This window comes from Mirounga leonina, unplaced genomic scaffold (genome assembly GCF_011800145.1).
Source record: "Mirounga leonina isolate KUSES-001 unplaced genomic scaffold, KU_Mleo_1.0 Mir_115, whole genome shotgun sequence".
NCBI classification, from domain to species: domain Eukaryota; kingdom Metazoa; phylum Chordata; class Mammalia; order Carnivora; family Phocidae; genus Mirounga; species Mirounga leonina.
In genome coordinates, this window is record NW_023270268.1 from 95,181,190 (window position 1) to 95,325,368 (window position 144,179).

Here is a 144,179-nt window from a genome sequence, read left to right on the forward strand (position 1 = left end):
TTCCTGATTCTGAAAACATGGATATTTCATATGTCAATACTTCTAAAATGAGATTCATCTTCAAGGGTGTATATACCTAATGTGATAAAGTTCCTGTTTTTATTTATTTATTTGTTAAAGAAGCAGTTATTTAGAACTATTTTATTGGCCATTTGTGTGAAATGTCCATTAAAATCTTTTGGCCAGTGTTTAATTGAATCATATATATTAAATTTATATTATATATTATATAATATTATATATATACACAAACATATATTCTAACTGTTAATTGTAAGAATTTTTGACATATTCTGGATACAATCATTTTCCAGGTTATATTTGTATGTATCCAGAGTATATCAAAGAATTCTTACAACTCAATAGTAAGAATACACATGAAATATACAAAAAAATATATAATATATAAAAAATTTTCTCTCAATCTCTAGCTTGTCTATTTATTTTCTTTATGCTATCTTTCAAAGATCAGATGTTTTGATGAGATTCATTTATCAATTTTTTTCTCTTATAATCATACTTTTTGTGTCCTATATAAAAAATCTTTGCCTATTCTAGGATTACAAAGATTTTGTCCTATATTTTTTGGCCTTTTATAGTTTTAGTTTTTACCTTAAGCCTATGATGCAGTTTGAATTAAGTTAAATTTTGTATATGATTTGATGTAAGACCTGAGGTTTATTTTATTCTATACAGATATATTGGTTTAATGCCCTTTTTTGAAACAACTATTCTTTCCCCATTGAATTACCTTGGCTTTTTATAAAAAATCAATTGAATACATACGTGTGGGTCTATTTCTGAACTCTGTTATTTTCCTTTGAGATAGGGCAACACCATACTGTCTTAATTACTGTAGCTTTATAGTGAATTTTGAAATCAGGTAGTACAAGCTAGTTCTTTTTCAAAATTACATTGCCTATTTTAGGTCCTTTGCCTTTCCAAATAAATTTTAAAATCAGTTTGCCAATCTTTCCTAAAAAAAAAGAAAAATCTTGCTGGGATTTTGATTTTTAATCATCTATGAAAGGCAAATTAAAAGCACAGTGAGATACTTCTACAAATCCAATACAATGGCTAAAATTATAAAAACTGACAACACATCCAGTGCTGGTGAGGGAGGATTTGGAACAAATGGAATCCTGCTGGCATTGCTGATTAGAATGAAAATGGTATAACCATTTCAGAAAACAGGTCATCAGCTTCTTAAGAAATGAAACGTTTACTTACTATGTGGTCCAGCAATTTCAATCTTAGTTATTTACTCAAGAGAAATGAAAACACATGTTAACACAAAGACCTGTACATAAATGTTAATAGCAATTTAATTTGTAATAGTCTCAAACCAGAAACAACTCAAATGTCCAACAACATGTGAGTGGATAAACAGTAGAATAATGTTCAGCAACAGAAAAGTCTGAACTACTGGTACATCTGGTACACTAAACTACATGGATGAATTTCAAAAAGATGCTGCTTGAAAGAAGCCAGACACCATGTGATTCAGTTTATATGAAAAGATAATTTAAATAAATAGTGATAGAAGGAGGACCAATTGGTGCTGGAGAGTTGGGGTAGGGTTGGAAATCGACTGGGAAAATGCAAAAAGGAACCTTTTGGGGAATAATGGAAATGTTCTATATCTTGTGACAAGGATTACAGATTACACAGGTGTATACATTTTTCAAAGCCTATTGAACACTACAGTTAAAATATGTGCATTTAATTACATGTATATTATACATCAGTGAAATCGCTTTTATAGTTAATACTGTTGACTTCTATTTCCTTCTTGAAACATTCTTCTTTCCCAAGAATTTTACACTTTCATGGTCTTTCTCCTGCCTTTCTGGTTGTTGCCTCTTGGTTTCCTTTATTGGTTCCTATCTATGAATGCCCTGGAGCTTGGTCCTGAGCATTTTCTCTCTTCCCTCTCCAGGTCAATTGAAATACTCTCTATACTATTTAACTTTTAGAGCTCCAGCTTAGCTCTTTCTTCCATGTTAGAGACTCATAAATCCATCTTCCTATTTGGCATCTCCAATTAAATGTATCATAGGCATCTCAAAATTAACATATGCAAACTAAACTCATTTAATCTTTCAAACCTGTTTCTCCCTCCCTCTTTGCTTTCCCAAAAAAATGGCACCAATGTATGCAGTTGCTCATGACAAGAGTTTGAGAAATATCTTTTATACCTCCCTTTTCCTCACTCTCCAGACAGTCTGTCAGCAAGCTTTGTTGAATCAACTCTTAACCATATCACATGTACTAGTCACCATTCTCCAGAGAAATAGAGCCAATAGGGCATATATATAGAGAGAAAGAGATTGATTATAAAGAATTGGCTCACATGATTGTGGAGGCTGATGAGTCCAAAATCTGCAGAGTGGGCTGGCAAGCTGGAGACTTTGAAGGGCCAATATTGTAGTTTGAGTCTGAAAGCCATCATGCTGGAGAACCAGGAATAGCCAGTTTTCCAGTTTGAGTCCAGTCTGTCTGCTGGAGAATTCTCTCTTACTTGGGGAAGGGTCAAGCCTTTTATCTGTTCAGCCCTTCAGCTGATTGGATGAGGCCCAACCACATTATTCAGAGGTATCTACTTTACTCAAAGTCTTCCAATTTATGTGTTAGTCTAATCCAAAAATACCCTCACAGAAACTCTGGAATAATGTTCGATCAATTCTCTGGACACCATGGCCCAGCCAAGTTGACATATTAAATTAAACCACCACACCATGTTTAATTTCTTCCCACCTTTACCACTGTTTCCCCCATCCCAGCCACCATCATCTCTCACTGGTATCCCATTTCCATTCTTTTTTGCCCTCTAGCCTCACTTTACAGAAAACCAGTCCCCTTCTTATAAGATACATGAAATCACATTGACTTTCTTGCTTAAAGTTCTTAAATGGCTTTTCATGCTACGTCGGGTACAATCTCCTTATCAAGGTGACGGTGACCTAACGATGTGGTCCTACTACCTGACAGTCTCAAGCTGTCCCAATTTCCCTTACTCATCACCTCTCAGCCACACTCCTCTGCATTTGTTTGCTAGAACACAGCCAGCTCTTGCCCACTTCAGGGCCCACACTTGCTATTTCCGTGGCCTCATCTTTTCCTCCTCCCTTCTTCCCACAGCTTCCTTCTTCTCAACCCTTATTTCCAATGTTTCTGCTTATTCCCCATCTCCCATCTAAGCAATAATTTTAGCCTCCTGACTAATCTTCATCTTCACAACTTCTTTGTGCCCTGCAGTATTGCCAGTTTTCTTTTTAAACCACAAATCCAGTCTCTAAAATTTCTGTAGTATAAGCATATGCATCCATTATCCTCTTTCTCAGAATATTATCTGAAAATAATAATATGCATACAATTATAACACAAATTTATTGTGAAATAGTTACCATTTTTTTTCAAAAATGTGTAATATGGTTATTAATATACTTCTTTGGTAACAATAGGATGTAGCAGTAGATTTCATTACCAAAATTTTGAAGAGGTGATTAGCATAAACATCTTTTTGAGGTATTTGCAATGACTGTAATGTGAAAAGAAAATAACTGATTTCTTTTGGTGACAAAGTCATAGGTACTGTTGGTACAACTGTGTTTTGTCAGTTACATTCATAATTGAAGGTGTTATGACTGAATGTTTTCTCCCAAAATTCTTATGCTGAGGCCCTAACCCTCAATATTATGGTGTTAGGAGGGGGAGAGCCTTGAGAAGCAAATAGATTTAGATGAGGTCATGAAGGTGGAGCTCCCATGATGGGATCAGTGCTCTCATAAGAAGAGGAAGAGATAGAAGAGCTCCCTTTCTCACTGCCATGTGAAGATAGAGAAAGAAGGTGGCCATTTATAAGAAAGGAAGAGAGCCTTCACTAAGAATCAAATAATCTGCTTGTCACCTTGATCTTGGACTTCCCAACCTCCAGATCTAAGAGCAATAAAGGTGAGTTGTTTAAACCACAAGTTTATGGAATTTTGTTATAGCAGGCCAAGCAGACTGAAACAGGAGACTATGTTTCACATGATAAAGATTTATTTTATTTTTTCATCTGAGTTTACAAAGCCATTGAATTTTATCCCAGATGGATTCTAGTGGTTGAGTCCCTATACACCATTGCTTATACAATAGAGTCCAAATTCCTTAGTTAGTTTTCTAAACTCTTTATAAGTATCTCCAACACTTTTTTACAGCCTCTTACCTGTATAAAACCATATATCTCTTTGTACTCTCATTTATAGTCATAGAGACCTCTTGCCTTTTCCAGTCATTTCAAGCTCTCTTGTACATTGAGGTCTGTAAAGGTGGTCACTCTAGGTGGGATTTCTTTCTCCTATTTCTTTGCCAATAAACTTCCACATCACTAAAAACTAAATGTCTCTAATTTCTCCCCCTCCTCCAGGAAGCCTTCCTTATTGTCTGCACAGTTTGGGTGCACCTCTACCTGGTTCTCACAGCACTATTCCTCTACAGTAGTCATTACAACCTTGCACTGCCCTTGTTTTACTTTGGCACCCTTTAATTTTATGGACCACATCTTATTTCTTGTGGTATCTCCTTTGGGCAGCACACATGTTTAACACATTTCTGTGGAATCACCTGATGATGACTTGAACCTGGAGTAGCTTCTAGACTGAGCATAGACAAATAGAAGAAGTGATTCCATGTGAGTTGCTCTGGTAATAGCTTTAAAGTAGCAGATGAGGACTTGGTTAATAATACACAACACGATGTGTTGTAAGGTCCAACTTAGGCCTCACAAAGACTATTTGGAGAAAGTCAAGCCAAAAGGGGAAAGAAAAAAAACCCTTTTATTGTATTTTTCAAAAATACAATAAAGCCCCCTTCTAGGCAGGCCTTGGATACTAGCTAATCATCCCTATTTTAAGTGCAAAATGAGCTCTTCCTCTGGCAGAGATCCGGGATAGATGCTAGTGACAACTGATTCTGTATTATAGCTGTTAAAGTGAGCCTCTTGTTTTTGCTTTATTTTTGTTTTCAAATTTTAGTTTCTTATCTCACTTTCTGCATTTTATCAAATTACCATATATGTGTATATATATACACATACATACATACATATTATGTGTGTATGTATGCATACATACATACTCACATATATGCAGTGTTTCTACTCTGGGCAAGAAAACTATACTAATTTTTATTTCATTCAACACCCACTCTATTTCAGTGTAACAGTACTATACCCAGAGCAAATATTTTAAAATATTTGTTCAACATAGTTTGCTAATAGCAAAGGATTCATATTCATTGAGATGTATAATTACTTTCATACCATATGCTGTTCTGATATAAATTAAGGTTTGATATTTGAGAGAGATACCTATGATTTCAAGACTAGATTACACTTGATATCCTGTTCTTCTAAGCATATAACATGTTTTATGACTTTCAGTCAGAGTTTGGGGCTGGGAAAAGTATCATTGGCAACCCTAAACCTCACTTCCAACCTCAGCTCTATATTATCATGTTTTTCTCCTCTGTAGACACAATGGTGTTAGCTCTCAGCATTTCAGTTTATTCATTAAATCTTGAAAATATATGATCAACATGTGGGGTGAAAAAAGAATGTGTTATATACTTGGATAACAAATCACCATGCTTATGCCACAGCTGTTGTGAAAATGTCCAGGGGCCAAGAGAAACCAGGACCAGCCAGTGGGAGCATCACCCAGGGGGTTACTTATATGTAGGAGGTTACTGGGACTGGTCAAGCATAGAAGGGTTGATATATCAGGAGTATTTTAAGTTGTACATAGCAGAAATCCAATTCAAACTCACTTAAGCACAAAAGGGTATTGACACAGATAAATGAAAAGTCCAAGATTAGTGGTTGCTTCAGGCATTGTTAGAACTAGATGACCAGTTAGGAGAAACCAGTTTTAAAAGTGAGAAGGTCAAAAAATATGCGCTAAATTCAGGGAGCAAATAAAAGACTTAAGTAAAGTTTGTGGTTGTAATTTTGAGAGAGATTTAGTTGTTCGCTGTTTACTGAGATCCTACTCAATGCCAGCAGTGTCTTAAGAGCTGAAGACAGAAATAAAACAGAGGTAGTTCCTAACTTCATGAAGCTTACATTGTAATGATGGAAAATAGGTGAATAAAACAATTGAGTAAAGGATATCGTATTTATTATTTATTTATTTATGTATGTATGTATTTATTTTAGAGAGAGAAAGCCTGATCATGAGCTGTGGGGGGTGGGGAAAGGCAGAGGTAGAGGGCAGAGAGAGAATCTTAAGCAGGCTCCACACCCAGCAACCCTGAGATCATGACCTGAGCCGAAATCAAGAGTCCCACACTTAACCAACTGAGTCATCCAGGCACCCCAAGGAAATAGTACTTTAAATGGAGACAAGACTTGTTCCCACCTGAAATACTTTCACAGGAAAGGGTGATACAAAATATTGAGCAAGCTGGTCATGAAAGGCTTTGGTGAGAAGATGCTATTTGAGGAAAGACCTGAAAGAGGTATCTAGGGGAAGAGCATTCCAAGCAGAAGGGGACAGCAAGTGCAAAGGCAATGATGAAGTAAAGGAGGGCCAAGATGCAAAATCAGGTGTGGAGCAAGCAGGGAGGGACAATGGGGATACTGTTGCTGAAATCTCTCAGCCATCCACCATTTGTGACTGAATTGCAACTTGTAAGATTGACGGGGCCTTTGTTGCTCCAAGTTCATCGCTGGGTACGATATGCGAGAGTGCTGAATTCTCAGGGAAGTACTTCTTTCTCTTAGACAGGAGCCTTAGTTGCAACTTGGAGCTCCTGTGAGAAGTTTGCAAAACCAAAGGAAGGGAAAAGGGGGTAGAGACTGACAGGAAAGAATCAAAGCTCATCCATTCATTTATTCATTCACCCATTCGTGTGTTCTTGAAGCATTTACTTGATATCCACTTGCTATTTTCAGACACTCAGGTAACCAGAGTATGAAACTGAGTATGACAAAAATCCCACCACCTAAGTGGTTTACAGTCTGGCTGGCAGGAGTTGTCTACACAGACAGGGTGGGCTACGTTGGCAGCGGGGGGGAGAAGAAGGCAGGACACAGGCCCAGGCTGGTAGGAGGTCAGAAAGTCAGCAAAGGCAGCACTGGCGAGCACTGTTGGTGACTTCCCATGGGAAGGGCAGAGGCTGCCTACCCTCCCGGGGTGGAGGTGACTCAGCGCAGCAGGGGCTGCCCCCCTCTGGCTGCCATTTGCATTCCCCCTTGCTCACTGAACCCCTCCCCCCCAGTGTCTCCAGGCTCTTCCCTGCCTCTACTTACTCAAGGTAGAGGGGAAGGGCTATGGAGGGTAGAAAAACAAGAAGAGATGGACACAAAATTTCTCCTTTTGTTTCGAACCTGCATCTTCTTTTTCCAACATGGTGGAAAAGAAATTTTTAAAAAGCAGAATTCTACCTCCCTTGCATAAAAAAATCCAAACAAGAGAGATGCCTTCTTTTTTATCCCTAAGTATAAAGTGAAATAGTCATCTTCTTATCTACAGTTTAAACACAAATTTGCACTCATGGTGAGTGAATAAAGGAACACTTTGTTCTCACAACACTTAATAACCGTTAGCTCCAGGTTCTAAGAGACCCTGGTTGATCAGCTTCTCCACCAACCCCAGTTTTGAAGTGACCAAGTCTAGTTTCACAGCTGTGCGCTTCCCAGGCCATGAGGAGTGGTAGAGCCCACCAGGCATTGCAAACTGGTGGTTTGGTTTGGCAGGCCAGTGTTCTTCTTCTTTACTTTTTTAGTTTATTTCCAGAGCGTTTAGGTAGGGCATGAATTCATTTTGCCACAGCCCCAACCAGCTTTGGACCACTCCATACTGCCTATATCCACGTGTTTCAACGTCTCTACCTTTTCTTGAAGGCAAGGAAACGTCTTAAAGTAATTCTATTAACTTCCTAGGAATATTAGACATTTAATTCTGAAGTCCTCATGGGCCCACCCACTCTCAAGCCTTACAGTCCCGTGTGTCCCTAAGAGCCCACGTAGTCATGGCTGCCAGTCAACAGAAAGTGTCTGTTGAGAAAACAATAATTCTAGCATTCCCTTTGGGAGCCTCAAGGATTAGGGTGGGGCAAGTGAGGTGCTTGCCCCAAGTGTGAACTTTAAGGTCACATCAAAAAAATCCGAAATTAAGATAAATAATATTTTAATGCAATATTTGAAAAATCAAAATGAAGGCACTGATAAATGCATTAGGGATAAACAAAAAATCAAAATTTCAAATAAAGACAAGCTTCTGTTCGTATATCCGCAATCCTGTATTTTTGCACAATGACATCAGTTCTTTTCAATTAGCCCTAGATCCCTGGCCTGACAAGGGACCCATGGCCACCCACAGGCGGGTTTATGAGGGGTGACAACGGTGTGACAACAGGTTGGGCAACCAACGTGAGGCTTTGTATTGAGTTACGGCTTTGATTGTAGAGATTTATTAGCCTTCCCACTTGTTCCAAAATATAGGATAATGTTCTAATAAGTGTATATGTATAGCATTGCACATATTCCCCCTTTACCTTGGCCGTCCATAAAGCACTGGGAAGCAGCAATAGGAACCATGAATTTTAAATCATCAGTCTGTAATTTTAGCAATCTTTATGAAAATGTCTCTTGTGGAGCAATTTACAAAATATGTGCACCATGAACCCATTTTAAATACATATCTACATATACATAGAGATATAGATAAATAGATAAGTGGAAGGTGTATAGAAAGGAAGAAGGCAGAGAAGCAGACTATATAAAGCTCTATCTCTAAATGTTGAAATGCTCAATTTTGGGTGGCAAACCATGGAGTATTTTTATCTTCCTTTTCTTATTTATATTTTTTTACCTCTCTAAAATGAAACAGTATTATTTGGGTAATTAAACAATAAAATTACTTTAAGATTCTTTTGACAAGCTCATGTGCTTTCATAGTCTGATCACATGTGATGCAATGTTAACCAGAAATGTTTTCCTTGGTGTAGAAGCATCTCACCTCAATAAAAAGGTACTTATTAAGGTACCATCTGCAACACTAAATACGCAGCAATTACCAACAATGACACATACCTGTAAAAAAACAAATCAAGTAATCAATCTGCTGGAAAATGTACACTCAAAATATGTTTGCCACTTTAATAGAATTCTCCAAGAGCATTTAGTAATATATCATTTTTAGCTATAATCTTGCCCTCGTTCCTGATGACGATGAATTTCTTCCCAGGAATACAGGACAAAATTGCAATTATATCAGAGTAAATATGTGACTGAAAGAATTGGTGGGTATGGATGCAGGCCTTACCTACATGATAGGCAGGCATGAGTTTCAACCCCCCAGGAAAAAAAGCTAGGTGGGTTTTTTTTTGGGGGGGGGGTTGTTTTGTTTCATTTTTTTGGAATAAAGAAGGCCCACATTTCTAATGCTTATTAGCTAACATTTAGCTAGAAGGGTCACCAATCATTAAATTATTTTTATAAGCAGCTTAGCAGAAGCTGTGTTTCCATGACAACAGACAATGTATGGAAAGGTTAAAAAAAAGTTAATGGGATTTGTGGTGATCTCAATAATGCTCTATGGAAATCATTCATTAATCTGATTTTCCTATTTCTCAGGCTCCCATGCCAACTGCAGAACGGGATTTTCTGGGGCTGGCTGATGTTGGAAATAATGCATTTTTGAGAGCTCCGAAGTGCCTTTTTCCTTAGGAGTTGAGATAGTTTGAGAATCCCTCCCTGAGCTGAACATGGGCAGGGACCACTATAAAAGACCCCCAGAACACTTAAGACTGAGCAAGGAAAGTGAAGATTTGGTCAGAGCAGCAGGTCCAAGTTTATCTCATAATTTGCTCATAATTAAATATATGAGGAAAAGAGATACCAGCCTGCTTTCCAAATTCCTGAAATAAGTCACAGGATGGATGATGGTGGAAAAAGATTGAAGGATGGGCAAAGTGTGAGTAGAATGATAGGAACTGTATGACAACATGACTGAACATTTTAGACCCAAATAATACAGCTCAGTGAAAAGACTACTTCATGTAGACATGGCCATAGTTTTGCTATCAGTAGAATATTGGGAATAAAATATGGTTTTATCACTATTTGAAAAATTCACCTGTTGATGGTGAGGCTTTTTTTACTTGTCCTCAACCTAGTTTTAATTTTTTAAAAAGATTTATTTAGTGCTCGCTTCAGCAGCATATATATTAAAAAGATTTATTTATTTGAGAGAGAGAGAGAACACAAGCTGGGGGAAAGGCAGAGGGAGAGGGAGAGAGAGAGAGTCTCCAGTAGACCCCCAGCTGAGCATGGAGCCCAACTCAGGGCTCAGTCTCAAGACCCTGAGATCATAACCTGAGCTGAAATCAAGAGCCAGACACTTAACTGACTGAGCCACCCAGGCATCCCTAATTTTTTAACAAAAATATAAGAGAACAAATCTATACCTTTATTTACTTTTTAGTAAGTTTAAATCCTTGAGAGGTACAGCATCACACAGATTCTGTGGCCAGTGGCTTTGCAGGAAGGTTGCTTTGGAATTTGGCGTGAACCATGCCACTGTTTCCATGAGCACAAGTTACTTCTCTCCAGAATCACTCTGGTTTTGTTTGGTTTGCCCACAGGAGTCACTGTGTTGTTCTTTGCTTTGTACACATAAGCACATCTCTTGCCTAGATTGAATTCCGTTTCATCTCAAGCATAAATACCTTCAATTTTAAGAAGAGCTGTGTGCTCCCTCTGGCTCTAGAGACCCCTCTTATAGCCAGCAAAAATGGCCTTGGACCAGGATTCCAGACATATTTATCGTTTTAGGAGTCCTGTTCCCAGGAGGCCTCCACAGGTTCCAAGATGAGGGAAAGAGAAAAGCCAGCCTAGTTTTAATTTTTATTAAGTACTCCAGATGTAGATTTTTTAGAATCAACAAATTATGTTGCTTTCTGACCAGAATTAGAATCTATTTATTTCTGTATCTTGAATGGTCTATACTAGCCAGTATCACCCTGACTTTGTGTGTGTTATGTATAAGTTTGAGTCACATTGTTTTGTGTCAGTGTGAGGACTGCAATTATCCTTGGTATATCTTTTAGGATTATCACAAGCTTCTCTGATGTGTCCTCCTCCACCTTGAAAATTCTATTTAAGGAACCAAGAGTTTATAAAGCAAAAAAACAGATTATTCACATGTAAAAAACAAAATCCCAACTTTAACACAACCAGTAAGACCACCAAACAGTGTATATTAGTATAGACTTAAAATGCTATTGTTTTCAGTGTGACCATGGATTCAGTGGAAGAAGTTTAGAATTATACTTTGAAAAAGAAGTTGAACCGTGCTAAGTCACAAGGATGTTACTTTTAAGTATAGATTTGGGAGAGAAATGAAAGCATTTATCTTACCAAAAACAAAAAACAAAAAAAACTTTAGGGTAAAAGAGAATGCCTAAACAAATATTGCCAGTATGACTCCAACCCATGGATGACCTTCTCCAGCACCTTATCTCACACCTGTTGAGACTTTAATCAGATTATGAGTCCCAGATCCTTGCTCCAAAGTCTTCTGTGGAAATCACACCAACTCAGAATGAAGTAAAAAAAAAAAAAAAAAAAAACCCTTAAATTGTTCGCATATGTTACTGATGCTTTCTGACTTTTTTCTGTGTGGCTGTTTCTCCCAGTGAAAATTTCACTCAATAACAGTGACGAGGAAAGACCCCTTGATCCACTGAGGACTCACCCCTTCCGTGACATCAGCTTTCTTCAATTTATTCAGTAGGCACTAGCTCCACACAGAGCTGAGTAGAGTTAGCAGGGTGTAGGTTGTTCCTCCTAAAATCACGTATTTCCATGCTCTTCATTACTGTGACGGCTTCGACATAATTTTCTTTTCCTTGCCAGGGAATTCTATGTGGAGATGAGTATAGGAAGCTGAAGGGAGTCCACTGGCCATGCCTATGAGGGGACTCAAGGACAAGGGAGAGTAGGACTTGTTAGGAATTTGCTCTGGGATTGATTTAGGAAATTTAGAGGGAAAAAGAACAGCAACAGACACTTCAAGATTTAGGGACATTACTGTTTCTCATGGGAACTGTTTACCTTCTGACAGAGAGTGCTCAGAAAATGGGAACTAGAAGGAAATTTGAAAAGAATGGATGTGCTAAATGTACACCTTTTCTTTATATAGTATCACCCCTGCAGGAACAATGACTATAAGTAATCGAGAATATGGCAGCTGCCTTGCGAGGGGATAAGGCCAACAGAAGTATTCACTCATTAAAGCTGAAAAAGATATAATGTATTATGTCAATACTTGGATTAAAATAAATCATCTAAACAAAAGCCAGGGGTTTTCTGAGTTATGTATGTCTCTATAAAACTTAACAAAACCTAGAATAACTTTCCACTGCATAATTCTCCAGAGTCATGAAAATACTCTAAGGTGATTTGAGTAAAAGCAAGCCTTAGTGCCTGATAGGGGTTGAATTGTGCCCCTCCTCCCCAAATGCATATGTGACTTTATTTGGAGATAGGGTCTTGACAGAGGTAATAAAGTTAAGATGAAGTCATTAGGGTGGGCTGGTGTCCTTACAAAAAGGGGACATGTGGACATAGAGATACCCACTAGTGATGTGAAGAGACACAGGAAGAAGATGGCCATGTATACATTAAGGAGAGAGGCCTGAAACAGATCCTTCCCTCCTCACCCTCAGAAGGAACCCACCCTGCCAACACCTTGATTTTGGATTTCTAGTCTCCAAAACTGTAAGAAAATAAATTTATGTTGGTTAAGCTACCCAGGCTGGGGTACTTTGTTATAGTGCCCCAGCAAACTAATACAGTCCGCAACAATCCCATCAAGGACCAAAGCGATTGGTCCTGACCAGAGTCTTAGGCTTCATCCATCTTTTCCTTATCAGGGTCATTGATGCCAGACTGGGAGGCCAGAAAGAAGACGAAATGTGAGACGCCAATATGTCAAATCAATTAATGGGAAGGTGGAACAGAAACACAGAGCCACTGGAGTTTGATTACTCTCATGATTTATTAATATTCAGATTGAAAAAGGAGCCTTAGAGCCGCAAGTTAAGCTAATTGGCACATTTGCTTTATTTATTTATTTGTTTATTTATTTATTTTCAAAACAAACTGAGTTTTTGATTTTTTTCCTTTTTGTTCATTCCATCACATTAAAAGGAGGAAAAGAAAAATGGTTTTGAATTCACTCGATATTTTGGACTCCTCAGATGAACGGAACATTGCACACACACTTGGAACAGAGAGATAGAGAGGAAAGTGGACTCCCACAGGGCCACACGCACCAGATCAAAAAACTTGGATACAGTGCAAGAATTTCCCAAAATGATTGGATCATCATTACCAAAAACTCGCCATAACAACACCAAGAAACAAAAAATGTTTAAGCCACACTGTTTGACTTGGGATCTTTCCTGCTTTTTTTTTTTTTTAAATGTTTGCCACACAGAGAGAAAGAGGGCTAGTGGGTAGGAGAGGACAGACTCACGGACGTGAGCAGGACAGGAAGGGAAACTTCAGAGTGGAGTTGAGAAAAGGGTGGGGAGAGACAGGGTTCAGGAGAGGGGAGGGTGGGGACGTGGAAAGCCATTTCTTAAAGTTCAGGCATGTTCTTGGTCCGCCTCACGTTCTTCTCCTTTACCCTCATCCTGCCGGGCACTTTCCTTAGGTTTGGTTTCATCTACAGCTTCTGAGGAAGAAAACAAGGTGGGGAGGGGGGAGAGGGGGTTAGTATTTTGTCTCATTTGTGAATATGATAACGCAATGCATTTCTCCTTTTCATACCATTTCATAAGAGATTTAAGATAAAAAGAGATTTTGCTATCCCAGTAATATATATTCCAAGTTCAGAAGATGTTACCTCCAGGAGGCTGTTCAGTGACAGGTATGTACAAGCTCAGGAACAAAGCTATGCATTGGGGGAAGGAGCCACTAAACAGAAATTACCATGGTCTTTAATCTCTCAGTCTTGCAATTAAGATATCCATACATAGGCTCTTCAAATAAGGAATCAACAACAATCTTGTATCTCTTTTCCATCAAGGTCAGGCTAATTGTGACAGATAGTTTTGGGGGATCACTGAATGGCCATTCCAACTCTCTCACCCCTTATTTGTGGTGTTAGGCTGAAAAGTAAAATATTTGAGTTTCCAGATCCCCTTGAAGCTAGGGGTGTCCATATAACACAGTGATGGCCAATTAGATAGAGAAAGAATTCCCTGGGGAGGATCCCAGAGGAGGAGGTTGCCCTTTACCTTCTGCTATTCCTGATGACTGAGACATAGATCAGTACCTGATAGTGTTAGCAGCTATCTCCTGACCATGAAGACAAAAACTATACACTAAGGATGGTGGGGCAGAAAGATGGGGAAAAAAAACTATCATTGAGTGACCTATCCCTCCTACACATCTTTTCCTCAGACTTTTTTTTTTTTTTATGAGACAAATAGCTAACCTCTAAACTAAACCATAGTAGTTCTTAGTTTCTTGCAGTCAAGGAACATTCCAACTGAATATACTTATCCATAAGGCAATGTGCTTTGCTTAGCAAGGAAGACTGAATCTTTTTAAAGGATAATTTTTCCTCAGGAAGTAGGCAAATTTTCTAACTCTTCTGCCTGATTTCCTGATAGACTCAGTCAACTGATTTCATGTTACAGTCAGTTTACTAATATGCCAGCTAGTGAAAAGAGAATTCTTTTGCCCTACAATCACCTGTGTTGGTAACCTAAACTCCCTGTGTTGGGTGTCCCTCAGATTACCCCCAGGCTCAGTAATTTGTTAGGACTCACAAGACTCAGTATATAGTCCTATTCATGGCTATTATTTACTACAGTGAAAGGATATAAAACAAAATCAGCAAAGGGAAAAGTTGTATGGGATGAAGTTTGGAGGAAATTACACACAAGCTTCCAAGAGTCCGTTCCCTATGGAGTTATACAGGATGTGCTTAATTCCTTCAGCAATGAACTGTGACATGTATGAGATGTCATCCACTAGGGAAGATCACCTGAGCTTACAAATACCGAGTTCTTACCAGAGGCTGATCATGTGGGCACCCTCTACCTAGCATGTACCAAATCCAGACTCCCAGAAGGAAAACAGATGTCCAGCATAAACCACATTGTTTGCAAAAGAGTTTAGGCATAGTAAAGACTCTTAGTTAGGGAATGGTAAGAACCCTCTCAAAATCCAAGTTGCTAGATGCCAGCCAAGGATCAACTTCACAAGCAGCCTTTCTAAGAATTGACAAATGTTGAGACTAGAGAAATCAGGGCCTTATAGGAGACCATTAAAAGAATTCATACAAATGTATGTCTCTTTCAAATCATTCAGCTATATATTTATATTCAGATAAAGCTCAATGTCCACATCCAAATAAGACCCACCACTGGAAATACATTTTTGGAGTTCTTTCTTTGGAACAAGCATCTAATAATATTCTCTTAAATCTTTCAGTAGCAGAAAATGCTTATCTCCTTGAAAATAGATTTGATTTTTAGAATGAAATGAGGCTGGTCTGGTAAATAAGGTAGCAGCTATGATGGATAATTTTAATGTTACAATGACTCGTTTTTTAAAGATTTATTTATTTGAGAGAGAGAGAATACAAGTGGGGGGAGGGGCAGAGGGAGAGGGAGACAAGCAGACTCCCCACTGAGTGGGGAGCCCAATGTGGGGCTTGATCCCAGGGTCCTGAGATCATAACCTGAGCCAAAATCAAGAGTTGGGTGCTTAACCAACTGAGTCACCCAGGCACCCCTACAATGACTCATTTTTGGCCAAAGTTTTTAAGTCTGATTTATTTTGGGGATTTGTCATTGACCATAAGTTATTTCCAAAATGTAATTATTACAGTAAGGCTACCTACCATTACTCATAAAGGTATTTTAAGGCTATAACCTTCTAAGTTGACCATTATTGGCATACCAAACATATTTTCCAGGAAAAAATTTTTGTATGAAAAGACTAACTCAGTTCTGATCATTGTAATGCTTTATGTACCAGCATTGTTCTCATGGATTATAGAACTTCAGTGTACTAATGAATCAGCTGATTTTCTGCCAGAAGAAAATTCTCAGATTTATTTCGGTGAGGTTCATTTATAGCAATTTGGAATTCTTTTAGAGAGTTTACTTTGTTCCAGCCCTGCTCAAAGCTTTGGATACCACAAGTATGCCCAAGGTGGTTTACTATCCTTACCACCCAGAGAACAATATATTTAGTGTCCTCCTCAAACCATAAAAGAAAGAGAACCTTGATTTAAAGTGGCCAGAAGCATAGAGAAGGTTCAGTTGTAGGAACAAGACAAGACTTTAAGCTTTTCTTTCTAAAATAAAAACTTGGGAGCTATGAGGTAGTTTTGAGGGAGATTAGGGAACTTGAGAGAAAAGGTAGAAGCAGGATAGGGAAGGTGAGAAGAACTGTTTGTAGAATAAGGGAACAACATTCCAAAAGGGAAAACAAAAGAACAAAGATTCAAGGAATCCTGAGAAGCAGCCATACTTTCTGTCCTCTGTTGGAGTAGAATCAGGTTAAATACTCCCAAATTCCCATACTTTATCTTGTCACCCTTTGTCTGGCCCTGGGAGAAAGGGCGAAACTTGTATACATCTGTTTATTGTGACAGGAAGTGCTGCTGTCCACTCCCTATTAAAAGAGCTTCAATATCTAATTTCCTTTAAAAGCTTCAAAGTATTTGAAATATAATTATTTATTCATTTACTTGTTCAGTAAGTTGTTATTGAATACCCGCAATGTGTCAGACATTCTTCTGGATATTGAGAAGAAGAGGTGAAAAAAACAGCAAATATTCTTGCTCTCACTTAAGCCTTTCAACAATATACCCTGAACAGACAATGAAATCCATAATCATAGAATGTTGGCAGGGAGAGGGGCCTCAAAGAACATCTAGTTACTAGATATAACTCTTCAAGGGTAACAACAATATGATTTTGCTCAACTTGGAACTCCCCCGTGTCTAGCACAGAACCTAGTGCAGAAAGGGCCCTCAGTAAACATTTATTGAATGAAAGAATGAATGGACATCCTCACTTTATAGATGAGGAATCAGAAGTCCAGGTATTTCCCTGAACCATATGGTTTTCTCATGACCTAGCCAGGACTAAAACCTAGAAGTTCTACTAATCTTGGTTTCCCCATTATATAAGGTGGGCAAACTTGACCAGAGGAGGGCAAGATCAAATCGGTTTTATCAATTCAGCATTAGAAACGAGTAGCTAGGGTCCACAGGTTTTCAGTGATCTAAAAAATTTCTGACATTAAAAACAAATCATTGGCTCCAAAATTTAAAATAAAAACCATAAAATTAAAACTGATGAAGTTCAACTAGTTGACTACAAAGGGAACATGTCAGTCAGTTAGCTGGAACTCAATTTAACTGAATACATACAATTATATATACATTATATTTTATATGAGATGAGAGGAGTTTTTTAAATTTTATTTACTTGATATTACTGAATAATAAAAAAAAAGGCGTCATCTTTGTATTAGAAGAAGGGATGACTAGCGGGTAGAAATAAAATGTGTCAAGTCAGTGGATTCAGTGAAATTTATATAGGCCTCCAGGAAATTATGGGGAGAAAAAATATGGAGGAAGGAAACAATCTAAAGTAAGAATCTTCTACAACCACAAAAGTAAAGCAAGCTAAGAACTCATAATAATATTTTTTAGGACCTACACAAAAACAGAAACAAGCCAAAATAAACCTACATGCAAATGAAGGAAACAGTAATCAGATGTGGAGCATATACCTGCTCTAGCTAGATCCACTTTGATGGGAGACTGTGTACGAGTTTGGGCAAGGTTTTAACCTTAGACAAAGGGGAAGTTATCGGAAACAGAATCCAAGAGCTATGTATAAATGCGTCCATTTTAGCCTGAATGCCAGAGAGAACTTCTGGATATTGCGAACTTGTTCCTTCTCCTTCCGATACCAACTCTAGACAAGTCATTGTAGTTAATAAATCATGTTGACCACATACTGGTATAGCTACAGTTTTTTACCTCTTCTATTCAGCAACCTCACTGCCTGGAAAGAACCACAAATTATGACTTTCCTGACCCGTTGTACAAAGTATTTAGCTGTAGCTAACATAGTTGAGCACTTACTATATGCTCACTCAAAGCAGTTCTACATGTACTTGTGTCATGTCATTGAATCCTTGCAGCTCTTTTGTTGTTCCCTTTTACAGCTGGGGAAGCTGAGGTATAGTGAGATGAAGTAACTTTCCCAAGGTTAGACTGTTTGTCAATGGCAGCAGTAAATTTCAAACTAGGACAGAGACATCTAGGCAGGTTCTATTTTAGATTGCCGCCCCCCCCCCCCCGCCCTTATCTTTGCCCAAGAAGAATGGGTGGGCTCAGAGTGGGAACTAGAGTAGGGGGTCCATTGGTACCTATTCCTGTAGCCTACAAAGTCCAAAAACTGGCCTTAATAAAAGCAGCTCAGAATGGAGGGAAGAATCTTGATTAGTCTTGAACAATATGAAATCTGGTCTTGGCACTCTCTGGCACTAATTACATAATTGTAAATGCTAGAGATGAGTTAATATGTAATCTTTAGTATTTTGTACAAAAACTTTGATCACCATGGTGAGTGTCAGAGATAGATGAATGTCTCAGGCCAGCTGGTCACTCCAATTATCATGATCCAATTAGGGTAAATAATCACCTTCCCCATCTAGAGGATCAACCTGCCTCTGAGACAGTTACTGCTTAAGAAGAGGCTGTGGAAGCTAAAGATTGAATGGGATTTTTACTATCTGGTGATACAGAACAAGCAAGTGGAAGTAAATGGGCCCAGAGCTAGCAAACAAGGAAAGCTTGGAGTTGCTCATGTGATTGTTGAAATCTAGCAAGTTAAGGGGTAGCAAATGCTTTCTCTTTTTTTGGGTTAGCTCTCAAGAGCATTTTTGCTCATATTAAACATGGAAACCTAATATTATGGTTAAGATACTATAGAAAAAGCAAGATTAAAGGAATCACAAGTTATTCACAGGAATCACAGATATTTCAGGGGACCAGTGAACTTATTCTCATTAACAGACATTACTATTCGCTACCTAGCAATGGCTTCTCCCCACAAATCAGTCTTCACCAAGGGAAAACAACCCTGTAAATTTAAATTCAGTTTTATTATAAGGCAGAATGTATCCCCCAAAACAAACAACAACAAAAAACCCAAACCAAAAACTGATGATGCATTTTAGCAGTCTGGTTTAAAGGGGTAAAAAGTTGTTTTTTAAAAAAATGAAATTGGGCATTTTTTAATAATTATTGATATTAAATATATTAAATATTTAAATTCTCAAAAATTACATGTAGTCAATTTGAACAGATGACGTCCACATCTGGTAAAGAACTGTAACCTTCTCTGGCACTGGCATTTTAGCCTTGACAAAACCATTACTTCTTTCAGACCCAAAGACCTCTTAGAAATGACCATGTTCACTAGGGGTCTCCATGAATTTTACCATGTCTGTGTTAAGAAGAAAATTAACATCACAGATAGTAAAGTCATGAATTCTTAATGTTCTAAAGTTGAAGACACTAAAAAAGGGAAGAAAAAACGCGTTCACTCATTCGTGTATTTATTCGGTGAAAGGTCCTGAGCCTCACTATGTGCCACACACCATTCTACGCATTGCACATACAGCAGGGGTGCTATCGCAATGAAAAGACCAAGTAAGAATCTCTACCTTCCTGGAATTTATATGCTGGTAATTACTGGCATATTTATATGTCATGTGTATTGTTTGTTGGAGAAGGAGTGCTAAAGGAAAAAGTCACAACTGGACAAGAAGAACTCAGGCCAAAGGGGCATAATTTCTCCTGGATTTGCAAATTTGAGTATCTTTAATAAGCCATGTAAGTTTCAACGTATGGAAAACCCTGGCACTTTTCACATTCTGGACCCACAACCACCATTCCTAGGAAAGATCAAGACCACATTTAAACAGCAAGAAAGATGGAAGTCATTTCCGTATGCACTTGAAACAGTGTGGTGGTGGCCTTAAAAGAGTAAGGGGACTCAGGCAGATGACTGCACGGTGGTCCTTGAAAGATGCATGCCAAACTGGCTTTTTGATCTTTATCGAAATCAAATCTGGAAGCAGCTCTTGACTTTACGCATCCCGTTCATTTCCTCGAAAGGGTGAGAATAGCACATCTGTGCATTCTGTCGGTGAGCAAACAGCAGGAGCATATGAAGCAGCGACTGCTCGCGTGCTCAGTCGGGCGGCCCGGCTGCAGGCTGCAGTGCTGCTGGAGGGATGGCCGTGTTCCCAGCTGCCATCGCCCACCCTCAGCTCTAATGGCCCTGTTTACTGGCTCCGCTCCAGGCCCCTCCACAGCCCTACATTACTGAAATTAGGTTGAGTGGATTTCCGAGTAAAACATTATCTCTTGGGACCTGCCCAGCTCTCCCCAGCCTTGTCAACATTGATTAAATAGAAGCTGCTATCATCCTGGGGCCATGCCCACAATTACTCTACCAATCACACGGGGCTGCGGTGTTTGCTTTCCCTTTTTATTTTCACTTTTCTTGAATATTAAACATTATCACCTCGAAGGCTCAAAGGAAAGTAGTTAAAAAAGCATTCTGTAGCTAACTCACATACATCCCTTTGTCGCTCACATGGTCTTCCTCTTGAGCTATGGACCAGATGTCGATTTGGAGCCTGGATCATGGCTTTGGATGGTCACCGGGATCCACATTTTGAACACCCTTTTCAAACTATGTTTTACAGTTTAAATTCCTTTCAAAGCACTGAGCCAGTATACACCATTTTGATGTCAGCAGAAAGGTGCAAATTTTACCTCTGCCCCCACCTCTTGCTTTCTGAGCCTTTGAAAGAGAGGATAATTTTACTACTTATACTATTCACTTGAGGATTTCAAAGAGTAACAAAAATTTAACCAAGGAGAAAACTCAAAGGCAACATGGTGGCGGGGTCCCAGTGATATCTGACACATACATACACATGTTTACTTCTCTCAAAAGTTTAGGCCTAGGACCAAGCTGATTTGTATTCCAACTTTGACCTTGCCACCAATTAGTCATATGATCTCAAAGAAATTACTTTTCCTTTCTTTGCCTCAGTTTCCTAATCTATACAAAATATGAATAATATTGACCACCCCACCTTATTGCAGATTGTATAAAAGCTCAAAGAAAGCATTTAAGAGGACTTTATAAAATTTAAAGTGTAGAATGCAGTTATGTTGAGACTTTAATCCAAGCTGTGAGATTCTGGTGAAAAACACCCATCAAGTTTAACATTCTCATCCCAGGAGGGGGAAAAAAAATTCCCAAAGGGATAAAAAACTTCTTTCCCAGATAAATGATTAAAAGCACTTCTCCCCTAGAATGTTCCTGTAGTCTCTGACTCTGATCAGAAAATAAGTATGCAGGTGATTTATTAATTAAATAGCTATTCAGTTACAGAGGTTGGGAAAGAATCTAAGATCTCTAACATTTGGAGCAAAAGTTGGTGTTTTTTTGGTCCTGCTTCCTTGCTTCCTTGCTTCCTTCCTTCCTTCTTCCCTTTCTTCCCTCCCTCCCTCCTTCCTTCCTTCTTCTCTTTCTCCCATCATCCCTTCCTTCCTTCTTTCCTGAAAGAAAAATGACCCAGATATTTTTGTTTTGAAAAAAATCAAAGCAAAAGTCAAAGAACATACAAGTTGACTGGCCTTGAAAACTTCTTAAACATTCTCTATATAAAATGTCTGCCAAACCATTAAAATTAGTGTTCTATTTTCTTCCCCCATTAGAAACGTGCAGAAAGATTTTTAAAAAATTGAAATTTACATGGCTCACATAGTTGCCCCAAGTCATTTCTGGGACAAGATGGAATAAATATATAAAATTAAACTGTTAACAGTATTTCTTACCGTTCTCACAATGAACAAGTCAACTTTTAAAGGTTAAAAATGAAAACAAAAATTGGGGGGATTTTCACTCTAGCATAACAGTCAAGTAACTTCACCCCTTCATCCTTCCCCTTAGCTAAACTATGTGCTACGCCGGCAGTTGAATCTGGAGATCTAGTGAGACACTGCTCTCTGTCAGACCGTTAGTCTGAGGGGTCAGTACAAACAATGACAGCTCCTGTGACACAGAAATTTGGAGAAGGGCCATGTTAGGGATGCAAAAGTGATGTTGTGATATTGAGTGTTGCTAATAGTGATGATCAGAAACAGTTTAGCCTAAAAATTGAGTTTGTTTTCCTCTTTTCTGTGGAATTGTGTATTTTTTAAATACTTCAAAATTCCATCTGACAGGAGTTCAACTCTCCATTGCCCCTTTTCACTTCACAGTATCCCAGGTGAGGAGAATCCTAGCTGGGAGAAAGGCTTAGTTGCATGTCTCTGGCCTTTACAAACTCAATTGTCTTAGAGGCCAGGCAGATAACATTAATGTGAAAAATCTGGCCACTGGTAAAACCAGTGGTAGGGTCAAAAGGCATTCAAAAATTTTAAAACACTCTCACTGGAAAAATAAAAGGAGGCAGGGTGTCTGGAGTAAGATTTTTTAATTGTACCAAGAAGATACATTTGTGGACTCTGATTTCAAAATGAAAGAGGTTCCTTTTAATCAGAATAAAAGTCATATTTGTCTTCAAGAACCAACTTTAAATCGGGAATCCTGAAGAATAATGCCTCTTCCATTTTGTTAATTTTAAATTACAGATCTTCGACTTACAATGGGGTTATGTTCCCAAAACCCCATTGTAATTTGAAAGTATCATAAGTCAGGGGTGCCTGGGTGGCTCAGTCGGTTAGGCAGCCAGCTTTTGATTTTGGCTCAGGTCATGATCTTGGGGTCCTGGGATCAAGCCCTGCACTGGGCTCCACACTCAATGGGGAGCCTGAGGATTCTCTCCCTCTCTCTCTGCCCCTCCTCCTGCTCACTCATGTATGTGCTCTCTCTTTCTCTCTCTCTAAAATAAATAAATCTTAAAGAAAGTATCATAAGTCAAAAATGCATTTAATACCCCTAACCTACTGAACATCATTAATTAGCCTTGCCTATCTAAAACAGGCTCAGAACATTTACACTAGCCTACAGTTGGGCAACATCATTTCACACAAAGCCTGCTCTATAATAAAGTGTTGGATATCTCATGGAATTTATTGAATGCTGTACTGAAAGTGAAAAACAGAATGGCTGTGTGGGTGCAGAATGGTGGTAAGTGTATCTGTTATTAACCCTTGTGATAGCCTGGCTGACTGGGAGCTTCAGATCGCTGCCACCGCCCAGCATCACGAGAGAGGATCATACCACATACTGCTAGCCTGAGGAAAGATCAAACTGCAAAGTATGGTTTCTACTGAATGTGTATCACTTTCACTCCATTATAAAGTCAAAAATCGTAAGCCAAATCATCGTAAGTCGGAGACCATCTGTATTCATATTTCAAGATTTTTTTAGTGAATGAAATAAAAATAGGCAATGCCTATTTCAGGTTTTATAAATGGCCTACCAAAGCAAAAAGAGGTAGCAAAAAGTTAATTCACAATATTATCTCTCCCTTTGCTTGCCATTCAAGTTTTCGATACATCTCTGTATCCCTACTGAGGCCTTCCAGATGTCCTATGCTCCTTGTCACAGATGCTATCGGTGTCCTCTCAGATGCCTCTGCCATCTCCCAGCTGCTGGAGGTGTTGGCTGCCAATGGCCCACTCTTGCCCCTTGAGTGGGGGTATGAATTGTGAATCACCACAACCTGATGTGTCTGAAAGGTGATGCCCCTTTTGCCCCCCGTGACTCTAGTGCCCTTGTTTTGAGGCAAAACAGTCTGGCTGTGGTACAGTTTGTACCTTAGAGCTCTCTGTGGGATCAGGTTGAAACTTCACTTTTCCTGAACCCACATCTTTGACTGTCTTCTTCCCCTGGTCTGTCCTCTTTTTCACTCCCTTCCAGATTTCCACCGATAAAGTATTCACACAAGAATCCCATCTCAGGTGCAGATTTTAGAGACTGGGACCAAAGTTATTCCTTTAACTAAAAATTAAGGACTGGAGTTGGGAGGCAGGCCAGTCAATTATCTTAGTCAATGCGCATAGCGAGTCTTCAAGGTTTGAATCATTTGAGTTGGCTGCTTAATTTTCCCTCATGACACAGCTCAAATGTTGTTTCCGCACTCCAAAACTATCCTAGGTGTAATTAGTCAGTTCCTTCTCTTTATTTATATGGAAATTATACTCTTGCATTATACATCAGTTTGTGGTATCCTTTGAGTCTTCTTGACCGTGAACTAACTTTTCAAAGGAAAAGGATACATTTGCTAGAATTTAAACTTCACAAAGGCAGAGATTTTTTTTTTAAGTTGGTCTACCTTTTATTAAAACCATGTTCTGACAATTATAAACAAAGTAAATAATAAAGCACTTCCCTTCATCAGGGAAGACCACTCCCACCAACCCACACCACTCTTGGTATGACACTGCTTTTAGGTTTTAGCATCCAGGCTAACTTCTCAAGAAAGTCATCCATGATCCTTTAGACCAGTTCCTCTGTTATGATCCTCAGGCAGAGATTTTTTTTAATTTATTTTATTCATTAATAAATCCCAAATGCCTAGAAAAGTACCAGGCACATATATATGTTTTAGTGAATCAATTCATTTACATTAACCCCAACTCTTAGTATCATGCTTATCACAAGATAGGCATTTAATATTTATAGGGGAAAGAAAATATGGAAAAAGGGAAAATCCCAGGAATGCTTTGTGACATGTAAATAAAACCTGTATTGCCTCAAGCAGAAAAACTGTGGACCTGTAATGTTTGAATAGCAGGGGTCTGTCTGAATTTCAAAACATTGGATTATAAAAAGGAACCTCAACCATTATCCTGGCTCATAGCCATGAAAAGCATTATCCCATTCTCCTCCTTTCCTCCTTTTTTTTTTTTTTTTTGGTTAACTTTATGTCTATCTTCTAATTTTATAACAAATTACTCAGATAAAAAAAAACCCAAATGTAAAAAATAGATATGTACTAAAAGCATAACTATTTTTAGATGATGGCGTAGAGTAGTGAATAAGAAAGCTGGTTCTTCAGTCAGACTATTTGCATTTAAATTCTATCTCTGACAACATGACTTTGAGTGAGTTACTTAACCTCTCATTGCCTCATTTTCCTTATCTGTAAGGAAAACCTGTAATTGGTGCTAGTATTGTTACCCACCTTATGGTAACACTCTAAGATACCTTGCTTACCTATGTGCCTAAGAAATGAGAGTTATCATCTCCCTATCTCCACTAATTCATGCTTATCCAATCTTAGTGCACAGGCCCAATTTTTTTTTTTCAAATAGCCCAAGAAAGGGAAGAACAGCCTGTGGCTTACAAAGTTTTTTGCTTGTAGAGTGGAAAAAAAATCATTCTTTGAGAAAAGGTTTTGAAGTCAAGGGCCAAAGTCCAGAAATGATTATAACAGCAAAGATGACAACTGACCAAACTTGAAGGGCATGAGTCTATGATGTATGATGAAAGAATCAGGGCTGCTAAACAGTAATGTTTCAAAAGGCAGGAACTTCTCTGCTATTGCTTCTGCTTAAGAACAGAACAATCTCCTCTATTTCATACCCAAAGAATAGCAGCTAATTGATTTCAAAAGGAAATAACCTTATCTTTGGCTTTGGCTCCATTTGATTCCATAAATTTTGTAGCAAAAGTTTACCACACTGAATGAACAAGAACTAAGTCACCCCCATCCCCAGATATGCAGTAAATCTTGCATCCAGTAGGCAACTTACAGAGGTTATGGCAATTCTCCAGGCACAAGACATCATATCCAATTTTAAGAAAAATTTCCTTATTTGATAATAATCACCGAATCTAAGACTTGAAAGAGACCTAAGACTTCTTGTCCTTTAACCTTAAGGAAAACTATTAGATACAGTGAGATTCTTCAACTTCATTATGAGAAAGATCTTTTCATTTCCAAGAAGACTTACAGTCATCTGGGGACAGGGCCTATGTTGGGGGATAAGTCCTTGGGGGCTGTGGAGAGACTGCTCTGATGGGTTTTTCTTCCCACCTATGCACAACACCCTCTCATTTCTGGACCTTCTAAAGCAAGGAATTATAGCAGACTTTGAAGGACAGAGTAAAGATAGAGTAGGAAGGACTGTTCTCTTTTAAAAATTCTAGGCAAGGAAATACCATACTTTTTGCAATCTTGTTAAAATATGGTTAATTTAGCATTCCCCCCACCAAGGCTTATCTATAATTTTTCCTGCTGCATTCTGGAGAAAGTTAGTAATTTTCAAAAAAATCAGACCCTCAGGTATTTGATATTAATTATTTAGGTCCCTACTTAAGAGATGGGAAAAATTAAACAGGATTATCATTTGTTGGTCATTTTTCACTGAGTCTACTTCTCAGCTTTTCTTTCTCACAGTTTTTCTTTTTCACTCAAACAGGCTGCTTAGACATTGTACCAGCCTTTTCAAGTTTGTTTTTCCTTAGGTATTTCTATTATAGTCACCATAGATCTCATCTAGAGATCAGTTATGCAAGTGTGGTCATTTGTGTTTGTCAGACCTTAAGAAATTTCATGAACAATCTTCTGGGCTATACTGATTTTCTTTTTCTTTTTCTTTTTAAAGATTTTATTTATTTAAGAGAGAAAGAGAATGAGAGAGAGCGAGAGAGAGCACATGAGAGTGGGGATGGTCAGAGGGAGAGGCAGACTCCCAGCTCAGCAGGGAGCCGATGCAGGACTTGATCCTGGGACTCTGGGATCATGACCTGAACCAAAGGCAGTCGCTCAACCAACTGAGCCACCACTATACTGGTTTTCATTTAAAAATTCAACTCGTCAGGGGTGCTTGGCTAGCTCTGTCAGAACAGCATGCAACTCTTGATCCGGGATTGTGAGTTCGAGCCTCATGTTGGGTGTAGAGGTTACTTAAATAAATAAAACTTAAAAAAAAATAAAAATAAAAGTTCAAATAATCATTTGTAATGTTTTAACAGACTGAGTTAATATGCCTATTACAGAGATTATATTTTCAACATTTGTATTTAAAACAAAAACAGATCCTAGGTTGTCAAATCCCAAGATCTGATATTTGATTAAATGATTTGATTATCTGACCTGATAGTTAAAATACAGAAACCAAAGTTAGACATAATTGTAACTGTGTCAGAGTCACTTCAACAATGACTATAGCTGCCTAAGAATTTTTCCTACTTGTGAGTATCTATTGCTTAGGTAACATTTAGATTTTTAAATAAAAGCACTACGCTTATGAGTCCTATTCAGCTTGTGCCTTGCTGTGACTCACTAGGATGTGTTTGGGTGGTACTTGAGATTAACCAGACCGTTATTTAACTTTGTTGCTGAATTTTCCCTTATGGCTGTATCTATATAGTACAAAAGAAAACTAAAGATGTGGCAGTTACTAATTTTATCAATGCAAGTGGATAAACCACATAATTCAGGACAAAAAAACAAAAACTATATATATTGTCATAGAGTTGGCTTGTAACTGTTCATAAAATTACAGAATAGTGGCAGTTGAAGGAGGTCTTGGAAATTATCTGATCTCAGCCCCTCATTCCCTCTGACAAAAACTGACGATGGAGAGTCTCTGTGACTTGCCCAAAATCACACAGCTAATTAGAATTCAGATCCTGCCATAATACCATTATACCTCTCACGGCCTTTGGGGATGAGTGGATTCCACTGCTTGATTTTAACTTGCATCTCTCCCCAGTGGCCCTAAATGCACTCCACCCCCTCCCAACTCTGTTCTTGCCCCTTTCCCCCTTTCTCTCTCACCTCCCTTCTCCACTCCCTCCCTCCATTCCTTTTCTCCTTTGTGAAATGAAAGGTAAATTCAATATAATTTTGCTTTAAGGGTCACCAGAAGTACTTTTAGATACTCTGGATGTTTTCAGAACCAGGACTAAGGATCATCGTTGTATCAAACTTTAATATATTGTGTACAGATTGTGAGGGGTGAAGCAGATATTCTATGCAGAGAGGAAAAACATGGGGACCTCTAAAATTAGTAACTTGGGCTGAAAAGTTATCACCAACTACGGTAGGTTTCATAAACTAAGTGACTAAAGAGTTACCAGATAATAAAAGTCCAGAATTGCTAAAATTACTACAAATGCTGTCATATCTAGGAACCTGTAAAAGACCATTACTATGTCCTGAAGAAGAGGAAATGAAAATGCACGTCATCCCACCTACCACCCCCTTCACTTCCCAATGGAAGCAGAGTGTTAAAAAAAACCAACTGAGAAGGTTTAACTCAATTTTGAAATTAATTTTAAAAATATTATTGTAACAAGAAAGCCCTATAAAAGGTGCTTGTGTTATATGCTTGCATGTGGGTAAATAAATGCAATCCCCATCTCTTACTGGGACAATTTGTTTTGCACTCATTGTGTGTTTTGGCTTCCTGGGGCTTGTCAAATTATGGCACCGCCTTTGAGTGAAAAACTGCTTTAAAAATCAATAGCATTCACTGGAATACAACCAGAACTCTATCGAAAAAGTAATATTTGTATTTGTACTGATTTTTCTCTCTTTAGTCAAAGAGCTGAAAGTTCTTTACTTAATGGCAAAGAATGTAATAGCTTTGGCTATTTGAGGACACTGGGAAAATAAGCAGTTAAAGAATAAAGATTCACAGTGAGCCTGTGGTTTACCTGGAATAGATATACAATCATATATGTTCTGCCCATCATATAATACTCCCATCTGAAAGCTCATCCCACTGAAGGCTTTCTCTCTTTTCTCCACCCAGTGTTTTTCTCTAAGAAAGCCATTTTCCAAGGCACACCTTATGTCTATAATTTACCTTCTCCTCTCTTCCTTCTTTCAAAACCCTATTTATATGAAAGTAATCAGACTATGTACATACAGAAACTATAGAGTAGAAAGGGGCTTTGGAGACCCTCCAGCAATGCCTCACCTTAAATACAGGAATCCCCTAGAACACTCTTAGCGGATGGACAGCCTCTGCTTCAACAGGCCATTCCAACTTTAACAGTAACTTATTCCTGATATCCAGCTAAAATCTACCTCCCTTAAGCCTTCATAGAGCTCTTTATTATAGAATAACATGGAACAAGATATATCCTAAATATATATATATTTTTGTACAAGACAGTCCAAAAACGCAAAGATAACTACCTCCTTGTTCAAGAAGTTTACAAACCTGTTCTTTTCCTCTTTGATCAAACTGCATGAAAAGCCAAGTTGCAGTTATGCTATCATTTCTTCACATCATCTTTTATTTCTCTATAAGCTGACTTTAACTTTACCATTTTTCTGACAGTACTCTCCTCAAATTCACCAAATATATATATATATTCCAAGTCATAAGGTCTTTTGTCATTTACTGTTGTCCTAGATCTTTTTTTGATAACTACTTCTTTTGACAGTTGTTGACCTTTAATTGAGCTCCATGCTCCAGAATACAGTGACAGTTAAGGAAGTCTCCCCACCCTTTTGTGCTCCAGAAAATGGCTTATTGCAAAACACTCTTCTCCCCATGATATGCTGTACACACTTTCTCATGATTCCCAGAAGACTTGTGGGTGACTCCCTTACCTGTAACAAGACCAAACATGGGGGCACCTGGATGGCTCAGTTGTTGGGCGTCTGCCTTTGGCTTGGGTCATGAAAAAAAACAAGACCAAACATGGTTCTTCCCCCATCTTTGCCTATACCTGCTGACAAAGCCAGACACAGACCCTCCAAATGCCCCTTCTTTGTCTCATGAGTAGCTGAGATTAGAACTGTTTGTCCCTTTGAAACAAGCTAGATACAGAGATAAACAAATCCTGTTCAGCTAACGGACTATATACTTCTGCTGACTGCACAACCCCAGTTGTAAATCGCCCCACCTGTAACTTGACTAGACTGCACCTCCCCGTAAGTCTAAGGGAAAGCTACCGCCTACCAAGCTACTATGATCTTGGGAGTTGGAGTCTCTATTGCAATAGCTTAAATAAAATAATCTCTTTAGTTGTGGATGCATTTTTGTTTCTTAAAATATTCCTTTTTTTCTTAACTTTAGTGAAGACTGTGTTCTAGATTTATTTCTGCTGTTTCCTAGGTCTTCTCTTGCCATTATGGGTCTAGTTTTTAATTCCCTGTCCCCTAACATGACTGCAATTCAAGAATCCTACCTTTTTTTGTAGACTCTGCAACAGAAAACATTCTAATGACTTCAACCCTGACCTCATAACCAAATAACTGCCCAATTTATATCATCACCATCATATTCTTAATCCTTATACATCACTGAAAACATATTACTTTCTTTATCACAAAATTTTAATGACTCCTGGCCTCATATACATTAAGTTCCAATTTCTACTGCCAAATATTTCTCTATATCCTTGGATCTACTCCTGGTTCCAATCCTATATCTCAATCTATACTGGACATCACACAATCACTATTACTACAGATATAACCAGTTTGGCCTTGTCATTCCTTAAAATCTTCTCTTTATATGCACCTATTTATATCTGTTGATTCTTCTTTCTCAGCAACTTATCTCTCTACTTGAGGCCATGAAATGGAAAGAAAAAAATAAGAACTGTATTGACACTTTTGTTGGAAAAATGTGCCAAACTCAAAGGGAATAGAGACTAGCCATATTACTACTGCTTGTGTATAGTGCTCTTTAATTTTACCTATTCTAGAAAGGGGGCAGTGGAGACATTAAAGTCTGAACCAGTGCAGTCATCTTTCAATGTGTCTTTCTGTTTCCAAGGTGGCCCTCTTGAAAGTGTCTTCCCTACCATTGATAGTGGTAGCTAAAATAGTTATTTAAAGCCAGCAAATGATAATGTGAAAGAGAGAAGAGATGGTTCCTGCCTCACCAAATTCTCTGTCATCATAGTTTGAAACAGGAGAAATGCCTTTCCTCCTGTTTTAAATGAGAATGTACTAAATCAAAAATTTTTTGGTCATAGTCTCACTATAATTTTGCTTAGACATGTTTGATGTTTGCACTCTGTCTGACCCATTTCTTTGCCATCACTGCTGATTCGGATTACAAAATTTCTGAAGAGTAGTAGAGAGGCTTTTAAAAAAATTTTTTATTTAAATTCAATTTAGTTAACCTATAGTGTATTATTAGTTTCAGGGGTAGAATTTAGTGATTCATCAGTTGCTTATAACACCCAGTGCTCATTACAACAAGTGCCCTCCTTAATGTCCACCTCCCCCCCACTGACTTGCCCTCCAGCAACCCCCAGTTTGTTTCCTATAGTTAAGAGTCTCTTATGATTTGTCTCCCTCTGTTTTTATCTTATTTTATTTTTCCTTCCTTTCCCCTAAGTTCATCTGTTTTGTTTCTTAAATTCCACATATGAGTGAAATCATATGGTATTTGTCTCTCTCTGAATGACTTATTTCACTTAGCATAATACCCTCTAATTCCATCCATGTCATTGCAAATGGCAAGATTTCCTTCTTTTTGATGGCTGAGTAACATCCTATTTTATTTTATTTTATTATTATTATTATTTTTTAAGATTTTATTTATCTGACAGAGAGAGACACAGCGAGAGAGGGAACACAAGCAGGGGGAGTGGGAGAGGGAGAAGCAGGCTTCCCGCGGAGCAGGGAGCCTGATGTGGGGCTCAATCCCAGCACCCTGGGATCATGACCTGAGCCGAAGGCAGACACTTAACTGACTGAGCCACCCAGGTGCCCCAACATCCTATTTTATATATATACCACATCTTTATCCATTCATTTGTCGATGGATACCTGGGCTCTTTCTATATTTTGGCTATTATGCACATTGCTGCTATAAACATTGGGCAACACGTGCCGCTTTGAATCACTATTTTTGTATCTTTTGGATAAATACCTATAGTGCAATTGCTGGGTCATAGGGTAGCTCTATTTTTAACTTTTTGAGGAAACTCCACACTGTTTTCCAGAACGGCTGCACCAGTTTGCATTCCCACCAACAGTGTAAGAGGGTTCCCCTTTCTCTGGATCCTCACCAACATCTGTTGTTTCCTGAGCTGTTAATTTTAGCCATTCTGACAGGTGTGAGGTGGTACTCATCATGGTTTTGATTTGTATTTCCCTGAACTGAGTGATGTTGAGCATTTTTTCATGTGAGTAGAGAGGCTTTTAAACTCATCCAAGGGCCTGGGTCATCCTGTCTCATGTTGAGACCAAAAGCAAGAAAATACTAGGGATAGGAAAGATAAATTAGGAGTTAATTTTGTTTTCTGAGTTAGATTTTTATGAGATCTTAGAAGGAGAATTGGTAAACTCGGAGATGTAGTAATAAATTTGGGGATAAAGATAACATTGGAAATTGAAGATGTGAGAGAAAATGAGAAAAAGATTTTTGACTGAAGTAATTTGACTATAAATTATAATATAAAAAGAAATTCTACGGATTATCAGCACCTTCCAGCCAAGGACTACCAAGAACACCTGTAGTTGAATAAAGTTGGATTTATTGACATGTTGCTCCCAGGGAGAACATAGAGAGTGGGAAACCATAAGGCATCGTAGTGAGATAGGGTTAGAAAGGACTTATCTGGGCTTGTGCTAGGGGATTTGGAGTTAGATTCAAGGAAGCAGAGCTTTGGTCTGAATTGGATGCTACCATGAAACAGGGGTCATTTTATGATTGAGCATCTCAACAAACATTATCTAGAAGGAAGGAAGAATGAGGTGAGTATCAGCACTCACATTAGCCAGCTAGGGAAATATTTGGCTATTTTATGGTTTAGACAATGCCCATAATTAGTCTGTGTTCAGACATGATTATGGTGGTCTTGAGCCATCACACAAAGTCTGATATTGGCATTCTATAAAATTGGTTATGTCAACAGGAGAATACCAAGGCCTATCTGTGAGTGCCAGGCCAGCTCCTAGTTATCAGGAGGTGCTTTTCTCTTTCTCAGAAGAAATAGGGGAGATTAAACTTGACTCTTCCAGATCTGATGTGTTGCTGTTAAAGCCCTTCCTTGCATGTGCCTGTATCCCACTCCAAAGTTTTCCATCTGGTAATACTTAGGGATGTATGATTCCCCTGAGCATCGGAGAAAGAGATATTACATTGATTGTCCAGAGACGGTGAAAGGTTCTACCTCAATCCAGTGCCATCAGCTGAAGCCTATCCTGAAATGCTTTTACTGGCTCTTAAAGATGCTTATGGCTCCCAATGGACAAGTGGCACTGTTTTCTAATTTAAAATATTTTAATTAAATAAAATCCTTTGTGAAGAAGAAAGAGAAGCCAGATTGGGGTCTGTCACCTCAGTTTTTTCGCACTTCACTGATATGACAAGACAGCAAGTTTGGCTTTTCTACCCTCTCTCTCTTCCCTCTTTCTTTAATGGCCTATCAAAAGGAACTCCCATCCTGTGTTGGCATTAATGTCTACTGTAAATAAAGAGGAAATGGGAGGAAAGAGGAGGAGGGAAGAGAGGGGTGTGTATGATAGAAGCTAGATTTGCAGCTCAATTGCAAGGCATCTCTGGGTGTCTAGACACCAGCTGCCTGGTAACCATGGAAACCCACTAACTTTGGCTGATGGGCTGAGGAGTAACAACTCTCAGGAGATCTGGTGGGAACATGGTGGTGGGGGTGGAGGAAGGAAAGTGGGAGTAATGGCAGAGAGTGTTAGAGTAGTGGCAGAGAAAGCGAGAGCAAACAAAACTCTCTTTGTGAACAGGGGCATTAACCTTGTTACTGGTTTTCTTGTGCACATTACACACATGGTGACAAGGTACAAATCTGCCATACCCAGCAGGTGTCAGGACACAGGTTGCTAAAGATGAAAAGCTGAGCTGGAAGGATTATATTCCCATCAACCTCCTGTCAGTGCCAAAGTACTTCCGCAGTAAACTAAAGCTTCCCACAGTAAACAGACACGATCATCAATTGTCTGTGGAAGTCTTGGGAGTAGGAAATTCCAATCCCCAAGACTGGCTGCCACTTTTACAAGCCCTCAGCAATGAAGATTAATCACAGCCCTTTATACCTGAAGTGTCCTCCCTGCCTGCTGCCCCCATTTTCCCTTGTTATATGCAAGGTTTGGCTGCTGATGGTGGTGGGAATGGAGGGAATGAGTAAGAAATGAAGAGTTACCAATCTTGAACAAAATCATCAATCATACTAATATATTTTGTTCTTTATTCATAAACAGATTCTTATCATCAGAGGTTTCCAATCCATAGACTTTAATGCTTTCCAGTTGTGTGCTATAATCCTGGTTCCTTCCACTACCCATTCCTTCTGGATTGGGATTTTTCAGGCAGCACCACCCCCACCCTCTCATCACCTAATTTTGTCCCCAGCCCCACCCCCCACCCACATGTCTCCATTCCACCTCACCACAGACAAACATACCCCTAGGGACCTCCAGGCTCTTTGCTCCTGCAAAACAGTCCTTTCTCACCAAAGTTCGTCACAGCTATACAGACTCGAGTTTCTTGTTTCCAGTGTTTTGCCTTTACTCAGGCAACCTTGCCCACCTAATAGACTCTAACAGAAGATCTGCGGGTTTTATTAGAGGTATCTGGGTCACAGAACTGCTTTCCAATTGTGCAAAGTTTATAGATGGTGTGAGAGTTAATCCTTGCCAGTCTGACTAATCAAAACCAACAGAGATGCCTGATTATATACATAAACACATATAGTCTGCAGATCTGTATACAGTGGTTTCCTCCTGAAATGCTCCTGAGCGGAAAAAAAAAAATGCCCCCATCATTATCATATTGAGCTATAATCAATATTAGGCAAATTCAACATACTTGAAAAAGGGTTACTAAGAGGTAAATGCTGACTTAACTGTAATTTATGATAAATAGAACATTTCAATCCACCAGGGACTCTTTATTAGACATAAAAGCTTCCATGACTTTGATTGGATGATTTCACATGAGAGAAAGGCAGCTCACTCCTAAGCAAAGGTGTGTTTTTGTCAGCTATTTCCAGTCAGGGTAGAATTCCCAGTGGTTCTGATTGCTAAAATGATTCTCTGCTTTTAGAGACATGTCTTTGTATGGGGAGATGAAACCGATTTCAGCCCTTGTACTTTTGCTCCATGTAGAGAATGACTGTGAAGCAGTGAGACTAGGACACGGCCACGCTGGTTCCCTGGTGCCACCAACACAGCCCAGATATAGTCACTGTCCAGCTGCCAACATCTCTGGTCAATAGGAGGAACAGCATCACATGTGAGAACTATATGAGCCACCAAGGAACTTGCAGGGCCAAAGGAAGATGGGGGAACATCTGTCCAGGTGGCAGAGGAAAAGTTTCTTTAGTGGCAATAAGGAGTGAACCAACTGAATGTCAGAGTGATTTGGGGTCACTCTGCCACCTAACCATTGACCATTGGGATGACTCAGCTACTCTGTTTGACTAAGTAGGTATCTTCTTCCTCACCTGTTGAATCACGCACGCCTATTGAGCACTCACTACCTGTTCTAGTTGCTGGGGATAGAGCAGTGCACAAAACAATAATGAAACAAACAATCTCCTCTCCTCTGGAGCTTATATTATACTATAAATAGACAAGTGGAATGTATAGCATGTCAGGTGGTGCGACAGAGAGATAATAATGGGGGGAAGGAGAATAGAGAATGCTGGGATGAGGGTGGGGTGACAATATCAAACAAGGAAAGTCTCTCTGAGGAGGTGACATGTGAAGAGAAGCTGAGGAGAGTTGGGGATTGGATGATATGAGCCCCTAGAGGAGGGAGATTTCCAGGCAGAGGGCCCAGGAAGTGCACACCCTAGCTGTGAGCGCACTTGGTTGCTGGAGATGTAGCAAGGGCATTAGTAGTGCTAGGATAGAGCAAGAAAGGGAGAGTAAAAGAAGATGCGATCCAAGCAGGGACCTAGGCGGATGTTAATTGTGGAGGGCTTTGAGGCCATTGTAAAACTGTGGCTTTTGTTGAAGCCAGATGGGTGTCAGAGAAATGGAGATGGGCTTAGGTTCTAGATGTATTTTGAAGGTGGAGCCACCAAGATTTGCTGACAGATTTCACATCATTAAAAAGAAAAAAAAAAATTCAGGGATAATTCCAAGATACATGGCCTGAGCCTCAGGAAGAGACGGGCCTGCTATTTCCTGAGATGGGAAAGACTAGAGAAGGTGCAGGGTTAGGGAGAAAAGGCAGGAGTTTGGTTTTCAAAATATTTAGTTTTGGGTATTTATTAGATATACAAATTGAGATGTAGAGTAAGCAGTTGTCTGGAGTGGGAACAGAGATCTGGGCTGCAGATGGAACATTGGGACTTATCAGATTGTAGACAATAATTACAGCCATGAACCGAGAGAGATCACCAAAGGACTAGACGTGAATGGAGAAGAGGAGGTCCAAGACTAAGCTGTGGGTTACCCCAACATTTAGAAGCCAGGGGATGAAGAAAGAAGGGCAAAGGAAACTGGAAGGGAAGAGACAACATGTGAGAAAAATCAGGAAGAGGCAATATGCTGGAAGAGGAGTAATGAAAGCATTTCAAAGAGTAGAAAGTGGTCAACTATCAAATGCTGTAGGTAGGCCAAAGAAGATGAGGTCTTAGAATTGACCACTGGATTTTAGCAAAGTAGAGGTCATTTGTGACTTCAGCAAAAGTTGTTTCAGTACAGGATGGGAGGGTAGGTGTGACTGTTGTGCATTCAAGAGAGATTAAGAAAAAAATTGTAGACAGTGAGTATAGACAACTCTGGTTAAGAACACAGACTCAAGGGCTAGACAGCGTGAGTTTGAATCTGAAAACAACCACTTCCAAACAAGTTGGGTTTTTTTTTGTTGTTTTGTTTTGTTTTGTTTTGAGAGGGGGCATGGGCAGAAGGAGAGGAAGAGAGAATCCCAAGCAGTCTCCATGCTCAGCAGCACAGAGCCCGATGCAGGGCTTGATTTCATAACCCTAAGATAATGACCTGAGCTGAATGTCCCACGCTTAACCAACTGAGCCACACATGTGCCCCTCCCAACAAGTTATATAACCTTTCAGTACCTTGATTTCTCTATCTATACAACGGGGATACAGTACCTACCTCATAAAGGGGTTGTTGTATCGGACATAAAATGCACAGATGATATGCTAAGTATTAACTAAAACAGTCCTTATCATCGATTTTCTCAATCCTCAATAAGACAGGGTCCTTGTGAATGAGTTCTATTACCCGTTCTGGAGCCTAAAATCATAAAAATTGTTGTTTGAGCAGCTATGATGAAAATTCTGCTAACCTTGATCTACTCTAGTGCTTTATAACAGATTTGGATCGAACTACCTCAAGGGAATGTCATATTTCATTTTCCACATAGTGTAACATTCTGGTTTAGTAAAAACAGTTTAATAAAATACACAGTGATCCAGAATATTTAATGAGTTTGAGTTTTTCCAAGCACTAATATTCTTTACTCTGAAAAATCCCAAAAGATTTTTTCTGATCACATTAAGCTTCAGTGGTGGTTCACATAAAGTACTTCAAAATAAAGAACACTCAAAAGTGTTATGGCATTGATATGTCTGTGCTACAAAACAGTTCATCTGGCATTCTGTCAAACAGACATCTTTATCAACTAACACTTCTGCATTACAATAAAAATTGACATTTGTATAATGATCCTGAAGCATTTTATGACTATGATTACTATACTTCTAATGTTGTATATATTTTATGATGTCCTAAACCTTTCCCAAATGGAAATCCAATTATAACTGAGATGGTAATTCTTAATCAAAACATTTGATTTATCAGAATGTTCCATTCCCCAATCACACTGGAGAACATATAATTTACTGTAAATGCGTTGTTCCTTTTCTATCTTGAGGACACCCGAGTTAAATAAAATGGGAAGAATAAAAGTAATTATATAGAGGGAGCAGAAATGAGATCCCGGTGTACTGACACTCGCTAGCCACGTGGCCTAAGATAAGTTGTTTAAGTTCTCTTACTTCCCTATAAGGGACAATGATGCCGCTCATCAAGGATCATAGCAGAGAGCCTGGTACAAGGCAAGTAAATGTTCTCTGTATTGTTACCGACAGCACTTCTATTGTTGCTGCTGCACTTGTTCTAGGGTGAGGACCTAATAAGCGAGCACCAGACCAAAGACTGAGCGATTCAGAGCTATCAAATATGCATTAGATGCAAATATGCATTGGCTTCACATGTTAATTAAGGCTTGAGTTAATATTAGAAATATAGAGTCGCCATTGTCTTTGTGAGGGAGCCTCAATTAATTATAGGAGCTCAATAAACATACAGGGTATGTGATATCTTCATATGGATTTACTCCAGATGAATGGCTTTTAGGGTGGGGCTGGAAAAAACCGTCTCCACTCAGATTTCTGGGCTGCCTGCAATAGCGGCCACAGCCACTCAAGGCATGGCGGGGGGCGGCTCACACAGCCTCCTGAATGACTGCACTCCCCTAAGTGACAGGGGGACAAATGGCTGCTGTCTCGCCACACATCTCCCCTTCCCATCTCCTCCACCCTCCCGCCAGCCCACCAGGCACGTGCCAGCAATGAGCTGCCTGCCTCGCTGGGATCCTCAGCTCCATTAATAAGCCCTGCAAGGCTGATAATTGGGGATTTGTGGAGCCTGCAGTCTTTCAATAAGCCAGGTTGTTATGGAAACCAGAGGCAGACCTCCATGTCCATGCTATTGGTCTTAAAAAAAATAAAATAAAAGTGGAGTGTTGGAAGTGATCATTTCATCCACTCCCCCCATCGTTTTATTTCAGAAGTTCGCTTCCAATGTGCACACAGGAGAATTCACAACTCCTCTCTTCTGCTTTCCTTCTCATCACTCCCCCACCCCTTTCTTAATTACAACTGAATGTGTTTTCACCCCTAGCAAAAAATCAGCTGAGCAGGGTACTACAAGAACACCAGAGTAGACACTCTAAATTTAATTTAACACCTTGGTATTAATTCTGGTTATTTGAGGCAAGAAATCAGTGATGAAGATCAATGTGCTTTACCCACCATTAAAATTGAAAAAAAAAAAAAAAAAACAATAATTGAACAGGATAAAAAAACATGGCCTCAGTTTCTCACTGGCCTCTCAAGAGGTATTGTTCTGTAGCAAGATGGCCACCACCCACAATGAGTCATGGTATTGTGTTCAGTGAAAGGAGAGTCCAACTCTCAAACTGTCAAGTAAAAGGGGCCAGTTTTCTTGGACTACTTTTAAAAATTAGCTGACAACCTCTTTACAATAAAAATCTGATTACTGCTTTTGGTTAATGAATTCAGGCATGATGCCAGAGCATACCTGACTGGGATGGTTGTGAAGAGCACTGAATGGATCCAGCCTGGAGGCTGCTGTGGCTCAGAATCTGGGACTCAGCCCCCACACTGCAGAGACCAAGACACCATTGTTTCCTGCTGAACTTCCCATCTCTGCCCAGCAGAGGGCACCAGCGTAATTCCATTCCCAGACGTGGCGCTTGGGTGGAATGCTAAATCAGGAATTACTCTCTGGGAAGAAATGACTCCAGGCAAGTGACAGAGCAGATGCAATCAGTAGGGTTGGTACAACCTATTGTGACTGGGTCCTACTGTAATGCCATCCTGAAATTAATTTTTATTTTTCAGTCCTTCGGAAATGATCAGTCTAAGTACTGTTCATTTAAACTGCTTTAAGGAATAAACTGAAACTATTATTAGTCTTTGAAGTGAATTAGTAAAGTGTAGATTGTTATTTGTATAGATCTTGCAGAAACATCAGAGTCCTTCTTGGAGAAAAATAATATAATAAGGCACCCTCTATTTATCTGCACTGTCAAGTCCTTTGAACACTTTAAGGCTTTTTAATAAGCAAGTCCAGCATATTCACCTTCCCCGCATAGACACAAACTACTAGGGCCAGTATTCCTACCAATACCCCATAGTGATGTTCATTTCTTTTCTTTGGACACTACCCACCATCCTGACTACTGAATTCCTTCTCTGCAATTACAGGCTGCAGCTTGCAAGCAGACATATTGTTCTTTACTGGTCCTGGGTTTCTTTTTTCTTTAAAGACCCCTACTTTTTTCTCTCAACCAGATTGCAACTTTCTTGACAGCAGATATTCACATTTATACATCTATACCCCCCATCGTGCCTAATGCAGTATGGAAATTATGCATATTAAAAATAAAAATCAATTGAATGATAGGAAAATTCAGTCATTGGAACATCTGGGTTTCCTGCCTCTATTCTGATAAGCATTGTGTGACCATGGGCAGACCATGCAACCTGAATCCCCGAGCATGTTTCATCTTTCATTAAAACATACATCTCCTGAAGATTGTTTGAGTACAATGGATCTTAATCTTTTTGTGTCATGGTCCCAGCTGAGTATCTGATGAAAGACAAGGACACAAGAATGTCATCCATATACACACATAATATAACATGTTGCAAATGATTTCGGGGGATTAAAGGACCCTCTCGAAGCCCACCCATTCCACAGATCTAGGCGATAGTTAAGTTTCCTTTTAGGTCTAAGAATGTAAGACTGAAATCCAAGATGTTACAGTTTATAAGCTGGTATCTACCTAGAAAGAGTGTATTAGCAATTTCCCTTAAGGGACCCCAACAGTTTCTGTTGAATCCCTAGATCACAGTTTCCGAGGGACCAATTACATGGAGCCTAAATTAATCCTAACATCACTACCTGTGGCCTTGGCTGACTTACAGGCTCAATCATCACTGATAATGTAAGGACTCAGTAATCTTGCTGAACTACAAGGTAGGCCAAATAGAATAGTCTCGACTCCCAAAAGAGACTGCAAATCATTATGTGTCTCTCTTGCTGGCCATAAAACATGTCCTATTTGCCCATTAATTTCCTTTATAAAATCAGAGGTGTAATGCCACAGGAAAAAAAGAGTTTCCTGATAGCTTTAGCAGAAAAGAACCAGGAGCAATGGTGACTTTCCATTAGACACTTACAATGTGTTCAATAAAATACCATGGTAGGCACTTTACATGTGATCTATGTAATGCTAACAACCACCAAGTTCAGCAATGAGGATATTACATTATTTCAGAGATGATAAAACTGATGTTGAGCTAGTGCCATAAAGCTGGTTAGAGACCAGGCCTTTCATCCAAACACAAATAGGTCCAATTCTAACACCTGTGATCTTCTCCTTGCACTGCAAGTCTCTAAGGAAGAAAGTTGGCTAAATCCAGGGCTGTTGCAACTCTCTGCCTACTGTTGCAGTATCCATTAAGCAATACATTTTTCTTCTGTAGTACTTATATACTCTTTGAGATACTTTACTTTGGATTGCAAAAAAAAAAAGTTTCTCTTTATTTACTGGATGAAAGAATCTCTTTCAATATTTTACCTATGGACAGATGACAGATAATCCTTGCTTCTACCACCTCCAATTCGAAGATCTACCCAGGGGATCTCCATATGGGGAGAGGGGAGCATTGAGAACTATTTATTTCAGGTTATCAGAAGACAGGGAAGGCAAAATGATGTTCCCTGCGGACCTATACTGTACCAGGTTCTCTAAATATGTTATATTACTGAATCCCCACAACAACTGTTTGAGCATTATGTTATTACCTCCATCTTAGGAATGAAGAGATTGGGGGTTAAAAGAATCATGAAAGCCACACAGTAAGAAACCTGGAGCTGAAACCAGGACCCAGTACTGTCTGCCTATGGGGCGTTTTACATAAAAAAATATTTCTCAAACATGCCTTGGCATCCATAATGGGTTTGTATGAAAAGAGCCACCCAGTGAAACTTGTGGGGTAATGAAGCTCAACTCCTTTTTCCTTCTGCTGCCTGGAAGCAAGCAGAGACAGTGTTTCTTGGTGGCAGAGGCTGGGGACTCACGCTGTAGAGGGCTCTAACAACAGTGAGCCCAGCCTGGGGGCTGGGGCAGGGTGTGTCTCCTTGGGGAGCAGCCCCATCTGCCACTTAGCTCTGCTCAGAGACAGAAAATCCATTTGCTAGGGAGGTCTTCAGGCCTGCTATTTGTGAGGTCAAGAAGAGAGAGTGCTAGAGATGGAAGATACTTTCAAAACCATATCCTTTTATCAGAGAGGAAGGTAAATATGTCCTGCCCACTTCAGAGAGCATGTTCTATCTAAAGCTGCAGGGACACAGTCTCCTGGTGCCTAGCTCCATGCCTTTCCTCTGCTCTTCTCTGTCCCTCCCAGTCCTGCCCCCCATGCTTCATGCTTTCCTCTCTTCCTTTTTTCTACCTTTTCTTTCTCTCTTTCCTTTCTGATTCTTTCTGGTCCCCCTGATACTTTCATTTCTGGTCCTCATCTACTTTTCTACTACTTTTTTCCTCTCCTATTTTCTAGCCTCTCTTATTCTTCTTCCCTTTTACTTCCTCTGTCCTCTTTGTTCACTGAAGGGTCCCCACCCACAACCTACCTGGTTTTTCTAGGAGCCCCAGCTTCTTTTCATACTTCAACCAATTTTCCTTCTGAGCCAAACATCCAGATGCAAAGTGTCTGGGTGCCTGGTTGATACTCAGAAAGTCATCGAAAGGAGGTTCCTGATTTATAAAGTCTAAACAAGTTGGGCTGTAAGCAATAAAATTGGATTCTTGCCTTAAAAACTCTTAACTTTTATTGTGGGTCTTCAAATTTGACAACTGAAATAATTCTGTCCTTTTCTCAAGCTGCTTATGAAGAGAAATCTCTCCATAGGTGAAATTCATGTTATTAGTCCATCAGTGATGTCCATCAAGGGCTATCTATGCGCCAAGCTCCATCCTGAGGACTGGGGCTACAGGTTTGAAAAATGCAAGTCCCTGCCTTTGAGGAATGGGAAGTCTAGCAAGAGATAGAGAAATGAGTAATTTTATTTTATTTTAAAGATTTTATTTATTTTTGTGAGAGAGAGAGAGAGAGAGAGAGAGCGCGCATGAGTGGGGGGGAGGGGCAGAGGAGAAGCAGATTCCCTGCTGAGCAAGGAGCCTGATGTGGGGCTTGATCCCAGAACCCTGGGATCATGACCTGAGCCAAAGGCAGATGCTTCGCTGACTGAGTCACCCAGGCACCTGAAATAAGTCATTTTAGATAGATAAATATAGTCCTTTTAGGCACTGAAAGTAATATGGAGAAAACAAATTGGGTAATGTGGTAAGAATTGATGGGGTTGACCAGGGTAATGTTCTGGTCAAATGGTCAGGGAAGTCTTCTCTGAGCAAGTGACTGCAAATGGAGACCTCAGCACTAAGAACCAGCTAGGGAAGATCAAAGGAGAAAGCAAGTGCAAGAGTGTGTTCTAGAGACATTAAAAATGTAGTGTGGCTAAAGAAGAGTGAAGGACAGAGTAGAAAGACATTAGATCAGAGAGGTAAGCAGAAGTCAGAGCACACAGGGCCTTATAGGCCATGGTAATCCTTTAGATTTCATTCTAAAGGTAAGTACTGGAAGGCTTTATATAGGGCATTTATATGGATAGGTATACATTTGCAGCTTTGTATGAGTGGTCTTCAGAATAATCTGTTAGACTGGGATACCTGGGTGGCTCAGTCGGTTAAGCATCGGGCTCTTGGTTTCAGCTCAGGTCATGATCTTATGGGTCGTGGGATCGAGCCTCACGTTTGCTCCACACTCAGTGCTGAGTGAGATTCTCTCCCTCTCCCTCTGCCCCTCCCCCGTCTCTAAAATAAATAAGTAAATCTTAAAAAAAAAAACAAAGGATAATCTATTAGAAATTGTAAGAAGAAATCAAAGACCCTCAAACCCTAAGCCTAAGTTTATCATGGCATGATTGGATCTACTCCTTTTACCCAGCTGGGTTGTTTCACACTGTGATTTTAATCATTCAAGTGACATTTAGGATGTTAATCTCTGGAGTAAAATAAGAACTGGCCCCATTGCCCATGGGTGTTTCCCTTTTAGGCATCCTTTTAGACAGAGGTATCCACCATGGCTGAGGAGTGGAAGAAAGAAAGTGGCAGATTTTTTTGGAATTATTGAGACAGATTTTGGGCTTAGCTTTCTAGAAATCTTTTTTCTTTTTCTTTCTTTTTTTCTTTTGGTAGATATTTCGAAACTACATAGATGGAATTCTTTAAATGGTATCACATCACAGAGGATGTTTTGTTTATATAATTATGTTGAAAATTGGAGTAGAACTAAAAAGTATTATTGCATTATTAATTGGTTTCTTTTTCTCAAAGACCCAGAAACTACAGATGCAGTAATTTTATTTAGCGTTGGTTAGTAATCCTGGGTTAGTTCCCTAACCTCCATTTGTTTACAATTTGCAATATGAGCAAATTTTTATAGATTTCAACAATTTGAACAACTCCTATTTGAATCTGAACAACTAGAATTTGAACAATTCCTATAATATATCTGGGAAGTTCATCTGTTAGTAAAATAAACAATTCAGGCTACATACAGAGTGGATGCCTGAATGAAAAGATGAGTTCTGAATTATGCTCAGTTGAGTCTGAATCATGCCAACATTCAAGGACTTTTGAAATTGGCCTTAAGTTTAGAACAGTAATTTTCAGTTATTATTAGTTAGAATGTCAAAATTTTACCAAGAGCCAGAAATAGTTAGTGGAGGAAAAAGGGATTATGGGATAGTGGAGGACCCGGATCTTTGCCAACCTGGCTCTCCAAGACAACCCAGTTTCCAGAAACCACTTCTGAGGTGCTACCCCATGGAATTTCAGGGCTCCAAGGAACACGGTTCAAAATTCACTGATTTCAGATTTTAAAACAAGGTTTTAGAAAATAAATTTTCCTTGGATTTGTGATTTATAAAATAAATTTTGCATCACTTCAATACTGTTTAGAATCAAAATAAAATAGAACACTGTTTAATGTACCCAACACCATGCTGAGAGGTTCCTCAGACCAGTTCTACCTGTGTCTAAACAACTGGACTATAATAAGGGGGGAGGGTGTTATGTTGACCTTCTAAATAATACACATAATCTACTACTAAATCAACATGGCTCCAGGTAACCATACTCGTGGTGAAGATCAGCTGCAGTGAGTGAGATCGACAGGTTTGGACCTGACATTGACCATTTTGCTGGCCATGTGTCGAAAGCCAGTAAGAGAGGGATTTCTTAATGTATTTCTCATTTAGAAGGGAAGGATAGAAGCGGAGTAAAAGGAGCCCTGGGCCTCATCTCCCCCTGCCATTCCCAACCAGATCAGCTCGGTTTGGGGGTTTCATGTACATACATTTGAAACTCATTTGAACAAGTGGTACCCTCGTTAAAAATTTTTTAAAACTTCTGTCCTCAATAATGACTCACTAATCTGATCCTACGTTCTGTGGCCTCACGGTGTCACAATGCTCGGCCTAGGATTAAAAGCATCGTGCTCCCTAAAAATTAATATGAGGAAAGGAAAGAGGCAACCGTTCCTCTACAATAAAGGTAAGAAAAGCCAGCATGGTCGTGATTCAATCTGAACCCTGAATTCACCTCTGAAAAGATAAAAAGCCTTTCAACTAATTAAAAAGATGCAGCTGAGATCACACTTTTGAGGGCAATAAATGTATCAATTCCTCCTGTAGCAACTATTTTCCTAGTTGTAGAGCAGGTACGATTCTGAACTTCACCCTTTTCCCTAACCTTTGATGAGTGTACAGTGCATAACAGAAATCACTGCAAGGGTTAAAACTAGTTCTCAAGGCATACGTTATGCATATATATGTAAGTTTGTGAGTGTTATAGATAGATATTTATCACTGTTTGGGAGCTGATAACTACTGTCCAGTATTTTAGTCACCAAAAGTTAAGTTTATTAACTTCTAGAATATATTCATTTGGGATATGATGGAGCTGGCTCACATCGGCTACTGAAAGTAAGTTGTTAGCATCACTTCCCTTCTGTGTGTTCAGTGACAACCCATTGGTGGCCTGAAATCAGCTATGATGGGAGGATTTATGCCACAGAAATTGGCAAATACTACAAACCAGGGTTTTTTTCAATTTGGGGTTTTGTTTGGTTTGGTTTGGGTTTTGTCTTGTTTTGGAGAGCCAGCTTACTAGTACATCACTATAGATATCTGATAAAGCCATCAATCACGAATGATTTATGTTTTGGGTTTGTTTGCTTGTTTGTTTGTTACACTGTAACCATATCCACGTGTAATCATCAGGAAACTCAGGGCAAATGGCCAGACAATGACTACAATGAAGATAGGGAGAGAGTGGGAAAGAGAAACATTATTCTATAATACCTGAAAATGTGATAAATGCTCCTTCTAACTCATCTTTCAAACTAATCCTCCGGTGGAGACTTCTGATGCGATGCAGCCGGAGTTCCCCCATTAATTGGAACATGAAAACCTATTCATTTATTGTGTGATACTCTTGCAAAAGCCTGCTTTATCAGGATGTTAGGAAAGTAGAGAAGGGTTTCGGCTTATAGACGTTCAAGAGCAATAAGTAATTTGACAATTGCACCCACCTTGTATCCAGACCACACTCAATGGAGCACAAAAACAGTGTTACATCTTACAGGTCTACCTTTCCGCTGGGGTGAGAAACATGGATAAAAAGCGAATCAGAGACTGACAAGGTTTTGCTTCATTTTCACCCTCTGCTTTTCCTTTTTTAAAAGCTGGCAAGAAAGAGGAAACTGACCGGTGGGCAAATGCTGCAAACGCATGGCTAAACTCTGGGTTTGCTCAGCCCTTTCCACTGGACTAGAGACATTTCACAGAGTCTGTCTTTCTTTTTATTGAATCCATGAGAGTGGCTTCAGGTTAGAGTTTATATGCGGGAAGAAATTTATTCAACCTTCCACTCCAGCGTTCCTTAACGGTCTGTGCCTAAATGGCTCGCAAGCTGTACACAAATTATGTTTACACCACTGTGGGAAAGGAGACTAGGCAACAGGAGTGGGAAAGCCTGTTTTCTGGTCTCTGTCTTGACACTGTGGGCTTGGGAACATATTAATTCATCCTATAGTGGGGCACAGCAGGTTCAGGAGACTCTTAACATCCTGTGAAGATTACTTAAACATGTCAGAGCAGGAAAAGGAGCCAAGGAACCTGGCAGATCATTCCTTCCCCGGGTGTACCTGTCACACACTGGCACGAACCTCACACAGGTCACTCATGGGGCTGGAATGAAATTAATCACCTGCTTTCAGAAGGGAGCAGCTTTGGTTTCCTCTAGTTTTCAATATGTTTCTGAACATGATGCAAAATGCTCACTTTGGTCTCCGAATGGCTTGAAATCTAGCTACCTCAGGGATGACGTATGCCTCTGAGTAACAGCAAAATTTCCAGCAAGCTCTGTATTCAGCCTCCAAAATAGCAGAAAGTTGATGGCAGCACAGCTTTCTGGTTAAGCACTTAGCATCTGCATAGAGGTTGGCATGTGTCATAGATGGGCACTGTGGAGCTATTTTAGTTATTTATTTATTTATTTTAAAGATTTATTTATTTGACAGAGAGAGACATAGTGAGAGAGGGAACACAAGCAGGGGGAGTGGGAGAGGGAGAAGCAGGCTTCCCGCTGAGCAGGGAGCCCGACGCGGGACTCGATCCCAGGACCCTGGGATCATGACCTGAACCGAAGGCAGACGCTTAACCGACTGAGCGACCCAGGCACCCTGTGGAGCTATTTTAGAAACAGTGGTGATCCTGAGATCCTCTGTCTGATATTTTTGTTCCACGAAAGGGTAAACTCACTTCCAGAGAATGCAAGGAATTTGCCTGCCCCAAGCATTCAGGTTAGAATCCAAACTCCTAAGTCAGTTTAGGACTTTCTCTATTATAATACGATTGTTCGCTCATTCTTAATTCATTCATCAAATACTTACTGGCTGCCTTCTATTTCCCAGTCATTGTTACAGGTGCCAGGGACTCAACAATAAACAGAACATGTCATGGAGCTATTTTTTCCCCTATGGATTAATCTTCAATAGCTGCTGCTGAATTATGACTTGAATTAAGTTATTTGTATTTTTGTGTTAGTTCAAATGAAAGGTAGTTTCTCGAGGTTTTTTGTTTTTTTTTTTAACAAAAGATACCCCTTTTTTAGTAGATACATCTTGTCCTTCAAGACTCAGCAGAGGTAACCTCTACACCAAGAAGTCTGCCTGGACTCTTTCCCCCTATTTAGCCTACACAGAAGTCTCATTTTCACACCCGATGGATTTCATCATAGACAGCCTCAGTCCTGACTCCCAGCCCCCCTCCCATCTCACCGTACACTCACAGACACATTCCAGTGACACATCCAGCAGAGGAAGCAGGGGCACCCTCCACACAGATCCTCTGAGAGGACACACAGGTGTTCCCAGAGGCATCCGCCCCCTCCCCCTACTCCTGGCTTCTTGACGGCCTTAAGAGTGGAAAAACATGTAGTTCATTGTTCTTCCAGATTTTCTCTGATAGCCTGAACTCACATGGGCAGGCCCTTCCCACATGTCAGATGTGTGTGTGTGTGTGTGTGTGTGTGTACATATGTGCTGGTGAGTGGGCAGAAGAGTATGCTACAGGCGTAGATACATGCCCATACACAGAAATGCTTAAACATATCTCAATTATATTTTTCACCTTTTCATACCCCAAAGAGAAGATTCTTGCAAGGCTACAAAAATGTTCATCTCTATCTGAGAAATACACACATTCACCATGCACCAGCAAGAAGGGACTATTTTAGGGGAATGGTTTCTGGTTTGTATTACAAAATCCAAAAGTTTCTACCAACTACTACTGGAAAAAAGTAAAAACAAAACGCTAGGCTCGGAACTTACTTGACTATATCTATGCCTCCAGGAAAGAACATTAATACTAAACATGATTTATAAGAAAAAGCACCTAGCCTTCTTAGGGTACTTTTTTTCCCTTGAAGATACCTTAAGAATGGTATTCTATTCCAAACAGAATACTATGAGATGATCAAACTGAAATATTTTGTCTTCTACATTCCCCTAATTTGTGATTTGAAGGTTGAAAATATGCGTGAGAATTGCTAAGTCCTCACAACCAACCTGTGCCTCACCTGAACCGTCTCTTCTTGGAATGTTCGGTAGCCTAAGTCCAACCACTTAGACCTGTCAGCTAATTTCACTCACGGCCTAAGATCCAATTTCTATGACGGTAGAATGAATAGAAGAATTGGAGGGACACAGGATTGGGCCTATCCACATAACCTTATGTTTTAGTGACACTCCATTGACAAAATTTTTAAAATGCTTATCAACCACAATTGTCTGTCAGATGCAGCCATTTCTCTACACAGGAATCCAAGGCTCCATGTACTCTTGGAGTTGCTTTAATTATTTTAACAAATAAGACGGGTAAAAAATAAAAAGTGAATTAAGTCCAAGATGAAAGTGAAACTACTGAAAGCAAATTATAGCTATAGTTTTCCATCTCAGAGACAGGGTGGGGAGAGACATAAGCAAGAGTCTAACCATACCAGAAAACATCATTGTCAACTCCTCATTTTCAATCTCAAGTATAAGGTGGGTTAGAAAATTTCATTGAGTTGTTTTTGTTTTGTTTTGTTTTGTTTTTTGTTTTGTTTTGCAGTCTCCTGGGCCTCCAGTGTAACCATAAACTTTCTTAAAGCTGACTCTTCCTGGATTCTTTGCCCCTCTATTTAGACTTGTTTATTATCTGCCCTGTCCCCTAAACCCACTTTTTAATAGTTTAGAAAATAAGGGACTGCAGGAAAGCAAGGAAGGTTGAATAAGAGGCCATGCAGCCACACTTGAAAGATTTCTCTTCAGTCTATCATTGCATATTGCCTTTTGGAACTAGAAGGCAGAGCAGACCTAGTCGAATACACTTACTTTGCAGGTGTTGGAACCAAGCTCAGAGGGTAAAAGGGCTGGCCTGGAATCACAGCAGGACCTGAACAAGAACCCAAATCTCTTGACTTTAGACGTAGGTTTAGTCTATTTATGCTGAAAACACAGAGCACTTGAACCAAATAGTGCCTATAAGATAGTGGATCCATTAAAAATATGGATTCTATTCATCATCTTCATGAAAACAATTTATGGGCAATTCTTTTAAATAAGCCCAGAAATAAATTATTTGCTTAGAGAGCCAAGCTTTCTAAAAGAGATTGCTGTGAGATCAATAATTGGCAAAAGCTGTTTTGAAGAAGGCAGAGGTTCAAATTTTCTTGATTATAGGAATTGGTCTGAGGTTCAGCACCTGATTCAGTCATTTCCTTATGACACAAAATTCACACATGACTAAGAGAGTTGGCAAATCTTACATATCCGCTCAAAACCCTCCCTCCTCTTTATGCGTGCTGTAAACCATATCATCTTGGGAGATCTTCAAGGGCTCAGGTTCTGTAGCTCGAAGCAGCAACATTGATTTCCTTCTTCCCCTCCTTCTATGTCTGGTTATAGAAAGCTTTCCATTCTTTATTTAATGAAGCTATGATTGTGAGAAGAAAATAAGAGTAATGACCACTCAGTGCTTTCTAGTCCATTAAATTGAGTGCTCTGCTCTCTCTCCATGTTTAGCCAAATGGACTGTATAACCCTTGCTGCTCTTAGTTCTGTCTCCTCCTCCTCCTCCTTTTAATCCTTCTGGGATGCTGTGTGCATGTGTATGTGTGTAGAGAAAACGAGAACATATATTTGATGAATATACATTAGCATCTGGAAGTATTCTGTATTTTAAGAAAAACTCTTTCATTTTCAGTTCCAAATATAATTCTACACTTTAAAATTAGTAGAGTTACTTACGTGCCTTTCTGATTATTAGCTTCTTTATGAGGGAACAGCAATTATTTAATATGAGCTATGAAAGAATCGATGAAAGGCTTCAAAATATGAGTTTCTTGGTTCTAAAACATCTCTTCTGATCTTTTGTCAGCTTCCATTTTTTAAACTGAAGAGAGAGTGATTGCTCTCCAACCTGCCCTCTCTATTAATTAATCTTTATATTATTTTAGTTACAAATATAAATGTATCGGGGTCCTTTAGAAATGTACTTGCCAAAAGGGAGGAAAAAGATATAAACAAGAATTTTAAAAGATGCTAATTCTGATAAGCCAAATTCAGGGTAGACATCACCTAGAACACATGAAATTACCTTCATCTGACTGAGATCTGAAAGTTTCACTTTCTAATGTTCAGCTCTCCCAGCATATTCGATGGAATCAGTAGTACTTCTGTTAAGGACAACCAATTTCAACTGATCGTTATAACTCTCTTAGACTTAATAAGACAGTGCTTAAGGATTTTCAAACTAGGAACCCAAAACTCAGAACTAGCTTAATATTCCCAATAATTTTGGGGTGATGGAGCTATGAGGGAATTATGGCCAAGAGTAAGGATAATTACTAATTACTCATCTGTCAAAGTGATCACTTATGATTCCTGGAAGAGCCGAGAGGGATGTTCTTAGATTAAGACACAATGTTGGGGTTCTTAGATCTCCCCCTTGTCTTTGTTTCTTTTGGAATAGTACTCATAGTGGTGTCAGGGTTCAACGTAAGGCTCAGCACCTGGTTCAGTTACTTGCTAGCTGTTAACAATGACTAGGTGCTGCAATCTCTCTGAACCTCAGACTCCTCGTCTGTCAAAGTACTTATACCACAGAGTGCTTTTGATGACTAAATGGGGTAATCCCCATATAGCAGTCAGCAAAGGGTCAGACACTTGTCAAATGCTCCTTAAGTGCTAGCCATTATAAAAACTATGCATTTTAAACCTTGAAAAAACTTTAAAAGCCAACTCTCCTAGCCCCTCCTCTTAAAACTGGAACCTAGAGAGAAGCAATGACTTGCCTAAAATCTCACAGCTGGTTAGCAGAAATACTGAGATAGAACCCTAGTCTCCTTATTCTAGTCCAGTGTTCTTTTCTTTGCATTATCTTACTGGGCACACAGGACACAGAACAGCCCAGAAAATCCTGGTTGGTATTGTATGACAATAATCAGAAAATGTCACAACTGCTAAGAAAAAGAGAAAATGCAGGAATTGAGATAAAACAGCACCTTAAAAGAGATGTAAAGAACTGCAAGGCTAAAATTAAGGTGAGAATTTAGAGTCCTATCAGTTTGACCCCTGGTTCATCACTGACTGTGTCTGTGGGCAGAATATGCATTTACTTTGCCCCTATTCTCAGAACGTAAAAGCAGAAAGTAAAATATTTTCAAGTGCCACTGGATTGTTGTCAAGAAAAGCCAATAAAAATGATTACTCTAGCAATATAAAAACGCTCCATAAAAACTTAATAATCAACAGTTTTAAGCAGCATGCCACTGAGTATCTGATGGGGTGCCCATGTTTTATAGACAACATTTATGGACTTGTACAACCCAAATTTTCACTCTTTATGAGCTGTGTATAAATTTGGGAAGTGGTTGAAACCACATTTCAAATCAAGACTGCTTATGAGGCACCCTGCCAAATAAGTGTAAATATCCTTGGGAAATCTCACAACTAACCCAGAGTTTGGTGGAAGAGGATCTGTCCTCTGGAGAGCTAAAAATGTTATGGATGGTTACCCTGGGACTTAGGAAAACTTTGTTTAGAGGAACAGAAAGAATTGCCCCAAATCCAGAAACATGGGCTGGACACTTAATTATGATTCCAGAAACTATTAATTTTGCATCCATTCTTTTGGCTAACAATTTGGCAATAGAGACACACATTATATAAAAACTTTTTTTTAGCATGCTTCAAATTGCATGAAGCACTGTCTCATTCATATTTTGTCCCATGGTGCCTTGGCATACAGAAGTAGTCCATACCTTCTTGCAGAGTTTAATTTAGTTGAGATTATTACTATGATTGTTTTCAACACCACTCCCTGAATTTCACCCCACACCCACTACTGGATCGGGACTCCTTAAGATCAGTGGCCATATCTTACTCATCTTTGTGATCTTAATGCCTAGCACAGTAGAAAGTTAATATAAATGGAACACACACACACAAAAAAAAGGAAGAAGGAAGGCAGAGAGGGAAGGAGGAAGGAAGCAGAAGAAGGAAAAGGAAAAGAGGTATGACAATGACAAACTCCCGTTTCAGCACATGAAAAGATGCTCAACATCACTCATCATCAGGGAAATACAAATCGAAACCATGATATACAACCTTACACCTGTTAGAATGGCTAAAATTAACACAGGAAACAACAGATGTTAGTGAGCATGCAGAGAAAGGGGAACCCTCTTACACTGTTGGTGGGAATGCAAGCTGGTGCAGCCACTCTGGAAAACAGTATGGAGGTTCCTCAAAAAGTTAAAAATAGAACTACCCTATGATCCAGCAATTGCACTACTAGGTTTTTACCCAAAGGATACAAAAATACAGATTCAAAGGAGTACATGCACCCCGAGGTTTATAGCAGCATTATCAACAATAGCCAAACTATGGAAAGAGCCCAGATGTCCACTGACGGACAAATGGATAAAGAAGAGGTGGTTATGTATATGCAATGGAATATTACTCACCCATCAAGAGGAATGAAATCTTGCCATTTGCAATGACATGGATGGAATTAGAGGGTATTATGCTAAGTGAAATAAGTCAGTCAGAGAAAGACAAATACCATATGATTTCATTCATATGTGGAATTTAAGAAATAAAACAGATGAACATATGGGGAAGGGAAAAAAGGTGGTGGGGGGGGAATAAACCATAAGAGACTCTTAACAATAGAGAATAAACTGAGGGTTGATGGAGGGAGGTAGGTGGGGGATGGGCTAAATGGGTGATGGGTATTAAGGAGGGCACTTGTTGTGATGAGCACTGGGTGTTGTATGTAAGTAATGAATCACTAAATTCTACTCCTGAAACCAATATTACACTGTATGTTAACTAACTAGAATTTAAATAAAAATGTGAAGGAAAAAAAACTCTCTTGTTTTGAAAATCATTACTGGTGACTCCAGTTAGAAAGAAGTAATGAGACCATGAAATTAAAATGCAGCCAAGTTCAACATAAAGAAAGCCTAGGGTAATACAGAGTTATACCCGCCACTAGCATCAGTCAAGTACCCCGTGGAACCACCTCTTCGACCTCTCTGATTTCTAGCCACCTGGATGTATTACTTTGGTAGTACTACCTCACTGAATATGGCCACAGCAGAAATTTTGGAGTCCTCTGTTGGGGAAAGTCAATATAATATCATGGAGAAGAGACACAGCAGAATTCCTTCACTGGAAAACCCAATGAGGAGAGTGACACTGTTTAGCAAGAGACACAAAGGACACTATCACTGAAGTTGGCTTGAACGTTCTCTCCTCATGGCCAACGGGGAGCAGTGTCCTAGATATGCCTAAATACTCCTCCTCCTATAAGGAATCATCATCAGAAATGCACTGAAATCTTTTGGTCATAGGCATATTAAGAGATAGGCAGGGAGAGTGGCAGAGCAGAGAGTGAGGGAGATATACTTGGAGGATTTTAAAAAACAAAAGGAAAGAAAAAGAACTAACCAACTCCAGAGGTTAATGTAAATGGCATCTATGTGTAATAAACCCACAAATGGTAAAGGAAGTAAGATGACATATTTATAATTTATAAAGCATTGCCATTTGTATTAAAGCAGTGATCAGATTTGGTCCAAATTTTTTTTTACCCTCCCGCTGACAGAAATTATTGTCCTGAATTCTCTCTAGTGACTTGTTCTGCCCCAAACCCTGCTCCACGTTCTCTGCTTATCTCTCTGTACCCATCCAGGCAGCCATAGAATCCTACAGCAACGCAGGGTAGCCATCCATTTCCAGACAGTGGAGCTCAATTGGAAATACTGTTATTTTAACTTGGATTAGAATGAAATCCAATGGGATATAGAAGAAAATGTGGTGCAGGGCTCCTGGGAATTTGGGTCTGCTATGCTGTGATAGATCTCCCTGCCACCTCTAGTTTCTGTGATTCCTGAGACTCACCACATCTGGATAATTTGTGCTTGTCACATACAGCAGGCAAGGCTAATAGACACATCAGTCCAGAAAGAAGCTACCGGCAGCATTTCAGAATCTAACCAAGAAGACATTACCCACCCCAGACTCAGAAACAATGTAAAATAAATTGTCCTTTGTGATTACCTTCAAGTGGAACTTCACCTACACTTTCAATTACCTTTCGATGTACATATTAAAAATTAGACTAATTGAGACATTTTTCAGTTGGAATCTGTAAAACTTAGGACAGAGCACAATCTCTATTTGCCTACAAAAACCAAACACATGTTTAATCAAATAAGTGAATGGAGTAAGCAAGGTTGCAGAGGAATAAGAATGAGTGAACAAATCATTATAAATTAAATCTAGTCAATTTCATTCATTCATTCATCACTTGACATTTATTGAGCATGTACTACATAAAGTACTTTATTAATTCATTTGGAATTGCCATACTTTGCAAAATAACAAAACTGAATTTCCTTAAAAATATATTTTAGGCTTCTCATTGATTCAAGCTTTCCTTCTTTCTATTAATCCAAATCATGAGCACGTACCTAAAATCAAAATGTCCTTGTTTATTCTCACAACTTGAGAAATTTCAATTAAAAAATATGACTTCAGCCATTCAAATATTTTGTTTTTAAAATCATGATCAATTTCTAAATTTATGAGGATATGATTTCCAGCCATCATATCTGAGATTATAACCTTAAGCCTAAAGAGAAGCAGTTAACTCTTTTAATTATAGAGAACAAACTGATGGTTACCAGAGGGGAGGTGGGTGGAGGGATGGGTGAAAAAGGTGATGGGGATTAAGGAGCACATTTGTTGTGATGAGCACCAGGTGATGTATGGATCTATTGAATCCCTATATTGTATACCTGAAACTAATATAACACTGTATGTTAACTAACTGGAATTAAAATAAAAACTTAAAAAAAAAACAAAACAAAACAACAACAAAAAAGTAGTTAACAAGGTTGGTTTTGCTGAGAAAATTAAAACCAACTCCCCGTTATTTATCACATGCCTTACCTTTTCTAGGGAAATATTCCCATCTTCTTAACCACAAGGTCCAGCCCCTGGGGCAGGTATGTAGTTAGAATAAAGATTTAGAATGAGTCACTGGGAGAAAGAGGTGTGTGATTTGTCTGGAGCTAGAGAATGTTAATAACAATAACAATTAATATAGTCTGGCTTCTTACAGTATTTTGGGGGTAAGATGAAAGAAGTAGGCTTGAAAATACCTAAAATAATCATCTGCCAATTGTAATATCTAATTTAGTATCTAACATGAATATCAAGGCAAATGTCCAATGATTACTTTCTCAATATAATGGTCAGATGCCAAACATTTTCCATGTAGTAGGTCCTTTCTCAAGGGCACAATGTGGTCCAGTCCAAGTGTGGGTCCTTGGACACATCATGGGTTAAATTCACCAAGTTTGAAAGGAGTAAACCCAAACTTTTAAACAGGCACAGAAGCAACTTTAAAGTCTTTGAGGCTGAAAGGTATTCATGGGTCATATTAGGCTAGAGAAAAGTCTTGGAGACTGTCGGCCTCCTTCACCACTATGGATGGTTAGGGTGAGGGATGGGTCTAGTCTCCAGAGGTGACATTCTGATAGATTGATCTTGCTCTGGGAATGCTCTATTCCAATTCTGCACAGGCTATTTGGGCCCTAATAGTGAAAATACTCCAGCTTTCAAGTTAAGCTCCAAACTGAAGAGAACCCAGTTCCTTTTTGTAATCATAGTCAACCCTCAATTATTTGTGCATATGGTAGAAAGTAGTATCTTCAATAGTAAAATGATAATTTATGTTTGACTTCACAGCATGTTCTGTATTTGGGGTTTTTCTTTTGTTTTTGGCAACATCAACAGACTTATTTTCCTAATTGGTTTGACCCTGATTCAATGGTACAATTAACATTCTCTGAGCATACACACACATACGCACACTACTCACCAATTGGTGGTGGGGAGAATGCCCAGAAACATACTGAGGGATAGGCAAAGGTGGTCTGAGATTATGTTTTTGCTGCCAGCAATTCACAAACAGATCATCTAGATCAATAGGGAGTTGGCTGTACTTACAACCACGCACTTCCTAGAGCCAAATAATCATATTAGCTAATTCCCTTCTATAAAATATATGCAGCCTCCGAGATTACTTAGTAAACTAAGTGTAACCAGCACACTTAATTTTTTTTTTTTTAAACCGGGATTACCTAGTTTTGCTATCCCTGCAAATTCAATTAACGAGACGATTGCCAGACCTCTCCAGTACTGACTGCTACACAGACCTGCGCGAGTTCTCTCTCAGGCTTGGAGATACTGGGGAATGTAAGCGGCCAGAGTCAGCCCTCTGCCCCGCCACTTGGGGGAACTAAGCGCAGCTCCCGGATTTCCTTGAAAAGCCGTCTAGACTTTTCCCGTCTCCCGCGTCGGCCCCGGTGGCCCACCCACCCGCGGCCGGGACCCTCGCGGCGGCTCACCTATCTTCTCCTCGGCTTGGCTGCTCTCCCCAGCATCCGTGGGAGGCTGGGCTGTTGCCTGGGCAGCAGCATCCTCTGCAGCAGGGGCGGTGGCGGCGGCGGCAGCAGCGGTGACGGCAGCAGGCACATCGGCTTGTTGAGGGTCCTCCTTGGCTGGGGCGTCTTCGGCCTTGGAGGACGGCGAGTTGTCAGTGGAAGCTTGGGTAGCACTTTCCGTCTCAGCAGAGCCAGCCTTCTCCTCCGAGGGGGCAGGAGCCTGGGGGGCTGCCTGCTCGGTGGCGGCATCAGGGGCGCCCTCCCCCTTCTTCTCCTCGGAAGGAGCTTCGCCTGCCTGGCCGGTTTCCTCAGGCTTGGGGCCCGAGGCCGGGGCCGCGCCAGTGGGAGTGGGACCTTCTCCCTCCTTCTTCTCCACGCCATCGGCAGCACGGGCTTCATCCTTCTCATTCGCTTCCGCCTCAGCAGCTTGGGCGTCACCCTTCTTCTCCCCTTTGAGCTTTTTCCTTGTTATGTGTCCACGGAAGCTAGCCTGAATTTTGGTCGCGGCCTTATGAGCTTTATCTTCTGGTTTGATGCCATCTTGCTCGATCTTTTGGTCCTCATCATTTTTTTCAACCTTTGTGGAGGAAAGGGGGGTTAAAAAAAAGAAACAAAAACAGAAGAGGTGAAGTGATGTTCTTTTCCTTCAGATCACAGCATTCAACAAATATTCGTTAAATGATTTCTTTTGTGTCAGGCTCCAGATTTGAAGTTGAGAAATCAACAATACCCTGGATTCAAATCAAGCCTTTCCTCTCTCCTTGACGGGGAATTAAGTGGCGCACACATTATCTTATGGCAAAACTAATGTCCTTTTGGACTTCCAGAATCACTGGCATTATTTTATACGTGTTTCTTTCCCCAGCTCAATGTCTCTCCATTACTAAACTTAAACCAGACTTTTTTTTGGATGTACCTTGATAATTCAAATTACATTCATCCTAGGTTTTGAATCAAAGAGCTCCAAAAGATACTGTTTTTCAGAGTTCCTGAAAGAGAACTCTGAAATATGTGACGGCTTAGAAATTATTATGGAAAAGTCTATTCGTTTCCCCAGGGTTTCAAATCTGGTCAGGAAACCAATAGATGGAGGCCAAGAGTATGATAAATAAAGGTTTAGACGACAGATCCATCAGGGTTTGGTGCAAAACGCAAATGACTTTCAGGGCTTGGAGGGATTTGTTTGGGTTGTGAAAACTCAGAATGCTGGTCACAAAATGATGCCTACTTTCACCTGTAGGCGGTCTAACATCAGTAATCAACATAGAAACCTTCAAAATTTGAATGCAGAAAATGGCCATTATTGGGCGCCTGGGTGGCTCAGTTGGTTAAGCGACTGCCTTCGGCTCAGGTCATGATCCTGGAGTCCCTGGATCGAGTCCCGCATCAGGCTCCCTGCTCGGCAGGGGGTCTGCTTCTCCCTCTGACCCTCCCCCCTCTCATGTGCTCTCTCTCATTCTCTCTCTCAAATAAATAAATAAAATCTTTAAAAAAAAAGAAAATGGCCATTATTTTGAGTTAAAAAAACAAAAGAATGGAAAACACTGCTTCCACTTTTGAAAGAGTAGTATATATTTACTAAATCACAATTTCTTACTCCCAAAGCAATTTAAACCTAAAATTAGTTTTATATTATCATTAATGGAGTCATCTTGGTACTGAAGGCAGGAGACTAGAACACAATTTTTTTTTTTTTTTTTTTACCATTTGGCTGTAACATTTATGGAATAACATGCTGCAAATAACTTTTTTTAATAAGGAAATTAAATCAGAAGATAGGCAGAAAAGGTATAGTCATGGAAAGAAATGTATAAGGAAGTACACAAAATTCTATATAGCTCCACTGCTCACCGCTCACCATGGTGCCCTAATGTGGTTACTTATAGTCTCCATTCACTTCTTCCTTTAACTTTGGAACATCTAACTTTTGTTCACTTTTGGGAGCACTGTTCTAGGCAATGGGGAAATACAGTAGTGAACAATACAGCAAATTTCCTTCAAAAGACTAATAATAGAAGAGTGCTTATCATGTACCAAGTGCTGTGTTTGGCCCCAATCTTGACTTTGGCCTGATCTTGGCCTTTACTCCAGTTTAGGAGGTAAGCCACAGCAGGCCTAACACAAGGGTGTATTTTCTATCTGTCATACCAGCTCTGCCCCAGTGACCCAGATCCTGTGAATCATGATGTGGGTCTGTTTGACATTCTTTGGACAGGCAGATAGGCCTGTTGCTATGTAGATTCATCAACATGCTAGTGGGTATACATATATTTTGGAAAATTAGCCACATTTGAGAGTAAAAGCAGGATTGACAATTTTCCGGTAAAATTTAAGACAAGTTTTTCTTTTTCCTCAGTTAAATGTGCATGTATTCATACAAAGAATGAAGGAGTGGATGAAAAGCATTTTGGAGAGGCCCATTCCTCTTCCTCCTCCCAGTGCCATGCTGCGACACTGTTCAGTTCTCTGATGTACCACCACCTTCCTCCATCCTGCTGCTTTTGATAACTCCTACTGGGATGCACACAGCGCAATCTGGGGCATGGGAGCAGCTGTCCCTGCCAGGAACTCTCCGCTCAGAGATGGAAGCATAACCCTGTTAAATTAACAGTTGTGAATGGAGCACAGAGCCAAGATGTTGTTAATTTATTTTACTCTATCTTGAGTTTTCTGAATGAGGCACAGTCATATATGATAGGACATCTGCACTTGGGCATTGATGCCAAGTGGCTCTTTAATACAAATACTGTTCCTTGTGAAAGTAGACAAACCAATTATTTCAGAGTGGGCAGGTGTGCAGAAAAAAAAGCTACAATTTTACACTCCCTTTTTCTCTTTAAGAACACAAAGCAAAGTGGATGAAACTTTTAAAAAGCTGGAAACATAAAAAGAAGGAAGCTGAGACTCTGCCTGCTATAACGAAAGAAACTTTACATGGACACAGCAAGAGCTCCTCTTGATTCTTCCCCCCAACCCACTCATCTCCCTTTCTCTCCTACCCTCTCTCTCTTTCTCCTTCTCTCTCTCTCTCTCTTTTACTTCTTCAGATTATCTGCCACTTTAACTTTCCAAACGATCAGGGCTTGAGATTTGTACATAGCATCTACGCTAAAATATCTATTTAGAAGGGCTCAGACTAGGCTTGGGTGCCAAGATTGTGGGACCAGCCTCATCTGAACAATCCAAGAGTATAAGGAACACAAGAGAAGAAGGGGTAGGTAGGAAGGGAGAGAATCAGGGAAGACCAAAGTTAGGGGAGAGGTGAAGGCAATCTTGTAAGAGCTAGGCACCAAAATAGGCAGATAGAACCAAAGAGGTGCTGAAAGTATGCCATGGGCTTGCAGCTCATTCTGGAGAAACTGCTGGATCACTTAACATCATTAGAAATTTAGAGAAACTGGATTTTAGAGATTGGTTGAAAAAAAGAACTCATAAATGTTTCAGATAGTCAGAGGGTAAGAGACTGAGACAGAGATGGAAGGTAGGGGAAGAGAGAAGAGGAGAAGAGAAGAAAGGGAAGGGAGGAAGGGAGGAGAGGGAGGAGAGGGAAGAAACCAGCCTAAGATAAGGCCAGATTTAAGTGATTGAATAAAAACATCCAAAGACAAAAATATGCTAAATAAAAACTAGGTCTTAAGCTAGACAGTGCTAGATTGTGAGTGTGCATGTCTTTCTTTTGTACCTGTAATTGATTCTATTAATATGACTTAAACTACAGGTTATTTTCTGATAAAATTCCTTTCACAGTATTAGAGATAACTGGACTAAGAGTGTATGTTCTTGAGAGAGGACCAAGAAAGAGGACATTTCCCAAGAGTGGCTGCAGGGTAACCCTAACGTGTCAGGCCACAGAGACTTTTTCCAATTGGAAATAGAAGAATAACCCAAGACAAAGGTCATTTGAGCCCAGAGAAACCAGAGGTCACTCAGCAAATTCAGCACAACTCTTTCAGTTTCTAAAAATGGCCCCGAGAAGTTAAGTGACTTGCCTAAATTTATAGTGTGTGTGGGTGAGTCAGCAGCCCAGCTTGTATTTGAACTAAGGTCCTCTTCCTTCCCACCCAAACCCAAGCCTGATTTTATTGCATTAGTAACCTGGAATAGCTTAGGCTTTCTTGTGACAGATAATCCATAAAGCATCATGCCAACACCACCATTCATTTATTCATCTAAAAATACTGAGTACCTATGCTAGGCACCGTGGACACACTAGTGAACAGATGGTACTGTATTTATCCACATAAGATTCTTTTTTAAATATGCTTTTTTGGGGGGATAACCTCATGCTGCCTTAACAATCAGAAATTTCCCAGGAATTCACATTAGACACCTGATCTTATGCTCATTTTGTAAAGTAGGGCCAATAGTCTACACAGTGAGTTATAGGGAGGAGGTCTGGAAAAAAAGAGGATCCTGGTATTCAATAGCTAAAGAATCAGTTCATAAGTCTCATCAAGATAGATTTACTTTTGGGGCGCCTGCCTGGCTCCATTGGAAGAGCATGAGTTTGAATCCCACACTGGGTGCAGAGATTACTTAAAAATAAAAATAAAAAAATAAACATTTACTTTTTCAACTTAGTCCTGTAACAAATAAGCTTTATGCTGAGCTCTGATGTTTTCTGAGGGAACTTCAAAATTCTTTCATTTTTCACATGGGACTGTTGCTATCTGTGAATTAACTGAGGAGGACTTTCCAGTGCAGTGCATTATATGTAGGAACAGTCTCATTATAAGTTGCAATAGCTTTTTCAGGAATCTTCACTTCTATAGCTTTTTGTCTTTATTGACAATTTTTTGGGAGCTCTGTAATTTACAAAGTCTCAAAGGAATTCAAAGTATGTAAAATCTTTACCTTTCATCCAATGCTAAAATCTGGGATGAATATTGGTCTGAAGATGGATACCATCATACTAACTTGTTGGAACCCAGTCAAATTTCTCAGTCCATTAGGTGAAGGGGCAATAATTTTCAATAGTGTTTAAGAATCACAGGTAAGAAAGCCAAATATAAGATGTAGTTATTTAATATCCAACACTGTTGCTCTGGTTAATAGTTTCCTTTCCCTTTGGGGAAGGTGGAGGGCACAACTTAGGATTCATTCTAAGATGACCAAACATTTGCATTTATTAAGTTGCAAAAGAACTTTAGGCAAAAATCTATGAATGCCTGACTTTTATAACTAAAATAACATCATCTGTTCAACTGGAACATCTCAATTCATTCAATGTTTTCCAATTATCATAGGACTGCCTCAACCTTCCAAGCACAGAAAAACTTGGCCCTGTATCTATTTCTGCCAGCCATAAATACTACTATTAAAATACTTCAAATTCTCTCTTAAATAAGATTGAATTGTAAATGCTTTTAAAAAGTCATTTGTGTATACCAATTCTTCCTAAGAATATCTTTAGTAAATCAAAGTATTTTCCATCTGAGCAAAAAATATTTCTAAGAAGCAAAATTGAAGGACCAGAGATATCTTAAGCAACATTTTCTTTATCATACTATAGTTTTCATGCCTATCATCTTATGCAATCCATAAAGGAACCAGAATAAAGTATTGATGATATATATAAAATTTGGCAGACATCTACTATGGCTCACTTTAGTTTTATTAATAATTTATTGAGATAAAATTCACATAGAAAATTTCACTCTATTTTTAAGCTTAGTTTATTTTAAATATAGTTGGCATATACTTTAGAAAAAATGCCCAAGCATTAAATTTCATGCTGAAGTTTCTGTATTTCTTCAAACCTAGTCAAAGATCAGGAATCCAGTGAAATGCCCTTTATGGAGGAGAAAAAGGAAGATGGACCAACCTCTCCCAGTTGTGAGGATAAAATGTCTTCAGGTTTCTTGGCAGGTGTAAGGAAGTGTCCGTTAAAAAGATGAATCAACACAGCTGGGATACACAAGGTTCCCTCAACACTCAGTCTGGTTTGAAGATCTAACTCAGGATGTGAGGCAGTGGGTGGGAGGAGCAGATGCAGGTGAGAGCAAGGAAATTGTGGGGGTTTTTGCCAACAACTGTCATCACATTTTTAAACTCCGATTTTCAGGGGCACCTGAATGGCTCAGTAGGCTAAACATCGCACTCTTGGTTTCAGCTCAGGTCATGATCTCCCAGTAGGGTGAGGGAGCTCCATATTAGGCTCCTCACTCTGTGGGGAGTCTGCTTCCCGTCTCCCTCTGCCTCTCCCACACTGAAATAAATAAATCTTAAAAAAACAAAAACAAACAAAAAAAAAACAACTCTGATTTTCAGTCCAGGGCAAAGTCCTTTTTTTTTTTTTTTTTTTAAGTTTCTGGTCAGGTGGGAGCACAGCAAATATATAATGACTGAGAGCATGTAAAACATCAAGAGTGATTTTGCAAATCCCGGCAGGGTGGTGGTGAGGGAACTCTCTTTTTCCCATCAAGTAAAGGGTGCCACATATTGCTGCAGCTCCAGAGTTATAATAAATGAGTAAGAAATGCTCCTTGTTTGGCTAAATTAGAGGACTAAATATCCCATTTTGGAAACTGGAATAATAATGTTAACTTTTCAGATAACAGCTAGTGATCAAGACATGGGTCTTTACTCACTTTCATATATTATTTATTGGAAATGCACAGCCCACCTGCCATAGAATATGAGGTGGCATATGCAACACAGTATAAGGTGCTACTGGAGGAGAACTCAGTTTCCTTTCAAAAGGGCTCTTTTATTTTGTATTATGTATTTGTAACTCTTTCTGTCCTACAAAGACAGAGAGAAGAGGTAAAGGGCATACGATAATTGGTAGCTTCTAACAGACAAAAGTCAGCACATGAAAGACCTTGCCCATTTTGCTCACAGCTGGATTTCCAGTTTCTAGAATGGTGTCTGGCACTTGGTAGGTGTTTGATTAATATTTATTGAATGATTCCAAAATGTGACCCTGTCAGTATCATTTCAGAAAGATGATGACAGACAAGGAAGTCTGGGGTTCCATTTTGTCAACTTTCCTTAAAATCCTGATTTCGCAGGGATGGAATTCAAGAGCATCTGACTAAAACAGGTATGTGTCCCCCAGTACCTGAATAACTGACCTCATATGGTGAGGTTGAACACAAAAACCAATTACAGAAATGAATGAGTAGAAATCAGAGAAGAAGAGAGATCGCAAACCTATAGAATGGCATTGATAATAAAAGGCACTTGAAAATGGCAATAAATCTAAGATAAAGACAAATGATTTATATTTATCTTATCTATGAATTGGCTAGAGTCATATCAATCAAATTATTTTTCAAATATATATCTCTGATGCTTCATTTGTAAAACAGGTGAAAATATGCATTGGGGATTGTTGGAGACTCCTCCCCTTTCCCTCTATTTATACTTAATCTGTATAATAAGCTCCAGGGCCTATGATAGTGAGCTGGGGATAACTAATAATACCTTAGTTATTCAAAGAAGAAAGCTCTCCCTCCAGAAACTGGAGCTGCGGAGAGCCCCAAGTTGAGATGAGGCACATACTTAATGCTGGTCCATCTATCAGGACATATGGTGGACAGAATTTGACAAAACTCTTTCAGAAAACCTTTGAGTATGGCAAACATGGTGTCCAAGCAAATACTCGCTAAGAGTCAGGTCTGGGAGTAGGACGAGCCCCTCTGACAAGTGTCCATTGGAGTTCATGACCTCTATAAGTATTCACTACCTCTACAAGTGTTCACTGCCTTGACAAGTGGCGCGCTGAAAGGAGAAAAAGGCAGGCAAGGTGAGGGAGACACTAAATCCTGCTCTTGGAGAGGTTTCTATGCCTACAGAGGCCACTGAGCGGGAACAAAAGGGAGGCACTCCCTGTCAAGTGCTGAAAAGGCTGGGCTCACACAGGAGAGTGTGAGAGAGACTGGGGGGCTCCTTCTGCTAACGCTTGGACAAAGAGGGAGAACCGCGGGCAGCCAGTACATCTGGGAAAAGACAGAAAAGCAGCCAACCAGGGCGCCTGGGTGGCTCAGATGGTTAGGCGTCTGCCTTCAGCTCAGGTCACGATCCCAGGGTCCTGGGATCGAGTCCCACATCGGGCTCCCTGCTCCGCGGGAAGCCTGCTTCTCCCTCTGCCTCTCTCTCTCTCTCTCTCTGTCTCTCATGAATAAATAAATAAAATCTTTAAAAAAAAAAAAAAGAAAAGCAGCCAACCAACAGACCGCCCCTCGTACCACCATCACGGGTGAATTGCTCCCAGGTGTGAGTTCCCAAGAGCAAACCACGCCCCAAGCTGCCGGAGAAGGTGCTCAGAGCCAAGCAGTGGGAAGAGAAACCCCAGGCCCCAGGGAACCTGATAGAAAACTATCCTCCTTCCAGACAAGATGCTCCAAAAGTCTCTTGTTAGACACTCAGGAATACAGGACACAATGAGCTTTTAAATAAATTATTATATTCTTCCTCTTATAATGAACAGTGATTACTGATTTGTTATTTCCTAATTAAGCCTCTTTCATCAATTATATTCCAAGTCAGTCGTACTTGAAGTATTTTGTTCAATGAATGCATGAATGAGAGAGACCTCCCTCAACCACTCTAATGCACACCCTTCCTCTTGGTCTACTTAACTTGCTTTTCCTTCTTTGTGCTTATAATTACCTGACATATTTTTATTTCATTACTAACTGACTCTTTCCTTGGACTATAAATTTTTGGAGAGCAGGACCTTGTCCGTTTTCTACAACCCTCAAAATCTCGGTAGCTAAAATAGTGCCAGCTCGTGGTTGATGCCCCAAAAACGTTTATTTGTAGTTGTCGTCAAGTGACTCTGTGCCACACTGTGCTAGTGACCAGAGCACAGCTGGTGTCCACGAGCAGCAGCCCTCTGACTGGCCAGGTGTCCCGTCTCCACTCTGGGACACCAATGCCTGGGGTCTCTCTCTCCTCTTACACGTATCGAGAGTAAACAGCATATTCAGGTAGTATTTCAACCCAGTCCTCAGCATAACCATGTGAGGAGCACATCGCAGTGCCTATTTTATAGTTAGGATAACTGAGAAAACAGAAAGGGGCCTGTGTTATCCAGCCTCGGAGTGACAGGACCCTCCCTCAATCTTACTCCTCATCCAGTGCGTTTTAAAGAATGAGGAAGCCAGGATTCCCTGGTATTTAAGAGCACGGGCTGTAGAGTCCAAGGTGTGTCAGATTGGATCTCGACTCTGTCACTTGATCCCCAGCTCGAGCTTGGCTGGTCAGCTTCAGTGTCCTTACCTGTATGACGGAGGGGAGAACAAGTTTCTCACACTGGATTGCTGTGAGGATCACATGAGTGAGTATGACAGATAAAGTTCTTAGCACAGTCCCTGTCACATTCAATAACGGCTAGCTGCTACTTTTTCTCATCTTGATCATTATCCTCATCACTAACCTCTCACAGTAATTTCTTTCTTTTTTTAAGATTTTATTTACTTATCCAAGAGAGAGTGAGAGAGAGAGAGAGAGAGAGAGAGAGAGAGATCAGGAGCAGGGGGAGGGGGTGGAAGGAGAAGCAGACTCCCCGCTGAGGAGGGAGCCCGATGCGGGACTCAAGGCCAGGACCCCAGGATCATGACCCAAGCCAAAGGCAGATGCTTAACTGACTGAGCCACCCAGGTGCACTTATAGTAATTTCTACATTACCATTAAACTAAGTTAAGACATATCAATAAGATAAGTACTGTAGAGGCCCAGGCCAGGCCACCCCAAAATATACCACACTGGCATATTAATTATTTTGAATTGAAACTACTCGAGAAACAACCGGTTCAAGGACACTCAAGCCCTCCTCTGTCCCCATAAAAGCGGGAAACAAATCTCCCATATGAGAAATACCTTCCCTGTACTAAGAAGTAAAATGATATCCTTATCACCAGAGATAGGGACTTTAAAATTGACAAAGCTGTAGAAACAAACCTTATTATTTTTTTTTTCCTAACCTATTACCTCAGCCTAAATTCTGCTTAGGATTCCTTTTTAAAGTTCCCAAACACCTGTTTCCTTTATCCTGTCAATTACTCACACATTTATCATCTCTTTGTCTAAAATGTATGAAAACTGCCCGCTGTGGTCATTTCTTTGGATCTCAGGTTCATTATTGGGCCTTCATGCACATGTAATTTTCTCCTGTCTCATGTTAATTTAATTCTTAGTTAAGCTGTAAAGACCTCGAAAGGTACAGGAAAAATTTTTCCCTCCCTACCATACCGATGAGGTTTGGCCCTAAGACCTTATTCATCTCCATGATTACTGGTATCCCTACCCAGGGAGGGGAGAGTCCATTTCCTTAACTCTATAGTGCTCCAGAGCTATCCATCCTCAAAGAAATGAGCAGAAATCTGTCTCAAATGTGCCACAATACCCATTCTTTCTATCCTGGGGAAGGGGGAGGATCTGTTCACAGTGTCAAGCATAAACCATAATCCCTCTCCTCTGCCACCGAACACACACCAATCCTCCCTAACTATATCCATCCCTAAACCTCCACATGGTCCAGCATCCAGTGATGAAAATTCACCCAAACTGCATATCTATTCATTTTCAAAATATATACCCTTCACTTGACCACCACCTGCTTGGAAAAAAAATCTCATTCAGCTACTATTTCATATATCTATCCCAGGGATCAAGCTCTAGACCTTACACATCAGTGAAACAATTGCCAGTGTAGGTTCTGAGAGCTAATCTGTTTACTCATGTCTGGTCATACTCATACCTGGTAAAAGCTGTGGATGCAGCTGCCCGACATTTTGTGGGGGCTTAGCTTAGGAACATCTGGTCCTGAGGAGAGAGGGGCTTCATGATTTGGGATTTCTAACTCTATCCACCACACCCCCACTGGATAGTTAGTAGAACTCTTTGAATGTCATTTTACCTAATGTCTAGTGATGGTTCATAACTTGTCATCAGAGTGCATGTGATTATAAAACCTAGCTGACGGCAGATGGACAAGAACCAGGACTCCATTTGCTAAGGAAAAAAAAGAGAGAGAGAGAGAGAGAATAGCTTGAATTTTTGTATTACCGGTTATGAAGTACTTTCAACTTCATAAAACTGTCCCTCTAGGCTGAGCAAGTGTGCTATGCCTTCTACAAAATGAAGAAATTGAAACAGAATGGAAAGCCCCACAAATGGCAGAATGGGTCTTAACCCTAGGCCTCCAATCTCCTACATTTTAAGGAACTTAACAGAGAATTCAATCTAAGAATTCAACACTAAACACTCAGAAGTTATCACTGAAGAAGTAGCAACCCTCACATCAGCATGTAGACTACTCGAAGCACTTTTTACTTAACAGAATTGGTCTTATTTCAGATCCCGGGACAGAGGTGGCTCCAGAATCTCTATGTAGGAGGGGTTAGGGGCAGAGACCCGTTTGGAAAGAGGAGTTAGGTGATTCTGCCTGAAATTGCACTCGTATGGCAAGATTCTTACCATAGGCTTATTTATATGAGGTGGCTGGTGGGATGATTTTACAGGGCGACTGCTATCGATCAGCAATAGTTTGCACATGCCTTAATGTACTAGATCAGTCACCAGGTAAGTGATTGCCCATTTACAGTAGTACTTTAGAAATCTTTCAAAAAGTGCAGGTGTGGGGATGTCTGGGTGGCTCAGTCAGTTAAGCGTCTGCCTTGGGCTCAGGTCATGATCCCAGGGTCTTGGGATCGAGTCCTACATCGGGGGGGGGGGGTCCCTGCTCAGCAGGGAGTCTGCTTCTCCCTCTCTCTCTGCTGCTTCCTCTGCTTGTGCTCTTGCTCACTCTCTCTGACAAATAAATAAATAAAATCTTTTTTTTTTTTAAGTGCAAGTATGTATCCTCTCTGATTCTAGAAGATGTGTTGTGGTATTCTTCCATGTGTGGAAAAAACAATGGAGTGTTTTTGTTGGGGTGAGGCAGGGATGTCAGGTAAAGGGCATAGAGTTTGAGAACAAATAGACTTCCAATTAACGGGGCTTCTATTCCCAAGCTACTAGACAGTAGATCATAACTGAGTCTAAATTTGCTCATGATATGTTTGTTGTTCTTCCTTTCTTATCCCTCCCTTTGTTTTTGGCATCTAGCTCTCTCTTGATCATCAGTCACCGACACTCACTGATCACATGTTCCCTGGCATGGTTTTGGGGTCAAATGATTTGAGTTCAAATCCTGGCTTGGCCACTACTCAAATGTATGACCCAGAGTAAACTACCCAATTTCTTTAGAATGCAGGGTCTTCACGAACCTTCAGATTGGGATACTAATACCTACTGTGCAAGATTTTCTTTAGATGAAAGAAAGTAGTATTTGTAAAGTGCCCAATACTTAAGAACTCCATAAATAATTGTTTCAAAGAAGATATTATGAGTGAAGTGAAAATTACTACTTTCTGGAGACTAGGGACTGAGTGCATTATTTGATAAATATTTTATGATTTTCTTTCCTTGATGGCTCATGAAGGAATTTTTTTCAGGACTATGCACATTTCATAAAAATAATAAATGCCCCTCTCCAAAAACAACAACAACAACAACAAAACCTTTTAAAGGTAAAGACTATAAAATACCATCCGATCCTTGGAGGAAGTAATACTAATAATAAATTGAAAAAAATATATAGTACTATGTGCCCAGTACTCTTCATCCAAGTATTTTATTACATATTTTATATACACACAAAAATATATTTATGAAATATATTATATATATTGACTAGCTTAATTCTAACAAGGCTATAGAGGGGGTACTATTAACTTACAGATAAAGGAACTGAGGCACAGGACATTAAGTAACTGCTCAAAGCACACAACTGATAAGTGGCAGAGCTAGGATTTGAACTCAAAAGACTTGTATAGGTTGCATGTGAGATAAAATCATCCCAAGAAGACAGGGCTGATCTACTCTCTGCCAGGTTTTCCCTGCAGGCTCCCAGGCAAGATGAAGTGTGGAGAGGAGGATGGGGTAATTCAGAGCAGGACTTTCTTATGGCCAGTGCCTACTAGGGTTGGGCTAGTTCCAAGTGTCTAAAGGACCAGGCTTCGGAGCTGTCACCACAATTTCATCTTCCCCTTTCAAAAATCTCTTTACCAAAGAAAAGTACAAATATATTCTCAAAGCAGGGGCTGTGGTATCAGGACCTCATCACCCAGGTTGATGCCATGACTCATTTTCCTTGTGAAGATGTTGACAGGGAAGATTCACACTTGAGATGTTGAGAACAGCCCAAAGACCAGGTTCCCTATTAATTCTGAAAGCAGGAGAGAAAAAATATCAGAGATCAGGGGAAAGTGGCAGGGAGAGGACTCCAGGTCAGGAATTAGGGCTATTTAATTACATGAGAAAGGCAGATGAATGAACCAGAGTCACCCATACGCATTCTTATCGGAAGGAAGGGGTTGAGCCGGTGGTAAAGAGCAGGTTCTGTGACTTATTCCCAAATCTGAGGATTTAATTCAGCCAGAGTTTCTGAATGAGACACTGCCTTTTCTTTGAACCAACTACTCTAGTTCTTTTTCTCACAACTGTAGTGAAGCAAACAAGGAAATCCATCTAGAACATTCCATGGATGTCATACTAGTCGCTCTGATTATATTCTCAAAAACTGTCATACTATTTATGCCACATAGTTCATTGGAGGAATTTAGTGACAGGGTTCACCATGGCACAAAGAACCAGCATACCTCCCACTTTGTGGTTCTGTAGGGAGAAACACTATTTGGTGCCACCAAAGAGAGAAAGTTTTTGAAACTAAACAGGCAAATTCTACAACTTCTGAATGAATCTGTATGAGCTGCACAGGGATCCATCATAATCTGATCATTGAGCCAGAATTGGGTAAAAATAAGGAAATATCAAGTCTGATTCTGAGGTCTTGAGGTGAATGAAAATCACTTTCCTTTCTTTTTGAGGCATAGACAACTATGAGATGTGCCATGACCCTCTCCTAAGTGGTATCGCTTGACCCAAAGAGCCATAGGGAGCACCAAGTCGGCCCGGCACTGTGAAACTGCAAAAAATGACGGGCTTTATGGATGTGTCACAACACAGAGAGGTCTTGAAAACTGTCCTGAGCTTCAGAGTCCCAGAAGGGAGGGTGATGCCCCCACGTTTCCCTGAGTTCCGATTTACTCATCACAAGTCAGTGATTCCCCATATGCCTGTGTCTGCTCAGGACTAGACCCAAGACTACGAAGATTCCAGGGTTGGGACGCCTGGGTGGCTCAGTCAGCTAAACATCTGCCTTCAGCTCAGGTCATGGTCCAAGGGTCCTGGGATTGAGCCCCGCATCAGGCTCCCTGCTCAGTGGGGAGCCTGCTTCTCCCTCTCCCTGCCACTCCCCCAGCTTGTGGGCTCTCTTTCTCTCTCTCTGACAAAGAAATAAAATCTAAAAAAATAAAAGATTCCAGGGCAATCTGATAAGCATTTTCTGTTGTGGTTGGGGCAACTCAAGTTGGGGCAACTGGACAGCTCCAAGCTAGAATAATTCCCTACTTTCTACCTAGGCTGAACTCACAGTTTAAAGTCACATATAAAAGTGCAGTGAGTCTGGAACCTCTGGCTGCTCAGTCAGTTGAACGTGTGACTCTTGATCTCAAGGTTGTAAATTCAAGCCCCAGGTTGGGTGTAAAGATTATTTAAAAATAAAATCTTACAAAAAAAAGAAAGAAAAGCTCATGAGCTTAAAAAAGGAAAACTGCCTGGTACCTCTGCAGCCTGTGTGTGTACAGTCTGGCTGCGCCATGGTGTACGAGCAAGCCAGGAATAAACAACAGAAGGCTTAAATCACTGTGGAGAGCTAAGGGAATAATGGGGGTGGCTGGCGGCAGTAGCCGAGGGGGTGTGCAGGGAGAACTCAGACAAAGATTCTCCTTCTGCCAAAAGGCTGAAATTCCACCTTGGAGCATGATTCCCTTATTCCCTTATTATTATTATTATTATTCCCTGAAAGCTAAAACTATAGACACTCACTTCATTGGTCTGCCTTCCACCCTCTGCTACACATTTTATCAGATTAAGCAAAAGCAGAATTATGGTTTTATAATTTGTCCACTTCCGCCACCCCAAACCACCCTCTGCCCCTCCCCAAACACTTAAAATATTTCCATTGCTTATCACACTAGAAAGAAATGCATTGTTTTAGCATTTGAGGAATTTATGGAATGGACCCAGTCTGCCCTTCCAACTTCTTGTGTGAGCACACTCTTTACTTTAGCCAAGTAATTGATGTGCTGCTCACTGAACACGCACCTCACTCCCCGAGTTCTCTGACCTCACTTATGATGTGGTCCCCCTCAAACATTTCTCTGTCCTGTGTCTGCTGAAACCCTGCCTGCCCTTCACGGCTCATCCCAATCCTTACCTCCTTGGCAGGAGAGTTTTCTTGCATCACCCTAAATGAACAGTCCAGGGGTCAGCAAATTTTTTCTGCAAAGGACCAGAAAGTAATTTTTTTTGGGGGGGGGGTTTCCTGAGCTATATGGTGTCTGTCACAACTCCTCAATTCTATCATTGTAGCGTAAAAAAACTATAGATGCTGCGTAAATGAATGAGCATGGCTGTGTTCCAATAAAACTTTATTTATGAACACTGAAATTTGCATCACTTGCAATTTTAAAGTGTCACAAAATATCATTACTCTTTTGATTTCCTGTCAACCACTTAAAAATGTAGGGGAAATAAAAACATTCTTAGCCCGTACACTGTCATTTACCAATCTCTGGGGCAGGGTATACCTTTACATTAAGCTCCCACAGCATCCTTGGTTGTATTTTCATTAATTTTTTTTGTATTGCAGTTATTGGTGTACTTAATCACCAAACTCCATCATAAGATTTTTGAGGGCAAGAATATTATCTTATTATTAGAGACTGTGATATTGTGACTTTTATTAAGAAATATATATTAGGTCTTTGTCCCCATTTTTGGCACAGAGTTCCTAAAACCCTTTGAATCACCTGGGACGATTGCAATAAAGGCAGCTTTTATTATGTTAATGAGGCGACTTTGGGAGAGCACCTAGAGATGGGGCTGGTGGCTCTGAGAACCAAGTGATTGGAGGGTTGAAACTTTCCATTCCAGCCCCCTGACCTCTGGGGAGAAGTGGGAACTGGAGGTTGAATCCATCACCAATGGCCAATGATTTAATCAATTTGGCCTAAGTAATAAAGCCTCCATGAAAATACAAAAGATCAGAGTCTCAAGAGCACCCCGGTTGCTGAATGTATGGAGGTTTGGGGAGAGCGGCATCCTGGGAGGGGGCAGGGAAGCCCTGCACCCTTCCCCAAACCTTGCCTTGTACATCTCTTCCCCCTGGCTGTTCCTGAGCTGTTCCCTTTAATAATAAACCGGGGATCTAGCGAATAAAGAGTTTTCCCAAATTCTGTGAGCCACTCAAGCAAATTAATTGAACCCAAAGGGGGGGTTCTGGGAATCTCTGACTTACAGGCCGCCGTTCAGAAGTACAGGTAACAACCTGAGCTTGCCATCGGTGTCTGGGAAGGAAGGCAAGATTTTGGGACTGAGCTCTTTACCTGGGGAACGGATGCTATCTCCAAATAAACAGTGTCAGAATTGAGTTGAATTGTAGGACGCCTAGCTGGTGTCCGGGGCACTGTTGGTATAAGAAAGCCCCACCCCCACACTGGAATTGGGTTCCGGGCCCTTCCAGAGGCTAACATTTATAGATCACTTTGTGCCAGGCACTGAGCTAAGTGTTTTCCGTGGAAAATAACAACAATAACTGTGTGAGGGAGGGACTATTATTTTTAGTGAGGAAACGATATTATTATTTTTACAGGTGAGGAAATAATAAGGAAGATTGAAAGTGAGCTCTCAGAGCAATTTAGAGAGCAAAGGCAGAGGCCCTTCCAAGGCAGGCAAGCTTCAGAGAACTGAGAACGGAGTGGCACTGAAGCTCGCCTACCTTAGAGGGGTCTCTGTCCTGTGATCCCTTCGACGCCTGCTCAACTCAAAGGGGTCACAAACACACTGAGACCTGAATCCAGGTATCACACACAGCTTGAGAAGAAATGCAGGGCAGTAGTGAGCGGTGGGAAAAATGCCCGGAGAATGGCTGAGCCCCCGGGTGAGGGCCGCGGCTGTGAGTGAGCCGCAGAACAGCTGTAGTCCCAGAAGGAGAGACGTGAGCTGCAGCTGGGAGGACACTCGTGGGAGAGAAAAAAAGACTTTTTTTTTTTACCATCAGAATTGAGTAAGTTGCTTATGTGCGAAAGCTTTTGTGGAACCAAGTTAGATGGTGCTAAGTCACCAGACAAAAGATCACACCCTCCAGCTCAAGCTACCTGTCTCCAGGGACTGTTTCCAACAGTCTCAGGTCTGAGTGAGGACAACGGAGTGAAAGGCATCTAGATTAGCTGAAGGAACACAGTGACCTGGTAACAGGGGAAAAAGGGGGGCTCCTTAAATCCCCAGGGCTGTTCTATCAGTGAGAAAGAAAAGATGAAGAGGAAATGCTGTTCACAGTTCGGCAGCTCAGCACTCAGATCAGCAGCATCCGTACCAAGAGCTGGGTGGCAATGCACTCTCCTCCCACCCCAGATCTACTAATCAGGATCTGCATTTCTACAAACCTTCTGCACATCACAATGTGGCCTACAACACCCAAACAGACCCATCCTAGGAAATCCACAGTTCCTTTTGAATATTTCTTTACACAAAAATATGATTTCAGAGGTGCTTCTCTTCTCATAAACACAGAGAAATAAGAAGCTGCAGGTAAAGTAGCAGAAGCTGTGGACTAGCCATCAGGAGAGCAGGGCTAGAAACAGGATACATCCCAAATTTGCAACCTCATGGAAGTCCCTTCACTTCCCTGGGCCTCAGTTTCTGTGTCTCTACATGAAGGGAGTTGACTAGGAGACCTAAGACTCAAACATTCTAAGTATCAGAGTTCTAGTTGTGTGCAAACGTATATATGTTCCATTTTCCTATTTCCCTAGAAAAGAAAGCCTCAGAGAAGTTGACTGTCATCCAATCCTACCACCTGGAATGGACAGGGTCTCCCCCACACAGTCACTTACCTTCTAAAATTAGTTATATACATTGAACATTCATGAGACTAAGATCATTCTCAAAATGTGCCAATCTCCAAAGGGGATCACCAAACTGAGGGAGCACAGGATTTTTCCACTGACCAGCCTCCCATGCACTAAGACTCTTGAATCTGCACAGTTCAGGATGACTTTGCTCAGGTGCTTCTATGAACTAGTAATGACCCACCTCATCAGGAAGGCAGACACCACCTTCCTTCTGGCACCTAATTTCAACCCTTTCAGAATGCAGGAGCACATCATTCCTCAGTCAGCCAAAAGCTGCCTCTTCCCCACCTTCCCCAAAGCCTTGATCTGAGAGACTGAAGCTATTCTAAAGAACACCTTACTTTACAATTCTTAAGGCCTCACTGTCAGTCTGTGTGGAAAATCCGAATGAGATTTACTGTCCTAGTTGGGGGGAAAAACCAAGACTGCTAAAAATAAAGAGGAGATGCAAATCACTCATTCTTTGCCACAGTTGGTTTTAACCTACTTAAGAAAAAGAGGTCAGAAAAAGAGAGAGAAAGCTCTAAGCCCCATCAACTTCTTACCCACATCACTTACAAGTGTGGCTGGTCTTCCTCTCCAGCTCCTCTACTCTCCAGGTCCCTTCACAGTCTCTCATTGGGGCGGGGGAGGGGGGGTGGCGGGGAGTGGCATGGGGGCATCCAGACCCTAGAGTAGCTAAGGCCACACCCTGGCTCTCCCCTCCTCTTCCTCAGAGATATGCCCTCAAGTGGACCTGAAGTCACTTACAGCCAGAGACAAAGTCTATCACAGAGTAAGTGCTCAATGTTCAATACATATTTTTGAAGTAAATTTCTAGGCCCAAGATGGAGGTGCTCCTGCCCCTGGCACCATGTCAGTAAACTGAAAGTTACTTTTCATGTCCCTGTAAATGCTCCACTTAACCAGAAACACAGTATATCCAGTCAGCCCATCCCCAAATGTCAAGCCAACCCTGGTCTCTGTATTTATTTCCTTGTTCCTCATTGTTTATCCTATAAAAGCTTCCTTTCACCCCATTTTGCAGTTCCCTGGGACCCTTGAGACCAGAGACTGCTGGCTTCATGAAGTGTTAAAGTCTGTTTGTAACACCTAAATTGACTTCCTTAACCGTTTTTTAACAATATTATTGGATGAACGAACGAATACATGCTGGTACCATATGTTTCCAGGTTAAGAGAAAATCTCACACCAAGTCTAAATTCGGCCACATCTCCAGAAGTCATCTCATTTCTTCCCTTTTGCCTCAGTCAGCTTCCTTCCCTCAATTGTCTAAGGAGCCTGCATTTCATCGCGGGAAATGGTAAGCTCAAATGAAGCAGCCTAGGAAACTTTTTTCTTTTCTTTTCTTTTCTTTCTCTCTTTTTAATAATGAAGGATCATTGTCTCTGGCTCTGACCTAGCTGGTTTTCTCACTGTTATACTCTAATGACAAGGCATTGCTGCTTAGTTTCCAAAGGTCTTTTCCTGCGGACAAACAGAAACCTTCCTCCTTTTCTGGTGCTGGAGAAACAGGCGCGCACAACCCGAGGAATGCTAATGTGCTTTTTGCAGCCTCCAGGCAAGGAAAACTGGGAGGGACAAGACTGCGACTTCCATTTGACCCAGCTTTCACTCTCTTCCTTCCCCCTCACCCCCGCCCCCCCTGCCCCGCAGAGTAACCTTGACAGGACTGAGGGCCCAGTCCCTGCAAGCAGGCTGCTGCTGGTCCTGCAAGCAAGGGGTGAAGGCCAACAGACTAATGAAGGGCGAGGGAGGGAGCCCGCGCGGCGCCCCTGGTACTCCTCCACCGTGGACAGGCCCAAGGCTTTTGTTCTCCGGGCCCCCGAAAGCAGCAGTTACCGCCCAAACAGAAGCTGGCGGAGATTCGTTAAAACAGCACTCCGCGGTGCTGCGGAAAACGAGAAGTCAAACCCGAAAGTGAGGATTACAAGAGGAGCTGTGCCGTGCGAGCAACGCCCCGCGGCCAGGCCCCGCCCACCGCTCCCGCAGCTCCGCCCAGAGTCGGGGCGGTGGCGCGGGGAGGGGCCGGCGGCGCGGGGAGGGGCCGGCGGCGCGGGGAGGGGCCGGCGGCGCGGGGAGGGGCCGGCGGCGCGGGGAGGGGCCGGGGAGCCGGCGGCGCAGCCGGGGAGAAACAAAGGGATGAGGTCACCCTAAAGAGAGGCGGGAGGGAACGCCCAAAGGGGACGGAGAGGGAGACGCGAAGCGGGGCAGTGAGACGGAAACCCGAGTCCAAGTGCAGGGGGAGGGGGCCGGGGGACAAAGGCTGAGCAACGACGCCCGACTCGGGAAAGGGAGGCCAGGCGCACAGTTGTCTGTGCCGCGAGAAACGGAGTGCGGAGAGACCCGGCAGAACCAGCTCTCCTGAGGAAAGATGAAAAAGTTTGCTTAAACCCTCTCCGCTGCTCCCCGTCATGCTGTTCCACAAACTCCCATGGTTTCTGTCAGTTCTTTGAATTGCATGATTTTTCAAAAAAAGTCTGGGGTGTTCTAAGGTTGGGTTCCTGAATCTGAAGTAGTATGTGATGTAGGTTGTTTATATAATTATGTTTATATGATTATTTTTCTGTTGAATGTCCATAGCTTTACTAAGAATGTAAGAGGTGTCCATTACCCCCCAGGAGATTAAATGTTACTAGACTGCGGCATTGTAGGAAAGAAAAGGAAAAAGGGAACAAACAAACAAAAAAACACCTAACATGCAAATGACACCAGGTTTGAGGAGTTCTGTAACACCTCTTCTTTTTGGTTAATCGGGTTAATATCAGTCACCCTAACCAGGATATTTTGATGGAGAAAAGCCAAAGGAGAGTAAGCTTTGTTTAAAGGAAGACTGAAGACTTGGTTCTGAAAGACCCAAGAAATCGGGTTGGAGTAGAAGTTCAGGAGGCGCTGTGGGCATATAAGTGAGTGGAGAGAAAGAATTCCTGGCCTATCTTTGGTTTTGTCTGGGCTGACATTGAGGCAGGTCGTCAAAGGAGCAAGCCTGTATCTCACTGCAGAAGAATATTAACTAATATTCTAGGGCCACTCTTGTGCTTGCTTAACCCCCCACCCAACTGTAAGTTCATTGAGGGCAAGGACTTTGGTTGGCCATTTCAATACCAGTTCCTAGCATAGCTGATAGGACATAGTGAGCGCTCAATAAGTATTTGTGGAGTAAATAATTGAATTGCCACAATAATACCACATAATCTCCCCTCTTCTCTATAAACTGACCAGTACCCAAGAGGCCTTGGATCAATTTTGCCATCTGGTGGTAAATATAGGTAATTGACAAAATCTCTTACCCGGTGTTCCTTTCTTCTGTCTGGGGTTGGTAAACAGGCACCCAGTAGGTTTTTCTCCTTAGACCTAAACAACTCACCTCTCCTACACTTCCACTTCAGGCCATCACATGCTCACATAAACCATTCATTTCCTCTTTACTCCTCTTTCTCTCCATTTTCTCTCTGTCCTGACCTTACCCCACCCCAATGGTATTTCTCCTGACTTTTATCCAGTCAGCATTGGAAATTTCCTTTTAACCACCCCTCTTTTCATTCCTCAAGAGAATCCTTTTATGAGGGTGCTGGGTGGCTCAGTCGGTTAAGCTTCTGGCTCAGCTGAGGTCATGATCTCAGGGTTGTGAGATTAAGCCCCACGTGTAGGCTCTGTGCTGGGCCTGGAGCTGGCTTATGATTCTCTCTTTCTCCCTCCACCCTTCCCATCTCTCCCTCTCTAAAAAAAGAAGAGAGAGAGAGAATCCCATTATGACCCAAAGTTGCCTAATAAACAAGAATTTTGCATAGTTTTCATTCCTACTACTGTTTCCCAGAAAAGGGAAGTTTGTGTATTTCCTTTTTCAAATGAAATTAGATATAAAAAACTGTTCTATTACCTTCCAAAACCCAATAACATTGTTTTCTCCTGTGCTTCCATTACAAATGTACCGAATTTGAGCTACATTTGGCTTAACCTAAATTTTATAGACAGGTCTAGAAATCTTAAGAGGATTTTATGTTATTTCTGTGGGGAAAGCATTGTACATTTCAAGTTTAACATTGTATTTTTGAAATACAACCCATTTGTAACTAGGAAATTGCTTGCTTTTCTAAGAAGCTGTTTTCTAAAAGGCTGTTCCACTAAGACACTAACACTTTTACTTTCTGGGAAATTGGGAAAGACTAATGTTTCCATTTTTTTTTTTTTAATATTTTATTTATTTATTTGAGAGAAAGAGAGCTAGAGCACGCACCCGTGCACTCGTGAGCCTGGCGGGGAGGGCAGAGGAGGAGGAGAGGGAGAAAGAATCTGAAGCAGACTCCCTGCTGAGGCGGAAGCCCAAATTCCAATACAAGGCTCTGTCCTGCAACCATGAGATCATGACCTGAGTGGAAACCAAGAGTCAGACTCAACCAACTGAGCCACCCAGGTGCCCTGATACTGTTTCCATTATTACAAAATTGAGGTTTAGGGCAAATTAAGTGATTTTGCTCCCAGGTAAACTTCAGGTTAGCAGAAAAAGTGCTCTTGCATTGGGACTAGGGGTTTCTAAACCTCAGCATGCATATTTACCACCAGGAGTGCTTGTGTAAGTCAGATTCATGGCCCCATCTCCCATGATGCTCACTGAGGGAGTATGGTATAGAGCTAGCTGTGGAGCACATGAAATGCATTTTAATAAGTACCCTCATGGGCTTAGACCACAATAAGGGCTATAATCTGACCCACACTCCGGTTTGGAAATAGCTTCCTTGATTTTCTTGAAATGTCTGTATTAAGCAACAGTGAGAATTTTCTATTCCTATGCCATTGCCTCCTGATTTTAGAGACAGTTTGCACTAACCCACACATATGACCAAGAATTTCTATTCTAAATTCCAGTATGTGCAGACACAATGAACACGGAAGTCTAGAAGAGGTCATCAAACCATGTCATTTCACAGCCATGGGAACTGAGGCCTAGAGGTGAGTGGCAGAGCTGGGTTAGCCTTCATCATCTCCTGTGTTTTTGTTTGAGTCCCCAAGGCCACAGAGAATGAGAAGGCTGAATTTGGAACAAAGTAGATAACTGAATTAGATCATTAGTGTCAAAAGGCATGCTTTGGCCTAAGCCAATTGGCAGGTCTCTTTATAATCCTTCCGTTCTGGGCCTGAATGATCCAGATTAGCAGACTAGATTGTTCCTCTGTTACATTTCAATCATAGAACCATGGTTTGGTGCTGATGGGTAGTTTGTATGGAATCACGAATGCAGAAAAGCATAGCCTGATAAAAGATTATGCTTCTGCCCCAGAAGCAAAATTCCCAAGTCAGGCATAATGTCATTGCTTATTATAGTTTGTAATGTAAGTACAAATTAACGATGTTTTAGCACATTTACTAAGTTATAGGATACATACTGATCTTCTGCAAAGTTTTGGAACATGTGAAGGTACAGATAGCCTGGGTCCAGGAGAAATCGCATCCTTTAGGCACACACTGAATCACTGTATAACATTCTACACACGAAATTTGACACAGTTTAAGAGGAAGAGAATTTATACAGAAAGAAGGTAGTGAAGCTTATAGTGATATCCATATCTGTGATAACAGGCCTGTTCAATAAGCTATTCCACAACAATAAGCTTACCTTGTTCACTTCGTGTTTTGTTTTAATTTTTAGGGGTCACACTGATTTTCATATATTCACATAAATATATATCCTCAGGGAAAGCTAGTATTTTCAATACAATAAATTCAATAGTAGAAATAATTTCATCTAATTCTTCTTATATCCAAGGTAACATAGGCTTTTAAAATAAGGAATTATTGGATTCTAGCTGTCAGGGGAGGATCTAGGGACCCCCAATCCTTGCTAGCCCCTGCAGTGGTGAGTTTAGGAATATTCTGGTGTTCACAGGTCAAAAGTATGATCACTTTGATGCAATCTGGTTTCACTGAAATCTGGTTTTTATATCTTAAATGCACAGAGGTTTCCTAATTCCACTTTCTACTTGATACATATTTCTTGATTGAAAACTTTAGAATCAAAGATTTGTTATTACCTTCTCTGGATATGGAAATTTGTCCAATATCACTAGGAATTTTTAAACACACCAAACAATCTGAATTATTTTCTGGATAACCCTGGACTTCCCTGTTAGATGCGCAACTGAACTTTCATACTCTTTAAATGTAGGCACATTCAGTTACAGACACTAAAGAGACCTCCATACAGAATATTACAGCTGCACTGCACTGTGTACATTTCTGGAAAGTGGACTTGGTATTATTTTCCCCCAAGAAACCACCAATTTACACATCTGTTCTTTGCAGCAATGGATATAATTACTACGATGCTGTTCGTAGGCACATGACCCTCTGAAGGGGCACTGGTTAAACATCTGTAAACAGGGATAAACATCATATTGTGTCTTTTTCTCAAGCAATTTGAGTAATTTTTGCTGGAGGGAAAAAAAAAAAAAAAACCCACAACATCTTTTGTCCAGTGTTCAGCAGTATCTGTCTTTCTGGGAGTGTGACTGTGTGAGATTGCTTTGCCCCCAGGAAGACAGATTTTTCTGAAGTACTCTTTTGACTCAGGAACACAGTGTTCAAATAAAACAGGGCTTTTAAAACAAGACTGTGAGAGAGGTGTGCTGAAGTAGTATTGGGTTTGCTCACCATTTGCTCAGATCTTCCTGGGAAGAGCTGAGCTCTTCAATAAAGAGAGAGTTTGTATTTCCTAAGTCTCTTTCTCCAGAGAAGAACTTTTCAGATAAACTTGTGTAATTTGCTATTTCATCCACTGTAGGTGACTAAGTGGACAAGTATGTGATTTGCTTAAAGTCATACTAAAAATGAATATAATAGTCAATATTTGAATCACTTGGTACTTTCCTCTCAGTGCCAATTCTGTTTTATACAGATAGTGGGCAACTGAAAAATTAAAGTGAAAACAATGGAAAACTTGAAATATAGGCTATTCTACAACAGAGCAGAAAACTTAAAACCAATAAGACTTAACTGAGCTGAGTTTTCCAGCCTTAAGAATGACAGAATTATCTTATCGCAGAGGCAATGCATAAATGCTTATATACAGTGGATTTGGGGTAGAGGGAAAAGTGGACAGGAGAAAGGGAGTAATATCTCCTTTCTACTATTGTTACATATATTTTGGGAAATACTCTTTAGGAGTAATTTTTAAATTTCAAATGTTAAGTATCTGAAAAGTGAGAAGTGAATCTACTTTTTTTGTGGAAAAATCCATTAAACACAAACAAAGCATTTAAAATTTAGAATGTTGGGGTACCTGGATGGCTCAGTAGTTAAGTGTCTGCCTTTGGCTCAGGTCATGATCCCAGGGTCCTGGGATCAAGCCCCGCATCAGGCTCCCTGCTCCTTGGGAGGCCTGATTTTCCCTCTCCTACTCCCCCTGCTTGTGTTCCCTCTCTCTCTGTCTCTCTCTCTCTGTCAAAAAATAAATAAAATCTTTAAAAATAAATAAATAAATAAAATTTAAATGTTATTTTTAATATAACAGCAATATTTTCATTTGGATGGAATTACCCAAACTCTAGGACTAGTACCAAATTGAGGCTTCAGAGATAAGACCCAGAGGTTGCATATCTGTAAACAAGGGATTTGAACCAGATGGCCAAGTCTTTTCCAGTTCATTAATTCTAAGAATCTATAAACCTACTCCTGAGAGAAATAGGAGTTTAAGGTAGAGGTTACTCTTGGTAAACTAATGGCACAAAACACAAGGTAAGAGCAGAAACCATTTCTCAGATCTTCCTTAGCCTCCTTTGACACTGGAAAAACTATCCCATAATTTGGTCAAGAAAAAATAAGAAAATGCAGATCCCCTGATGTCAGTATTTTTCCAAATAAGTTGTAGAAGTCCAGTGTCCAATTCTTAGTTCAGCCTTACCTCTCATTTGGCTGTCTATTTAACCTAACCTAACTCTAGACCCTTCAGCTTGCCTCATAAATTTTTTGTAGCTTCCCTCTACCAGAGGTTATGAATAACAGGACACATTCAGTGTAAGCATGTATAAAATTGTACAGAATCCACTGTTTGGGGTGCCTGGGTGGCTTAGTCGGTTAAGCAACTGACTCTTTTTCGGCTCAGATCATGATCTCAGAGTCATGAGATCAAGCCCTATGTGGGGCTCCATACTCAGCAACAGAGTCTGCTTGAGATTCTCTCTCCCTCTCCCTTTGCCCGTCCCCACTCCCCCCCACATGTGCATGTTCTGTCTCTAAAATAAATACATAAAATCTTCAAAAAAAAATCCACTGTTAATAATGTTACAGAAATTCTCCTACAAGTAAATTTATTAGCTGCCATTTTGTCTCAAGATGGTAGTCTGAACACAATTAAATCTTTGTAACTACTACTTTTTATCAAAATCTGTCAGCCTTTCAACAATGAAAGAGATATACAAAATATTAGCAACTTAGTTGAAACATCTTAACAATAAAAATAATTTATTGAACACTGGATCAGAATCAGGAATATAGAGACAGAGAAAATGCAGTTCTCGCCCTCCAACTATTTAGTGTTTAAGTAAACAAGCAATAAAATGGTAACAAGAAATAAAATGAAAGAATTAAATAAATAACACAAAGCAGCATATGCTCAGAATTAAATGGGTGGTACAGTTAGTATGTGCTTTACAAATTCAGATGAGAAAATCATCACTGAGATGGGAAGAAATAACAGAAAGGGGGGTATCCAAAGGGGAAGATGGGTTTTGGAGAAAGATGATGGATTCAGTTTCGATCATAAGGGTCTGGAAGGGGAATTCAATTAAAGATATCTAGTAAGAATCATTTTAATACTTATTAAATTGATAAAGGAGTAATATCTCCTTTCTACTATTGTTACATATATTTTGGGAAATACTCTTTAGGAGTAATTTTTAAATTTCAAATGTTTGAAATTTGGGAGTCATTTATGAAAATTTGGGAGTCATTTATGAAAAGGTGATTGCTGAAGCTAGGAAGGTGAATGAGATTTCTGATGAAGATAAAAGGTCAGAAAGACTAAGATCTTGTTCTGGGAGATATCTGTATATAGAAGATAGGAGGAGAAAGTTGATCCAGTGAAAACCAGCCTTGATAAGCATTGAGAAAAACCAGAATAGGAACCAAGAGAAGAGAGAATCCCAAGAAGGTGTGTCCAGCAGAGTCCAATGCAGTGAAAATGTTGAGTGAAAATTGAGAGAAGGTCTTCGGAAATGGAAATGCAGAGGTCACTAAGGACCTCAGACAGCAATTTTAGAACAGGGAAGGAGTGTGGGGAGGACCAATTATATGTGTTTAAGAGAAGCGTGGGACAGATAAAAATGGAGGAAACTACTATACTCTTTTAAGTATATTGGTATATTGGTTGAAGGAAATAAAGAAACTAAAACCTCCCATTTCTGCATTGGTAAGTAAAATGGAATGCAGTTTAAGAAACAAAAATATAGAATTTACATATGAAATGAGTTTAGGATATGTTTACTCTTTTTTTTTTTAATATTTTATTTATTTATTTGACAGAAAGAGACATAGCGAGAGAGGGAACACAAGCAGGGGGAGTGGGAGAGGGAGAAGCAGGCTTCCCGCTGAGCAGGGAGCCTGATGCGGGGCTCAATCCCAGGACCCTGGGATCACGACCTGAGCCGAAGGCAGACGCTTAACGACTGAGCCACCCAGGTGCCCCAGGATATGTTTACTCTTGATGATAGGGTCCAATTCAGTGTTCCAGCATTCAGTGTTGACGCTCTCTCACCCTAGGTGGTAGTAAATTTTTTTCTACCAAACAAACAAAAAACTCAATCAACCAACCAACCAACCAAACTAAAAACTAATAAGATAATCTTCAAACACTAAGCCTAACTTTTCAAACAAAATAAAATAACAGTTCGTGTGTGTGTGTGTGTGTGTGTGTGTGAGAGAGAGAGAGAGAGAGGAGAGTGAGAGAGAGAGAGAGAGAGAGACTAAGACTTCACCTAGCAGGAAACTAATAATGCTACAACTCCCAGAACTCCACCACGAATCCTATGCTCCTGCTATTGTGGGCCTCCTGGTATATGAGTTCTAAATAATTAAAGGTATCCCCATGTGGCAGAACTGAATTTTACTTTCTTCCACACACTTTTTCTTTCCTCTTTACTCTTTATGAGGAGTAAGACAAGATTAAGAAACACTGACTTCTTAAATATAAAATAATATATCAAAGTTATGCTACAGAGAGGGGGGCAAGGTTACCAAGCAAATGTCAGTTGATCTACATGTGCAGCTTTGAAAACTCTAGGGACCAAATGTCTGAAGCTTCTAATGCTGATCCAAGAACTAGAATAGAGCAGGCACAGAACTATAAAGATCTAATATCCCACCTCAAATCTGGGATGGAACTGGGGTGGGGGAGAAGGAGGGATAGACAAAGTGCTAGAAAATGGGGATGAGTGAAAAGAGAACAATAAGGGAGCCCAGAGAGAGATAGGGACTCCCAGATGCCCAAAGGAAATTCCTAATGAACTAAAAGGAAATTCAGTGGAAAAAATAAGTGGTTTACATCATCCTCTAAATTTCAGGCACATACCTAATTAAATTGAGGTTTTCTTCTTGGGTGTAGATACACCTTACCGCTTTCCCAGATGTTATGGACCTAACCAAGAGCTCTTGTCAGTATATGCTGGGTTGAGTTTCACTCTCTTTCCCATATAAATACACCTAGTGAAGGAAGCACTCTGAGGATTGTGAAGATTAAAATGGCCGCGGGGTGAGAGACATTGTAGCTTCTTGTTAGCTTCCTAAATTCACAGTATTTTCAAGATGGCTCCACCTCTCAGTAAGGCACTGGCTCCTGACCTCACATGTTTCAGAGTCCTCTGAGGAGCTTGTGTATGAAGTCTCTCCTCCAGAAAACTGCATTTGAAAAATCTCTAGGTGATGCAAATTCATAAACCACTGGGGAACATGCTACTTAACTCACTCTTGTTGCTTTGTAAGCTCTCCTAACAGTGTTTGTTTCTCATTTTTACTCTGAGCAACTGACTGAAGTTCTTCACCAAGAAAAAAAGGAAGGGGTGTTAGAATTTGACAGGATCCCCCGAGTATATAACATCCCAATCCAACAAATCTCTCATTCTCTTCTTTTTCCTTTTTATTCTGAAGGATATTTCTCCACAAGGAACTCTCTTGAAATTTAGGAATTTGAACCTGTCTGGTCATTGATGTCACTTTTGTTTCCTGCGTTAGCTTTTCAGTCTTCCCTTCACTATTCCTCTCTCTGCTTTAACATAGGCCTCTCCGTAGCTCAAAAAATAGCACCCTTTTATTACAATTTCATCTCTCTTCCTCTGTTCAGTGCCAAATTTCTTGTGTGTGGTCTCTGCCAATTGCCTGTATTTCTTCCACCTCAATCCCCTCCTACGTCCCTACAATCTGGCTCTCATCTTCACCATTCTACTAAATTGCCCACTTGGAGGCTATCAATGGTCCTCCCACATGCAGTGGTCTATTCTCCATTTTCATCCTTTTTGATCACTCTGATTTAGTCATGTTGACCATTCTATTTTGGAGCTTTCTCCTTACTGGCTTCTTTGATTCTGTATGCTAGTTTTTTTACTAACTCATCTCTTTCTTTCTTTCTTTTTTTTTTTTTTTTAAGATTTTATTTATTTATTTGAGAGAGAGAGAGAGAGCACACAGGCGGGGGGAGAGGCAGAGGGAGGGGGAGAATCAGACTTCCCGCTGAGCGGGGAGTCCGAGACGAGGCTCAATCCCAGGAACCCAGAATCATGACCTGAGCCAAAGGCAGACACTTAACCAACTGAGCCACCCAGGTGCCACTGTTTCTTTTCTTTTAATGAAGTATCTTCTGCCACTGAAGGGACAGTAAGCCTTTCCCTCAGCTCTTCTTTTTCTAACTCTCCTTTAACTGAAGCCCATGGACTTGAATAAGCTTTCAATCATCCTTTGAGTCACTTGCCCTGTCTCCTCTCCCGCCACTTCTGAACTTTCAATTAAGCATTTATTTCTGGATACCTTACTCATACAACCCATGCTAGAAATCAAAACCATGGTCTTCCTTAACAAATCAGCTCTTAACTTTCAAGTTTATCAATTCTGCCAATAGTATTTCCACTCTACTTATCTAAGCTGGAAATCTTACAATCATATTTTATTTCTCTACCCATCACAGGTCGAGTTAGGGGCATTGGCGTTGGCTTATAGGGTTCATTGGATTTGAAATGGGTGACAAAGTTCAATGTTAGAAATGGTCTCCAAGGCCAGAGAAGACAACAGGACTGAGAGGCCAGTAGAGGAAAATCCCCAATCTCAGGCCAAGAAGGAATGCCTGATAGAGTACACATGAAGGGGTCAGAAGCAGAAAATAAGGGTAGAAAATAGAGCTAGTGATCCAAGAACTAGGAAATTGAAAATGAGGAACAAGTAGATCCATAGAAGGGCCCAGAATAATTGCCTAAAACAAGGGCTGCTCTTATGACTTGCTTTGTCATCCTACCTATGCTACCTGTCACCTAGTCCAATGAATAGGAAGAGTCACAGACCACATGCATTGGCAGAGACTTTGCTTCATGCCCCTAGCCTCTGAAATTGGTCCATTTTCTTCAAAAGGGCCACCATCAGCTTTATATTTCAATTCCACCTGTGAACACCCTAGTCCAAGGTTTCATTTTCCTACTTATATATGAAAAAATACTGAGCTCTGAACTCACCTTCCTGCCTCCAGTCTCCCCAGGAAACACTGCATGCACTCGTGCCCGAAATACGTCTTCCATCATGTCATTCCTTTAGCCAAAAGTTGCTGATGACACAAATTTCTTACCAGAACAGGCCAATTTTTTTTTTTTTTTTTGGCTAGGCCTCATCTACACACCTATTTCTCCCCCTAATTCTTATCATCAAACACTCTTCACTTTTTTCAGGATGGTCCCCTCAAGGCTCCACAATTTGCTCTGTGTCATCCCATGTAGCTGGAATACCATTTCTCCTCTCTCATCTTGACCACTCTCTGCTTTTCCCATCCTTAAAGTCTTCATGTTCCCCTGCCTCTTCCAACAAGGATCTGTCATAACACCTGTATCCTTTAATTATAGACTGGCTATTTCATTATTTTCCTGAGTGTCATTCCTCAGTTTGTACATATTTCTTAAACATCAGTCTTCTTTCCTCTCCTAAATGGTGGGGTTTACATTCTCTTGGCCATCACAGTATGTCCTCATGGAGTTAGGCTCACAGCAAGGGCTCAGGAAAGACAAGTTGGTTGTTACTTTCCTGGAAAAAGATATTTAAGAAAAAACTATGTGAGAAGGGGATTTCTAACATATAATATGGTATCAAATTGCAAATGAGTCTCAATGGAGAGGTCTCCTGTGATTAGGGTTTTTCCTGATTATATCTTCAATATAAGAAATGGCAATCTACTTAGGGCACCACAAATACTTATGAAGGCTTTTTTTTTTTTAAGGTTTTATCAAAGAGAGACACAGCGAGAGAGGGAACACAAGCAAGGGGAGTAGGAGAGGGAGAAGCAGGCTTCCCGCAGAGCAGGGAGCCAGATGTGGGGCTCTATCCCAGGACCCTGGGATCATGACCTGAGCCGAAGGCAGAGGCCTAACGACTGAGCCACACAGGCGCCCCTGAGGGCTTATGTTTAATCCAAGATACCTGTTGAGCTTTCCCTCCTTTGTCTTGAATTATTTCTACAGTTTTCCCTTTCTTCAGAATGATTTGAAGCATGTACTCAGTCTCTCTTTCCTTTTCTCTCATTATACCCTTTCTGAATCTCCACCTACAGCAACTGTCCCTAAGTCCTTGCTACATGACCAAGGCATACTATACAAAGCTTGAACATTATAATCTTGAGGGCTTCTTCTTTGACTTCTATCTTTGACCAAAAGGCATAGGTTAATTGAGCCTTTCTTGGCTCCAATACATAGCAAAAAAAAAAAAGATAAAGAAAGATAGAAAGAATGACCCAGCACAGCAGTAATTAGTTGTATAAGCAAAGAAAACCTGGGAATGACAGCGTTGGAAGTTTCCACTGTGCATATAAACAGTCGGCATAAGCAGAGCTGCTTGCAGGAAAAATCTTTATAGGTCACAAATGCTGGACAGATTGGTGGCCTAAGCCAGACAATCTGTTTATCTAAGGCTGACTTACCCTTGGCCCTGAGTTTCTGGACCCTGACAGTGAGGAAATATTAGGAGAATCTGAAATCATGGTTTAATCTTATTAAGAGGCATAATCTAATATGCTTTGGTTTTAGCATCATATTTTAAATTTTAAAAATTAGTTCAATGTTTAATTTTTCTAAATTATTATTGAACCAACATTCTGATAAGTGACAATTGACCATTACCTTAGACCCAAACTAGAAATCTCAATAATCCCTAAAATTCCATACCTCGAGTTTTTGTGTATATGTATGTGTTTGCGTGCCATTTTATTTTTCATTTTGTGGGAAATCTTAATGCCTTAAGTCTTGCCAAGGCCAATGCTGAAAAGCCTTAAGAAATGTTTTTCTTGAGATGTCTCTAAACATTTTACAAATGTAGGAATTTCATTTTAATACTGTAGATTTATTCTAAAACTTAATTTTCCTATGCAAATAAAACTAATCTGAGTTAATGAGGCTCCATTCAATAAGAAGGGAAAGTGTTCTGAAATACATTAAGAGGGTTAGTGATATTCTTTGTGGCAACAGGAGACTAATACTCATTGGGTTACAAATATCCAAATTCAGTATTTAGCTCCCATCTCTGGCTGAGTATGGAGAATGGTCAGGTACAGTGAAGTTTGACAGGACCAAGACAAGAATACAAAGGTAAAAGAGGTCACTGAATTAACTGTTCAGAGCTTTGAGGACTCTCCTTTGATCTCTGCATCTGACTTTTTGAATGATGAGGGGTAAGCACATTTTTAGTTGTGCCTCTCTACCCTTGTAAGTGAGGTTAACCTAATTTCTCTCATTTGAAGAGTGTTGTAAATGCATAGCCACACACAAAATGTTAGGCTGAACTCCAGCCTAACATGGATATCATGAAGAGGAATTAATGAATCCCATAGAGGGGACAACCATATCTAATTCATATTTTCAGTCTACAGCTTTTAATTTGTAGTAGGCACTCAATAAATATGTCCTGGTGAATAAATGAAAGATTCATGGATGACTTTACTTCTAAAATCTCTTCTAGCATTGAGATACTATGAAAGAAGTGAACTATTGATAAACCAAAATAATATAGGGACCAGCCACACATGTGCCTTAAAGATACCTTTCTCTGGTGAAAGATGAAAGATTAAATAATAGCATCTTTAGGCTTCCTGCTTCGACAAGACTGTCAGATGGATCCAGGTAGGCTGAAGACACCCTACATTAGCAGAGTTATCACCATACTTCTGTCTGGAATAAAGCCTCTGATGAAAACTGGACTTTGAGAATGTCAGTGGGAGACTAGGTTTTGATTCAAGATCAGCTTATAACCACAGACCTCAGTGCCTGACATGGTGCCATTTGCCATTATATATTTTAATCTTCAAGTCCTACAAATCAAATTTCTTCTTAGAATGTCTTGGGATGTCTTTAAAAGGTTCATTTAAAAAAAAAATTTCATTTTATAAGTCACCAATGCTGTTAAAAGATATACACAGAATTCTAGCTACAACCATAATCATGTGGAGTCATGGCATACTCAGCAACCATAAAGGATTTTTCTTTTTTCTTTGCAACTTGAATCTTTTCTAGATGATCTTGCTATTTTTATCTTGGAATGTTTTTGCCATGTGGGCTCTTTGAAGATTAACCTGGAATGCAAATAGGACATGCGATGGATGTTCTATCTTATTCAGTGTTTAGAATGCCTCATGGTGTCTGACTTACTGCTACAGGTTTGTTATCCTTTCTCAACCAGTGTTTGAACCCCTCCCACTCTCACCCACTCATCATCCTGATAGTCCTGTCCAAAGACTATCAGGTAAAATACAATAATCAGTCAAAGCCAGATGGTGCCAGTGGCAAAAGCAAGCGTTTCCCCTTACGGCGCCCGCAATCTATAAATAACTAATACCGTCACGTTTGACAATTTAATGAGTATAAATTTACCACAGCAGGAAAATCCTCCCCAAATATTTAAACAATTAAAATGTAAAAGAAGAGAAAATAAGCATTTTGTGGTGGTAGGCAGGACCAAATTTCTCTTTCATTATTCTTAGCAAATCTACTGTGTCACGTGTCTGAGACTGACAGATAGGCAGAAAGACATATACAGGATGCTACTGGTTGAGATTAAAGGACAGGAATCAAGAAAGACATGAAGGAAAGTGGAATGGACGCATTAGCTATAGCACACTTTTAGCTTATTGTTATTATTGCATCTGAGCAGAATTTAAATTCATTCATTCATTCAAGAAATATTTATTGAGCATCTAATAAGTGCCAGGCATGGTACTAGGTGTCAGAAAATATCAGTGACTAAGAGTCAGGGAGTTTACATGCCCCTGGGATGAGCTGATAATAATAAATGAATACCTTGGGTGGATACAAGGGCTAGAAAGAAAAGTGAAAAGTATAAAAGGGGCCAGAGAGGGAGTGTCAGAGTGGGTGCTGCTTTATACAGAGTGAAGAGAGAAAGTGTCCTTGATGAGATCTACACAGGTGAGAGTCTAGCAGAGCCCTAAGGAAGTCAGGAAGCGAGTCAAGAGAATAGGTGTGAACAAAGCATTTCAGCCAGAAGGAACAGCGAGCGCAAAGTCCTGAGGCTTTTGCAGTAATCCAGGTGAAAAATAGTAGCTCGGGCCTGATTTCTTGAGTATTGGGTTTCATCAGTCAAATTCTGGGGTGCAAGCAACAGAAACTAGACTTCATTAGGACAGTATTGGAGCTGACATTATTAATGGGAAAGCCAGAGAAGGCGACTTGAAAAACAGGCAGGAAGCAAGCTGAACCCAGGAAACACAGACAAGCCAAGACCACCGACGGATTAGCACATCAGACTGGGCACCCCAGCCACCAGATCCTGGATGCCCATACCACTGAGGATAATTTAGAATTGTCACTGCATGTTTGCATTTTTCCTTGAAGATTCAAAATGTCTAAGTCTAGATCTTGAGATGCTCACATTCCAGTTGCCTGGAAATGATGGGCTCCTTTAGCTTCTAAGTATGAGGCAAGCTCAAAGTTCCATTCTGATTTTATTGGCCACATCTATAAGACAGGCTAGTTATATCTCTGAGTTCTAGACTCTAAGAACCAATATATATTAGCCCTAAAGAGCATTGAGAGTGCAGAGTGTACAAAATCTAAATCAGTGACATTAATAACTCACTTTTCAGTTAACCAATTATATGTTCGTTAAACCTCAGACATACATACACGTACACACACACACACCCCAAAGTCCAGAAGCTAGTCCTTGAAGAATTCCTACCAAAAGATACTGAGACATAGGATTCATTTAATATAGATACAACATCATCATCAACAACATCAACTATAACGAGCAATAGCTAACATTAAGTGCTTATATATGCCAGGTATAGTTCTAAGTATTTACATGAATTAACACATGTAATCCTTAAAAACCCTTTAAAGTTCTGGCATTTAAGCCTTAATACTTGCGAATGTTATCTTATTCACAAAACTCACCCTCCAGGCCTCCAAAGCAAGTTGGGTACTCATATCTAATGAGAAGAAACACTAATTTATGCCTATAATGGGAAGCTTCCCTGAGCAATAGGAAAATGCAACTGAAATTAATAAAATTATTTAGGAGCACTTTCTAGGACACAGATTTTAAAATAGACACACATAGGTCTACCACACTATACTTGAGGGTAAAGATTGTTTCTTTTTTTAAAAATTACTTCTATATTTCCAGTATTTCACATAGTTTCTGGCTTAGTACGATTCATAAATGTCTGTTGAATGAATGAATGACATCCATATAATATTTGAGGAAAATATTATCCCACAAAATTCATCCTGATAAAGAAGACTAATTGAAAAATAAGATGAATGAGTCAAAAGTGGGGGGAAAAAAGGTACTTCTTCATTTGTAGAAGAATCCTGTCTATTGATGAACCACATAAATGCTAACATCACAAATTTAGACTATTTAGGAATTTGTACATGTAGAAATTGAGAGCCTGATCCTCTTTCATCCTCTGAAAGAAGTAGTACTGATATAGGAAGGAATTTTTGTTCAAACCTTCCTGTACTGAATGACCTTGATCACACAACTCCCAACATCGGCACCATGAAGGACTGGACGTAGATCAGTGTTTTCAAAACTCTGCTTCCTAGGCTTCCTCAGAGGGGCCTCAGAGGAAGGAGGGGGATGCTGACCAGACAGATCTCTGAACCACCAAACTCTGTTTAGCCACAACAGCCCTTTATCTGTTTTACATATTTGGGATTCTGATAAATATCTGGGACAAAAAGTTTCTATCGCTAAAGAGAAATTAAACAAACAAACAAGCTACATAAACTGTAAAATCCCTTTAGCTCTACTAGTCAATGATAATTATCACCATCAGACATATAGTGAAAAAGGATGAAAACTTTTCCCTGGGAGATTAAATAAAAAGATAGTAGGGTAAACTGCAGACCCAGGATGGGCAAATATTGTACAGTGCCTTGTGAAATCTAAAAAGAGAACTCAGGAATGACACCGAAGCAGTGTCTAGGGAAACAGGAAAAGACAACATACAAATACACATATAAAATGTATATAAATACTCTCTCTCTTTCTCTGACTATGTATATGTGTGTATGTATATTTATGCAACATATACCAATATACACAAACAATATGGGGAAGGAGGATTTACTAGGGAGGTTACTATAGTGATTGCAGTATGGAACCAGATGGGGAATGAGGAAATGTCTGAAATGATTTTATAAAGAGGTGATATTTCAACAGAATTTTTGGAGGCAGAACATGGTTTGGCAGAATAGAGGAAAAGAAAGTATTTCAGGTGGAAAAAATAGCACCACTTAATGTTAGGAGGTAATAAAAGCTTGTATGTACAGAATGCCTTGAAGGTCTTGTTATTCTATTCTCTAGTCTTCTTGTACTAACATAGGTCTGACCTGTAGACCTTCCACTGGAATCCAGAGAGAATCTCCCTTATTTCCAGTGTGGCTGAAATTTGGCTTAATCAGAACAACCCAGATTTATTGGCTATTCCTGGAATATAATAAAATTATTGGCAACTTAAAATTTATAGTGGCCTGACACTGCAGTGTCTCTGGGTATACATCAATTGAGAAGCCCAGAACCTTGATGTGAAAATGGTTTTCCACCCTATTAAGGGTTCTGTTGAGAGAACAGTCTATGGAAAAGTCTGTGGAAAGTGGAAACAAAAAATATATGGCTAGATCACTGGGATGGAAAATAAATCCTCTCTAGAAATGGTTCCAAGTCGTTCCACATATGTGTGGTGGGTCTCTCAAAGTTCCACCATATCCCACCAAACCAACCAATGTTGAATACTTGCTTCTCTCATCTTCTCTCTCAGCAACCCAAACTACTCAAGCATCTTCTTCACCTCCCACATAATCACCAAAATAAAAAATGTACAACTGAGAAAAGTGACTCATTTTTTTTTCAGCTGAAGTCTGCTTCATCTTGCCTTCCTTATGTTCATCCATTCCTTAAGCAGGCAAATTATATTCTTTTGGTCCTTCCCAATATGATTTTGGAGTGAGCATTACCCCAACCTATAAATGAGAAGTGTTTCCAAAGTTTGTTTTGCAAGTTAGCAGCTTGAAACCTAGAATATCATTTCCTAAAGAAATAAATTTGAAAAAGTGTTTAAGTTTTCCAGACCAAAAATGTATATTTAATCTTGATGTCATTTAGCTTTGGTTTAAAGGGACCCCCCCTTTTAAAGTGACTTTTGGTTTAAAGGACCCCCTTCCCTAGTGACCATGGATCCATGCATGGATCATTCTTCTCCCTTCTTGATTCTCATAAGTATTCTTAAAAAGGAGACAGGCTAAGTTGAAAAATATTTCTCCCTCTCCAGAATTCCAAGGGAGAGCCTGTTTCTTTTCAGCTCCATTCCCCAGAAGGAATCATATTTTTGTGTGTGAGAGACATAACGTAGATGTTGCTAACTCAGTGATTACCTGGCCATTTGTTTCTTCATTCCCCTGTAGGTAAATGGACTAGTATCTTTCCATTTGTTTACCAGTTTGGGGATAGATACAATATCAGACAGATGGATGCTTCCATAGCACATATACAGGGACCAGGAAAAACAATTAAACATGCATATTTTTTCTAACTAGAAATTTAAAAGAGTGAAAGGAGAGGGAGAGTGTGTACATGTACATACAGATATATAGGGCAGATCATTAACATACAGAAGAAGGATAGGAAACCTCACCAAGATTCCTGTGGGACCAGTACTAGAAGACACCAGTTACAGGTATTAGGAAAGGGCTGATCTTTAGCACTAGGCTTAGGAGGCAGATGAATGGGTTAAAATGACTATAGCAACATATTTTAAATGGCTATCTCATCCTTAGCCCAGATCATAAGAAGTTCATAGTGTCAAGTATGGCTATCTTTCTGTCAATGTTGAAGTATCTCTCTACAAAATGGTGCCTGTTATTTGCTGAAGCAACCAGCTGGCACCACTTGGGCGAAATCCAAGTCTGTGTAGTCTTAGCTCTGTGAGATATCTATTAGGTGCCCAATTATAAACTGTGCCAGAGTGAGCAGGTTCCATGATTGATCGGTGGGAACTAGGAGATTTTTGCCTTAGATCTAACCAAATTTTGCCATCACATACTACTTACTAGACACTGATATTTGTCCATTTGTATAGGTTCCATTTACTCAACTTTTATTTAATGGGAGCCTAGTATGTGCAAAGCATTGAACTAGGGCTATACATAGGCAATAAACAAAACATGATTACTACCTTAAAGGAGCTCTGGTATAGTAAAAGAGACAGACATTCATGTTAATGAATATTTATAATTAAGTCTGTTGAAAGTTGTAGCAGAAATATATACTAACACAATAACGGCAGAAAGGAGAGGATCATCGTATCTGCCTGGAGGATGAGAGAGTCTCCACAAAGAAGAAACCCACTCCAGCCACATTATGGAAATAAATTAGAAATGCGTTATATAAAAAGAAGAGAAAGGAAGACATTCCAGGAATGGTGTTTAGAAAGAGGGAAAAGATGAAATATGGGTTATTCCATGAAACTATATAATTGCAATGGAGTGTAGGATGTGAAGAGGGGTAGATTTTGATGTTCAAAGAGATAGGCAGGGACCAGAAATTTAACAAGTAAATATTTTTTTAAAAAATCAGATTGAAGGCAAATCCTAAAAGAAAATAAAAGAAGTGGGTTGATGTGTTAGAAAGTGACTTCCTGGATACCACTTAGATGTATTTGTCACAGAAGACCTCTCAAGTAAAGACCAGAGAAAGAGCATTCCTGGTAGAGGGAGTAATACATGCAAAGCCTTGAAAAAAGAATGTTGTGTGATGAGTTTTAAAAACTAAAAGTCCAGTAGACTTGGTGACCAAGAGTATATTTTATAAGCTTTGGTGGTAATGAGTTTGGTTTTGATTCTAAGTGGAATGGGAAGCTATCAAAAGTGGGTTTTTTTTTTTTTGGAAGGGGTTACAAACTGTGTTCTGTGTAAACGTCTATCGTTGTGTTTGCACTCGTCTGGAAAAGCTATCAAGGGTTGGTGCGCTAGGGAGAACTGCAAGTACCTTAACCCTCCTCCACACTTAAAAACTCAGCTGGAAATTAATGGACGCAACAATCTGATCCAACGAAAGACTGCCACAGCCATGTTCGCCCAGCAAATGCAGTTTATGGTCCAGAATGCTCACATGTCATCACTTACTTCTTTTCCTATGAATCCGTCACTTGCAGCTAATCCTGCAATGGCTTTCAATCCTTACTTACCTCATCCTGGGATGGGCCTGGTTCCCGCTGAACTTGTACCGAATGCACCTGTTCTGATTTCTGGAAACCCGCCTCTCGTATTGCCAGCAGCTGCTGGTCCCAAACTGATGCGTTCGGATAAACTGGAGGTTTGCCGAGAATTCCAGCGTGGAAATTGTACCCGTGGGGAAAACGATTGTCGCTATGCTCACCCCATGCATGTTTCCATGATTGAGGCAAGTGATAATACCGTGACAATCTGCATGGATTACATCAAGGGGCGATGCACCCGGGAGAAATGCCGGTACTTTCATCCTCCTGCACACTTGCAAGCCAAACTCAGGGCAGCTCATCACCAGATGAACCATTCAGCTTCTGCCGCTATGGCCCTCCAGCCTGGTATGCTTCAGCTGATACCAAAGAGATCGGCACTTGAAAAGACCAATGGTGCCACTCCGGTCTTTAACCCCGGCGTTTTCCACTGCCAGCAGGCTCTGGCTAACCTGCAGCTCCCGCAGCCGGCATTTATCCCTGCAGGGCCAATACTGTGCATGGCACCCGCTTCAAGTGTTGTGCCCATGATGCACAGCGCAGCTTCCACCACTGTGTCTGCAGCACCAACACCTGCCACCAGCGTCCCCTTCGCGGCAACAGCTACAGGCAATCAGATACCCCCATTATCAGTAGATGAACTGAATAGCAGCATGTTTGTTTCACAGATGTAGAAGTTACCAGTAGAACATTGAATTCTGAACAACAGAGTTACAGAGTATCAAGATCTCTCCGTGAGAACCTCCATATGGCCTTTCCATAGATATTCTCATAGGTCCTCTTCTACCAATGCTACAGTAAGTGTGATGCGGTCAATATATTCAACCGAACGCATATACCAACCAACAGATTCAAACAAAACCAATAAAGCATTAAACAGTCAGTGGAGATGTTAAAACAAAACACATAGAAAATGAATAACTAACATTTATCTTATTTGAATTAGTAGGTAGAACACAACCATAAAGTTTTGTAGTTTATTACATTATTCTTTGTGATTTTCCAATAACCATTATGCTGAGTGAATCTCCACAGTGGACTGTTGGCTTACTGTGCATTCTTGGTGGGTAAATGTTCGTCTGTTTTAAAGTGTTACCTTACTGTTTTGTTTACACAATAGTCTATTGGGTTGGTTTAGAATGTAACAAATGTATCCAGTACCATTTTCCTCACTATTGTATTGTGGTGTGGTGTGTTGTGTTAGATTTTGACATACTATAGTGTTTTCCTCTAAAAAAAAAAAAAAGTGGTTTTTTTTTTTTTTGGAAAGAGAGAGTGTGATGGGGGTGGGGCAGAGGGAGAGGAAGAGAGAGAACCTTTTTTTTTTTTTTAAGATTTTATTTATTTATTTGACACAGAGAGAAAGGGAGGGGGAGAGCAAGCACAAGCAGGGGGGGCAGCAGGCAGAGCAGGCTCCCCACTGAGCAAAGAGTTCAATGTGGGGCTCCATCCCAGGACCCTGGGATCAGGACCCAAGCAGAAGGCAGCTGCTTAACCGACTGAGCTACCCAGGTGCCCCGAAAAGAGAGAATCTTAAGCAGGCTCCCCACCCAGCACGGAGCCTGATTCTGGCTTTATCTCAAGACCCTGAGATCATAACCTGAGCAGAAATCAAGAGTCAGACACTAAACCGACTGAGTCACCCAGGCACTCCAAAAGCTATCAAAAGTTTTTAAGTGAGAGAGTCACATGATCTGATAGACACTTTATAAAGGACAACTCTGGCTACTAAGGAGAGAACAGTTGTAAGGGATTGAGGTTAAAAGGAAAGAGATTAGAAGGGAAAGCTATTGCATTTGAGTTTTTTGTTTGTTTGTTTGTTTTAAAGGTTTTATTTATTTATTTTTGCGAGAGAGAGAGAGCGCATGCCCACACCTGCCTGAGTTGGGGGTATGGGAAGAGGGAGAAGAGGACTCCCTGCTGAGCAGGGAGCCAGATGCAGGACTCAATCCTAGGACCCCAGGATCATGGCCCAAGCTGAAGGCAGATGCCCAACCAAGCCACCCAGGAGCCCAAACCTATTGCATTTGTCTCCATGAGAGATGAGGGGGTTAGCAATGATAGAGGAGATGGAGAAAAGTGGACAGAGCCAAGACATATTTTTGAGGTAGAGAGTGAGGGAAGGGAAGAATGAAAGGGGCTTTTTACTTATAGAAACTGGAAAAAAGAGTGGCATCTAATGATCAAATAGAGATGGGAGGAATGAATCAGGATTCCATTTCCATTTAAATGACTGGATGAGAAAGGAGAAGAGATTTGGGGACAAGAAATGATGACTGATCTTTAAGGTATGTTGAGACTGGGGATCCTGTTGGCAGTCAGAAAAAGATTTCCAGGGGACAGTTAGATATAAAGCAAGGTAGGCCCCATAAGGGTAGGTTTGACTGGAGAGCCTAGAGAATTTGAGACTTGTCCATGTAGGAGTTGTGGGCATGAATTAGATTACTCATGATGCTTCTATTGAGGAAGAACATTCAAGAAAAAGGTCAAAAGCCTGGGTAACACCAACTTTTCAGTTAGTAGAGAAAGAGGAGCCAAGGGAGGGGGGCAGAAATAAAAAATATGCAACCAAAGATGCAAGAGAGAAAAAGGAGCTAAAATAGGCATTATGGAAGCCAAGAAAGTAAAGATATTCAAGAGAGAAAACATGTTTCATGATTTCAGATGTCCTAGCGAGATCCCATGCAAGATAGCTCCACTTGTCTTTCCCAGAGTTTACTGAGACTTCTGTTTGTACTGTATACTGCCTTGGAGTCTAATGCAGAGCTACTGAAGAGTAGATATCAAGATATCAATCAATATGTGTTTCTTGAACCAGATACTGAACTTGATAACTTACCTTCAAAGAGTTTGTAACGAGTTGGGAGAAATCAGGTACATATAAATACATACGGCCAATTAAGTAAGGCTCTGTTTAATGTATGCTGAAGAAATGGGACAGGTAGTATATGCTACTGAAGATCTAAGAGGGGAAGAAATCACGGAGAACTGTGGTAGTCAGAAAGGCCTTCAACATGAGATAACTCTTGATTCAGGACTTAGGTTGAGTAAGATTGAAGTAGGCAGAAAGGGGACTTAGCAAGTAGTGGAAATGACAATGAACAAAAGTACATTTAATACTTAAATTCATGTTAAGTCTGGCTGGGACAGGATGCCGAAGTGGAGGAGCAGCTTAGCTACAGAACATGTTATTTTGTAAGCTGGAAGGCCTTAGACACAACTTTGTCTAATTTAAAGGAGATGACAACCCAAAGAGATTAAATTTGTTTAAATTCACAAGCCTAGGGGCACCTGGTTGGCTCAGTCGTTAAGTGTCTGCCTTCGGCTCAGGTCATGATCCCAGGGTCCTGGAATCGAGCCCCACATCGGGCTCCTTGCTCAGCGGAGAGCCTGCTTCTCCCTCTCCCACTCCCCCTGCTTGTGTTCCCTCTCTCGCTGTGTCTCTCTCTGTCAAATAAATAAATAAATAAACAAACAAACAAACAAATAAATAAATTCACAAGCCCAGTCAATGACGGAACCAGTAGAAGGCAGGGCAAGATTCTGAGGAGCCCTTAAAAACAATCATAAACAAATAAATTGGAATTAACCCTGTAAACAAAGAAATACCATTGACATTTTGAGAAAAAGTAGAGTGAAATGTAAGATTAACCAAAAGGCAGTGTGCAAAGCCAATGCCAAAAGCAAGGAATTTTGGTGACTATCCAGCCTTTCTCACCTGGAGCTTCTCATCTGAACCACAGAACATAAATAAATGACTTGAGTGATGATCTTCTCCATTCTCACAAGGATGGTGTGTTCCTAGTACCAGTCTAGACACATAGGAAAGAGGTTAATTCATTATGTACATTCATAGGCCTTAAGGCTTGGTTGTCTTTTAGATTGCTGGTTGAAAAAGGCTGGCAGAAGAAGGAAAGGACAGATGTGAAAGATACCACAAGTAGAATTTGCTAACTGATATTATGGCTTTTGTGAGAGAAGGATGAATAATCAGTTATTCCCAGGTTATGAGCTGGGAAATTGGGAATGTGCTGTTATCTCTCAAAGATATTATCAAGAGTAGAGGAGTCAGAGTTCTAACCTAGGGAGAAGATAATTAATTTAACATGAGACTTTCTGAGGCACCAACAAAGAATAAAAAGAAAAAAATATATATTTCTAGTATCTGAAAATCTTGGATTATGGGAAAATTAAATTTTCTGTTGGTTTTCCTATGGTTCTTATAGTTTGATTCTTTATGGATAGATTTTTACAGTATACCCAAGTTCAAAGTAACAATATTGATAAAATATATTTAATAAAATAAATTTCAGTTTGTTCATGAGCCAATCAGTTCCAACGTCACTAGAACGATAACGTAGAATCGGAGAGGCCTGCAGAAAAACCCGTTAAGTATTGAAAGATACAGTCTTGCGTAAAATAGGGCAATACCTGTGATGACAAAATTGGCATTTCTTTTCTAAGTCAAGAATCAATAGTTTCGGGTGCCTGGATGGCTCAGTTGGTTAAGCGTCTGCCTTAGGTTCAGGTCATGATCCCAGGGTCCTGGGATCAAGCCCCACATCAGGCTCCCCCACATCAGCGGAGAGCCTCCTTCTCTCTCTCCTTCTGCTCCTCCCCCTGCGTATGCTCTGGCTCTCTCTTGTTCTCCTTCTCTTTCTCAAATAAATAAATAAAATGTTAAAAAAAAAAAAAAGGAAAAGAAAAGAATCAATAGTTTCTTCCCGCTTAAGTGAGGACAAACCTGAATTTGGTCCTGAGTGTGCTTGAATATACATAAGTAAACTAATGCCCAAACTTCTTGGATTCTTTCCTAAATACGCCTGTTCTTAGGCTTATTGTGGGCTTATTGCATCTTCCAGCTGATGTTCAGAAGTGAAGTCGGAGCCATCTGTGGTCATTAAATTTCCCATGACAGTTTTTACTAGAGGGTTATGGCCCAATTCCAAACTGAGTAATTCTGTTTTATAGCTCCTCCTCCCTTTTCAATTATAGTAATCTTCATTTCCTCCTCTATAGTGGTTTCACCCCAGAGATGTAAGGTATGAAGTTCAAGATGGAAGAAAAAATATACAAGAAACAAGGTCTTCATGTTTTCTATACAACTCTCAGTATGGAGCACAAATCTGGCTGAGTTATCAAAAGCTATCACCCCAGTGTCTTTCAATCAAAGGCAATCAAAGCCATGAGGAACGTTGAATTTATATTAGCATGAAAGACTTATTCAAATGAATACTAAATACCAACCTGATTTCTCCAGAGTAGCTTTCCCAGGTGATCTGAGTAAACAAGTCCTTGAGATGCAAGGTTAAGGGAAGATTGCAAAAGATACTCTTCAGAACAAAATACATTTGAATAAACCAAACCCCCACGTCAGATCTGAGTAAAGAAAAAGCGAATGTTTTTTTAAATGAGATGATATCATGCTCTCCCTCCTTTTGAAAATCTCAGAAGTTTTTAGAAACATTAATCCAATAAAACTTTGGAAGAAAAATTCTTCAAATGCCTAGGTAAAGATGAAATGGAGTAAGTCGATGATGGGCCACTTACAAAGTCTCACTATTAATTTACATCTCTCAAATAAAATAACACCTTTTTAAAAGTGATTTAAAGAGAAAGGACCTTCCAATGCAATGTCCACCAAATCATACCCAATACCTATTGCTCTTCCCCTCCTCCCCAGAGCCCTATATTTAAGAGTCTGGATAGCCAAATCGAGCTGCCCTCAATAGGACATATACCTAGAAATTTAACTGCAAGTTAAGTATTAGAAATCGAGAATTTTCTTTTTAAAGAATTCTGGTTTAATTGGTGGGGTGGAGAGGTAAATAATGGAGACAATTGCCTCTACTGGAGTTTAGATGGAACTGTGGAAGGCATCTTTGGAATAGCTGTTAAGGATCTAGTTTGGTAATTAGGAGATTTTACTTCTCATCTTATACCCCAAGCAGGTAAGTTGGTTTCTGAACCAAAACAAAGTAAGAGTGGGAAGAGGATTTGCATTCTAACAGCCCCTGGTCTATGCCAGTTCCTTGGCTAGTTGTGCTAAGGGATTCTGAAGTCATTTAGATTTAGATTCTGAAGCAGCCAATTTTTGCTTAACCTTTGGAGATCATTTAATTAATTTATTTTTTACTCTCCTTATCTAGTTCTTTTATATAGTTGTTAATGGGAAGATATTAGGGTCTTTCAAATTTTCATTTAAAAATAACATTTTCTGAATAGTTATTGGAACTGGGATTATAAATAATGGATGTAAGGCTAATTACCAAAATTCTACATTTAGAGCAAACTGGTGCATATGGAGATAACAGCTCAATATTTCAGAAAGTGCCAATTTGCTAAAAATAGATACATATGATGATTATTGCTGGAATTAATTCAAGGACATTCAAAATGAGATGACTAATATCAAGGGGTAGCATTTCTCTGATACAAATCCAAGGGAGATGTTCTACACCCATTATTGCCCAATCCTTTTGCAGAAATGGATCCCAAAAACTAAAGAAGAAAAACTAGAGCAAAGTTACCCTATGTGAAATTAGCAAGAATATATGGTAGCTAGTATTCCTCTTAGACAGGTAGTACCTGCCAGAGTTCAGCTCCTGGAAGACCTTGAAAACCCAGTGCTTATCAATTCCAGGTGTGGAGATTTGCCCTAACCTTTCTTTTTTATGGGATCAGTTATCTGTTTGGTTACTGCTTCCTTTTTTGAATCGTCAGGGATGATAACCCTACCAATAATAGGAATACGCAATACAGGACAAATTGAAAGCAACCAATGGGAAAAATTAGTGTCCACCACATCTGAGGTAAGTCCCTCCTGATCTGGTTAGCTACCCTATTACACACATATACATATATATACAGGAGACTCTTTCTCAGCCAATTTACTCTCTCAATAGATTCACTGGTGTGGGCCTCTAGAAATTGTGTCTGGAGTGCGACTTGGCCCTTCCTCCAATCAGAGATAATTGGTTTATTGGTAACTAGCTGATCCAAGAAGGACCAATTAGATTCATTCATTCTCATTCTTTCTCTATATCCTCTCTCTCTCTTTGAATGTGAACAGATGATATATATACACACACATATACATATTTATATTTATCTCTCATTTAGAATTTTGAATTGTGAGATAGAGAAGCTAAGGTTATTAGTAACTGGGTCTTTTAAATTCAGGGCTCCAGAAATAAAGTCTATGAATTCCTGCTCTTGAGGTTTCTATGAGCTTAGCTGTTCAACTTCTTAGTTTTGTGTGATACCTAGTTTCCTTTTGATAGATCTCTTTCATAGACTTAAAGTTGGTTTCTATTATACCCCATCAAAGTACATATAAATAATAGAAGTGTGTGTGTGTGTGTGTGTGTAGAGAGAGAGACAGACTGAGAGACAGAAAGAGACAGAGAGAGAGAGGTGGCGAGAGTGAGGGATTAAGGGGTGATATTGACCCTTAATAAACTGTAAACATAATCAAAGAAATGATTGTTTCCTCTGGACACCAGCTTATTTTGAAATTTCTAGTTAATATGCTTTTCTATTAAACTCTATACAGCCTGATATATGAAAGATTTTCCAAAATATGCATGATATTAATTTTTCTATATTAGACTTTTACTTCTAGGAGAAACAGAATGTCCTGGACAAACTTGATCCAATTATTACACTTTAAAATATTTTCAAGTATTACCCATATATTAAGAAATCAAATTCTTTAGGTTGCAAAATTCCATTGCCTATATGAGAATTTGATAAATTTTATTAAATTGGTAATTTATGTCTATCAATCAGGGATACAGGAGAACTGAAATGTCCTTTGTAAAGATCCTGAGTTTAGAAGATTATATAGGGCATTAGAGTTGGGTTGGAGGGGCGCCTGGGTGGCTCAGTCGTTAAGATCCCAGAGTCCTGGGATCAAGCCCCGCATCGGGCTCCCTGCTCCGCAGGAAGCCTGCTTCTCCTTCTCCCACTCCCCTTGCTTGTGTTCCCTCTCTCGCTGTGTCTCTCTCTGTCAAATAAATAAATAAAATCTTTTAAAAAAAAGGGCGCCTGGGTGGCTCAGTTGGTTAAGCGACTGCTTTCGGCTCAGGTCATGATCCTGGAGTCCCTGGATCGAGTCCCGCATCGGGCTCCCTGCTCGGCAGGGAGCCTGCTTCTCCCTCTGACCCTCCCCCCTCTCATGTGCTCTCTCTCTCTCATTCTCTCTGTCTCAAATAAATAAATAAAATCTTTAAAAAAAAAATCTTAAAAAAAAAAGAGTTGGGTTGGAAAAGGTTCAGGATTGCATATCACTTCTTCTGATCAAGGTTAACTCCTGATGCATCGGGGAACCTTGAAGTTGTATGAAAATGGTGCTCAGGTGATAATCTTTGAACTGTGCTTGCCCCAATCAGGTTTCATCGCAATAGTCAGTCACGCCCAACCAGCCCCACACGCCTATTCTTCTGCCTGACTGGGCCCTCATGTGATGGATGTGAGCACAGCATGCCTGGTAATCTGAGTGCCGAGAACCCAGTTTAGAAGTGAGGTGGGGGTGGGGATGGGGATGGGGATGGGGATGGGGGAGAAGCAGCCAGCTTAACAAATGGAGAAGAGAAAAAATCTAAATATGAAGGAAAGACTAAAACAGAAAAAGATCAAAGGAAAAATAGTGGAGATTTCTAAATGCATTTGAACTGACCCTGGGGTTGCATGACAATTTGAACATTGGCTTATTTAAATTCTGTCACTAAAGTTTTTGAAGGAAATGATAAAGATATACTATGCTCCCATCCATTAGCATGGTTCCTATTTACTCTGTAGAGAATAAGGAGAGGTGGGAATGGATTTTATACAGAAAGCAAGGGTACTTCTTTGCATAGAACCATGAACACTTTGGGTTTTAGTATGTGATATTCCTCAGTTAATAATATCTTACACTTGAAAACACATTGTTTGCAAAACACTTTTATTTTTATCACTTTATTTGAGCCTCACACCAACCTAGTAGAAAAGGCAAGTCAGGATTTGGAGTGTTCTTTTTATGTGCCCACTATATAGATGGATAAACTGAGGCTCAGAAAGATTGAGTTACTTACCCAAGGTCACAGGACAAGCAATTGGCAGAGCCAGGTCTAGAACTCAGGGGAAGGGTTTATTTCACTACAAAGACATGAAACAGGACATTAAACAAAGAATATCTAAAAGAATAAGATCTGTAAATAATTAAGGATAGGGAATCTGGAGGGTCACACTCCCATACTATAACCCGAACTCTCTGCGAGTGTGGCACTCTGATCTCAGCAGACAGGAGAGGGAATTGTAACTTTGACCACAACCACTTTGTGAGGAGGACCAATGGAATTGAGTATGCATTTACACAAAGCCAGCTCTGAATAAGTTCACAGGAATAGTCTGCTCCAAAACACCTCCCCTAATGGCCCATTATCCATCTCTCCCTTCCTATTTGTTGTTAAGATTTTATTTAATTTTTATTTTAGGGAGAGAGAGAAAGAGAGAGAGCACAAGCGAGCAGGGGCAGGGGCAGAGGGAGAAAGAAAGAAGCAAACTCCCTGATGAATGAGCCCTACCCAAGGCTCAATCTCAGGACCCTGAGATCATGACCTGAGCTGAAAATAAGAGTCGGAAGCTCAACCAACTGAACCACCCAGGCGCCCCTTTTCCCTCCTACTTTTATTCCTTCGATGAATATTTTTTATTGAGAAGCTACTATGTGCTAGACATAGCTTAAAATATCTATTTTGTCTAAAACACCTCTTTGGAAAGTTGGAAGGAACACTTTTTTTTTTAAGTTCTCTTTTCATAGCCTCATGCATCAAACACTAGCATAGGCCGGTATTACATAATCAGAAACCTCCCCCTGGACCTGAGGAGGGAAAAAAAAGAAAAACCCAAAGAAAGAGATTGAAAGAGATTGAGAGCAATGAGCAAGATATGGAATAAAGGTGTGGAGATTAGAAAACATTACCCAGCTTTAGCAGTTGAAGACAAACTTCACCTATAAATCATTTTGTCTTACTGTTCTTCTCAAGGCCATGCCAATTCAGTCAGAGAAAATAAACTATGTAGAGTCTGGCAAAGCGCATTTTCATGGAGAGCTGTGGTTGCAATTTGCCCTATATTAACCACAATAGGCCTACTTCAGAAGCCAAATCCCTTCAGTCCATTGAAATGTAAGAAAGATAAGGTTGATCTGATTCTCATTCATGTAACAGACATTTGAGGGGCTACTTACCATTCAACCTCCTTTTACCTCCATGAGAGATTTCCCTTTGTGGAATAGTAATTGGATACTTCAGTGGGAAGGAAAGAAACCCAAGTAAAGGTAAAATTGATTCTTGAGCACAGACCCCAGGGCACAGGCCAACACTACATATATTTTTGGAAGTTTGTGTGTCAATGAGGTAAATCAACTAAGTAGCGAGAAACTGAGTCAAATTCTATTTGGAACAGTTGTGGGCAAAGCACCATGTGTAAGCACTGTGGGATCTTAAAGGAAGAGCAATAGAAGATCCAAGACTGGTAACCATGTGTCTAACCTGGCACTCTGCTAACCTCAGAGGATGGACTAGTTTGCTGGGTTGTTGTGGGAGGACACTGAAAGGATGTTTCCAGATAGCACCAGTTACGTAGTTTGGAGAACCACAATATAAATGGGCTCATTTTGTGTCTGCTTTCATTAAAAACTGATGATTGTCATATTTATACATCAATAATAACAATCAATGATGATTAGCTTCATCTCAAAATTTGATGCCAATAGATTAAGCAAAAATCTACTACTAGTGGTTCCATCCATTTAGCCATGCCACAATTTATGGAAAGTTTGTAAACCTGGTTTTATATTTATTTAGGAAACATATTATCCACAGATAAAGCCAGTTACTCTACATGTCCAACATTGTGATAGGCCTGGAACTAGGGAAAGAATTAAGATTCCACCCAAGCAGCTCACAGTAGAGACACTGGTTTATGAAAAAAAAAAAAAAGCTATATAATGCAACAAGTGATTTAATAGTGATGCTACAAAATACAGAATGGTCACAAAGAAAGTGGAACTCAGGGAGGTCAAGAATGGCTTCAAAGAGCTAACTCTGACAGAGGAAATGGGAATTTTCCAGGCAGAGACAGAAGTGTCATGTGGACAAAGTATACAGTATGAGCAAGAGCACCAGGGCCTGAAATATAGATGTGGTATCATCAGGTTGAGGAGCAGGTATTTGAGGATGGGACTGGAAAGGTAGGCAAGACTAGATCATGTCATCCATGCCGAGAACTTTGTATTTTAGCTTACAGTTAACAGGGAACCACTGGTGGATTTTAACAAGGAAAATAATATGACCAGATTTGCATTAGGTAAAGATAACTGTGGTATTCTATGCAAGGAGAATTGAAGAGCAAGATGGAGATAGGAAGTCCAAGCAAGAAGCTTATTGCCTTGGTCTAGATGAGAGGTAACAAAAGTCAGAACCAGGTTATTTGTGGTGGAGTTGAAAAGCAGAGGACGGATTCAAAAGCTTTTTACCTATAATCGAAAAATTTAGTATCTGGATGTGAGGATTGAAAGCAAGGACTGCCTTCAGATTACACCCAGGTTCCTAGAGCTTGGAAGCTGGATAGATGGTGTTATAGCATAAGGGATGGAATTTGGAGGAAGACTAAGTGGTACCACACAGAAGACACTGAGTCTGGTTTTGTACATAATGAGTGCGGGTGTCTCTGAAATACCTAGACCTAGTGATATCCACGGATCAGGCACCGAGGAAAGATATCTAGTCTACAGATTGGGAAATCACCCTGGCAGTTAAAACTTCCAAAATGGATGAGACCACCTAGAATTAGTGTGTCAAATGAGAAGAGAAGTGGATCAAGATCATTAATGAAAAGATAATTGATATTTGAGGGGAAGAGAGTGAGAAAGTCAACAAGGAAGACTGAGAAAAGCTTCTCTGAGAGGGAGGAGAGCTAAGGCAGCTCTCATGGGAGCCAAGTGAGGAATTTCAGGAAGAGGAAAGGACAACAATACAAAATGCCAAAGAGATATCAAATAAGATGGAAACCAAAGAGTCACTGGAGGTGGTATCTTTTTTAGAATATGAGAACAGAAGCTTTATTAAAGTAAATGGAATAGTGAATGAGGAGTGCTAAAGAGAAGGAATCACCCCTGACCAGAAGGAATTGCTCACTGACAGTAGGCACACCACAATCCTGACAAACAGGCAATCCCAAGCCAAGACTCCCATCGCACAACTTGGAGAGAAAATTTTCTTACATTTGTATTGATTTTGTCTTCACATGAATTTTGTTTAATCTCTACAAAAGCCCTTTAGGGTCAGCAAGGTGGGGTTTTGTTTGTTTTGTTTTATTTTTTTAGTCTTCATCTTACAGGAGGTAACTGAAGCCCGGTATTATGTGATTCATTCAAGATCACAGAATGAGTAAGTGGCATAAACTGAGGACTCTCAGCACAGTGCTCTTCCCAACACCTCAGAGAATGTTAAGCAGACTTCAGTACAATGGTGCAGAGGCAATCCGACCACACTTCAGAAACTCAGAAGGGAGAATTGCCCACAATCACTTTCTTGATTGATAACAGACATGTTGGTTGCCTGAATGCCTCTCTGATAGCTAATAGGGAAGTGAATAATTAAATGCTGTATCTTCTCTTGAAATGACCTGCGTATGTTCATCCTTTGAAATAGAGGAAGATTTTAGACTTGTCTTACTCTATCAATGAGAACAAGGGGAACATTTGGTTAATATATATGCGCTCTTGTTGACTGAAAGACACCCCCCCTTCTTTATGGGGTCAGGTAAAACTGAAGTATGTGGATTAATCAGCCCCATGCACTGCACTGACAATTTCGCCATGAGGGAGGCAAAGGAGACCCAAGCTACTCTCCCTCTCAGTGAGCGGGAGCTTTGCCCTTTCGCATAAAACATGAAAGGAGGTTTCTGTAGTTTTGCCAACTCAGCAAGAGAGAAAATTAACCCTACATTTTCTTATCCCCATTGCCTCAGCCTAGGGGGGTGGGGGGACTTGAGTTGTAGATTGACAGCATGAGAAAGCTGGGCTCATTGTGTATGCACCTTGGCATGGCTTAGAAGGAATTACAGTCACCAGATATGAACTCATTTCTAGATTTACTGTGAATTTTCTAAGGTTCTCTGCAAGTCCAGATAATTTGGCAGAAAAAAAAAAAAAAAGCCCTTAAATAATTTCCTCTTCTGTTTAAATTCGGAAATGTGTGATAGAAATCACCATAAAAAAAAAAACAGTTTCAATTATATTAAGTAGAATGCCTCCATTTAATTAATTCACTTAGTCCCTGGGTGACACTGGGTGTGGCTCAGGGAGATTTAGGAGGAATCCAATTTATCACTAGGAGGAATGGTCTGCACTAAGCAGCAAGGCGGCATCCTTCCACACCTTTCCAACACCGCAAGGGAAAGGCGCAGTGAGGCTGGAATTCCAAACCACAGATCACACTCCCTCAGATAAGAATTATTTGTTTTACGAGGAAAAAAGCAGATATTGGTGGGGTTGAGAGGTGGGGGACGGAGGGGCTACTGGCTTGCACTGGTATTCTTTACACTTCGATTACAATTTAAAATCCTTATTTTTAAACAAAGGAAGCACCTCAGTTTTCTGGCTTTGTGGACACAGATCACATCTTGCAAGTTTTTCATCATCTGCAATATGCATGGTAATTAAGCTATTTAAAGTTAGCCCCAAGATATTTGAAAATCAGAAACCAATAAAATCTCAGGGATTCTTTTATTCCTCTTTGCCCACTCCTTTATCATGTTCTCCACCCGACTCTCATGCTCTTCTTCCTGCTATAATAATCCATAGTGATAACTAATGGCTAATAAAGATCATTTACGCTTTCTTCTCACCCACTGGCCATGTATTACAACTCAGAAATCCAAGATTGCTTCTTTATGCGGCTCAAGTGGAAGAGGAAGGAAGTGCAGTCCTTCCAGCCCCCTCCCACGTTTCTGCTGGATTTCATGGGTGTGGCAGAGTTTAGACCTTTGCAGGTTTTTGCCCTTGTTTTATTCCCTGTTAAGGACTAGGATGATGAATAGATGGCAGAGGGATAAACACAATCGGGTTCTGCCCTGAATGATAGAGGATCATTTCACCCACAAGCAGGAAACCTGTGTGAGACTTAAGTACTCACGCTATCTAAATGCCAGTCAGTATAGTGTGGAGCCCACGCCCTGAATACACCATTCCTTCTGTCTGATTTAATGGTATCCTAAATACTGACTTACGTGAATGATACACAACAGTACTCAACAGGGCACATGGCCATTTCACACAGAGGTACGCATGTATAAAATGCATGGGCAAATATGACCATTTCTATACCTTTCATGTTCTCTCTTGAATATGATTTATGCTAAAACACATGCGGGCATGTGGAATCTGTGCAGAGTACATGCCTGACTGTTGTACATGAAGTATGCGGAGGCTCTATACATTTACATGCAAATTTCTACAACTCTCCAAACACACAATTTCAGCTTTATCACTTTGCACATCACAGTGAATACTTGGGGCTGTTAGTGAGATAGAACCCAAGCGAAGGCAGCTGTCCCTCTTTTTGGGAAGGGAATTCTTTTAGCTTCAATTCCCTTTCTAAAATTATGCTTGGTTTCTTTTGTCGGAGGGGGTGTGTGTATACTTGTATGTGTCTACATGGGGTGGCAAAAAGTTGTAAACCGGCATATTTTTCTATCCAAAATGAAACCTTTTTTAATGAATAGCATTGGCTTCCTTAGGGCTCCGCCTTCCTAAATTTTATTTCCTCAGCTCACCAGTGGGGTAACCTCAGAACGTTTCCTTGACAGTGTGCTTAACCCAGCCACCTGTATCCATTGCATTTATGTATTAGAATGAAGGGAGACAAGAAAAGGAAATGTCCTGGTTTGAAAAATGAGCCAATGGAAGCATCAATCTCTGGAACCATATAGCAGTTTAGGGAAGTGGTACGTGTAAGACCCTCATGCTCTTTTTAAACACCCCTACACAAGCCACACAAAACCCCGGGGTGTCTGCTACTTCGAAAAATTTATTTATCTATTTATTTATTTGATTTAACTTATTTTTTCCCATGCCTCTCCACCCCTCTGCACCCACTGATCTATATTCTGCTTCTGTTTCCCTTCCCCTCCCTCTCCTTCTTCATCCTCATCCCCCCCACCCCCGCCCCTTCCAGGGCGATGGCTAAATGTGCAAAGCTGGCAGGCTGTTTCTTCTCTGCTCCCCTCCACCCACTTCAGATTCAGCGAGTGTATTACAAATTGCCCAATATCCAATACCTGCACAGGAATAATGCCCAAATCCTATCTTTTGCACCCCACCCCTAAGGCAATCAATCTGCAAAGGGCTTTTTGACCAAGACCTGCCCCCCCCCACGAGTATGCACACACACGCGCGCGCGCACACACACACACACACACACACACTCACCCACATCTCACACCCCTTTTTCTCTTTAACCTTCGCCAAAATCACTCAAACATGTTCCAATAAATGTTTGAAAGCTTCATTTGGAGAATGCCAGGGCACTGTCTGTTGCTGCAGAATACTGAACTCGTCATTCCTCCCCACCCTCAGCCCAATCAAGTTTCTAAAATGTCTTTCAAGAAATAAGTGAGCAATTTGAAATAGAAGAGAAACCTGGGTAGTGGGGGAGGGACGGAGGGACGCGGATTCTCGCTAAGCTTGTATGTGTCCCTCTTCTGATGAAAATGAGTCACCATGCTTAGTATCCAAAATGTTAGCCCCTCTCCGGTCACTGACAATCCTCGGAAAGGTGCAAGGGTAGGGAGAAGGGAAAAGACCTGGTTTCCAACAGGTAATACTCGGCTCGTCTTTCCCATCCCCATCGGAGCCCAAAGCTCCTAGGGGCGTGGTCCACCTTCTCCTCCGACCAGCTGGTGCACAATCGGCTACCGATCTTGGGAAGGCGATTCCCCCCCTCCACACGGCCAATTTCTCCCCCAGCCCCAGTTGTCTTTAGAATCTCTTTTTAAAAAAACATCTTCCAAATCACAGTTTCATTCATTCATTGAAAAATAAATAAATAAATCCTTCACATGTTTTTCCATTAATACCTGCGCCCATCTGAAGCTCATGCATGTACGAAATAAGGCTTCTTCCGCAGCACATGTGAGAAAATCGTAGGACAGAACAAGCAACACTCATTACTGAATATGATTCCTTCGACCCCGCTTTTTGCAAATAATTTAAAGGATTGCCTCCCCATCTTGTAGGTAGAGTCCACATCTTTTCCCCACACCCCTTCCTGTACCCACACCCGCAAAACCAGAGACCTAAAACGCTGAGCATTCACTAAGAACCCCACAAATCTTATTTCTAGCCAAACAGGCATATTTTTTTCTAACCTCATCCTAATTAGTAGCAGCGTTCGCAAACCAGAGCATGAAAGACAGAATGGAATAAAAGCTGGGATGCAACCATCAGTTACCATATGCTAAGGAAACGCGAGCACCATGGCCAGAGCAGAAGCAGTTAAAATATTTTTTTTCTGCCTTTACAGGGAAATATTGTAGTCTGGTAATTTCACAACAGCAAGAAGTAAAAATCTTTAGCTCTACCTGTTTGGTTCTTCTCATACAGCACAGCATGGTTGTATCGTCCCTTGCCTTCTTCCTGCCTTCTCTCCTTCCTCCTCTCTTTCTTATTCCCCCCCTCTCCACCTCTTTTCTGCTCGCTTGCTCACTCGCTCTCTCGCGCTAGCGCGCTCTCCCTCTCCCTCCCTCCCTCTCTCTCTCTCCCTCACACACACCAGGGCAGTTAGCAGCAACTGTAAGGTCCACAGCTACTGCTCATCGCACATGCTCGCTCGCTCCCTCTCCCTCTTCCTCTCTCTGGCTCTCTCCTCTCTCCTCTTCCCTCTCTTCCCCTCTTTTCTCCCCCTTTTCCTCCGTCTTTTTCTTCCCTTTCTCTTTCTCAGAATTGTTCACTAGCTTTCAATGACTAATCATTTCCCCAGCCCCCACCCCTATTCCAGACAGTCACCCCCTCCCAGTCCCCTGCCAGCCTCATGAATATTTAAACATCTCCAATCTGGACCCAATTACCCACCGACTTTCCCACTGCATTGAGATGGTGGGGTGGGGGTAGAGACGGATATTCCAGCCAGTTCAGGAGATTGGATGGAATGTGTTTTAGGGAAGAGGGGCTTGAGGAACGCTTGTATTTCTTTACTAACTCTTCTCTTTTCCAATATCATAAGAGCAAAGAACAGCTTAGTCAGACCTGTACCAATATGTTATATTTGCTATTTAGATTTTATGTACATTTAATAATTGTGAGGGTTAAGTTCTCTCAGAGAAATGAAATAGTATGTAAATGTACACTATGTATACTGTTCTCAGTATTCATATAATCTAAAATACATATATATAAGCTTAAATATTCACAAAGAACATATCTCATATATGCTCCAATATCCTTGAGAAATCCACATGAATATGTAGCATTTTAAACATTCGAAGCACTTAAGAAATGAAAACTAATGTTTAGGAATTAGCATTCATATCTAAAATCACACGGTGGTTCTTAATGCACTCACACCTGTTTGAAAATTGAGGTTTCTTCTAATTTTATTTAAAAAGCAGAGCACATTTGAAAAATAAGTCTGTAATACTAGCGGTGCCCAAAATGATATTTTACAGTTTGGTCAAGAAGAGTAAAAGTCGGGGCTCCTGGGTGGCTCGGTCAGTTTAGCATCTGGATTTGGCTCAGGTCGTGATCCCAGGATCCTGGGATCAAGCCCCACGTCACCAGGCTCCCTGTTCACTGCGGAGTCTGCTTCTCCCTCTCCCTCTGCTGCTCCCCCTCTGCTTGCGCTCTGTCTCTCGCTTTCTCTCGCTCTCAAATTAATAAATAAAATCTTTAAAAAGAATAAAACTAAATTGTTGTAAGAAGAAAACATGTATCATGATGTCTATGTCTTCAATTCCTCCTATGCTCTTTCATAATTTGAGTAGAGGAAAATATGACTTTAAGAAAAGTGTATCTAACACAATTTTTAGATGTATGGTACTGTGTGATCTTGAGAATGTTACTGACCCTCTCTGACCTAATTTTCTAATCTGTCAAATATGGATTACAATGCCAACAAGTTGTGAGGACCAAATAATATAATGTATGTAAAGCATTAAGATGGAGCCATTCTTACTACATAGTAGCTTTACCTCAGAGATTGTACTTTTCTGAAATTTTGATGGCATTTTTAAATGAATATCTCAAAGAACTTAACACTATTTCTTGTTGTTCATTAGTGACAAGCATTCCCAATTAAACACCTCATATTCTTTCTATTCTCTCCTAGACACAAGCCTAGTTAATGGGTGTCAACCAGACAGCTTATTATCATACATATTATCAGGATCACTGAGCTTAATAGGTGCTTATACATTTTAACAAAATTCAAGGTACATCCATCTCAGAATGGACTATCTCGACTATCTCAAAGAGATACCCAAGAGGTGATGGTTATAAATTATCCCCAGAGGTTTTTCTGAGCATGACCTGCTTCAAATCCTTCCTTACTTGCTCTTTTACTCCCCTGTTGGCTTCTTAATTTTCATGTTTTATGATAAGAAACAGAGTTAGACTCTGAGTTTAATATTTTTTTACTGTTATAGTGAGTCAGAGTGAGCTTTCAAAAACAACCTTCTATGGATGTAAGTGGTAGAAGAGGACAAAGAATGGGTAAGAACGGGCTCCACCAGAGACATTCCAGTTGTGGGTATGATGGCCCTGGGTTGAAGAGTGGAGAAGAAAGGAAAACGAGGAGGTGAGGACTGGGGGCAAAGCAGAAGAAACTGCTTCTTTTGGTGTTTAAACAGACACATAACTTCACTGATAAGATCATTTTGTCAACTATGGCAACCTAGTTGGCCATAGAAAAGGGCCATCTCCTTTCCTTTCCAATGCACTCCCCTCTGCCCTCCCAATTATATCTTTTTCCCTTTTATTTTTTGGAAGGGACCTTGGAAACAACATGACATAATGAAGTCAGACAGAGCCTAGAGCTCAAAACCAGGCATAGGCATGGATAAACTCTTTGACTAAATACATTAAACCACCCTCTTGGCACCAGTTTCCCCAGTGGTTGACGTGCGCTAATTCATCTAATACCCAAATGAGGGAGGTGTGATCGTTAATCCCATTCTGATAGGGATACGGGATGTGAAAGCTAAGTGAATTAAGTACCTAGCCTAGGTCACACAGCTAATAAGAGGTAAAGCTAGGACTCCAAAACCTTCTTAGCCACTAAGCTACATGGCATTCAATGGACTGCTACACCTCTTTACCTCTGGTCCTTAGGGGATTAGACAATGCAGTGGAAGTTTTTGTGTTGAAATGACACTAGCATTCTGCAAGGTCCACCTAACAGATCCAGCCCTTACCTCAAGAGCCATGGAGAACAAGCTGATACCCTCATCCAACAGCAAGCCCTCTGTATACTTCTGACCAAACATCACATACTTCAATCACCCTCAGGTGCCTCAGTATTTCGGGTCCTCTCCATTCTGAATGCCTCCTTCTGGACATACTACATTCAGTCAATGAACCCCGAAAATTATTTTCCAGAAGGGAGCTCAGAATTCCAAATTCAGTTTAAATATTATGGACTCAATTCCAATACATTTTTTCCCCCTGAGCAATGGAGATTGTAGGATGGTAAAAGAATGAGAAGAGGAAAAGCACACTGATCTAATCTTGGCAAATTAAAATAAAATAAAATAAAATAAAATAATAAAATAAAATAAAATAAAATAAAATACCAGTATTACCCTGATCCCCACCAGCCAACTATTCAGTGGAGCCACTAATCCTTATCCTCTTACAACCAATCCCAGAAAATGCCTAGGCTTATGCCCCATGGTTAAACCTTATATAATTTTAATTGGCAGGTTAACTCATGATACTGTCAGGTAAATTCCTAACTGTAGGTTAGGCAGCAACATCATTCTAGAAGAGGGTGAAGAGTGGTGGAGGCCAGGTGCCAGTTCCACTCGCAGATCTCTTTAAACTTCATACTAAAGTGATATTGTTTTCATAATAAACCCGGAAGACTCTGGGCTTTACGAAGGGCTCCGTCAGAGAGTGTGTCATTTTAGGAAAAGGACTGGCCCTTGAGAGAAGAGTGTCAGCAGTGCAGGTAGAAATATGTTCATCTTTTTACTCCCCCTTTCAGGAGCTTATTTTTTTGACTTTCAGTCTTAGCTTTTTACCTGTTGTATTCTTGTGCTATGGCTGCCGTAACAAAATACCACAGCTGCGTGGCTTAAACAATAGACATTTATTTTCTCACTGTTCTGGAGACTGGAAGTCCAGGGGATTGGTTTCCTCTGAGGGCTCTACAGGAAGTATCTATTCCAGGCTTCTGTCCATGGATTTGTAGATGGCCACCCTCTTACTGCCTCTTCACATGGTTGTCCTATGCACTTGAATTCCCGGTGTCTGTCTGTGTCCAAATATCTTCTTCTTAAAGGACATCAGTCATATTGGGTTAGAGCCCACTCATATGACCTCATTTAACCTCAATTACCTCTTCAAAAACCCTATCTCCAAATACAGTCCCATTCTGAGGTACTGGTTAGGGCTTCAACATAATGTCTTTCGAAGGACCCAATTCTGCGCATTACACGTGCACTCTCCATCAGCACTTTTGGACTTCACTTACTTATTCAAAATTTTCTGTGTTACAAAAACATCCTGCCCTCAAGGAGATACACACATATGTGAAAAGCGAAACAAATGCTATTTGGACAAAACACGATTCAATGTCAAATGTGTGTTACAAGAATTTAGAACATAAGAGAAATTGCCATGGACTATGGTAGACCTTCCATTTCATGATTAGGATTTGGATAAGTACAGAAGACACGATGAGTTTTAGAGAAGGGAAAGGGGTCACGTTGGAAAAGGTAAAATGTACCACTGATCACTGCATGATCAAGAGATTGGCAATATGGAGAAGGGGGGCAGTTGTACAGGAGGGTTGTAAAGAGAGAACCTTAGAAGGGCAGGCCACACCCGGATGGGAAGAACCTCAAGGGTCAGGCAAAGGGGGTGTATTAGTGTCCTAGGGCTGCCATACAAATTTCCACAAACTTGGGGCCTTAACAAAACATAAATTTATTCTTTCAGGGGCACCTGGGTGGCTCAGTCGGTGAAGCATCTGCCTTCAGCTCAGGTCATGATCTCAGGGTCCTGGGATCGAGCCCCATGTTGGGCTCCCTGCTCAGCGGGGAGCCTGCTGCTCCATCTCCTTCTGTCCCTACGCCCCACTTGTGCTCTTTCTATCTGTCTCTCTCTCAAGTAAATAAATCTCTAAAAAAAATGTATTCTTTCACATTTCTGGGAGTCCAAATTTAATGTTGACAGGATTAGTTCCTTCTGGATCCTCTGGGGGAGAATTCATTCTATACCTTTCACCTAGCCTCTTGTGGCTGTGGGCAGTCCTTGGCATTCCTTGGTCTGAAGATGCATCACTCCAATCTCTACTTCCATCTCCACACGGGCTTTCCCTCCCTCTGTCTTTCCTTCTTTTTATAAGAACACCTGTCATTGAATCTAGGGTCCACTCTAAATCCAGGATGATCTCATTTCAGGATCCTTAAAGTAATTATATCTGCAAAGATCCTTTATCCAAGTAAGGTCACATTCATAGAAGTGGGGGTTAGGATTTAGATAGTTTTCTGAGGAACACAAGTCAACCTCCTGCAGCAGATTAGACATAAGATTTGTTATAGGAATAGTTTAGACAATACCTGTGGTGGTAATGTTGTATAGTATGGAATAGAGAGAAGGGCACACTGGGACCTGGTGAGAGAATCGTGGAATTGTTCTAATGCTTAGTTCAGGGAGGAAAGGTGGAGAAAAAGTGAACTGTCACTTGCTGAGTGCCTAGTATGTTCCAGGTATCACATATATTGCACTCTCCCTATTTTGTCGCATTCACCTCACAGAAGAATCTCCTGGGGAAGAGAAAAATGGGAGAACTGAAAGTTGTTTGGAGATTGGGCCTGGGCAGCCTGGAGAATGAAAATACCAAACCCAGATGTGAGGAGGTCCAGAAAAAGGGCTGGTACTGTAAGGGAGGTGATGAATCAGTTCTGAAAGCATTCATTTTCAGAAAGCATTGAAAGTTTCAAGTGTGTCGCAGGATCAGATTGTAAGAAAGAACACTCAGAAGTTGTGTGAGCCTGCCAAAGGTTTCCAGGCAGATATGGCTACATCGGGATCCAGGGAGAGGCAAGCCTCTATGAAATGATGTCACCACATTAATTAGGCTGATAGCATTTCAGTATGGCCTCACTGCCAGAATTCATCCTGCTTCCTGCAGACAGACAAGGACCTGGATGATTTTTAGGACCCTCTAAGTCTCTAGCCATCTTTCCAAACTTGCCACAAATCCCCTCAGTTTCTCTTTCCAGTGCACTGGAGGCCATCCGAATCTGTGAGTAGCCAATATCCCAGAACACAGGAATCTCAGTAAGGGAACCATGTACTGGTGGCGCGGGAGGAGATGAAAGACACGTGGCCCATAAGCTAAGACTCAGTAGCCATGCAGCTCCTGAGGAAGTTTGTGATTACCTGAGTGAACAGATCTAACTCAGTGGCTTATGGAGTTATTAATAGCAGCCGATGTGAAAAATTCCATCAGGTTACACAAACCTCCACCACCAACACAGGATCAGGGGCTGAAATAAGAGTTTCATTTGATTTGGTCATGAAGAGAACCACAGAATATTTCCCATACTTCTCTATTCCCCCTGAAGTTTTGTGACAGCTTATTTGCCAGCCTGTCTCCTCCCTGTAAAGCACATTCCTGAATGGCAAGCACCGTGACTTACCTTTTTTTTTTTTTTTTTAGTCTCAGAGGTAGAATTTAGTGATTCATCAATTGCGTATAACACCCAGTGCTCATTACATCAAGTGCCCTCCTTAATGTCCATCACCCAGTGACCCCATCCCCCACCCCTCTCCCCTCCAGTGATCCTCAGTTTGTTTCCTATAGTCAAGAGTCTCATGGTTTGCCTCCCTCTCTGTTTTTATCTTATTTTATTCTTCCTTCCCTTCCCCTACATTCATCTGTTTTGTTTCTTAAACTCCACATATGAGTGAAATCATATGGTATTTGTCTTTCTCTGACTGGATGTCTTAGTTTTTCTTTTTTGGGTTTTTTTTTAATTTGTTTCTGGTGTCTTCAGCAGGGGTATAGGTGGGTTTTATGGGACCTAAAGCTTTTAGGATTTAGGGGAGACTTCCTTAAGAAAAAGAATACAAGGGCGCCTGGGTGGCTCAGTCGTTAAGCGTCTGCCTTCAGCTCAGGTCATGATCCCAGGGTCCTGGGATTGAGTCCCACATCCGGCTCCCTGCTCAGCGGGAAGCCTGCTTCTCCCTCTCCCACTCCCCCTGCTTGTGTTCCCTCTCTTGCTGTCTCTGTCTCTATCAAATAAATGAATAAAATCTTTGAAAAAAAAATAAAAAGAATTCAAGTCAAGTATGAAAGTGGATATTTATTTGGAATAAGAAACCACAACAAATTATATATATATATGTATATATATATATAATTGATTTTTACCATAAATATCACAAAATTCAGAAAAATAAATGTAACATTTTAAAATAGCTACCTGACACATCTCTATAATTCCTACATTTTTGGCTACATGTTCTCTCATCATCTCTTTGTATAACAATGACTTTATAATGTAATATTCTAAAGAAGAATGGAAAGATAATCTAGCCTTTCCTCTAACAGAGTTGATTGGATTTGTTTTATTCTTGATAGTTGGGGGGGCTTAAACCATAAGACTTCACATACCGATGCGTTTTTGGTAAAGGGCACAAGTGGTAATACAAAAACACAGAAATTCTGAGAAATTCCAAGTAATTGCTCTGGAAAGAGAAAAAAATATGCATGGTACATTTATAAATTATGAATTATTAATTATGTGTCATTATCAAATTTATTCCTAACAGAAAAGAACTTCAGTTTTGGTTAGGCTTTGGTGAAAACTGATTCTCTCACATTAAATTTTATACAGCTGATGATTGGAAAAATTTCCCACAGACTAGCTGTTGGTTCATACATTTCAAATCTTGTTTCTCATCTTTCCCACATGACTCAGGCGCTACGTAACATAAGCCAAGTGATGTTTATATTTGAATTCAACCTCTGGTTCTGCACTTCAGGTTACCATGCCCAGTGAGTTGGCTCACTGTGTTCCTTGGAGCCATAAATGGCTAGCAATAACTTAACTGTACATAAAAGCCCCGAGAAGAAACATAAATATATCCCACTAAGCCCCATTTAAATGTAACACCAATACAACCACATCTTACCCAGTTCCCAGAACTGCCCACAGCCACTCAACACAACCTGACATGAGGGGAAATGTTGCCGAGACGAAGTTTGAGTGGAAAGAGACAGAAGTCGAATGGGTTGTTATTAAAATATCTTACTATTTCAAATTTTATACAATTGTACAAACCTGTGGCTCATGGTCCATGTGAGTGGGGAGTCCTAAAGCTTAAGCTTAATTAGCTTCTTTGTAAATTTGCTTCTGGTTTCTAGTATTGACACAGAGCCAGTAAGTCTTCAATAAACAGTTGTTAAAGAATAGGAGGGTGGGAGAAAGGGAGAGAAGAAAGGGGAAAAAGGAGGCGAGAAGGGGAAAAAAAGAGGGAGGAAGGCTCTTTGAACTAAATTTCAACCATTAACTCTCAGGATCCCCAGTTGTTTTAATCTGTAATTGTGATTTTTGTTCTACACAGAATGGCTGTTTCTCACCAGCTCCACTCATATCCTGAATTTGTCCCATTCTAAACTTCCTTCTGGAGTGTACGTGGCTTGGGGAAGTGACAAAATGCGGCCTTCTTGGTGGGATCCGAACATGAGTCTCCCCATTTGTGTTCCATTAAATGTTAACTGCCACTCTGTGGGGAATCAGATAGGTGTCCTCCAAAGCCTATATCCCTAAACTCATCACCTTTTATCCTCTCCCATGTCTTGTGATACCTCTTTTACTATTTTTGATAGACTACAGCTGTTGGCAGGTATTGTATACTACACAACGTATAGTTGGACAGTAAGAGAAATTTCAGATATACGGCTTCATATTATTTAATTTGCTCATCCTGACTTGAAGCATTGATAGATTTCACTTAAACATTATTAACTTCAACCTTCATTCAAACAGGGCAGCTCATCCCACAATACAATCCCTTGGTTTATTTTTCTTCTTGTTCCCTTTCTCCAGTCCACTGTGATTCTGTCAAGTCTAGAACTGAACTCTTTTTGCTTAAACAACTTTGACCCTTTTCTGTCTGAAATCCAAGTCTACTCTCCTTTACATTAAAATTCTTCATAGTGAAGCCATTCAAAACATACTTAGAGTGGCTACTGTACTCTGTCCACAGAATTTTCTTGAACAGACTTCCCCATTCTCTGTTCTTAATGCTCTGGGATATTTATTTCCAACAATTTTCATCTGGTATTCCTTTAAATTCCTTCCAGTACCTGTTAGATCCTCCAAAATCCTTCTGCTGACTATTTGGCTCTCTATTTCCAAGTCTCTATTCTTTCCTTCATCTCAAAGCCCCAAACTTCTCTAAAATTCAACAAAAAAATTCCACCATTCAAGTTTTAAGACTCTCTGTTGTTTGAAATACACCTCCCTCAATTTTCCAGGCAAAATTAGCATGTAATAATTCTCCCAGGCCATCTACAATTGCACTGTACTTCAGTCCACACCATAGTCTCTTTGACCCACATAAAGACGTTTACTACTAGAAAGTGATATTATATTCATATTAGTTTACTTATATTTTAATCCATTTATTTAGACTGTACAGCACTGAAAGGTTTGAGTTACTGAAATTGGAGCTCAAAAATGTCATCTTGTCTATGTCCTAGCCACTAACTAATGACTAAAGTTTTATTTACTTTTTTTAAGATGAGGGAGTCTCTCATTAAGGTTTTGTCATCCTCATTTCTAATATCTGATGTATAAGAGGAGTCGAAAAGACTAAATGAGGGGAAAACCCTCATTTTAGCATATTGTTGTCTTCTGGGGGCCTTCATTGAGTGGATGTGTTTCATGGTCTGAAGGAAAATGAGGACATGGGGCCCATCTTAACAAGTCTTGAGGTAATCAGTTTCACAGAAACTGGACCCTGCATGCCTTCAGTCATTTGTATTGAATGCTCCTGAACTTCAAAGATTCCAGAAGGTTGGATGATCCCTGTAAGGTCATCTGGCCCGGGTCCTCATCTGATGTTACCAAATGTTAAAACATCCTGTGCTTGAAGGAAAGAATGTTACTTCCAAAGCTTTTCATTTTTTTTTAACTTTTGACAACGCTTGGGGTATTTGTTGTCCCTATTCGTTGTCCTTATTCTTTCCTATAGAAATTGATATTTGTCTCCTACCTGTTAGTCCTGTTTGTAAACCTTGGGGCCACTTAGGATAATCACATACTATTTCAGCAAGTGTTTAAATATAGCTCATCCATATTCCCTGTCTCTTGCATACTAAGCATCTCTTGAGCTATTTTTCATTTAACAAGACTTTGAGTCCTTTCATTCTGGTTACTCTCCTATCTCCTTTTACTATACTATAATTTATCAATAGTCCTTAAAATGTAGCATCCCTACCTAATAATTATACTTGAAGTGAGAAAGTAATAAATCAGTGCCATAATTTTAGATGTTCAATATCAATCAATACATGACCAAATTGTAAGATCTGTGTGTGTGTGTGTCCCACCACCATACCATTAAATTGTGAACCTATTCATGGATGTGCTGGTAAATGTTTAACAACTGGCTCTCAAGGGACTAGGGATGAGGAAGACATGATTTGTAGCTTTTGCCCATTTCCATGGTGTAAATACTCTCACCATGTCCTATTTCAAGCTACAAATGTGGCATCACTGAATTCAGAGCTGGGAAGAGATGCACAGCAAAACAGCATTATATAGTATTTCCACCAAATAGAAACAATAGAAATAAATCATCTACAGAGTATAGACAGTAGTAAAAACAAAACAAAACAAAACCAAAAAAGGAAGTGAAACATTTTGAGTATTTATTACTTTTGTTTTTAATATAATTTACTTAATTTTAAATTTGCATAGTTTAATTTTTAATAATGGCTGTGTTTAACTGGCTTGCAAAATTCCTGAAAATTCAACAATTAGTTTGCAAAAACTCATATGGCCATATATCATACCACTTATTTTCTCCAACTGACATTTTGAAACATTTGTTTATGTGTGACCCTGCTAAACTAAGTACCTCCTACACCTTCCTGAAACTGTCTAGTGCCATTGTTGATGTTTGTTTTATTTTTTCATCTGGGTAAAATATTGCATATGTATTTTTATTTATTTTTGTCTTGTTAGATTCAACCAATTATTTCATCCTGTCAATAACTCTTTAGATCCTAATTCTGTCATCCCATATTTCTGTCATCTTTATCCCTTCTGGCTTCATATCATCCACATATTTGATGAGCAAGCCTTATGTGTCTCATCCAAGGCACTGAATTTAAAAAAAAAAAAAAATTGCTTGACAGGACAGGGCCAAGGACAGAATCCTTGGCCATGCAAATAGAATTCTCCTTCCACACAGGCATCAAACCATTAATCAGCATTGAGTCAATGAGATATTTGTCTACTTAATAGCCTTTGCATCCAGTCCAAATTTCTCCACCTTGTTCGTAAGATTCTCAAGAGATTATTTACAAAGTATATGACTCAAGTCCAGAAGCCTCACTTTCTTTCTTCTCATGTCAGAGGAAAAGATTACCGACCCCCTATGCAAAGCTGAGCACTTTCTCCAGGATTCATCAGTTATGCCTCCTCTCTTTTGTCTATTCAATCTGCCTCTTCTTCTACCTCCACCCCCCTAGCATGTGAACATAGCATATAAACAGTGCCAGAAAAATCTTTGTTTCTCTCTGCTTCTGTTTCCCATTTGGAATATTGCAGAATTCCATTTTTTCCACTTTTTTTGGGCTTACTATTCCATCTCACCCTTCTATTCTCAGCATGACTGATCCCGTGACCTTGTTCCACTTGGAAAGTGGATGCATTCAGGTGAGACTTCACTCATTTGCTGCTTTGACACCTTCAGACTTAATCTGAACCTGGCAAAGTGGAGGTAGGTGGAAGTTTCCCCTGCATATCTGGAATAGTATCTTCTCAAAATTCCTCAAGATCTTGGCTCTCTTTTCTCATCCCCCTCTTCCTCTCAACTGAATCTCTAAGCCTCATCTTTTAAAAGACGCTAGCTTCTTCCATTTCCTCATAAATGAAATGTTCTCCTTCAACTCTAACCCTGCATCATATTCTGCCCACCATCTTTACCTCTTCACCTCTTCCATTCTCATTGATTGGTGATTTGCCTTTGTGTTCACCAATCCATTGGCTCTAATTAGGTGCCCATAGTTGCCATCACTCTCTCTCTCTCTCTCTCTCTCTCTCCCTCTCTGTCACACACACACACACACACACACACACACACACCTTTTCATTCCTTACCTTACAAGGCTTCTCTGCAGCTTCAAGACTAACCACTCCTTGTGGGTTTTTTTTTTCCTTTAATTTCCTTTTATCTTTGTTTCACTGACACTCATTCTCCTAATTTTCCTCCTCCAGCTCTGGATGCCTCCTCTTTCTTCTTGTCAGATCTCTCTTCCTCAATCACCACTTGCCTGGGCCTTCTCAGCACTGCCCACAGCTTCCTCCACCACCACCACCTCTTTCTGTGTGACTCCCAATTCTGTATTTTCAGCCCAGACCTTGTTGGAATTCTGCTTCAAACACAGATCTCCATATGCATGATTCACTCTCCCAAAATGAACATCTTATCTTCCTCCCGCGTCCTCTCACCAAAATATGCACCTCCTCCTGGAATCTCTATTCTGGTTTATAGGACTGCCGCTCACTCACTTGCCCAGGCCAACAGTGTGCTCTCTTCCTCCTCGCAAGTCAGTCAGTAGGTCAGGAAACCCTCGAGGTATCGATTCTTCATGTTCTCATTTCTTGTCTGATTTGTTTGTGATAGATTTCTAATTACTGCCCTGCCTGTAATCTCTCACTTCTTTAATCTATTCTCTATCCACAGCCAGAGTCATTGTTCTAAAAGAACCATACCAGATCATGGACCTCCTTTACGTAATACCCCGCTTAACTCCCAGTTAACAGCAGGAGAAAGTCCAAATGCCTCACCACCAGGCAGTCTGCCTATCCACCTCTCCAGCGACATCCCCTGAACACCAAATTCACTGCATTTTCCAAAGACGTTTATGCCTTAATTATCTCTGTGCCTTTACACATACTGACTTTGATTCACAGAAAAATTTCCCCCATGTTTAGTGATGAAATTCTCATTCTTCCAAATAACAGCTAAAATAATCTCTCTTCCATGAATCATGAAGACATCCCCATGCCACCGTTTCTTATGTTACTATTCTTTCTCGTGCTGGCTCCTGTCAAGCACTTACCGTCCATTATGATAGTGTCTACTTACCTGGGTATCTTCATTGTTACATGGAAGTTAAGAAACTAACAAATTTCTTAAAGGAAGAAATTGAATTCTATTTATCTTTGCATCTCCAGTTCTTAGCACAAGCCCAGCATATCTTAGGTAACTCAGTATATTTTCACTGAGTGGATAACTTTTCCTTACTTAATATTTTATACTCAATCAAAGAAAGGTATGTGGAAACTAGCATGATTTATTCTTGGTGAATAGATGCTGGCTGTTTGGGATCGGTACTTTTTCATTTATGTTCTCAAACCAAAATTTCAATATTCAACTCTAGATAAATGTACCAATATTAAACTCCTTAACTTGTGGGATAACTTTCTTTTCCCAACAGACCTAAAATTTTTCAAAGTTCAACTCTCCTGCTCCAGAAATGGTACTATAGATAAAACTCTGCCATTTACATAAAAGCCACCACTGTTGGGTAAAAGCTTCTGGAGTGTATGTGTGTGTGTGTGTGTGTGTACTGATACAAAACCAGGGACAAAAGAGCTATTTTAGAGCTCGAAGTAATTAAACCCAATTAAAGATGACTTTAAAATGTCATTTCCGTATTTTATAACAAGAAATATGATGGCAGGTGATCGCATTCATTCATCTCATGGATGGAATCATTAGGGACCCAGGTTCTTTGATTTTCTTTGTACTTTCTTTGTTCTTATATCTTGAACTATTTTGTTCATTTGTTTGTTTTCAATCCCATGTATGCTGCCTCTGACAGTAAAATGGCTGCTACAGCTCCTGGTATTATGGATACTTTCCAGACAGGAAAAGGGAGGAAACAGCACCAATATCTGCCCCTTTTATAACAAAGTAACACCTTTGCAGAATCCTTCAGGCAGATTTTGCCCTACATTGTATTGGATGGATCTAAGGTGAATGGCCATACCTGGACATCAGGGAGATTGGAAAAGTAACCATTTTACCTTTTTTTTAGCCTCCACAGTGGAAGAAAAGTAAGGGAGAATAGGGTTGAAAACCAACTCTTGTCTGCCTTGGGGGATAAGATCAGATGTGACTGTCTGATCGCTGTTCTGTTTCCCAATATGTATTGGCTTTTACCTTACATTACTCCATTGTTGTTGTTGTTGTTGTTTTTAAGATTTTATTTATTTGAGAGAGAGAGAATGAGAGAGAGCACATGAGAGGGGTTAGGGTCAGAGGGAAAAGCGGACTCCTTGCCGAGCAGGGAGCCCGATGTGGGACTCGATCCAGGGACTCCAGGATCATGACCTGAGCCAAAGGCAGTCGCTTAACCAAGTGAGCCACCCAGGCGCCCTCCATTGTTTTCTTAATTCAAAAATTGTACTGAACTTGTCTCTGGATAATTTGACAATGTTTCTGCTGCCTTTCCCACCTGCACAGCATCAGTTTTGAACAATTTTTCTCCCCTCACCTCTCTCCTGATCATTGGCATTTTTTAAAGATTTTATTTATTTGAGAGAGAGAGAGAGGGCAGGTTGAGGAGCAGAGGGAGAAAGAAAGAATCCCAAGCAGACTCCCCACTGAGCATGAAGCCTGACATGGGGCTCGATCCCAGGACCTGGAGATCAGGACCTCAGCTGAAACCAAGAGTCCGAGGCTTAACCGACTGAGCCACCCAGGCACCCCTGGTCATTGGCATTTTAGTAGGCAAAAATCTCATTTTTTCTACTCATCTTTCTAACCTCTTTAGGTTCATTTATATTACTTTGTCTTTACCAGTGCTGATATATGACTCAAAATTTAATATAATTTGCTAATTTTACTAGAGTTCTGCTTCCTTCCTTTTCTAGATCATGAATATAATACTAAATAAAACCAAATCAGGGGTGCCTGGATTGGTTAAGCGTCTGCCTTCGGCTCGGGTCATGATCTCTGGGTCCAGGGATCAAGCCTCACATTGGGCTCTCTGCTCAGCGGGGAGTCTGCCTCTCCCTCTCCCTCTCTCTCTGTGATCTCTCTCACTCTCACTCTCTCTCAAATAAAAAATAAAAACAAACAAATAAAAATGTTTAAAAAAACCAACAAATCAGATTGTATATTAACCTTTGAATCATCCTAATGAAAACATCTCTCACCAACTGTATACATACTCATTTTATAATTTCCTCACATCTCTAAACCAAATCTTAAGCCTTTTCATAGAGTTAAAGAAGACCAGAACTAAAAGGAGCTTCCAACATTTTTCATTTTATAGGTCAGATAACTGAGACTGAAAAAGTCAAAATGAGTAGTGTTTGAGACAATGCTAGAAACCTTGGTATTCTGGTCTCCAGGTCGATGTTTTCTCCACTTGATTGAGGTGTGAGTGGGTTTTGCATGAGAAACATTTGAGATAACAGAAACACTGGACCAGTGGAACAGGAGCCAAGGAAATGGGCTATAGTATTAGTCCCAGAAAGGACAAGGACAAAGCCCAGCTGAAAATCATGGAGCTGAGGAATGGTTTAAGTGATCTTGGGCACAAGGTCCAATCTGGTAAGACAGGGCACAGCAGTGGGTGAGCCCTTGGGAGCTAGGCAGGTGGCAGTCATGATTCTGGGAGTTGTGCCCATATGTTGCAGAATCCCCGCCAGAAGGCTGAGTTTGGGCGAGGCTCCAGTTCCTGGAGTGGAGAGCTGATAGGTGCCAGGTGGGGTCTCGGCACTAGCCAGATGTACTGCAGTTCGGAGTGCGGCTCTGGTCACAGGGAGGGGGGATGACAGTCCCTGGATGACTGGTTGCAAACTGAGGAAGAGGAAGTTAGGCAGAAGGAAGAGAACATGGCCAGGGCCAATCTCATGACACAGGCCACTCAGGCACCCAGGACTCACTCACCCAGAGCTTCAGCACGTGGATCTCTAGGGCAGTACAAGATGCTTGTGAGGCATGAAGAAAACCCAACAACCACAGCTGAATTTTCAGACCTCAGGTCTAGGGTCAGGATTTAATTCAAAGTCTCACCAGCCTCGGTCAGCACTGGCTCAGGATGGGAGGCAGGACCAAGTCTGTAGGTTTGCGGCACTAGTGACTGATTCTCTCTGAATCAGGAGATCAGAGCACAACACCCGGAAGTTGCTAGAATCCAGTTTATACTTAATGTTTGACCTAAAATTATTTTGGGGTGGGGGATAGAAGAAGGCATGTCAGGATCTACAAACCTCAATTTAGTATTTCCATAGGAAAAGTTATCTTGCAGCTTTTTAAAAAAGCATCTCAGTAGTAGGTGGTGTTCATGAATTCATTATCTACAGTGTGTTTACAGGTTTGTATGTCTTTATATAGTTACGTTGTTGGTTTGTGTTAATTTTAGATCTTCTTTAGCAGCACCTTAGTTCTCTGAGACTTTTAAAAAATAGAGACAGCATGAAAATAGCTATAAGGACAGTATATGCATTATAAAAATATATCCACTGGAGATGGAGAGAATGCATGGCGGTCAGGATTCTGCAGTCAATACAACTGGGTCATTAAGGTGACCAAGATCACCAGACCATGAAACACTTGGTCCAATAATTTCATCCATCTTAATGACCAAAGCCAACCAACTGCACAATGATACAATCAATTGCTCAATAACTATCCATTATGATGGCAGAAAACAAAACAAAACAAATTGGCAGTATTTTGGTCAGCTTAGTAAAGCTACACAGACAAGATTGCCAAGCATATGCTGGCTCCTAGTTTTTATGCCCTTTGTGGTCCAGATGCATTTCCTTCATTCTGATTACTTAGGAATACTCAACTCTCCCAAGTGTTTATCTCCAGCTTGCTCTTTGCCATTAGTTTCTGTCTACTTTACTTTCTTCAATTATCTTGTTTGTGACAGATTTTTAAAGTAATCAGTACTTCATTTTTTAAAGTCATCATTCATTTTATATCCCTACTTATTTATTATGCCTTATTAGAAAATTTCTTTTTGTGTGTATTCCATTTTTTGGTGCTACATGTATGTATGAGCTTTCCAATTTGCCTTATTTCTCCTTGAAAGCATTAATTCAAACAGAACAGTGGTATAAATTATATTTTACATATAAGCCAAATATAATAGATACATATGTTTTTTAAGCTTTTGCCTGGGTATATATTTGTATACACATATATCTGCCTATGTAGTTTTTGGATTAGCTACAATCCATGCCCAAATACTGAGACCATTTATTCTAGATATATTAGGTTTGTATCTTGCAAATGGATTGATCTATTTTTTTCCTTGTGGAATTATACTTAACTGTATGTCCAGCTTTCATTTTCCTACCTTTCTATAGTGGTCAGATTCTACTAAGTTTTTACCGTTGCTTTGTACTCCTTCTGTTTTCTAGGCTGGTCCACACAATACTTCATCAAACAGAAGCTAAATATTTGGTAATCTAATAGTTGTTTTTTTTGGTATGCATTTGGGGCGGAAAAGCAGACTAACTTCTTTTCTTTACTGATTTCTTTATTTTAATGAAATTATTAGAATTGCCTAAATGCTTTGGTACATGTAGGCACAGAAAATAATTTTGTGAAACCTTTATTTCCTGAAAAAATTTTTGACTAAAGAGAAAGTTTTATAGTAACAATATAGCTTCAGCAAACAAAAGGTGAAAAGGATCAGAATCATCTCTATTTTCCAGGAATTAGCTTTGTAACCATCTGATAATTAGCTTGAGTACTGAGCTCTTTGTGTTTTTAGGTGTGTATATTGTGTGCATACATGCACACGAGGGCATATGTGTGGATGCATTTTTTGGGGGGAGGCAGTTACCATAGTTAAACGGTAGCGATGGGAGACTCACTGCAATAACTGGATTACAGACACAGAGTGTATGTGCCTCAGGCTCTGCTACAGGAACAGATGGTAGTTGAGGTCAGGTGAGGTCAGGTCTAACCAATTGGAGCAGGGAACTGATTATAAGGATGAATGGTGGGCAGGTGAGGGCGTGATAAGGGTCAGGGGAGGCAGCTGCTATTTGGGGTAGTTGAAGTCAGAGAAACAAATTTCCAGGCAAGGCACTTAGGCGTATGGGTGGGCTCTGAAAGTGGGAGTTAAGAAAGTGCTTCAGACAGAAACTAACCATGGTCTGGGCAGCTTCCATGAAGTAGCTTTAACAAATACCATGGTCCCTGTGATGTAGGAAAGATGTTGGGGTTTGGAGCCAACAGCCAAGAAAGAATTCTTGAGACATCTTTGGTGCAGAAAGGTGGTTTTATTTAAGGGGACAGGACCCATGGGCAGAAAGGGCTGCACTGAAGTCATGAGTGGCCCATTATATACTTTCAAGTTGGGAGGGGAATAGGGATAGCATAAGCCTCCAAGGTATTTTAAGAACAAGGTTACCAGGACCTCGAGGGGGCCAGTTATTGTTAGGAAAATGTCATTTATTACTTTTTAGTAAAAACTCAGTCATGAGACCCTTCAGATGTGTATCAGTGGGTCATATACTTGGGGGATGATTGCCAACATGTATCTTGGGGGGTAGTTAAAGGAAGTTTCCAAAGGAACTTTTATATATTCAAGTAGATTCACAGGATTCTGGGGGTCCAGCTAAGATTGCCTTTTGCCCTTTGTGAAGTATTAACATTGAGGCAGCTGAGTTCCTAGAGGAATGTCATTCTGCCTTTTTCAAGGACTTGCAATGGGCTCTAAGTAGTAAGGGAATTTAATTTTTCTTTTGTCTTTGTTTCCTACATCACCTGGAGGCCTTTTATTGTCAAAGTTCCAGACTTCCAAGGTTGTCCCTTCTATATAGTAGAACTTCAGTTAGAATAGCCAACTCAAACCTTTGTTCCATGTATGGATTTCCTCTTATCCTTAGTCTATATGAACACAGTCATCTCCATAATCTAAAGAGCTGTGGATCTCCATCTCAGACAGAAATACCATTTTTTACTGTGCTGAACTGGGCTGTTCAGAGATGTCAAAGACTCTGAAAGGTTTGACAAGCTGAAGAGGAAGAAACTTTTACCTTTATAAATACATGATCCATCTTTCAGGGAATCCATCTGTCTGAGTAGATTGACCCAGGTTAAGGGCCTTTACACCTTCTTCCATACAAAATAATTTCCATCTGTCTTGGAAAAACCTGGACTTTATGGAGAGCTTGTGGTGGAAATGTCAGAGCAGATGCACTTATATCAACTAGTAGTCAAGAATTACCTGGGGAATTAAAAAATTGGCTATCATTGCCTGCTCTAACAGGTATAAGAGTTAAAGATTTTATGAAGTTCATACTCATTTTTTTTTAAGATTTTTATTTATTTATTTGAGAGAGAGAACGATCAGAGGGAGAAGCAGACTTCCCGCTGAGCAAGGAGCCTGATGCGGGACTCCATCCCAGGACCCTGAAATCATGACCTGAGCCGAAGGCAGCCGATTAACGGACTGAGCCACCCAGGCACCCCAAGTTCATACTCATTTCATGTACTGCTTAGGAAAATATAGAATTTGTGTATTTGTCATTGTTATGGTAAGTAGAGGAAGAAAAAGAATGGGGGATGTAGTATAATAAGAAATATAGTTGGTCTTTGTCCCCAGTTTCTGTCACAGAGCTCCTAAAACCCTTGGCATTTCCTGAGTGATAAAGGGTGGTTTTTTTTTTGTAGTTGTTATTCCTAAGAAGCTTATTTTGATCACCTCTGAGTTTATGCTAATGAGGTGGCTTAGGGTGGGGCCTTAGACAGCCTCAGGATGGGGACTGGTCACCAGAAAGACTAAACTGATTAGAGGTGGGAATTTCCAGCCCCACCTCCCAAATTTTGGGATAGGAGGTGAGGCTGGAGATTGGATTATAAAAACTCTTAAACAATAAGGTTCAGAGGGCTTCTGGGTTGCTGAACACATCCACTTGCAGGGAGGGTGGTGTACCCAGAAAGGGCAGGGAAGCTTTATGCCCCTGCTCCCCATACCTTGTTATGCACCTCTTCCATTTGGCTGTTCTGAGTTTTGTCCTTTGTAATAAATTGGTAAACATGTTTAAAGTGTTTTTCTGAGTTCTGTGAGCCATTCTAATAAATAATTGAACTTGAAGAGGGAGTCATGGGAACTTCCAATTTATAACTAGTCAGTCAGAGGTGCTAGTGGTCAGGGACTGGTGTGTGGTGTGGGGGCAGTCTTATGGGACTAAGCCAGTAACCTGTGGAGCCTGGGCTAGCTGACTGATAGTTAATGTCATAATTGAGTTGAACTGTTGGACACCAAGTTGGTGTCAGAAAATTGGAGAATTGGCTGGTGTCAGGAAAAATAGTCCAGAGGGGAAGATTAGTTTGAAGGTCTTTGCAGAACTCAATCAGTCAATTGGTAAGTTAAAAACAAAACAAAAAAGCAGGCACAGGGGTTTTGTTTTAATGGTTCTGTAGATGTTTCCATACTAAAACTTAAAAAAAAAAATCTATCTACCTTATTAGTGGGTTAAAAGGAATGTGCAATTTAAGGGAAATTTATGATGCACTGGTTTACATAGTCTAATATAATTTTGCCAGTAATTAAGTTTAATTTCTATATATCACTCTGAAGAAGCCAAAATAGCAGAAGAATACATTTATTCTTCATCATTTACAAAATGTTAAAAGTTGGGGCTGCTTGATCGACACTAAATTATACTTCCAGAGAAGAAGAGAGCTGCTCTCACGTTGTAGCTGGATTCTTCACCTACATCTTCATCTGTATTTAGTTATGATTTATTGGTGCTGTAAGTGAAAGAAAACTGGAAAATAATGGCATAAACAGAGAAGCGACTTATTGTGCTCACATAACAAAAGATATAAGGGATATGTAGTCCAGGGCTGATTTGGCCGTTCAGAGGTGCTCTTTGGGACCAAGGCTCATTCTATATTCTTGCTTTACCAACCATGGCTCAGGGCTTCATCTTTGTGGTTACAAGATGATGATTATAATTACACAAATCACATCTCTGTTCCAGGTAGAATGAGTGAAATGACAAAAGCAAAGGGCAAAAGGAAGCAAAAAGCCAGTAGTCTGTCCTTCTAAAAGGCTTTCCATAAAGTCCTTACCAGTGATTTCTTCTTATATCTCATTGGCCAGAACTGAGTCACAAGATAGTATTGACTGAATGTGCCACCTCAGAGTTCATACAGTAGTCCCTTGTTATTCATGGTTTCCCTTTCTGTGGTTTCAGTTACCTATGGTCAATCATGGTTGGGAAGCAGATGATCCTACTTCTGATGTACTATCAGAAGGTCAATAGTGGTCTAAAGCTATGTCACAACGCCTACAACATTCGCCTCACTTCATCTAAGCATGTAGGCATCTTATCGTCTCACATCATCACAAGAAGAAGAAAGGTAAATATAGTACAATAAGATATTGGGGGGGAGAGAGAGAGACCATACTCATATAACTTTTATTACAGTATTTTAAGTGTTCCATTTTATTATTAGTTGTTAATTTCTTCCTGTGCCTAATTTATAAATTAAGGTTTATCATAGGTATCTATATATAGGAAAAAACATAGTACAGATCTTCCTTGACTTATGATGGGGTAACATCCTAATAAACCCTTTTTAAGTGGGAAATATCATAAGGTGATAATTCATTTAATACACCTAAGCTACTCAACATCATATCTTAGTCTAGCCTACCTACCTTAAATGTGCTCAGAACACTCCCATTAGCTTACAGTTGGGCAAATCATCTCACACAAAACCTGTTTTCTAATAAAGAGTTGAATTCCTTATGTAATTTGTTGAATACTCTATTGGAAGTGAAAATCAGAATGGTTGTATGGGTACAAATGGTAAGCATATACTCATTGTTCACGCTCGTGACTGCCTGGCTGACTGGGAGCTGTGGCTCGCTGCCACTGCCCAATGTCACAAGATAGCATCCTACCACATACTGCTAGTCTGGGAAAAGATCAAAACTAAACATTTGAAGTACAGTTTCTACTGAATATATATTGCTTTTGCTTTGCAAAGTTGAAAAATCGTAAGTTCAACCATTTTAAGTCGGGGAAGAGCTGCGTATATGGGGTCCGGTACTATCCACTGGGGGTCTTGGAACATACTCCCTTGGGATGGGGGAAGACTAGTGTGTATTGAAAACCTAATGGCAATGTGATGGTATAAGGAGGGGGAGCCTTTGGGAGGTAATGGGTCATGAGGGCAGAGCCCTCATAAACAGAATTAGCATCTTTATAAAAGAAGCTGAGAAACTTCCCGCCTTTTTGCCATGGGAAGTTACAGCTGTAGGGCGTCTTCTATAAGCCAGAAAAAGGGCTCTCATCAGACTGAATCTGCTGGTGCCTTGATCTTGGGACTTCCCAGCCTCCAGAACTGTGAGAAGCAAATTCTTGTTGTTTATAAGCTACCCAGTTTATGGTATTTTGTTACAGCACCCTGAAGGAACTAAGACACATGACCATTTCTTGCTGCAGTTGGTCAGGAGTCATTCCTTAGCAGTTTAGCTGAGCATATTGTACACTTAATAAAAATCATAATTCTGAGGTACAGATTAAGGGATAATGAATATTGTGTTAACCACTAGCACTGATGCTTTCACTAGTTATAAATGATGACAACCTACAAAACAAAAACATGACTTCATAGCTTATAACCAAAAAATTCCAAGTTTCAAATATTACTCTTGACTTTAATATCTACTCCACAGGAAACCTACTCCTCTTTTTTCTTTCTCCCTCTCCTCTTTTCTTCCCATTCTTTTTTTAAAATCAAATCTCTTTCCTATATTTCATCTCCCTTTCTAGATATTTTGTCCTCTCTTCTCTCCTTACTTTTCTTCCTCTTTTTTCCTCCTTTGTAACATATACTTACTTTTAGTAAAAATTCAGACTCTACTTCCATTAAATGAAACCCCTATTTCATTAATATTCTATTACATAACAAACCACTGCTGAAGTTAGTGGCTTAATGCAGGGGTCAGGAAACTTTTCTGTAAAGACTGTATAGTAAACATTTTAGCTTTATGAGCTCTGTGGTCTCTGCCATTGTTATGCAAAGGCCCCCACAGATGATATGGAAACAAATGGGTATAACTGTTTCTCAATAAAACTTTATTTATAAACAAGTGGTGGGCTAAATTTAGCCCTCAGGCTATAGTTTGCCATCCCTTGACTTAAAACAACAATGATTTATCATTTCTCATGACTCTGTGAGTTGATTGACTGAGCAGGGCAGTTTTTCTATTCCATGTGGTATAACTGAGGTCACTTATTTGGTTGTATTTAATAGTTCAACTGGAGATGGAACATCCCAAATGGCTTCTCATCCTCCAGGGCCCCTTTCCATATAGCTTCTCGTTATTCAGTAGTCTAGTCTGAGCTCCTTTACAGCAGTGGACCAAGAGGTCAAGCTCCAGATTGCAAGTGCTTATCAAGCCTCGGCTTGTATCACTTTGTGAAATTCTCATTGGCCAACACAAGTCACAGGGCCAATCCCAGAGCTGAAGTGGGACAGGGCTACACAGGGGTATGAATACCCAGAAGCTTGGATCGCTGGGGACACCAATGTGAGAAAACACCACAGTCTGCCTTCTAGCCCTCAATGATACATGTCTCTCCTACATTCAGAATACATTCAGTTCCTTCCCAGACATACAATACCATCCCACTTCAGCATCAGGTTCAGGCTTGGGGTCCAGCACTTTGTTATATAAATCAGTTTCACATGAAGATGTGGTTCCTAGGATGTCCCCATACATCCAACATTCAATGGTGAAAATAGGAGAGGATAACCTCAATAATAACCTTTCCAAAAATGGCAGCAGGGGAAGGAGGCAGAAGGTGTATAGTTATTGTTCCATAGCAATTTTGTAATCCACTGGGAAACATGTCACTTGGGGGAACAGAATGTTTGTTGCGAACCCTAGAACTGGTTCCTTAATCCATTGCTCTCCTCCACTTTTTGATCTTCTGGAGTCTTGGTTCCACTTTCGGAGTTGGTCTTCCTTTCTATAAGTAATGGCTATGCCTACCGCTAAGTGGTACTTTCAGATGGCTTCCAGCCAATAGTAAGTTGGTGGCTCAGAGACATCTTTTCATTTTGACCTATTCCTCTGAGTCCAAGCTTGATACAGCTCTTTAAAAAATGCTGTGGACTTGTAGATATCCAGTTTTAAAATCCATTCCATTAGGCAAAAGCCCATACCTGCAAATAACGTGCCAGAGGTCTCCCTGATTTGAGCTCAGAATACATGTTTTGTGGTAAAATGCCCTTAAGATTCTCAGAAGTGATTTTGTTCAGGTGAGAGGATCTATGAAGCATTGCCTTAAATCTTTCAGGGGCCTAAACAAGGGATTAAACAGCTGCAACTTTGATTCTCTATTTGCCCTCAGGCCTCCAGGATGATAGCATCTTGGAGTGATCTTTTTCCCAGAGGAAAATTCTTAAAGATGTTTTACCCACTTGAAAGACTGAAAATGAGAAGAGCTATCTTGTCTACCTCAAAAAGTCCTGAGTTGGAAATATTTTCTCTATGTTCTGCCTGAAAACTTAATAGTACTTTCTTTAGCTTCTGTTTCTCTTGCAATATCTTACTGTAAGTGGCTTAAAGCACCAATTGGCACATTCAGTATTCTGCTTAAATTTAGCCAAATTCTTAGCTAAATTTTCAATTTTATTAGATATCTAATTTTTCTATCTTCAAAGTTACCACTAATGAAGGATAGTTGGAAGGCAGGCAGGTAGGGACAAGGGCCCTGCCCTAAGGGGAAACCACCTTTACAAGGATTTTTACACTGTTCTAGAAGGAACGCACCACTATTTCCCATGTGATAGGTAGATGACAAAAACCTGATTGGGTGACAGGTGCATGGAGGATTAATCAGATTAAAACAGCCTGCCAACAAGCCCATAAAAATCCCTACATCTAAAGACCAAATCAGCAACCCTCTCGGGAGCTTCGCACTATGGCTCAATATCACTCAATAAACTTTGCCTTGCTGCCCACCACTCTTTGGTCTCTCTCTTCATTTTTTTTTTTTTTTAAGATTTTTATTTATATACCTGACAGAGAAAGAGAGAGCACGAGTGCACAAGCACTTGGAGTGGGAGAAGCAGGCTCCCCACTGAGCAGGGAGCCTGATGAGACCGGGGCTCCATCCCAGAACCCTGGGATCATGGAAGGCAGACACTTAACTGACTGAGCCACCCAGGCACCATCTACCTCTTCATTCTTTGAAGCGGCGTGACCAAGAACTGCAGACACCGAAGGAAAAGAAATCCTGTAACAACCACGTGTAAAAATTTCCTTCATTCCTCTACCAATATATAACACAGGTCCCTTTTTCTCCAGCCTTTAATAGAAGTTTAGTTCTTCCAGGATCTACTTGCAGTCTCCTCATTTTTCCGTCTTCCATGCAGTCCAAATTCTGAATTAATCATGTTTTTCATTTTTTGTATTTCATGATGCTTTGAAGGATCTTGGGGCCTTGCTGACCCAGGAGGGACAGTCCCTCACCTGGTTAGCTAATTCCTAGAGAGAAAAACGACTACCCTTGGGGCGCCTGGGTGGCTCAGTCATTAAGCGTCTGCCTTTGGCTCAGGTCATGATCCCAGGGTCCTGGGATCGAGCCCCGCATTGGGCTCCTTGCTCAGCGGGAAGCCTGCCTCTCCCTCTCCCACTCCCCCTGCTTGTGTTCCCTCTCTCGCTGTGTCTCTGTCAAATAAATAAATAAAATCTTTAAAAAACAAAACAAAACAAAAACGACTACCCTTCGCATATGAAAAAGTAATCCTGAGCCCATGCCACCAACCACTCCCTTTGCCAAGCCCTCACACATTAGCCCCTGCCCTAATTACCCCAGGGCCAGGTATCACACAACTCAATCTCTACTCCCCAGAGCCTGCTGAAATTATTCAAACTAACCAATCCTAAACCTGCTTACCCTGATGATCTGTCTTGCCCATTCTTCCCCATGAAAACCGCGATAAAGGCTCTTACCCATGCTATTCCTTTACTCCTCTTTCCTAATAGACCCTGATGCTTCCCCATGTGACCGCGCATAATGTGGCATGCCTCTTCCTCTTGAGAACTGTAAGAGAACAAACTGCCTTTCCAATGGCAATCATCTCCTGATCTGTTGACCTCACTGTACCTCAGTAAAAACAAATTCCTAGCCATAAAGAAATCCATTGCCATATACTTAAGGTTTTTGTTATAATAGCCCCCTACTTTTAGGTACCAATTTCTATGCTAATTATTTGTTGCTACATAACAGTCACCCCCAAATCCAATGGATTAAAATGTCAGTTATTTTTTATTTCTCACAATTCTGTGGGTTGACTGTCTCAGCCGAGCATTCTTCTGCTCCATATGGTGGAAATGAGGTCACTCAAGTGGTTGCATTCAGCTGGGAGCTCACTTTGGGGATGGAATGTTCAAGATATCTTCCAGGGCCTCACTCTACCTGTCTTCTCATCATTCAGTAGTCAAGACCAAATTTCTTTATAATATGGCAGCTGGCTTATAAAAGCGAACATTCCAGAAGATAATCCCCAGTGTGCAAATATTTATCAAGCCTCTGAGTCACGCTTGCTACTATCTCAATGGCCAAACCATCAGCCAGTTCACACTCTATGTGGGAGGGGACTACCCAAGGGCTGAAAGTACTAAGAGGTATGGGTCCTCTGGGGCTATCAAGGTAAGAGTCTACCATACCAGTATGATAATGCCATTCGAAGTTTCTTTTTGCTTTAGGGAAGAGCCCATGGAGTACAGCAGAGAATGTATGTATGCTGTGATGTGGTGAAGACAAGGTCTGCAAGATATGGATGTAGACAAGACAATTCTGAAGGATTTGATTTTTCACTACTCAATTAGCCATGCTGGCATTCTAAAGACACAAATTTTCATTTTCCTAGACCACATCTTACTCTGGGATTAAATGGCATTACACTGCCAGTAAGCTTTTATTTCATGGATATCCCCATCACTATTAAAGAGGCCTACTGTGGCTAACCCTATTTGGGACTATGAGATTTTCTTTCTACCTAAAAATTTTGTTTTCATTGCTGTCATTTTTCCTGTTCCTTTTACTTACATAGATTCCTTTGGTTACACTGACATTCTGAGAAGAGCTAGTCTTCAGCAATTATCCACATGGGAACACGTGCTGCTTATGGCAGTCTGCTCTTGCTTATTTCCTGTCTTGCTAATTTTGTGAAATTGGTTATTTGTGAATAGTTACTTGATTACAGAAATAACTTACTTAAGCCTAGAATTGTAAAGACTTAGACAATTAAGGTCATCTACATGAGTCTGAGTCAGTGAGATAAAAAGGGGATATCCAGGTTACTATCTGACCACCAAATATTTATATGTTTGGGAGTATCTTTGGGCTTTTGAGTCACATAAAGAGAGCCAAACTGATAGCTGTCTTATTGAGAGGTTAAAAAATAGCAGGGCCTCATCAAATTACTCATTCCAAATGTGATCCTGAGTCAGGCCTCTCCCCAATATAATTACTATTGCATTCTGTACATTAATCTCTGCTTACACCTTCTAATTTTTGATATATTTCTGCTTCTGTGTCATGGATTCATTTAGATACCCTCTGTTTGCAGTTATCTTGCAGGATTCAAAGTAGGATCCACCTATAACACTCATGAAAATTACTTGAAGTGCCATTTTAAAATATAGATCCCTGAACCTTGCCTCAGACCTACAACATCAGAGTTCTTAGGTTTGAATTCAGGAATCTGGGTCCTTTTTGACAAATGTCCATGTTCATGTATGCTAAAGTTCAAGAATCACTGTTACACAGGGGAAGACAAAAATAGGGCATGAGACCCAACCTGGGTTAAATAATATTCAAGTTTAGCTTCTGAGAGGAGGGGCAAGATCTGATTCCGGCAAAATTCAGAACTGAGGTTTGTATTTGGAGACCTTTTCATCTTCCTTCCATCTTTGCTCCCTCTCATTCTTCAGTAATTCAACAGTCCATGTCATTTGTTCAGCTAACACCATGAGCTAGGCACTGGGCCTTGAGGCTCACAAAATCTTATGGAATAAGGAATAGTACCACCTCCCCATGTTGCAAGTGAGGATACGGAGGTTCACTGAAGTTATGGAACTTGTCCAGACCAGGAGCTAAGTAAGGTAGAGCTAGGATTTGAGCCCTCATCCATTCTCTGCTCACTTGCCTGAGAAACTCATTCCACATCACAGTGTTAGGGGTGTTAGGTTTCACATGTGGGAATGTCCCTGCATCTGCCTGGTGGCCATCCCTGTTTTTTTTTTAATTGAAGTATAATTAATATACAATATTATGTTAGTTTCATGTGGACAACATATTGATTCAACAATCTCGTACATTACTCAGCACTCACCATGGTAAGTGTAGTTACCATCTATCACTAGACATTATTATAATATTACTAACTAGATTCCCTGTGCTGTACTTTTCATCTCCGTGCTTATTTACAGAACCTTCAATGCCAGCACCCCTCAGAAACACTTTTCTCTTTCCTTTTTAATCAACTCGTTTCCTTTTTGTGGATATTTTTTCTAATGTTTTGAACCAAAGAATGAAATTCTGGTGGCTGGTGTCCTCTCCCCCTCAGTCATCCAGCCATCTCTGAAATGTTGGTTGTTAGGCAAAATGCAGCCTCTTTGATTAGTGCACACCTCACTAAATATCTCCTGGGGGCGTGGATGAGTAGAAGATGTCTTACTGCAGAGCCCTTCTTCATAAATGACTCCATTGGAGTATATGCTCCAAGTCCATGTTTTGGTCACTGTTTGAGCTCCAGTCCCTAGAAGAATGGTTGATGCACCAGTACTCACTAAATGTTGGCTGAATAAATGAATGAACAAACTGAATTTCTTCCCAGTTTTATTGAGAAACAGTTGACATACAACACAGTATAAGCTTAAGGCACACAGCATGATGGTCTGATTTACATGTATTATAAAATGATTACCACAGTAGGTTCAACTAACACCTATCTTCTCATATGGATGCAATAAAAAGAAGAAAAAAAAGGACAACAGTGTTCTCCTTGTGATGAGAACTCTTAGGGTTTTCTGTATTAACAACTTTCCTACATATCATACAACAGTGTTAGCTACAGTCATGTTGTAACTTATATCCCTAGTACTTAATTATTTTATGACTGGAAGTCTGTACTTTTTGACCAACTTTCTTCAGTTCTCTCCCTGCCCCCCACCCCTGACCCTGGCTTTTAGTTACCAAAAACAAGAACTCCTTTTCTGAGTTTTTAATTTTTTTTAAAGATTCCACATATAAGATCATACAGTACTTGTCTTTCTGTCTGACTTTATTTAGCTCATGCCTTCATGATCCATCCATGTTGTCACAAATGGTAGGATTTCCTTTTTTTATTATTTAAATTCAATTTAATTAATGTATATTGTATTATTAGTTTCAGAGGTAGAATTCAGTGACTTATCAGTTGTATACAACACCCAGTGCTCATTACTTCAAGTGTCTTCCATAATGCCCATCACCCAGTTACCCCATCCATTCACTCACCTCCCCTCCAGCAACCCTCAATTTCTTCCCTCTAGTTAAGAGTCTCTTACGATTTGCCTCCCTCTCTGTTTTCCTCTTATTTTATTTTCCTTCCCTTCCCCTATGTTCATCTGTTTTGTTTCTTAAATTCTACAAATGAGTGAAATCATATGGTATCTTTCTCTGACTGACTTATTTCACTTAGCATAATACCCTCTAGTTCAAACACATCATTGCAAATGGCAAGATTTCATTCTTTTTGATGGCTGAGTAATATTCCATTGTATATACATATACACACCACATCTTTGTCTATTCATCTGTCGATGGACATCTGGGCTCTTTCCATATTTTGGCAATTGTGGACATTGCTGCTATAAACATTGGGGAGGATTTCCTTGTTTATCATGGCTGAATAATAATCTGGAATATATATATATATAATACCACAACTTCTTCTTTATCTATTCATCCATCAGTGGACACTCAGGTTGTTCTCATGTCTTGGCTATTGGAAATAATGCTGCTGTGAGCATGGGGGTGCCAATACCTCTTCAAGTTAGTGTTTTCATTTCCTTTGGATAGTCTGAGAAGTAGAATTGCTGGATCATATGGTAGTTCTATCTTTAATTTTTTGAGGATCCTCCATACTGTTTTCCATAATGGCTACAATTTACAATTTCACTAACAATGAACAAGGGTTCCATTTTCTCCACATTC

General features: G+C 40.2%; 2 protein-coding genes across 2 annotated transcripts; one reads left to right on the forward strand and one right to left on the reverse strand.

The window, feature by feature from the left end:
* Positions 1-13,460: 13,460 nt before the first annotated feature.
* GAP43 (growth associated protein 43) lies at positions 13,461-114,148 on the reverse strand. Its single transcript, XM_035000117.1, has 3 exons — positions 114,075-114,148; positions 57,414-58,026; positions 13,461-13,730 (listed from the first exon to the last, which is right to left on the reverse strand). The coding sequence occupies exons 1-3, from the start codon at positions 114,102-114,104 to the stop codon at positions 13,642-13,644; spliced, it is 732 nt and encodes a 243-aa protein (XP_034856008.1). The 5' UTR covers positions 114,105-114,148; the 3' UTR covers positions 13,461-13,641.
* Positions 97,280-98,143, forward strand: LOC118007081 (muscleblind-like protein 3). Its single transcript, XM_035000118.1, has one exon. It carries the CDS (start codon positions 97,295-97,297, stop codon positions 98,114-98,116), a length of 822 nt encoding a protein of 273 aa, XP_034856009.1. The 5' UTR covers positions 97,280-97,294; the 3' UTR covers positions 98,117-98,143.
* Positions 114,149-144,179: the final 30,031 nt, after the last annotated feature.

What these genes read in the sequence shown, in the direction of transcription:
- GAP43 (XM_035000117.1), bottom strand. Translation starts at nt 114,104, where the DNA reads ATGCTGTGCTGTATGAGAAGAACCAAACAG. An exon ending in GTATGAGAAGAACCAAACAG is followed by an intron (nt 58,027 to 114,074) that starts GTAGAGCTAAAG and finishes TCCTCCACAAAG; the next exon opens with GTTGAAAAAAATGATGAGGA. An exon ending in CCAAGCCGAGGAGAAGATAG is followed by an intron (nt 13,731 to 57,413) that starts GTGAGCCGCCGC and finishes TTTCTTCCTCAG; the next exon opens with AAGCTGTAGATGAAACCAAA.
- LOC118007081 (XM_035000118.1), top strand. Translation starts at nt 97,295, where the DNA reads ATGTTCGCCCAGCAAATGCAGTTTATGGTCCAGAATGCTCACATGTCA.